Source organism: Erythrolamprus reginae, chromosome 2, assembly GCF_031021105.1.
Source record: "Erythrolamprus reginae isolate rEryReg1 chromosome 2, rEryReg1.hap1, whole genome shotgun sequence".
Lineage (NCBI taxonomy): Eukaryota > Metazoa > Chordata > Lepidosauria > Squamata > Dipsadidae > Erythrolamprus > Erythrolamprus reginae.
In genome coordinates, this window is record NC_091951.1 from 31,207,617 (window position 1) to 31,351,795 (window position 144,179).

A 144,179-nucleotide genomic window follows, 5' to 3' on the forward strand; every position below is an offset into this window, starting at 1 on the left:
CTATTCTATGCTATTCTATTCTACTCTATTCGGCTTTCCCTTTGATTTTGCTTGTCAGAAGATTCCAAAAGGTGATGATCAAGTGACCCTGGGATACTGCCACCTTCATAAAATACGAGTCAGCTGCCAAGCGGCTGAATTTTGATCAGTGACTAGGGGGATGCTGCAACGGTCACTAAATAAGTGAGCCGAGGACTGACTACTTGTACTCATTACTGTACAGTCTTCTTTTGCTGCCCTTAGGATCCGCACGCTTGAGTATCCCGGGTTCCCCAACCTTCATTCATCCATCCGCCCCAACAGCTGATTAGTCAGGTCTGCCCTTGCCAGTCTCCTGGCGTGGCCTCGGTCACATGACAGGAAGCGGAAAGCAAGGAAGAAGCCGCCTTTAAAACACAGGAAAGGAGAAGGAGAGAGTCTTCCCAGGTCTGTTTGAATTGGTGTGTGCGTTGGGATGCCTTAATCAGGGTTGGCGACCGCTTAAAAATGCTTCCTCCCCTCAAGTGCCTCCCAGCTTTTAAAAACTCACCTTTCTTCTTCCCGATAGGGAGTCCTTTACAGGGATGCCCTGATGCAGCTGGTGCGGGATGGGTGGAACTTAACCCATTTGTAAAAGTTTGTTTTCTCTCCAAAAGTGGTGGTAGTGGTGGGGTGTTGAAAAAGAGAGGAGGGGGGGAGCATACATTCGACCGGGGAAAAGAGAAAAAACGCCCGACGAGTGGTAAAACAAGTGGGGTGGGAGAAGAAACAGAAACATAGAAGATTGACAGCAGAAAAAAACATCATGATCCATCTAGCCTGCCCTTATACTATTTCCTGTGTTTTATCTTAGGATGGATATTTGTTTATCCCAGGCATGCTTAAATTCAGTTACTGTGGATTTACCAACCATGTCTGCTGGAAGTTTGTTCCAAGCATCTACTACTCTTTCAGTAAAATAATATTTTCTCACCTTGCTTTTGATCTTTCCCCCAACTAACTTCAGATTGTGTCCCCTTGTTCTTGTGTTCACTTTCCTATTAAAAACACTTCCCTCCTGAACCTTATTTAACCCTTTAACACATTTAAATGTTTTGATCATGTCCCCACTTTTCCTTCTGTCCTCTACACCAGCGTTTCCCAACCGGTGTGCCGCGGCACACCGGTGTGCCGCGAGACATGGCCAGGTGTGCCGCTAAGCTCCAGCTGGGCGGGGCGCTGCCGGTACTTCCGTCCTGGGGCTCCCGCTCGCAGCTGTCCCCCGCCTCCTGCTCGATGCCGCGGTTTTCGGCGCTCTCCTGCTGGGCGCCAAAGAAGGAAGGCAGGAAGGAGAGCTTTATTCTTCGCGCCTTTTCCCCGCCTTCCTTCTTTGGGACCCAGCAGGAGAGCGCCGAAAACCGCGGCATCGAGCAGGAGCCGGTTGACAGCTGCGAGCGGGAGCCCCAAGACGGAAGTACTGGCAGCGCCCCGCCCAGCTGGAGCTTCTCCTGTGTCGACGGCAAGTTTCCTTTGTGGCCCGGCGGGAGGGCACTGGCGATGGGAGCGGGGGGCGGGGGCGGCCGCAGTGGCCGCAGGCAGTCGTGGGGAGATGGCGGCGGCGAGAGGGAGCGCTCTCTCTCTCTCTCTCAGCTGACTGCAAGCGGGAGCCCTGACGGTGGCGGTTGGACGTGCTGCTAGACGTCGTACATGCTGGCGCTGCGGGCCTGGCATATACGGTGTCCAGCAGCACGTCCAGCTGCCGCCGTCAGGGCTCCCGCTTGCAGTCAGCTGAGAGAGAGAGAGAGAAAGAAAGAGAGACATATAAGAGAGGCAGAGAGAGAAAGAGAGACATAGCAAGAGAGGCAGAGAAAGAGACAGAGCAAGAAAGAGAGGCAGAGAAAGAGAGAGAGAGAAAGAGAGACATAGCAAGAGAGGCAGAGAGAGAGAGACAGAGCAAGAAAGAGAGGCAGAGAAAGAGAGACATAGCAAGAGAGGCAGAGAGAGAGAAAAAGAAAGAGAGACATAGCAAGAGAAAAAGAGAGACTTAGCAAGAGAGGCACAGAGAGAGAGAGAAAGAGAAAGAAAGAGAGACATAGCAAGAGAGACAGAGAGAGAGAAAGAGAGAAAGAGAAAGAAAGAGAGATAGCAAGAGAGGCAAAGAGAAAGAAAGAGACATATAGCAAGACAGTGAAAGAGAGAGAGAGAGCAAGAGAGAGAGAAAAGCAAGAAAGAGATAGCAAGAGAGACAGAGAGAGAGAGAGAGAGAGCAAAGGAGAGAGAAAGACATAGAGGAAGGGAAGGAGGGAGAGAGAAAGAGAGCAAAAAAGAGAGAAAGAAAGAAAGAGGGATGGAGAGAGAGAAAGAAGGGAAGGAAGGAAAAGAGAAAGAGGGAGAAATAGAGCGAAAGGGAGGAAGAGAGAGGGTTTTTTTGTCCAAACTTTTCTTTAGCCCTCCCCCCCCGCCCCGCCCCCCCCTTTCAGTGTTCCCCGGGATTTTGAAAATATGAATAATGTGCCGCGGCTCAAAAAAGGTTGGGAAACACTGCTCTACACTATACAGATTGAGTTCATTAAGTCCTGATAAGTTTTATGCTTAAGACCTTCCACCATTCTTGTAGCCCGTCTTTGGACCCGTTCAATTTTATCAATATTTTTTTGTAGGTGTGGTCTCCAGAACTGAATACAGTATTCCAAATGTCTCCCCAGCGCTCTATACAGCGGGATCACAATCTCCCTCTTCCTGCTTGTTAAATTCACTTTAAAAATGTTTCACTTAACAACAGAAGCATTGATCGTAAGTCAAAGTCTATCTGTAAACAGATAAATGTGGCTTAAGCCCAAAGAGTAGTTTACAAAAAGATTTGTATGCCGCCCCTCTCCGGAGACTCGGAGCGTCTTACAACAGCAAAACAATACAAATCCAATAGTTTAAAAAGACAATTTAAAAACCCTTAATATAAAAACAATCATACATCTCATACAAACCATACATAAAGCAGAGAGACCCCAGGGTAATCAATTTCCCCATTCCTGACGAAAGAGGTGGGTTTTAAGAGGTTTGCGAAAGGCAAGGAGGGTGGGGGCAGTCCTAATCTCCGGGGGGGAGTTGGTTCCAGAGGGTCGGGGCCTCATTCATTCATTCATTCATTCATTCATTCATTCGACTTCTATGCTGCCCAATCCTGAAGGACTTGGGCAGCACCACCTCCTCAGCAGAGGCCTCTACACTTTATTAATATTTATTATTATTATTATTATTATTATTATTATTATTATTATTATTATTAATAATAATTAGATTTGTATGCCGCCCCTCTCCGAAGACTCGGAGCGGCTCACAACAACAATATACAATCCAAATCCAAAACAAAACAATTAAAACCCTTGATATAAAAACAATCATACATCCCAAACAAACCATACATAAAACAGGACGGCCGAGGGGAATCAATTTCCCCATGCCTGGCGGCAGAGGTGGGTTTTTAGGAGTTTGTGAAAGGCAAGGAGGGTGGGGGCAGCCCTGATCTCTGGGGGGAGTTGATTCCAGAGGGAACAACCTTCTTAAAATCCAGCAATTTTCTCAACCGTGGCAATTTGAAGCTGTGTGGACTTCAACTCCCAGAATTCCCCAGGCCCATACAACCAACAGTTATAAGTGATCACTTATAACTCTTCCATATTTGAAAACCCATTTTAAAATTGGCATGGAGTGAGGGTTGAACTCTGTTGAATAGGGGTCTAAAAAGCCAGCAATTTTAGCCCAGGAGAATAGAAGTAGGCAGGGGAAAAAAATACTCAGCTGCTCAAATCATGGTACTATTTTCCCCAAAATTAATATATAAAAATGTTATTATTTTTATTCTTCTTTCATCCCCTGTGACAGGAGCAAATGGTTTTCTGGAGCTAATCACAAATGTTGGATTTGGCGTTGTTATGGAAGAAGATTCTGGCAGCATCATTGTTCTAGGTGAGGGCTCTTTCTTCTCATGATTTGTCAATCAACGCAGAGTGAATCGGGTTCTTCCCTGACTCCAGAAGGAATTGATTGGGAAATATTTCACAGATGTTTCTCCAGCAGTTGCCTGCAGGTATCTTGACACTTTAAAGAAAGAGATGGAGCAGCAGCGCAGAACCCATTACCAATGTGTTTGCTATCTGAGGAATGCCATTGCTTTAACAGATTAACAAGAGTTGGAAGGGACCTTGTAGGTCATCTAGTCCAGTGGTTCCCAATTTTTTTCAGTCCACAACCCCCTTGGTGCTACAAACTCATTCTCAATACCCCCTTACCCCATCACCGATAAATAGCATTGTTCGGAATAGTGGTTTGCCCGACCCACTAAGATAGATAGTAACAGTAAAATTCAAAACTGTAACAATTAATTGTACATTTATTCAAAATCCAATTTAAAAATCTTTTGTTAATTTCAACAAAATTGTTAAACATGATCCAGTGATACCAGGTTTTCAAAGTCTGGTATTCATTTATCAAGAACCTTAGTAACTACAAACTTAGTAAACTCAGTAAAACTACTTCATTGTTCACTAAATTCTTAATGTTATGGATGGGCTTGATGAAATGATGCTAGTTTCCCAAGTCTGTCTGTCTGTCTTTCTTTCTTTCTTTCTTTCTTTCTTTCTTTCTTTCTTTCTTTCTTTCTTTCTTTCTCTCTCTCTCTCTCTCTTTTTCTTCCTTCCTTCCTTCCTTCCTTCCTTTCTTCCTTTCCTTCCTTCCTTCCTTCCTCCCTCTCTATCTTGAAGGCAAACAGCCCTCCCCCAGTGGGTCGACCTCTAGGGAGGCACTGGATGCCATAATTGCCACATCAGAATGAAGCAACAGAGAGAAAGTTTTCTCGATGAGACGACCTCTGTTAAATCAAGATCGCTCCTTTTATTGTATTTCACTTTTCCTGACATGTGGTACAGAATAACCAATTTGCGAACGCCACATACATTAAGCCATCCCCCTACTACCATTCACTCATGCACCATATAAGGCTTCCCTTGTGGCTTCCCTATAGGTAATTAACGGAAGCTCCATTCTTTGCCTTTTCCTGGATTGTGTGCTTACTGGTGATTGAGAGTAAGGCATATATTTCCTTATATGGAAGTTAGCTATAGGTTTTCTTCATGTTGTATTTCCACATGGTCATGGATCCTGCAACTTGCTTATTCAGCCTGGATTTTGCTGCTTTTTATAGAGGAAGAATAAGGTTTTATTCAGCACCCAATTAGTCTAAAATATCACCCTCCAGCAATATTCCATCCCAAATTTCAGTGCCTATAAACCTATGATTACAACACTATCTTTTTCTTTCTTTCTCTCTCTTTCTCTCTCTCTCTCTCCCCCTCCCTCCCTTTCTTTCTTTCTTGGCACGCCCATCCGCTGGCCCTCCAGGTAGCACCACTTTCTCCCTGCCCCGCCAAGGCCCCCATCAGCCTGGAGGTGGGTGCACCTGAGGCTGGCAGAGCTCCATAGGTGCCCACCCCGACATTTCCTGGCCTGTGAAGTTCCCGGAGCTAAAGCCAGGAAGGCGAGAGGGGCAACGGCAGCAGCAACTGTGCTCCAGACTGGCAGGGGCACATCTCCTGTCATATGACATCCCAGAATACTATCTCTGGGCTGGCAGGGGCCTTGGCAGGGCAGGGAGAAAGGGACATTGTCTGGAGAGCCGGCGGATGGCCTTGCTGGGAGGTTTCCATGCCTCGCCCAAGAGGTAAGCCAAAGGCTGGCCAGGCCTATGCGCTCCTGCCTGTCCCTCACTTCATCTGTCTACTGGAAAGTTTGTGGGACGTGGCGAGATAGAGCCACCAGTGCAGCAATGCTCCACGAGGAAGGCTGGGCAGGGAGGTGCTGCCAATTGTCTTGTCCAACTCCCCCCGGAGATTAGAATTGCCCCCACCCTCCCTGTCTTTCGTAAACTACTCAAGACTCATTTATACCGCCAGGCATGGGGGAGTTGAGATAGCCTTTCCCCCTAGGCCATTACAAGTTATGCATGGTATGTTTGTGTGTATGTTTGGTTTTATAATAGGGGTTTTTAGTTGTTTTTTATTATTGGATTGTACATGTTGTGTTTATTGTTGTTGTTAGCCGCCCGAGTCTGCGGAGAGGGGCGGCATACAAATCCAATAAATTATTATTAATTATTAATTATTATTATTATTATTGTTCACGGTGCTGTGGAGCGGATGGGCTAGAAGAAGTGTGTTTGAGCTTGGCCGGGGCAGCACAGCCTATAATAATAATAATAATAATAATAATAATAATAATAATAATAATAATAATAATAATAATAATAATAATTTTATTGTCATTGTCAAAAACAACTAATTGTCATTGGCAACGAAAGTCGTGTGACACCCCGAGACCAGTCCCACCATACATAAAATCAGAATAGGTAAATTTAAAAATAAAATAAAAAATAGAATAAAATGTCCCACCCACTACAAATTCCCCACCCTGAACCACTCAACCATCTACATGACAAACCGAGTAATATTGTCCAACAGTTCACTGATGGTGACCCTTTAGTTCGTTGTTAAGTGCGAGTATAGCCCTGGGATAAAAACTATTCAGGAAACGTGTGGTCCGAGTTCTAGTTGTTCTGTATCTTCTGCCAGAAGGCAACAGTCTTCTGCCGTCTCTTGCCTCATTCTCCATTCCAGAGGGCCGCACATCCCCCCTGTCAATCCTCCATACAAACTACCTGCTCCATTTCTGCAAAGACAGAGTCCTGCAAGGTGATCTAAAAATGGGAGGGGGATGCTGTAGAAAAGGCCGCCTCCCACCCATGCCTCCCATAAAAAGATGGCGTTCACAGACCGGCATCGACCAACCTGGCTCTGTGATGTCACCAGTGGTTTGCTACCGGTTCATGTGAAACAGCCCAAACCGGGAGGAACCTACTTCTGGGGATACTGCAACAGGTGTAAACGTGAAAAATAGTCAACAAGTCACTTTTTAAAGTGCCGTTGAAACTTTGGGTGGTCACTAAAAGAATGGTTGTAAGTCGAGGCCTACCTGTATCAACCCCAGTCCTACATAAAGGGCACCAGAGGGCCAGACAAGGAACAATGGTTGGAAGCTGACCAAGGAGAGATTCAACCTAGAAGTAAGGAAGAACTTCCTGATGGTCAGAGCGATCAACCAGTGGAACAGCCTGCCAGCGGAGGTTGTGAACACCCCAACTTTGGACATTTTCAAGAGGAGATTGGACTGCCATTTGGCTGGGGTATTGTAGGATTTCCTGCTGAAGCAGCGGGTTGGACTTGATGACCTGCAAGGTCCCATTCAACATAAATAAATAAATAAATAAATAAATAAATAAATAAATAAATAAATAAATAAATAAATAAATAAATAAGTGCGTGCGTGCGTGCATACATACATACATACATACATACATACATTCGATTACTGCAACGCTCTCTACATGGGGCTACCTCTGAAAAGTGTTCGGAAACTTCAGATCGTGCAGAACGCAGCCGTGAGAGCCATCGTGGGGCTTCCAAGATTCGCCCACGTTTCTTCAACACTCCGTGGCTTGCATTGGCTGCCAATCAGTTTCCGGTCACAATTCAAAGTGTTGGTCATGACCTTTAAAGCCCTACATGGCAATGGACCAGATTACCTCCGGAACCGCCTGCTACCGCACGAATCCCAGCGCTCGATAAGGTCCCACAGAGTTGGCCTTCTCCGGGCCCCGTCGACTAAACAATGTCGTTTGGCGGGCCCCAGGGGAAGAGCCTTCTCTGTGGCGGCCCGGCCCCCTGGAACCAACTCCCCCCGGAGATTAGAACTGCCCCCACCCTCCCTGTCTTTCGTAAACTACTGAAGACACATTTATACCGCCAGGCATGGGGGAGTTGAGATAGCTCTTCCCCCTAGGCCATTGCAAGTTATGCATGGTATGTTTGTGTGTATGTTTGGTATTATAATAGGAGTTTTTAGTTGTTTTTTATTATGGGATTGTACATGTTGTGTTTATTATTGTTGTTAGCCGTCCCGAGTCTGCGGAGAGGGGCGGCATACAAATCCAATAAATTATTATTATTAATTAATTATTAATTACAGACTTAATGAACTCAATCTGTATAGTCTGGAGGACAGAAGGGAAAGGGGGGACATGATCAAAACATTTAAATATGTCAAAGGGTTAAATAAGGTTCAGGAGGGAAGTGTTTTTAATAGGAAGGTGAACACAAGAACAAGGGGGCACAATCTGAGGTCAGTTGGGGGAAAGATCAGAAGCAACATGAGAAAATATTATTTTACTGAAAGAGTAGTAGATGCTTGGAACAAGCTTCCAGCAGACGTGGTTGGTAAATCCACAGTCACTGAATTGAAACATGCCTGGGATAAACATATATCCATCCTAAGATAAAATACAGGAAATAGAATAAGGGCAGACTAGATGGACCATGAGGTCTTTTTCTGCCGTCAGTCTTCTATGTTTCTATGTTTCTATAAATAAATAAATAAATAAATAAATAAATACGTACATACATACATACATACATACATACTGATAACCCCAATTCTCTCTTCCAGAAGGTGACGAGGAGGAAAGAATCTACACGGGAGAGGATCCCCATTACTGTCCGATGTATGGCAAAGGTTTTGGTGACCCGTCGGGCCTAATGGATGACGAGAGACCCATGACAACTGAGAAGCGATACAACTGTGCTGACTGCGGGAAAGGCTTCAAGAAACGATCGGCCCTCCTCACCCACGACCGGACTCACACGGGAGAAAAGCCCTACAAATGCTCAGAATGTGGGAACAGCTTCAGTAACAAATCCAGCCTGACCAGGCACAAGAGGAAACACACCGGAGAGAAGCCGTTCGGTTGCTTCAACTGCGGGAAACGTTTTAGCCAGAGCTCGAGTTTGATCAGGCATATGAGGAACCACACCGGCCTGAGGCCTTACATATGCTCAGATTGCGGCAAAAGCTTTAAGCAGAGCTCCAGTCTTCTAGTCCATGGGAGAACTCACACGGGAGAGACCCCGTATGGTTGCTCCATCTGTGGGAAACGCTTTTCCCAGAGCTCAAATCTTGTGAAACACGAAAGGATCCACACTGGGGAAAAACCTTACCGGTGCTCAGACTGCGGAAACACCTTCAGTAACAAGTCCAGCCTTACTAGACATAAGAGAAATCACACAGGGCAGAAACCCTACAAATGTTCCCAGTGTGGGAAAAAATTCAAGCAAAGTTCGGGCCTCCTTAAGCACGAGAGAATCCATACACAGCCCAGCTTCTTGAATTATTCTCATTCTAGCTTGAATCCATATTCCAAACTGCCTATATGTGAGACAGATCGTGTTGGACAGACCATATAAATTGCTTGTGGTTTTATTTGGGTTTAGTAACAGAGAACGTGGATGAAACAGAATAGAGCTGTATTTGAATAGCAGCAAGAAAATATTGGTTGATAAACTCTGCAGAGTTTGTGACTATGGTCTCTTAACTATATGGCCAAACCCTCTTTTTTTGCGGCTTTGCAAACAGGATCGAAAGTGGAAGATGTTTGAGATACAGTGATACCTCGTCTTACAAACGCCTCATCATACAAGATTTCGAGATACAAACCCAGGATTTAAATTTTTTTTGCCTCTTCTTACAAACTATTTTCACCTTACAAACCCACCGCTGCTGGGATGCCCCACCTCCGGACTTCCATTGCCAGCGAAGCACCCGTTTTTGCGCTGCTGGGATTCCCCTGAGGCTCCCCTCCATGGGAAACCCCACCTCTGGACTTCCGTGTTTTTGTGATGATGGGTGCTTCGCTGGCAACGGAAGTTCGGAGGTGGGGTTTCCCAGTGAGGGGAGCCTCAATGAAATCGCAGCATCACAAAAACACAGAGGTCCGGAGGTGGGTTTCGAGCACTTTGGGGTTTTTGCGATGCTATGATTTCACTGATGCTCCCTTCGCTGGGAAACCCCACCTCCGGACTTCCGTTGTCAGCGAAGCACTCGTTTTTGTGATGCTGGGATTCCCCTGCTGGGATTCTCCTGCAGCATCGCAAAAACACAGACATCCAGAGGTGGGGCTTGTTATGGAGGGCAACCTCAGGGTAATCCCAGCAGCGCAAAAATTGGTGCTTCAGCTGGCAAAAAGGGGGAATTTTGGGCTTGCACGCATTAATCGCTTTTCCATTGATTCCTATGGGAAACATTGTTTTGTCTTACAAACTTTTCACCTTAAGAACCTCATCCCGGAACCAATTAAGTTTGTAAGATGAGGTATCACTGTATAGTGATGGAATTTTCAGAGTTCGACTGTTTTTATCCACGAAATAATTTCCAGGGGGAAAGAGACATCTGGAAGAGATGGCTTAGTTGATTATTAATCAAAATGCCACATTGTATAGGGAAGGAAAAGATTAAAGTATGTCTTGAAACCTGCTCTACCCTTAAGTGAAATGGCACACTCAGGTTGGTTGTTGTCAGCCTTACATGGTAGACAAATCCAAGAAACAGACACTGTAGCCCTAACACTACTTAGTAGTGTAATTGTAGCTGTAATAACATGTACTATGTTATGTATGAATGTACTTCCTCATCTCCTCTTTATCTTCTTGAGAATTTGTGGGAGTTGCCTGGCTTGAGATATTTTTGTAAACTACTCTTTGGGCTTAAGCCACGTTTATCTTATCACGTTTATTCAAAGTGTTGGTAATGACCTATAAAGCCCTACGTGGCATCAGACTAGAATATCTCCGGAACCGTCTTCTGCCGCACGAATCCCAGCGGCCGATAAGGTCCCACAGAGTTGGCCTTCGCCGGATCCTGTCGACTAAACAATGTTAACAATGTCGCCTGGCGGGCCCCAGGGGAAGAGCCTTCTTTGTGGCGGCCCCAGTCCTTTGGAATTAACTCCCCTCAGAGATCAGAACTGCCCCCACCCTCCATGCCTTTCGTAAATTGCATGGGGAATTGAGACATCTCCCCCAAGCTTATAGACTTTATGTATGGTATGCTTGTGTTTTATGTTTTTTAAATGACGTTTTTTTAAAAAATACTTTCTTTTAATATTAGATTTGTTACATTGTATATTGTTATTATTATTGTTGTGAGCCTCCCCGAGTCTGTGGAGTGGGGCGGCATACAAATCTAATTAATAATAATAATAATAATAATAATAATAATAATAATAATAATTGTTTACAGATAGACCTTGACTTACGATCAATGTTTCTGTTGTTAAGTGAGACATTTTTAAAGTGAATTTAACAAGCAGGAAGAGGAAGATTGTGATCCCACTGTACAAAGCGCTGGTGAGACCACATTTGGAATACTGTGTTCAGTTCTGGAGACCTCACCTACAAAAAGATATTGACAAAATTGAACGGGTCCAAAGACGGGCTACAAGAATGTTGGAAGGTCTTAAGCATAAAACGTATCAGGAAAGACTTAATGAACTCAATCTGTATAGTCTGGAGGACAGAAGGAAAAGGGGGGACATGATCGAAACATTTAAATATATTAAAGGGTTAAATAAGGTCCAGGAGGGAAGTGTTTTTAATAGGAAAGTGAACACAAGAACAAGGGCCGTTTTTTGCCCTCAGGGGCTTCAGGAAACTTCCCTGAACCCTCCGGAGTGCAAAAAAAATGCACAACGGACAAACCGGAAGTGCATATTCCAAACTTCTGGTTTGTCGTGGGGCATTTTTTTTTGCACTCCGGGGCTAGAAGGAAGCTTCCCTGAAACATGTGGCAGGCCAAACAGCCTTCCCCAAGGCTGGAAATCAGCTGGCTAGTGCACACATGTACGCTGGAGCTGACATAAGGCAACGTCTTGTGTGCCCTCCAATATGGCTCTGGGTGCTACCTGTGGCACGCATGCCCTAGGTTCGCCATCACGGCCCCATAACCAAAACTTTTAGTGATTTTTAAATTATTAGATTTGTTGTACATTGTTCTATTGTTGTGAGCTGCCCCGAGTCTGCAGAGAGGGGTGGCATGCAAATCTAATTAATAAGCAACAATCTAATTAAAAAGCAACATGAGAAAATATTACTTTACTGAAAGAGTAGTAGATCCTTGGAACAAACTTCCAGCAGACGTGGTAGATAAATCCACAGTAGCTGAATTTAAACATGCCTGGGATAAACATATATCCATCCTAAGATAAAATACAGAAAAAGTATAAGGGCAGACTAGATGGATCAGGAGGACTTTTTCTGCCGTCAGACTTCTATGTTTCTATGTTTCTATAATAATAACAGCAACAACAACATTTCAGACAAATGACTGTCCAGTCTCTTCTTAAAAACTTCCAGTGATAGAGCATTCACAACTTCTCAAGACAAGGCAAGGCATTCCATTGATTAATGGTTCTAACAGTCAGGAAATTCAGTGGCTTACTTAGTTCCTTAGTTATAGATTGGATCAATGTGATTAGGACAGATACTGAACCTGATAGAACTAGGATTCCCATTACAGCCACATAGAAGAGAAGCTTCTCCTTCAATCACGAGCTTAGAAATATCGGGATCTGATTTATTGCTCTAGCAAAGCAGCTGGGCCATCCTTATTCCTTAACTAGGTTTTGCTGCCTGTTGCATTTCCATGTTGATCACAGAGAATGCATTTCCTCTGTGGCTAGCATAAAAACTGACAAAGGGACGATGGGATGATCCATTTTTCCTTCAGCCATCCCACTTGCTTTCCTGGAAGGAACTCCTGATCCTTATTGGTGAGAAAGTTAATTTTTAAAGGAAAAGCTACAGCAGTGAGTTGATTATTTATTTATTTTATTTTATTTTTTATTTATTTTATTTTTTATTTTATTTTATTTTATTTTTTTATTTGTCAAACAAGTATAGTATTATAGTACATATTAACATGTACTATATCCACCCACTCAAAAAAATCCAAAAAAAATCCACCCCCCCAAAAAATCTAAAAGAATTCCACCCCCCAAAAAATCTAAAAAATTCCACCTCCCTCCAAAATCTAAAAACATTCCACCCCCCAAAAAAATCCCACTACCACCCCCAAAAAATCCAAAAAAATCCCCCCCCCAAATCTAAAAAAATATGGCGCTCATGGACCTGCACCGACCAAACCAGTTCTATGATGTCATTGTGATGTCACCAGCAGGTCTACCTGTCAGGCAGGGGTTGCCACTACCGCTGCTGCTGATGTGTTGCATGTGCAGCTTCAGGTCTCTAGTCTGTGCGTGCGTCCCAACAAAATTTTGTATCTGCCTGCACAGGAAGCCAAATCTCATGAGGGGACGTGTGTGCACATGAGAGATTTCATTGATTTTTTTTTACTTCTGTGCATGCGCGAAAGCAAAAAAAAATCACCAAAATCTCATACGCACATTCCCTCACACAAATTTATTTATTTATTTTATTTATTTTATTTATTTATTTTATTTATTTTATTTATTTTATTTATTTTATTTATTTTATTTATTTTATTTATTTTATTTATTTTATTTATTTTATTTATTTTATTTATTTTATTTATTTTATTTATTTTATTTATTTTATTTATTTTATTTATTTTATTTATTTTATTTATTTTATTTATTTTATTTATTTTATTTATTTTATTTATTTTATTTATTTTATTTATTTATTTTATTTATTTTATTTATTTTATTTATTTATTTATTTATTTATTTATTTATTTAATTTTATTTATTTTATTTATTTTATTTATTTTATTTATTTTATTTATTTTATTTATTTATTTTATTTATTTTATTTATTTTATTGATTGATTTGATTTGATTTGTATGCCGCCACTCTCCGCATGCACAGAAGCAACATTTCACTAGGACATGCATGCGCGCATGCCAAGAACCCGAAGCTGTGAGCGCAACTCCAGTTTTACTACTGGTACGGTGTCTTCATCCTTACTGGTAGGAACCCGCTACTGCTACCAGTTCAGCAGAACTGGGAGGAACCCACCTCTGATAGACACATTGATACATCTTGCTCCTGGATTAGCCCCCACCCTCCTTGCCTTTCGTAAGCTACTTATAACCCACCTCTGCCGCCAGGCATGGGGGAATTAAGATACTCTTTTCCCCTAGGCCTTTACAATTTATGCATGGTATGTCTGTATGTATGTTTGGTTTCTTTTATAATAATGGGTTTTTAACTGTTTTTAGTATTGGATTATTATTATATGTTGTTTTATTACTGTTGTTAGCTGCCCCGAGTCTGCGGAGAGGGGCGGCATACAAATCCAATAAATAAATAAATGAATGAATGAATGAACGAATGAACGAACGAACGAACAAACAAACAAACAAACAAACAAACCCACGCGGTGCCGAAAAGATTCACCAACACTGTTCTATGGGGTGCAAACCTTCCACTACAGCAGTTTTTTAAACTTGGCCACTTTAAGATGTGTGGATTTAATCTGGATTTCTGGGAGTTGAAGACCACACCTTTTTAAATTTTATTTATTTATTTTTATTCATTCAATTTTTATGCCGCCCTTCTCCTTAGACTCAGGGCGGCTGACAACATGTTAGCAATAGCTCTTTTTAACAGAGCCAGCATATTGCCCCCACAATCCAGGTCCTCATTTTACCCACCTCGGAAGGATGGAAGGCTGAGTCAACGTTGAGCCGGTGATTTGAACCGCTGACCTACAGATCTACAGTCAGTTTCAGTGGCCTGCAGTACAGCACTCTACCTGCTGCGCCAGCCCGGCTCAGGTGGCCAAGGTTGAGAAACATTGATAGATAACTACTGTGTTGAATTGTTCCAGTTCTTAGGAACTCCCCAGAAACCTAGAGAACCGTGATGATGAACCTATGGCACAGGTGGCATGTGGAGCCATATCTGAGGGCGGGGGAGGTGTTGCCCTATGTCAGCTCCAGCATGCGTGTGCTGGCTTTTGGCTTCTTGGAGGGTAGGGAAAAACCGTTTTCACCCTTCCTGGGCTTCACAAAAGCCTCTGAAGCCTATGCATGGCTAAAAATGGACCCAATGGCCTACTAGAAGTTTGGAAACGAACTTCCGGTAGGTCCAATGGGCTGGTTTTTGTCCTTCCCACATTTCAGGAAAGCCTCCAAAGCCTGGGGAGGGGAAAAAACAGCCCAACGGGCCTATTGGAGGTTTGGAGGCTTCAGTTAGGCCTCTGCGCATGTGTGGAAGGGGCAGCAGGGGTGCTATTCGCCATCACTGCTATAGTACAGGGTTTCCCAACCTTGGCAACTTGAAGATATTTGGACTTCAACTCCCAGAATTCCCCAGCCAGCATTTGCTGGCTGGGGAATTCTGGGAGTTGAAGTCCAAATATCTTCAAGTTGCCAAGGTTGGGAAACACTGCTATAGAACATTAGTGGAGCCTAGATACACAATTGTGTTGGAAAAGCAAGCTATAAGAATGTGGGTTTTTTTCTTTGTGTTGACTCTTGGCAACATTTTCCAAACTGGTTTGCTGTTATCTTCTTCCAAGACCTGAGAGAGGGACTGGCCCAAGATTATCCAGTTGGCTTCTCATCTAAGGCAGGTGTCCTGGTTACTTATGATATCCAGCCCTAAACTGATTTTCAAAATTTCTAATTAAATAAATCTAATTCAATCTGTTTTTGCCGGCATTGCAAAAAATCCAGAGATTAAAAAAAAGCCAAACATTAAAAAGGCAAGATTTTACTGTTTTATTTTCTTCTTGTCAAATACAGTATTTGTATTAAAAATCAATTTATTTGAAAAAGGAAGAGAAAAACAGACAATTATACCTTTTAACTACAAGCTCCTGAGTTAAAATTCCAATACTGGCGTCTAGTAATAAATAATAATTTTTAGCCGATTGCTTTCTGAGAAATGATCATGACTCTTCATTATTGATGATCATGACTCTTCATTATTTTTCCTAATTTATTCCATCATTACTTAGCTAGGTTAATTCTATTTCCAAACCCTAGCAACCCCAAGGCTTAAAATTTCATTGAGTATACTTTTTTTTACATAATCCCATTTTAAATTCAAGTCTAAGTTATCCAAACTCTTTAGGTTCTAAATCCTGAACTTTTTGCACTAACAGTGCAATTGTAAGAATTATGTCCCAAAGTTGTTTTAAAACTCAGTTTACATTTCATAATTCTTTTAATATATTTTTCTTCTTCTTGATCTACTTAAAATTGATGCACTGTGTACCAGTCACATAGTTTCAACTCATACATTTAGGTCTTGACTTACAACCATTCATTTAATGACCCTTTGAAGCTCGAATAGCAGTGAAAAATGTGACTTATAAACAGTCCTCACACTTTTAACTATCACAGTCAATCAAAAAAATTCGGGCATTTGGAAATCGGTATGTATTACAAAGTTTGCAATGGTCATTTGCGGAATGTAATAGGCATTTATTTATTTATTTATTTATTATTTAGATTTGTATGCCGCCCCTCTCCGAAGTTATCTGCCATACCCACAGAACGTGGCCATACACTTTCCCCACCAGCTGCCCTCATTCCAAATGCATCCTAGGACCTGCTCCCAGAAAGGCCACAGTTGGACCACAATTCCCAGAATTCTAAGGGCTGAATTCTGAGGCAACAGGTTGAGGAAAGCCACTTTAGATCAGTGTTTGCCAACCTTGGCAACTTGGAGGTATCTGGACTTCAACACCCAGAATTCCCCAACCAGCATTCGCTGGCTGGGGAATTCTGGGAGTTGAAGTCCAAATATCTTCAAGTTGCCAAGGTTGGGAAACACTGCTTTAGATACCAAATGGCACCAGATTACTTTCCCTGGAGGTGACAAGTTTGAAAGGAACTATCTGGGCAAGGAATCACTGTGACAACCGTGTGGTGAATCCATGACACTATTTGTGAAAATGCCAAGAACTAGTGGAAAGTGGCATGGGGGAACTGAGACACCTCCCCCAGGCTTTTATATTTTATGTTTGGTATGTGTGTGCTGCATGGTTTTAAATGATGGAGTCTTACATGTTTTTAATATTAGATTTGTTTCATTGTAATATTGTTTTATTATTGTTGTGAGTTGCCCCGAGTCTTCGGAGAGGGACGGGATACAAATCTAATAAATAATAATAATAATAATAATAATAATAATAATAATAATAATAATAATTAAAACCTATCAGCTATGCCCTTTTTTAAGGGTATACCCTTTGTATTATCCTTCCTACCCATCTTCCCAGTGCTTATTTATTTTATTTATTATTTATTTATTTATTGGATTTGTATGCCGCCCCTCTCCGTAGACTCGGAGACTCCGTAGACTCGGAGACTCCGTAGACTCGGAGACTCCGTAGACTCGGAGACTCCGTAGACTCGGAGACTCCGTAGACTCGGAGACTCCGTAGACTCGGAGACTCCGTAGACTCGGAGACTCCGTAGACTCGGAGACTCCGTAGACTCGGAGACTCCGTAGACTCGGAGACTCCGTAGACTCGGAGACTCCGTAGACTCGGAGACTCCGTAGACTCGGAGACTCCGTAGACTCGGAGACTCCGTAGACTCGGAGACTCCGTAGACCCTAGCCCTTATCGGTCTCTCTTTCGTGGGGGTGGATGGATAAGCTCCATATTTTAAATTTTTGTAAGTCTGCAAACCTCAGTGTTTCAGGCTTGCAAACAGGTGATGCCAAAAACCTGCAACAGTTAGACAACGGAAACAGAGATAACCTAAGGCCATGATGGTGAACCTATGGCATGCATGCCACAGGTGGCATGTGGAGTCATATCTGCCGGCACGTGAGCCATTGCATGTGCTTGACTACCAGTTGATGGGCCTGGAGGCTCTGGGAGGTTGATTTCGGCCTACCAGAAGGCCTCCGGGGTGGCCTTGGGGAGCATTTTCGCCCTGCCCAAGCTCCAAGAAAGCCTCTGGAGTCTGAAGAGGATAAAAATTGGGCATACCAGGCCCACTGGAAGTCGGGAAATGGGGGAGTAAGGGGGGGGTCACACATGCCTGCACAGGGGCATGGAGGGCTTTGAATTATGGGTGTGGGCACATGTGCGTGCATGCGACAGAGCGCAAACTTCGGCACCCGAGGGAAAATGGTTCGCCGTCACTGACCTAAGGGGAAGGTTGACCTGTATCAACATTGTTTTCCTCATTGCTTCAACTCTATGAACTGCTCCTATTTTATTTCAAGGCCGAAAAGATGATTAGCTTCAAAGGAAAACAATTCTTAACAAAAACCTGTGTCATTTCTATATGGAATTTTTGCTTGTTGACAACTCCTCGGGGGAATTTACCCCATTTTTATGTTATGTGGAATTTTGGTTCGGATGAAATTTATGAAAATGGTATGAATGATTTAATTAGCATACCTGACACTAAAGAGGTGAGGGGGGGGGAGCACTGATGTCTGGGGTGGCGGAGGGTCGGAATATTCCGGTCTTGCTGGGGAGAGGCAGATATGGCGGGGGCCACAGAACTAGCCGTTCCAGGGGAATGAGGGATTGCTGCTTAATAACGATCCCTTGTTCCGGCTCTGTGAACCCAATCCTGGGTACTGGTGATGAGTGTAATTCTGGCCCTGGGCTCAAGCTGCTGCTACTCAATGCCAGGTCGGTGGTAAATAAAGCTCTCCTCATCCGGGATTTAAAGCCCTTCATGGCATCGGACCAGGTTATCTCCGGGACCGCCTTCTGCCGCACGAATCCCAGCGACCAATTAGGTCCCACAGAGTTGGCCTTCTCCGGGTCCCGTCAACTAAACAATGTCATTTGGCGGGACCCAGGGGAAGAGCTTTCTCTGTGGCGGCCCCGGCCCTCTGGAACCAACTCCCCCCAGAGATTAGAATAGCTCCCACCCTTCTTGCCTTTCGCAAGCTTCTTAAAACCCACCTGTGTCGTCAGGCATGGGGGAATTAAAATATTCTTTCCCCCTCGGCTTCCACAATTTATGTATGGTACGTTTGTATGTATGATTGGTTTTTAAAATAAGGGTTTTTAGTTTTTTAGTATTGGATTGTCGCACGTTGTTTTTATTACTGTTGTTAGCCGCCCCGAGTCTACGGAGAGGGGCGGCATACAAATCCAATGAAATGAAATGAAATGAAATGAATGCCGCCTGGTTATGTTCCACCATAATTATTGCGTCAACTCTGGCTAAAACCCCTTTCGTACGGTTGGCCCGTGCGTGTGATTTCTCTCGTGCTTCAAGAGGGACGCTTTGTGACTGAACTTCTTCCCGCAGTCCAAACACCCAAAGGGCTTCTCTCCTGTGTGACTTCTCTGATGATTAATCAGGTTGGATCGTTGACTGAAGCTCTTCCCACATTCTGTGCATCCGTATGGTTTCTCCCCCGTGTGAGTTCTTTGGTGGCCGACCAGGAATTCTCTCCGGCTAAAGCTTTTCCCACACTCCAAACATACGTAGGGCTTTTCCCCTGTGTGGATCCTCTCGTGGATTCGGAGAACTGAGTTGCAACTGAAAAATTTCCCGCAGCTGGCACACTTATACGGTTTCTCCCCTTTGTGAGTTCTCTCATGGGATGTCAAGCTTGAACTGTTGCTGAAGGATTTCCCGCAGTCAGGGCAGCTGTAAGGTTTCTCCCCTGTGTGGATTCTTTGGTGGGTCAGAAGGTTTGAACTCTGGCTGAAACTCTTCCCGCAGTCTAAACATTTGTACGGTTTATCTCCAGTATGAAGCCTTTGATGGCGGACAAGACTTGACCTAACGCTGAAGTTTTTCCTACAATCTGTGCACGTGTACGGTTTCTCACCTGTCTGAAGGTCAGGTGGCTTTGGAGTCCTCTTTTTACATTCCGAATGTCTGGATGGATTCTTTTCGCCATATGCATTCTCTTGCTTTCCTGTGGCAGAACTGTAAAGAAAGCTTTTGCCGCAATTCAAACATGTACAAAGACTTCCTCCCCTCAGATCTAAGGTCTGACTGGAACCGTGTCCACATTCGGAACATCTGTACGGTTTCTCTCCAACAGGGATTCTCTGCAGATTACCATGAGGAACTTTTTGATGCAATCCATCCTGACCATTCATGGTTGATTCTATTCTCAGTTGTTTGTTCTGCTCCAAAATGGAGTCCCAGCTTTCACCACCCTCATTATGTTGGGAAGGCTGTTTTCCAGTTTCTATTTTCTGGTACGCGGAAAGATCACAAGCATCTTCTCTGGGTGTTCTTTTCCAGATGTTTCGACTGAAGATTTTGTCCTCCTCTTCCCCACAGCTATGTTTTTCTGCTCCTCCTTGTTCTAAGGGCTTCCCTTCATTCCTTTCTATCTCTCGATAATATTTTGTTATGCTTCCTGCAGGAGACAAGGAGAAAGATTCTGGTTTGGCTTTATTAAATGGAACCCCAGTAAGTGCCATCAGGTGGGAAATTTCTTTCATAAATATCTTCTTGTTGTTTTCAACCTTTTCTGTGAGAAATAACAGAGAGAAATGAGTCTGTGAAGAGGATGTTGACGTTTAATATCTCACTGCTTCTCCCTGGTAAAACAGAGAATAGCATAGATCAGTGATTTTCAACCTTTTTTGAGCCGCGGCACATTATATTACATTTACAAAATCCTGGGGCACACCACCCACCAAAATGACATTTTTTAAGAAGATGACCCTTCAGGAGGCCATATACAATATAGATAACATTGTGATGCATTGTATATTACCCTCTGCGGGGGCCTCTTATAAAAAGAAAAAGGTCAAATATCTATATACACCATCAGGATAGACATAACCGGCTGAGGCTTCATCTGGTGGTGGCAACATTTACCTCAAGTCCTGAGCAGGATTAGAAATCGGGACTAGGAGGAGGAGTAGCAGCTTCAACTACTCACCGCGGCCACACAATGGCAAGTGTGCAGCAGCCCGAGCGGGGACCTTCCTGGGTATGGACGAGAGGCAGCCTGCTATTGGTTCATCGCTAGTGGTCGGGATGAATCCTGGAAGGTGATTGGTCAGTGAGCGTTCCCTGTGCCTCCACTCTTCCTGTTGCTGATAGCTGGAGGGATTGTGAGGGGAATGTTCGGATGGAGGCGGCTGGTGGCGGGCCGTATAAATAGCCTCCATGGGCCATATCCGTCACGTGGTCCGTAGTTTGGGGAGCCATGTTTAATTTCCCCATGGCACACCTGACCATGTCTCATGGCACACTAGTGTGCCGCAGCACACTGGTTGAAAAACACTGGCATAGATAATATGATGGTTCTCTCCCCACAATACCCCGCCCTAATGTTAAGTTACAGTAGTAGCCCAGTATTGGGTTGCTACATGGATGGGGTAGGGGAAAACGACGTTCCAGTAGCTAAATTAGAGCTGCATGCACTGACCAGCGGGCACATGTGCACGCAATGGAGCAAGATTTGCTTCCTGCACATGTGCAGGAAGGCAAATCTCATGAGTGGGTGCATGGGCGCACGAGATTTCAGCGATTTTTGCTGATTGCATGCGTGGGAGCAAAAAAATCAGTGAAAATTGCTGAAATCTCGAGCTCACACACATCCTCACACAGGATTTGGCTTCCTGCACAAGTGCAGGAAGTAGATCTTGCTCTGACACACGTGGGCACACCAGGGTCACAGAGCTCTGCAGGAAGCGCAGTGATAGCAGTGGAAAGTAGAATCTGCCCCTGCAGTAGCCCCACCCTTACATACATACAAGTGTCGCCACTTTGGGTGAAAGTCCATAAGTCATAGGTTTAAGAAAACAACTCAGAAGTATATTAGAAATATTGCAAAATCCAAATTGATCAAAACAAATGGGTAGACGCTGAATACAGGGCGATCCAACCTGGAAAGTGTTGTGGTTGGCTCTGGCCCAGCTCCTGCCCCATGGAATGTGGAGGTGGATGTGGGGGAAACACCCACATGCCACAGGCCTGTTTTGCTCCCGATAGAATCTCCCAACGAAGTCTCCTCTGACGAAGGAAGCATGAGTGGCAGGGAAGAGGGGAGTTTGGCAGACAGCCCAGGAGGAGATCAATCATCCTTATCATCCCTGGATTCTGAACAAGAACTTATGATGGACCCATGCATGCGTAGAGTGATGCATAGGAGAGAACAACTGAAGGATTATTACAGGAGATAAATGAGGCCACCTATGGTTGGGTGGGGCTACTGTAATTAGTGCTACAGATAAAAAGAGCAGCGTGCTGGTTTAGCCTCAAGGAAGTTTATCTGATTCATAGTTTCGGCAAGATCGTGGTTTTGCTGTTTCCCTGTTCAATACTGTGTGTGTTCTGGACTTTGGAATTGGACTCAATTTCCCAGTTACTGGGTGAGAAATTGGATTGCATTTAACCTGTGCCTTGTGTGTACCAGAAAATCCCTTTGACATTTAAAAAGGGAGGTTTTTTTCTGTTTTTCTGTTGATAAAGACTTTTGGTTTTCCTTCTATCGTGTGGTGTGTGTCTTTTTGGACTAATTACCCTATAATTACGCCGGCAGAACAGAAAGGAGGAGGAATTTTCTAATAGAATGATAAATCAATGGAACAGCTTGCCTCCCAGAGGCATGGGTACTCCAATACTGGAGGCATCCAAGAAAATATTGAACTACTATTTATTTGAGATGCCTGCCTTGGGCAGGAAGTTGGAATAGAAGAACTACAAGGTCATTTCCATTGTAGTGTCCAATCAGCAGCCCATGCAGCTGGTAGCTGATTCTAAGAAAGAGGCTGATGTGGTGATGCGCCAGCGACCTATGCAGCTAGCACTGAGTTGGACATTGAGGAGGCTAGAGAGGACTTGGGACCAAAGGTGGAGAATCAGCTGGGGCCTTCAGAATCTCCAGAAGCTCCCATCAGTGACGAAGAGTCTACTCTCAATGCATGGGTATGCAGTCTACCAAAAGGCAGGAATGGTTCCTCAGGAGGAGGTCTCCCCCGGAGTAAGACTAATTGGCCACTCCCCTAGCCTATTTAAGGGATGACGATGAAGGAGCCAATTTGCAGGGAACAACTTCATTCATATTCCTTCGTGTCTTGACTCCAGAAACATCTGAACGGCTCTTGTTCTCTCTCATGGCATTTTTCCTGCAAATTGCTTCTGGGCATTTTGTCAACCGCCATAAGATTGCTGTTATCTACAAGACTGTTTATTCAGAATTGAGTTATTATTTCCTGGACTCGTGCTGGCTGTTACTGAAATTGAATTAACAGCCAGCACTCAGAAAAGACTGCTTTAAACTATATTTGTGTTTGACAACTACTAAAAAAAGCTCATTAATATTCCTTAATTAGCAAACTAAGGTTTACACAGACTTTGTGTGTGCTGCATTCTTTGTGGCGCATAGCTAGGGCAGAAATTCCTATGATTCTATGATCTGTGACTCAAATCTTACTAAACAAATGGATCTGATGATCTGATGATCTTTGCTCAGCTGCCTCCTTTCCTGTTTCCAACAGAGGATGCTTTATTGTGATGGAATTGGTCTGAAAAAAAGAAGACCAAAACAAGACTTGAAAATTTAAGGATATTTAATAGAAAACTTTCAGATTTAGCAATATGTTACAATATTATAGCCTGTATATGCGTACATACTACACAAATAGTAACAGCACTTAGACTTTTATAGCACTTTACAGCCCTCTCTGAGCGGTTCACACAGTCAGCATACAGTGGTACCTCATCTTACGAACGCCTTTTCTAACAAACTTTTCAAGATACGAACCCGGTGTTTAAGATATTTTTGCCTCTTCCGAACTATTTTCACCTTACGAACCCAAGCCGCTGCTGCTGGGATGAAGGAGTTTCTTTTTTTTCCTTTTTTGAAGAAAGAAAAGGGAGGGGCGGCTTGGAGGGGGAAAGACTTTGCATTTAAAAAAATAGGAGAACAGCGTGTTTGCAGGCACTGAAAGGGTGTCTTCTGAAGAAAGAAAAGGGAGGGGCGCCCCCCTTGCCTTTCTTCCTTCCCACTCACCCTTTAGCCTAGCCTTGCTTCTTCCACCCGCCCTCTTTAGCTGCTCCTCCCTGCCCTCTGTTCGCCTCCCTTCTAAAGTTTGGGATTTTCCTGAAGGATTTGCACGCATTATTTGCTTTTACATTGATTCCTATGGGAAACATTGTTTCGTCTTACGAACTTTTCACCTTGCGAACCTCCTCCTGGAACCAATTAAGTTCGTATCATGGTACCACTGTATTTCCCCCAACAATCTGCATCCTCATTTTACCAACCTCAGAAGGATGGAAGGCTGAGTCAATGTTGAGCCTGGTCAGATTTGAACTGCCAAATTGTAGTCAGTTGGCAGTCAGCAGAAGTAGCCTGCAATACTGCACTCTAAACACTGCACTACCAGGGTATATACATGGTATACACAACAATGTAAACTTGTGGAAGGATGACATCCTTTTGCCTTCTTTAATCTTCCATCAGTGGATTGTAGGGTTTTTTTTTAGCAGCCCTGAAATTAAGAGGGTTTTTTTTTCTACCAAAACCCCCCTACATCCTGTTTACTCCAGTAGCTCAGTGGTTAAAATGCAGTACTACAAGTTACTTCTGCTACCTTCCTGCAATTTGGCAGTTTGAATCTCACCAGACTCAAGGTTGACTCATCCTTCCATCCTTCCGGAATTGGCAAAATGAGGGCCTAGATTGTTGGGGGATATTATGTTGACTCTGTAAACCACTTGGAGAAGGCTGTGTAGCACTGTGAACAATATACAGACTGCGACCACTCTTATCAGCACTTGTAGCAATGCTGTTTTCTTCCTGCTAGCTCCTTAATTAGGCTGTTGTATAATATTTGTTTTCCCCCCCCTCAGATTGCTGATTTGATGTTAATAATGGTGTTAATCCCTGCTTTAACACTGGTGTTAATTCCTACTTATCTGAGGGTGAATTGTTGTTAAGGAGGCATTTTGGTCACTTAGTTTTTATTCCACCAATCGTGACAGGGCAAGTCATTGTACATAAACAGACAGCAAGCCCACTATCTTTTAGATCCAAATGAAACTACTCACCTGATCTTCTTCCATTTCGGATGCTTCTTTCCACAGCAAGAAATCTTCTGCTAGGGCCACTGCTTGGAGGGAGGTCTCTGGGTTGTCTTCCCTAACCCAGTTCTGCATCTTGGGCGGTAGAATTGCCAGGAACTGTTCCAGAATCACCAGCTCTACAATCCGCTCCTTTGTGTGACTCTCAGGCTTCATCCATTGATGGCCAAGATCTCGGAGGTGTCTGAATGCTTCTCGAGGCCCCGCAGCCTTCTCGTAGCGAAACTGCCTGAACCGCTGGCACAGCCTCTCCAAACTGACTTCCTCTCCAGCTTTCAGAGGACAATCCAAGCTTTGGAAGCTATGAGCTTTCCTACTAAAGTCTGTCAGCACTTCAGACGCAACAGTTCCTCTACACGCTGGGTTGGCATGAGAAATGGCTTCTAACAATGTGATAGAAGAATTATGGTCATTCCACTCTTTGGATCCAGGCAGCTGAGTCCGGCTTTCTTTGGAACGAGTTCCTTTCTGGATATTATGCCATGGAACCTCTGAATCCAACTCCTTGAATGACTCTTCTTTAATCTGCAGGGGATCCACATTGGATGACATTTTTCTAACACAGTCCTCATGGAGAACATTTCTTCCCCTGTCTGCCATTTTCTCTCCTGGAACTTGCTCAGAACTTGTGGATGCCTGCATTTTTATTCCTGGTGAGAGAATTGGTGCTGGAAATGGGATAATAGGAGTTAAGGGAGTCATTCTTTGTCAAGTGAACCAAGTGTCCCCACTCAACCACCTTCAATTTCAATGAAACTTTGCACATACAGTGGTACCTCGTGATACAAACCCCTCGCCATACGAAAAATCCAAGATACGAACCCGGGGTTCGGAAAATTTTTGCCTCTTCTTCCGAACTTTTTCCGTCTTACGAACCCACCGCCCGAATGCCGAACCCAGAAGTTCGGCAAAAGTTTGGGTTCAGGTGGCCACCGAGAAGCCCCGCCGCCCGCCTGTTGCCTTTTGAAACAGCCAGGGGGATTCTCGGCGTTCTCCCGAACACCGAACCCGGAAGTTCGGCAAAAGTTCGGGGTCGGCGTTTGGGTTCAGGAGGATGCTGAGAAGCCCCGCCGCCCGGCTGTCAGCTTTTCAAAAGAGCCGCGGAGCTGTCGGGCCGGTCGGGAGGCTCAAACGAAGGTGGGGAATCCCAATAGGGAATTCCATGGGCGGAGCTTTGACATCATGAAGACGTCCTTCCTGGTCGGCCGAAACATGGACTCCAGAAAGGACGTCTTTGTGACGTCAAAGCTCCGCCCATGGAATTTCCTATTGGGATTCCCCACCTCCGTTTGAGCCTTCCGACGGGCCCGACAGCTCTGCGGCTCTTTTGAAAAGCTGACAGTCAGGCGGCGGGGCTTCTCAGCGGCCTCCTGAACCTGAACGCCGACCCCGAACTTTTGCCGAACTTCCGGGTTCAGCGTTTGGGAGAACGCTGAGAAGCCCCCTGGCTGTTTCAAAAGGCGACAGCTGGGTGGCGGGGCTTCTCGGCGGCCACCTGAGCCCGAACTTTTGCCGAACTTCCGGGTTCGGCATTGGGAGAACGTGAGAAGCGCCCCACTGTTTCAAAAGGTGACAGCCAGGCGGCGGCATTTTTTTGCGTTTTTTTTTCTTGCACGCATTAATTCATTTTACATTGTTTCCTATGGGAAACAATGTTTCGTCTTACGAACTTTTCGCCTTACGAACCTCCTCCGGGAACCAATTAAGTTCGTAAGACGAGGTATTACTGTATATTCCTTATGGTATAAAACTGAGGTGTGCAAAATTTTAGACCTAGCAAAATTTTTTAAAAAATAGTAAAAAAGATGGCGGCGCCCATAGGACTGCAACTGGAGCGGTCACGCACAAATTGTGCAATCGAGCAGCCACAACCGGTGCGCAGTCCACTACCCACTACCGGCTATACCTTTGAGAAAAGAGGTACATTACACAACATATTCTCACAGCAACAAGAATAGTAATGGCATAACACTGGAAACAGAACGAAATACCAAGTGATAGGATTATTATTAAAAAAAATATTAGAGTGTGCGGAATTGGAGAAATTAACATATACATTGAATAACAAAGAAGATACAGAATCTTATGAAAGTTGGAATATGTTCTGTAGCTGGATAGAGGAAAGGAAGAAAATAAGGAGAGTAGAGGGAACAGGAGAAATATGTAGTGTGTAAAGTCATAGATAGAGATATAAAGAATAAATAATAATAATAAGTGTTTGTATTTCTATTATATTTTATATATAGTAGATATTGACATATTGATATTAATAAAGAAATAGATTGAAAGTTTAGAACTGTAAAAAGAATACAGTTTAACTGATTGGAATATAACAACAGTATAGTTTACCCTTAAAAAGAAAAGGTCTAGAAATTTGTTGTAATCATAGGTTTTTAGGCACTGAACATTGGAATGGAATATTGCTGAAGAGTGATGTTTTAGCCTAATGGGTGCTGTATAAACCTTATTCTTCCTCTACGGAAAGGCAGCAAAGTCCAGGCTGAGTAAGCAAGCTGCAGAATCCATGACCACGTGGAAAATAATTAACTTGATATACAGCATGAAGAAAACGTATAGCTAACTTCCATATAAGGAAATATATGCCTTACTCTCATTCCTTTGCTAATCACCAGTAAACACACAATCCAGGAAAAGGCAGTGAATGGAGCTTCCATTAATTATTTATGGGGAAGTCACGAGGAGGTTGCCTTATACAACACATGAGTGAATGGTAGTTGGGGGATGGCTTAATGTATGTGGCGTTTGTGAATTGGTTATTCTGTACCACATGTCAGGAAAAGTAAAATACAATAAAAGGAGAGATCTTGATTCAATCGAGGTTGTCTCATTGAGAAAACTTTCTCCCTTGCTTCATTTTGATGTGGCAATCATGGCATTCTGTGCCTCCCTAGAGGTCGATCCACTGGGGGAGGGCTGTTTGTCTTCAGAAATTGTTTTCTTATTTTTTGTTTTTGTTTTCTTTTTTTTCTTTTCCTTTTTTGCACATTTGTATGTATGTATTTGTGTTTTGTTATGTGCGTATAAGTCTGAATCAGTTTTCAATGTAATTTTAATACAGTGGTACCTCAAGATACGAACCTCTCGTCTTACGAACAACTCGTGATACGAACCCGGGGTTCAGCAAAATTTTGCCTCTTCTTACGAACTTTTTTCGAGTTACGAACCTGCGTTCGGAGACAGCTGGGAAGCCGCGCGGCTGTTTTAAAAGGTAACAGCCGGGCGGCGGGGCTTCCCAGAAGCCTCCCGAATGCCGGTTCATAACTCAAACAAAGTTCGTAAGAAGAGGCAAAATTTGGCTGAACCCCGGGTTCGGTTCGGGAGGTTCCTGGCAAGCCCCCCAAGCCGGCTGCGACCTTTTAAAACACCTGCGCCGCTTCGCAGCTGTCTCCTGAAGCCGAACGCGGAAGTTCGGCTTTGCTGTTCGACTTCAGGAGACAGCTGCAAAGCGGCGCGGCTCTTCTAAAAGGTCGCAGCCGGCCTGGGGGGCTTGCCAGCACCCCCCCGAACCTGGGTTTGGGGTTCGGGGGGGTGCTGGCAAGCCCCCCAGGCCGGCTGCGACCTTTTAAAACACCCGCGCCGCTTCGTAGCTGTCTCCCGAAGCCGAACGCGGAAGTTCGGCTTTAGCGTTCGGCTTCAGGAGACAGCTACGAAGTGGCACGGGTGTTTTAAAAGGTCGCAGCCACCTGGGGGGCTTGCCAGCACCCCCCGAACCCGGGTTTGGGGTTCGGGGGGGTGCTGGCAAGCCCCCCAGGCCGGCTGCGACCTTTTAAAACACCCACGCCGCTTCGTAGCTGTCTCCCGAAGCCGAACGCGGAAGTTCGGCTTTAGCGTTCGGCTTCAGGACACAGCTACGAAGCGGCGCGGGTGTTTTAAAAGATCGCAGCCGGCCTGGGGGGCCGCTTCCCATCTGTCTCCTGAAGCTGAACACGGAAGTTCAGCTTTGCCGTTCGGCTTCAGGAGACAGCTGCGAAGCGGCGCGGGTGTTTTAAAAGGTCGCAGCCGGCCTGGGGGGCTTGCCAGCACCCCCCGAACCCCGAACCCGGGTTCGGGGGGGTGCTGGGAAGCCCCCCAGGCCGGCTGTCACCTTTTAAAACAGCCGGAAAGCCATTTTTTTGCGGGGGGTTTTTTGGTTGCACGGATTAATTGGGAAACAATGTTTCGTCTTACGAACTTTTCGTCTTACGAACCTCCTCCTTGCACCAATTAAGTTCGTATCATGAGGCATTACTGTATTTATATTCAATAAAAATCTTTTTTAAAAAAGAGTGGTTTTTTATTGTATGTTATATATATATTTTTAATGAAGAAATTTAATAACAATTATTTAAAAATAAAAAAATAAAAAATTTGAATAGCTGGTTTTTTATTTCTAAAAGTCAACTTGCAGAGAAGGAAAACAAAACAAAGATAGGACAATTCCTCGACTTTTATCATGGGACAGCCTGAAAGCAACAGAACCAGCTTGGTCAGTTTTTCACAAGGTAAGACTAAGTAACTTGACCTTCCTGTCTCTGCTTGTTCCAAAGCTTTGACTTATATGTAGAAAAAGGTGCTAGTCCATCCTTCTGCGTTGCGGAACTGGATCTCTGAAGCAGAGGAAGAAAGAAGATTCTTTCCCTTGAATGTTAGCAAAAAAGGAAGAAGGGGAAAGGGCTACCCTGGTTTTCTTTTTCTTTTTTACCTTTGTCCTAAAACAAAACTGTCTGTCTGTTAAGCTGCAGAACAACAAGATTCTGCCCCCCGCCACATCTCCAAAGTATACTTACAGGTTTGCAACTCTGTAAAATCCCACCGTCTAAAATACTGCGCATACAAACTAAACAAATGAATTTTTTTGTAATTATTTTTTTTCCTATTGTCAATCCAAAGATTAACATCCGATCGGTTTCCGGTCACAATTCAAAGTGTTGGTAATGACCTTTAAAGCCCTACATGGCACTGGACCAGAATACATCCGGAACCGCCTTCTACCGCACAAATCCCAGCGGCCGGTAAGGTCCCCCAGAGTTAGATTAGATTTATTGGATTTATATGCCGCCCCTCTCCGCAGACTCGGGGCGGCTCACAACAATAATAAAAAACAGTACAGTACATAATAACAAATCCAATGCCCACCAATCTAATTACAATTTAAAATTAGTAATTTCATAAAAACAATCCCAGTATATATAAAAAACAGGCACACAATCAATCAACAAAACAACATGGGCAAAGGGGAGGTGTTTTAGTTCCCCCTTGCCTGACGGCAGAGGTGGGTCTTAAGGAGTTTACGAAAGGCAGGGAGGGTGGGGGCAATCCTAATCTCAGGGGGGAACTGGTTCCAGAGGGTCGGGGCCCCCATGGAGAAGGCTCTTCCCCTAGGTCCCGCCAGACGACATTGTTTAGTCCAGTGTTTCCCAACCTTGGCAACTTGAAGATATCTGGACTTCAACTCCCAGAACTCCCCAGCCAGCATTTGCTAGCTGGGGAATTCTGGGAGTTGAAGTCCAAATATCTTCAAGTTGCCAAGGTTGGGAAACACTGGTTTAGTCGACGGGACCCGGAGAAGGCCAGCTCTGTGGGACCTAACCGGTCGCTGGGATTCGTGCGGCAGGAGGCGGTCCTGAAGATATTCTGGTCCGGTGCCATGAAGGGCTTTATAGGTCATAACCAACACTTTGAATTGTGACCGGAAACTGATCGGCAACCAATGCAGACTGCGGAGTGTTGGAGTAATATGGGCATACTTAGAGAAGCCCATAATTGCTCTCGCAGCTGCATTCTCTGGGTCCAGTCGACCAAACAATGTCATTTGGCGGGCCCCAGGGGAAGAGCCTTCTCTGTGGCAGCCCCGGCCCTCTGGAATCAACTCCCCCCAGAAATTAGAACGGCCCCCACCCTCCTTGTCTTTAGCAAATTACTCAAGACCCACCTTTATCGCCAGGCATGGGGGAACTGAGACATCCTCACCCAGGCTTTTATATTTTATATTTGATATGTATGTGTTGTATGGTTTTAAATTGTTGGGGTTTTAGATATGTTTTATTTTAATATTAGATTTGTCTCACTGTTATATGGTTTTTGTATTACTGTTGTGAGCCGCCCCAAGTCTTCGGAGAGGGGCGGCATACAAATCTAATAAATAATAATAATAATAATAACAACAACAACAACAACAACAACAGCAACATGCATTTGCATGAAAACGTGATGGCATTACATAGATTATTATGTGGCAAATGCTGTTATATACTTACCTACTATAAGTATTACTTACTTACTATATACTTATATACTTTCTTACCATATACATAATAACAATATGTGGGTAGGAGATTTGATTGGTAATTGAATGGGAAAATGCTGCTGCTTTTTGTTCTTTCTGCACCAACTCAGGAAGCTCAAACTGCCCAAGGAGCTGCTGATATAGTTCTACAGAAGAATCACTGAGTCTGTCATCTGCATCTCTATAACTGTCTGGTTCTGCAACCCAATAAGACCGACACAGACTTCAGAGGATAATCAGAACTGCAGAACAAACAATTGCTGCCAACCTGCTTTCCATTGAGGGCCTGTATACTGCACGAGTAAAAAAAAGGGCTGTGAAAATTTTTATTTATTTATTTATTTATTTATTTTGTCCAATACACAATGAGGGTTTTAGTGGGTATATATCTATATACACATAGTAAAATACCGATGAAGGTTATAGAGGAGATACTCATAGTAAAATATATCTAAGAAATAATAGAAAAGAAGATATAGTAATAGAACATATCAATGAAAGAATAGAAGAAGAGATATAGGAATAGAAGAAAGGTATAGGAGATATAGGAGAGCAATAGGACCGGGGACGGAAGGCACTCTAGTGCACTTGTACTCGCCCCTTACTGACCTCTTAGGAATCTGGATAGGTCAACTGTAGATAATCTAAGGATAAAGTGTTGGGGGTTTGGGGATGACACTATGGAGTCCGGTAATGAGTTCCACGTTTCGACAACTCAGTTACTGAAGTCATATTTTTTACAGTCAAGTTATATTTACTGACCCCTCGCATCCTGGACACAAACTGTTTCAACTCCTACCCTCAAAACGTTGCTATACAGCACCGCACACCAAGACGATTAGACACAAGACCTGTTTTTCCCCAAATGCCATCACTCTGTAAAACAAATAATTTCCTCAATACTGTCAAACTATTTACTAAGTCTGCACTACTATTACTACTAGTTTTTTCTCATCATTCTGATCACCCATCTCCTTCCACTTACGACTGTATGATTGTAACTTGTTGCCTTAAGATTTCTATTAATATCGTTTCCTGATTGCTTATTTGACCCCTATGACAATCATTGATTCTGGACAAATGTATATATTCTTTTATGAACACTGAGAGTATGCACCAAAAACAAATTCCTTGTGTGTCCAATCACACTTGGCCATAAAGAATTCTGTTTTATTCTATTCTTTAATTGGACTGGATAATAAGGAGTGGGGGGGGGGGGGAGAGAAGGGGAGAGAGGTAATGTCAAACTGTTGTAAATTATTGCCAAGAAAACAACAGGGACGGTTCATTTGGTCACCTGCAGCTGAGTTGGACTGCTGAGGTGTTTTAACTGTTTATCTTCCTAAAGACCACCTCTTCCACCTTTTCTCCCCCTTCATATTCTTGTGTTCCTATTCTTAACAACCTTGCAAGATGGGTTAAGTTTAGAGATTGAAACGGCACAAAGTGATCCAGTGAGGTACAGGATCGATGGCAGGGAATCTGAATCCGCATTTCCCAAGGACTAAATCTCCCCCGACTCTAATTTATGCCACCTGCAGCCCACTACTTGATCGGCTAAAAAAAGAAGAAGAAAGAAAGCCCGTTGAGTTCCGCGAGGCTTACCAAGCAGGTAATCGGATCGCAGGTCTTAACCTAGAAATAAGTCCAAAAGAACTCAAGGCAGGAAGGCTGGCTGGCTTCTCAAGAGCCCAAAGGCCGGGCGATCCTGAGGAATTGCTTCGCCTGCGCAGGGCTGGCGTCCTTGCAGAGATGCGGGGGAGGGGGGCAGCGAGTTCGCGTCCAAAGAAAATAAACAGCCGTCTCACCTTCCCAACAAACCCCATATGTGGAAAGGGAGGGTGAGGAGGAGAGTCCTGCGTCCTGCGTTGCTCTTGGCGAATCTCTTGCGCTCTAGGCGCGCTGCTGGAAAGAGAGAGGTTGCCCGGAGACTTCGGGAGAGAGGCGCCTCTAGCCTTTTCGACTGGCTCGATCCCTGCCTTCCCGGAGCCTCTTCTTCCTTGCCCTCTTTCCGGGCCCGTCCCACATTCCCTTGCTCACCTTTGCGACGGCACAAAACCTTTCCCGCGGCGTTTTTGCACGGCCACGCCAATGTCTTTGCGCTTTTCACTAGCGCGCGTCTGCACGGGGAAGCCAATGCTCGCGTCTTGTGCTCTCCAACACAATAATAATAAAAGTTTCCTCAATAATAATAATTAGAACAACCTGGGTAACATTGGACCAATCCCTTTTGCTCAGCTCAGCTCACTGCACAGGGTTGTGGTGGTGGTGAAAATAGGCAGAAGAATTCTATGCGTTTGCTATTTGTAATTATATTTATTTTAAAAGGGAGGATAACGTTGAATAGAAGGCAAAGAATTGGAGAAGATCAGAAATTATCAATATCAAAGTTGAAAACTTTATTGCAGAAACTGGCTGCTGTGGTCACAGTGTCTATACCCAAAAAATCTTGGATAGCACTTACAAAATCTTGGACACTAAAAATTTTGGACAGTCACTAAATCTAAATCTAAATGCTATTACTATCAGTTACTGTTAAGTCCTCGACTTACAACCCCACCAGAAACGCAAAGTCCTCAACCTATGACCGGCCAGGAAGGCTGATGTTGAAGCCTTATTGTCTAAGCTGATGCTTCAGCTGATGCTGAAGCCTTATAGGCTAACGTATAAAGCATACATGGCTTAGTACCGGAGTACTTACAGGACCTTCTCCTGCCTCATGTATCCCAGCAGCCGGTCAGATCCCAAAGGGATGACCTTCCTCAGGTCCCATCAGCCAAACAATGTTGGGTGGGGGGGAGGTGAGGGGAAGGGTCTTCTCTGTGGTGGCTCCGGTCCTTTGGAATCAGCTCCCTCCAAATATTTGCATTGCCCCCACCCTCCTGGCCTTTCAAAAGGCTTTAAAAACATGCCTTTGCCGGCAGGTCTGGGACCATTGAGCGCTGACACTCTGCTCCAGCTGATAGTATGTTTGTGGTATGATTTTAGTTGACAGGTTTTTAATGTTAGGGGTTTTTAACTTTTGCATTATTTTTACCTTGCTCGCTTGTGATTTTAAATTTTTTTGGTATTTCTTATCTTTTATTTTGTACACCACCCTAAGTCCACTGGAGAAGGGCGGCCTCGATATGCAAATCAATAAAATCAATAAAAATAAATAAGCACAAGAGCCCTTTTGAGCAAGAAGTTAAAGCATTGGGATTGGTTGGCTGTCTTGACAACCACACTGTAAAAGGAGCTTTCCGAAGTCTGTTTGCTGTTCTATTTAAGCTGACCTGGAGTTCGGTGCTGAAAATGCCAGAATAGAAGTTCCCTGTTTAAAAAGTCAAGTCTCTGTTAAGTCCTGTCAGTGCAAAGACTCACCTATCTAACACTTACCATTTGCCAGTTGCAAACATCCACATTGCTTGCACATCTTACCTTGATATCCTAGATTTTGAGGGGAAAATACAATGTGTAGGAAAGCCAACACCAGCAGCATAAATAACTGGCAGCAAACAACTGTGTCTATAACAATAATAGACACCTCCATATGATACTGCTGCATCATAGCAGGTGCAGAGGACAGTCCCTAAATTTTAAGACACAAATTGGGATGTTGTTTCAGCGGCCAACAGATTTGGGAGCCCATCCGTCTCTGCTTATTACTTATTTTATTTATTTGTTTGTTTTGTCAAGTACATATTGGTGGTATGCAAAGATATAATAATATTCATATACATGATACTAGTAAAAAAGCATTGCGACAGGAGACGGAAGACACCTTCCTAACGGTGCTTTAAGAAAATTACTCTCTCTACCTCCAAGCTCTGTCTCAAGCTTTCCCATTTGCTTTCATCCTCAGCTCTGCAAAAATCAAAGCTCATTCCTGATTCCCCCTTACGCCCCCGTGGACGCTCTATCCTCTGCTTCCTCCCCATCTCTCTCTCTCTCCCCCTCTCCCTGGCTGAAATGGTTAAAGCAGTGGATCAGGCATTCCTAGAGAGGAGGGAACAGGAAATGCCGGCCAGGGCCCCCTTAGAAGGGGGGGGGGGGGCTCGGACTCTTCCTGTCCCGCCCCCTTTCCATTCTCCCAGCGGACTGCACAGCAAAGTCCGCGGGTGGCAGCGAATGCAGGTGGACCACTTCCCCCTTTGCTCCCCTCGCCCGCCCGGCAGCGTCGAGAGAAGGTCAGCGCTGGGAGAACCGAGAGAAAAACCCACCGGGCGGGTGGACGAGAGACCGAAGCCCGCGGCGGCAGCCGGGAAGGTCAGTGTCCCTGGGCCGGTTTTGCAAAGCGGAGAGGCGAGGCACGGCTATAGGGAAGTGGGAGGGGGACGGACGGACTCAGTGGACGCGCGTCCATGTTGTTTTCGGGATGTCTCTCCCCCGCCCCCCGCGATTCCCCTGGGGAGCTCCAGGTCTTGCTCTGGCTCTCGAGAAAAAAACGGGGTCCACCCGAAAAGGGGTGTTGCAGGAGAGGCGAGATCGGGCAGGCGAGAGTCAACCCTCCCCTCCTTCCCTGGGGAGGGGGCTTCAAGGAGCCGTCCTTGTTGTTTCTAAGTGCAGAGGTTTTCGACCGGCTTGGATTTACTGGTGGTCTCCCATCCAGGCCTGGAGTGATCGAGTTGGACTTGGCCGATCAGCTAGGATTGAAGAGGTCTTTGTTGCTCTCCGAGCTTGCTTGCTTTCTTGTTTCATGACCCAAACTAGGTAACATCACCAGTGCTAATAAGGAGTGCAGTTTGCTGTCAGTTTATATTCTAGTGACTTGTCATGTCGGTGTTGGGTAGAGGTTCTTTGGCTGTTTGGCACTCTGACAAATCAGCCATCAATAGACACAGCATCTATAGACTATGCAAAAAAGACTATCAACCAGCCCAAAAAGGAACAAAATGACCCTATCACCTCTCCACCAGCAAGCAGCACTCAGATCATCATAGAGTAACTCCAAGATTAACATCAGACCAACAATAAACAATACCCCAGAGCCAACAGGAAAGATCCCAACCAAAGAACCTCTAATACCATCTCTCACCAACACTGACAGGGTAAGACATGGGTCCAAAGACTGGCTTCAAAAAACTGTGGAAGGCCTTAAGCATAAAACTTATCAGGAAAGACTTAATGGACTCAATCTGTATAGTTTGGAGGACAGAAGGAAAAGTGGGGGGGACAAGATCGAAACATTTAAATATGTTAAAGGGTTAAATAAGGTTCAGGAGATAAGTCTTTTTAATAGGAAAGTGAACACAAGAACAAGGGGACACAATCTGAGGTTAGTTGGGGGAAAGATTAGAAGTAACTTGAGAAAATATCATTTTACTGAATCCACAGTAACTGAATTTAAACATGCCTGGGATAAACATACAGTATATCCATCCTAAGATAAAATACAGGAAATAGTATAAGGGCAGACTAGATGGACCATGAGGTATTTTTCTGCCATCAATCTTCTATGTTTCTAAGACACCAAACTTCATTCCTTACTAGCACTGATAATGTTACCTAGTTTGAGTCATGAAATGTCTGCCAGAAACCAAGTTCAGAGAGCAACAAAGACTCCCTCATGTCAATCCTGAGCTACAAATATTCCCCTTGATTGGCAGCTAGGATTGGCTCACCTTCACATCATGATGCCTGGCTTCCTGTTAAAATGATCCCAGAGGGGAGGGGGAAATGTCAATCAATAATGGGTGCATGTGAATCATAAATTGAGGACTGTGTCTTATTCAATCCTGTACTGGAGTGACATTCGGAACTTTGGCCTTGGGAAATGATTCCAGTGGGGAATGTATCAATTCAAACGCTTTATTGGATGCAAGCAGAGGATTTGCTTGGTCTGGATAATTGGAATTGCTGCTTTTGTCATAACACTATCAGGATAATAGAATAACAGTTTGAAAGGACCTTGGAGGTCTTCTAGTCCAACTAGAAGGTTTCTACCTTCTACTATTTCAGGCAAATGGTTGTCCAATCTTTTCTTTAAAATTTTTGGAACATGGAACATCTACAACTTCTGGAATCAAGTTGTTACACTATCAAAACATTTATACAGGTAGTCCCCGGGTTCCGTCGTCCCCGACGTACGACGTTTTGTCGTTCCGACGACTCGGGGACAGCTTCGAAGCCACTGCTGCCGCCACTGCCTCCGTTCGGGCAAAGTGATCTCCGCGGTGGGCGACGGCTTCGGAGACCCCCTCGCCCGAACGAAGGCGGCAATGGCTTCAAGGGATCAACAGCTGGTCCTTCTCGGTACTGCGTTGCTGCAGCCTCCGAGGCTGCTGCCGCCGCTGCCTTCATTTATATGAGGGGATCTCTGCGGTGGGCAGCCTCGGAGCCACTACTGCCACCCACCGCGGAAATCCCCTCGCCCAAACGGAGGCGGCAATGCAGCGCCGAGAAGGACCGGCTGTTGGTCCCTTGAAGCTGCCGCCACCTCCGTTCGGGCGAGGGGATCTCCGCGGTGGGCGGCCTTGGAGCCACCGCCACCACCTACCGCGGAAATCCCTTCCCCTGAACAGCAGCGGCAGCGGCAGCAGCTTCATGGGACCAACAGCCGGTCCTTCTCGGCGCTGCATTGCCGCCTCCGTTTGGACAAGGGGATCTCCGCGGTTGGCGGCCTCGGAGGCTGCAACAACGCAGTGCCGAGAGGGACTGGCTGTTGGTCCCTTGAAGACGCTGCCACCGTTGCCGCCTCCGTTCGTGTAAATCGGAATACAGTATTCCGACTTACACGGAAATTAGACTTACGACGCCCTGTAGGAACGGATTGACGTCGTAAGTCGGGGACTACCTGTACTTATTACTAGCTGGCTTCCGTGCTTGATTAGTTTCCATCCCATTGCTTCTTTTCCTGTGCTCAGGTGCTTTGAAGAATAGGTTGACCCCACTCTTATTCATGGCATCCCATTAGATATTGGAACACTGCTATCATGTCACACACACCCTGTCCTTCTTTTTAACTAGTGTCTAGGGCTTGTTTAAACTAGACTCATTGGCTAGTAACCCTGACATTTGCAAGCAACTTGCTACATCAGTTTCTGAAGAATACACAAATGAAAGTGGTGTTCTGCTTAGCCAATTCTCTTTGAAGCATATGGTTAGCCAACGGGAATGCTTGTCTGGATTGTCCTTTGAACTGTATTCTTGGACCTCCCCCACTTTGTCATTTGATGTTATGTTTAGAATAGAATAGAATTCTTTATTGGCCAAGTGTGATTGGATACACAAGGAATTTGTCTCTGGTGCATAAGCTCCATACAAGCAACAAGTGATAAATCATGATCACAAACTAATTTCATCAGAAATCATAAGATACAGCACTTTGATAATCATAGGATACTAAATAAGCAGTCAACAAAAATCATACTAAGTAAGTAAATTAAACAATACAAATCATAAGCTACAAGCAACGAAGTTATAGTCATGAAGATAAGGAAATCGTTAATAGGAAAGATGAGAAGTTTAATAGTACAGGTGCCAAAAATCAACCTGAAAGGCCAAGTAGTTTTGAAACTACAGCAGCCTGAAGATTGCTGTAAATTCATTTTTGAGGGTTGTTTTTTGTGTGTGCAAAGTTTGAGCCTGAATCATGTAAAAAGTAAGAGGACTAGGTTCATGGGGTTTTGCCAGTTTATAAAGCCTTACAAGGTGTGCAGGTTCTCCAAATATCTCCAACATACTACTGAAACTGCCGTGTTTACAGCTTCTGGAAGTTGGCCCAAAATGTCACTTTTGCTGACTCAGCATTTTGCAACCCTTTACTTGAGGCCTCCTAGAACTCCCAATTTTTAGTCTTTTGAATTAAAATTTTACACAGCATAGTTTTAGATCATAAAGAAACTAGGTGCCAAATGTCATCGAGATCTGAGATGGTAAGGTGGGGATGATCATTAACATTGGTCCACTTGATACGGAATGACCCTTCTTCATTTTCTTGTCTAGAACAATAATAAAGCAGTTTTTTTAAAAAAATAAGCCTAATAATTTGAACATTCTATAGACATTTATAGTTATTGACTTACCCCCTTGCAGTTTCAGCTGTCCAACATTGCCAGCAGTCCACCTCATAGCAATAGGACTCCTTGCAGCTAGTTTTGGGAGGCTGATACTCAATTGCTTATGCTATCCAGGCTCTGCACTATTTGCTGCAAGGAGGTAAATTGTTTGGAGGCAGAGACCAAAGGATGGGGGTGGCTGGATGGGGCTACATTTAGCGTATAAGATGCACCCAAATTTTCACCATTTTTGGAGGGTAAAAAGGTGTGTCTTATACTCTGAAAGATATGGTATATAAAAATAAATCTTTCTGTCTGTGTGCAGTATTGTATAAAGATACTAGCAGCAGCCTATTATGATAATGAATATGTGGTCTTTTCTACTTTAGAAATAGATGGTCCTATTTAAATGGAAATAACTCTATTTGATAGCTAGTAATTAATGGATAGCAAAACCCCAATTCATGGATTAATGGATAGCAACCATGTTACTAATCTAACAAATATACTAATTAATTTATTCAATGTGTCAAGAAAAGTCGTAAAATGGGACATTTGTACCCGGACTAGCATTAAGTGTTGTACCTTATGATTCTTGATGAACTTATCTTCTTTTATGTACATGGAGAGCATATGCACCAAGACAAATTCCTTGTGTGTCCAATCACACTTGGCCAATAAAATTCTGTTCTATTCTGTTCTAGTCTATTCTATTCAAAACTCATTTAACAAATTTCTCGCTTAGCAACATACTGTATTTTTCGGAGTATAAGGCAGTTTCCCCCCCCCAAAAGAGGCTGAAAATTTGGGTGGGTCTTATTTATTTATTGGATTTGTATGCCGCCCCTCTCCGAGGACTCCGGGCGGCTCACAACATAACAAACAATGTACAATGTACAAATCTAAAAATCCAATTAATTTCACTAGAAAAAAATGTTAAAACCCTACTAAAAAAATTTAAAATCATTCACTCTGAATGTAGCTTTTTTGAAGCTTTTTAAAATCCCTAACGAGGTGCTAACGATATTCTCAGCTTACAGTCTTTTTCATTGCTATTCCCTACGAATAATGTTTTTTCTAAATCTTTGCAGGCTTTTTTTCATTGCTACTCGCTCCAAATAAGGTTTTTAAAAGCCCTAACCAGGGGATAAAATAATATGCTGAAGATGACCAGACTAAGGATGCTAGTCAGAGGAATACCTGGTAGGCAGCGTCCCCACCACCCGTTTTCCTTCCCAAAAATTAAGGCGCGTCTTATGCTCCGAAAAATATGGTAACCTCTGGGCCCAGTTGTGGCCATAAGTCGAGCACTACCTCTGAAAGAAGAAATTGAAAGGAAAAAAAGATCTGCAAAATATTAAGGAGAGAAATTTGCTTTTGGTTCCTGCCATTTGATCATGGTGTAGTTAGAGTGCAGTGTTGCAAGGTACTTCTGCTGATCACCAACTACTGCCAGCTGTTTGGCAGATCGAATCTCAGTAGGCTCAAGGTTGACTCAGCCTTCCATCCTTCCAAAGTCGGTAAAATGAGGACCCAGATTGTTAGGGACAATATGCGTACTCTCTGTAAATCACTTAGAGAGTGCTGTAAAGCGCTGTGAAGCGGTATATAAGTCTAAATGCTATTGCTAAATGCTATTTTGTATTCCATCTAGTCAGACTGGGCAGAAATTGATACGCGTCTCTTCATTTTTCTTCTAGGCATTGGGCAGTGGAGAAAGAGAGAGCCGCTTTCTGCTAAGACGGACAAAATTCTTTCTCCAGGTCTGTGAAGATCTAGCTCCTCATGGAGGCCAGCCCAGAAGATGAAAATGGGAGCTTGATGGGTAAGAGAATTTGGGCAACTCGACCAAGACACGTCACTTCTTGAGACATAATCAGAGGGAATTTCTTGCTCATCCAGGCCGACTCTGGACTGGGAACTAGATCTTAGTTCAGTGCAACCAGTCCTTCACTTGCAACAGTTCATTTAGTGACTATTTGAAGTTACAACGGCACTGAAAAAAGTGATATACGATCCTTTATTCACACTTAACCACCATTTACAGCACTCCAGTGGTCACAAGATCAAGATTCAGACACTTAGCAGCTGGCTCATGTTTTGTTAAGATATTCTTGAACTGGGAGAGCCATGTTAGCAAGGTTTGCCAATGAATAGGCATAGCAACTAAGTCAGCCAATGAGAACTAACCACTTCTGAATCTGTGCAGAGAATCAAAATTGAAACTTAAGGCTGGGTATGGCTCCAGTCCCCTCTGTTCTCTGTACTAAAATGAAGCTAACTTCTTCTTGTGTTTACTTGAAGAATTAATCTACTAATGGTATTGTAAATTCATCTGTTATCATATTTATAAAGAAGTTTATGAATCCAGCTGAATCAGTCATCTGTGTGTACTTCTGGCTTTGATTTTTGCAACCCAACTTTAATATGTCTATGATGATTGGGGTATCCCAGGGTCATGTGATAACCTTTTGCAACCTTCTGACAAGCAATTCAATTCAATTTATTAGATTTGTATGCCGCCCCTCTCCGAAGACTCGGGGCGGCTCACAACAGTAATAAAACAATATTAGCGCGAAACAAATCTAATATTAAAAGAAGCATATAAAAAGCAAACAGCACATACATACCAAACATAAATATAAAAATATAAAAAGCCTGGGGGAAAAGGTGTCTCAACTCCCCGATGCCTGGCGGTATAGATGGGTCTTGAGTAATTTACGGAAGACAAGAAGGGTGGGGGCAGTTCTAATCTCCAGAGGGAGTTGATTCCAGAGGGCTGGGGCCGCCACAGAGAAGGCTCTTCCCCTGGGGCCCGCCAAACGATATTCTTTAGTCAACGGGACCCAGAGAAGGCCAACTCTGTGGAACCTTATCGGTCGCTGGGATTCGTGCAGTAGCAGGCGGTTCCGAAGGTACTCTGGTCCACTGCCATGTAGGGCTTTAAAGGTCATAACCAACACTTTGAATTGTGACCGGAAACTGATCGGCAGCCAAGCAATGTCAATGGGGGAAGCCCGATTCGCTTAACGACTATGTCACTAACTTAACACCTGCAGTGTTAACTTAACAACTGTGGCAAGAAAAGTTGTAGAATGCAGCAAATCTCACTTTAAACATGTCTCATTTAGCAACAGAAACTTTGGGCTCAATTATGGTTGTAAGTCGATGACTACCTGTACTGGTAATGGATAAGTACCCTCGGCTGCATTTCAAGAAAGCATGCTAATTCGGAGGCCAAGCAGGGTATCTGGTTTTGTCCCTTTAAAGAGCACTGTCAGAAAATGTCTGAAGATTCTTCTTCCTCTTGTGCCATATCAGTCATTGGACATTTGTCGATGATGTTGGCGATCCTATTTTTAATCAACAGGCGCATGAAAAAGTGCTGCTGAGTTTTGTGCAAGCCAGCCCCTTAGATTTTGAAGCCATGATGTTGTTCCTCTGCCTGGACTTTGTTTGCCTTCAATCTTTCCTTGGAGAATTAAGTGTATTTTTCTGGGTGTCCCATCACATGCCCAAAATATTCTTTCACTTTTTAATGGTTCTTTTGATTATTGGCTTCCAACAATAGCTGCTTTCCTTTGCCCAATGGCAGGGCTGATTCTGCAATTCAGAGACATTTTTTTGCCTTGATTCCTGGTGCAAGTTCAGGACAGAAACATAGAAACATAGAAGATTGAGGACAGAAAATGACCTCATGGTCCATCTAGTCTGCCCTTATACTATTTCCTATATTTTATCTTAGGATAGATCTATGAGCAAGACATGAAAAGAAATATTAGCAACAAGATGATTGAAGGTGTGTTTGTGTGCGTGGGTGTATTAAAAAAAAAAGTACACTAGTTGTGACTGCACAGCTGAAGCCCTATCCCTCTTCGTTATACACAGGTTTTTAAAAAAGGTAGACAGGACTATGATCATGGCTGACTATTTTATTTTTTAATTTCCCTATGCATGGTGATTAGGAAAATAAGTCCTATTTAAAAGCGATGCAGGTTGTGGGACGCTCCATTCATGCGACAAATATACAGTTAGCTCTCAATGTATGACCCCAAAATTTCTGTTGTTAAATAAGACAGTTGTTAAGTGAGTTTTGCCCCACTTTATGACTTTTTGCCACAGTTATATGAATCACTACAGTTGTTAAGTGAATCTGACTTCCCATTGACTTTGCTTATCAGAAGGTCACAAAAGATGATCGTGTGACTTCAGGACACTTCAACCGTCATTCAACTAACCACATTTGGAATACTATGTTCAGTTCTGGAGACCTCACCTAGAAAAAGATATTGACAAAATTGAACGGGTCCAAAGACGGGCTACAAGAATGGTGGAAGGTCTTAAGCATAAAATGTATCAGGAAAGACTTAATGAGCTCAATCTGTATAGTCTGGAGGACAGAAGGAAAAGGGGGGACATGATCGAAACATTTAAATATGTTAAAGGGTTAAATAAGGTCCAGGAGGGAAGTGTTTTTAATAGGAAAGTGAACACAAGAACAAGGGGACACCATTTGAAGTTAGTTGGGGAAAAGATAAAAAGCAACATGAGAAAATATTTCACTGAAAGAGTAGTAGGTATTTGGAACAAACCTCCAGCAGATGTTGTTGGTAAATCCACAGTAACTGAACTTAAACGTGCCTGGGATAAACATAGATCCATCCTAAGATGATGATGATGATGATGATGATTTATTAGATTTGTATGCCGCCCCCTCTCCGTAGAAAATAGTATAAGGGCAGACTAGATGGATCATGAGGTCTTTTTCTGCCGTCAACCTTCTATGTTTCTATGTCATAAATATGAGCCAGTTGCCAAGCATTTGAATTTTGATCCTCTGACCATGGGGAATGCTGCAACAATCATGGTCATAGGTCACTGTTTTCAGTTCCGTAACTTTGAATGGCCACTAAATGAATGGTTGCAAATCAAGGACTGCCTGCGCCCCACTGAGTCACCAACCCTTTCAAGAGTGTCATATGTTTGGATTGAGCATGCTGGCTTGGGAATTCAGGGAATTGAAGTCCTCCTGTCTAAATTGCTAAGATTGAGAATTGCTGCTCTAATGCTTGCTGGGCCAGCTGCTTCGTGTAACACCTTGGATCCTTCACAGACTCAGTGGGCAATAGCCACTGAATAGACAAACCTATTTGGACTGGGAGTCATTGCTCACAGTCACTCACGCCCTCATCACCTTGAGGCTCGACTACTGTAATGCTCTCTACATGGGGCTACCTTTGAAAAGTGTTCGGAAACTTCAGATCGTGCAGAATGCAGCTGCGAGAGCAATCATGGGCTTCCCAAGGTATGCCCATGTTACACCAACACTCCGCAGTCTGCATTGGTTACCGATCAGTTTCCAGTCACAATTCAAAGTGTTGGTTATGATCTATAAAGCCCTTCATGGCATTGGACCAGAATATCTCCGGGACCTCCTTCTGCTGCACGGATCCCACAGAGTTGGCCTTCTCCGGGTCCCGTCGACCAAACAATGTTGGTTGGCGGGACCCATGGGAAGAGCCTTCTCTGTGGCAGCCCCGACCGTCTGGAACCAGCTCCCCCCAGAGATTAGAATTGCCCACGCCCTCCTTGCCTTTCGTAAACTCCTTAAAACCCACCTTTGTCGTCAGGCATGGGGGAATTGAGATATTCCTTCCCCCCCTCAGGCCTATACAATTTATGCATGGTATGTTTGTATGTATGTTTGGTTTTAATAAGGGTTTTTAGTCATTTTTAATATTAGATTTGTTTTATGTTGTTTTATTATTGTTAGCCGGCCCGAGTCTATGGAGAGGGGCATACAAATGTAATAAATAAATAAATAAATAAATAAATAAATAAATAAATAAATAAATAAATAAATAAATAAATAAATAAATAAATAAATACCAATGGCATATGGCACCTTTCATAATGCTGTAATCCATTGGCTGCTTTTTGTTTTTTTTTTATTTCTGCAGGTAACGGGGAAGAGACAGAGCCTGACGTGGCAACCTGTTGGATGGTGAGGCCTGACTATATGGAATTCAACGGGGATTTACTGGAGGAAAACATGTATGAGTTTCCTGGGATATCTATAGTCGAAGAGGGAAACCCTTCAGAAGCTGCAGTAGAAGCAGCTTCCTTTTGTGGCAAAGGTCCAGGCTGTACCACCAGCACCATCCCAGATTCCTTTAACGACCAGAAATCCACGGTTAGAGAGAAACCCTACAAGTGCTCATTCTGTGGGGAAAGTTTCAAGCAGCGTTCCTACCTGGTCAAACACGAGAGGACCCACACAGGAGAAAAACCCTACAAATGCTCGGTGTGTGGGAAAAGCTTCAGCCAGAGTTCCCACATCATCACGCACGAGAGGACTCACACGGGAGAGAAACCCTACCAGTGCTCGGACTGCGGGAAGAGCTTCAACCGCAAAGCCAACCTCCTGGCGCACGAGAGGACCCACACGGGGGAGAAACCCTACGCCTGTTCGGATTGCGGCAAGTGCTTCAGCCAGAGCTCGTGGCTGATGGCTCATAAAATCATCCACACCGGGGAGAAACCGTTTAAGTGCTTGGTCTGTGGGAAGCGTTTCAATAACCGTTCGAGTCTCATTAAACACAAGAGGTCCCACTCAGAAGAGAAACCCTACATTTGCTCAGACTGTGGTAAGTCCTTCAAGGAGAGCTCTAAGCTTATTAAACACCAAAGGATTCACACGGGCGAGAAACCGTACCGGTGCCCATTGTGCGGCAAAGGTTTCTGCTTCAAGTCCAGCCTGAGCCAACACGAGCGAACGCACACAGGAGAGAAGCCCTATGCGTGCTGTGTTTGCGGGAAAACCTTCCGGCAGAAGTCGCATCTCATCAGGCACGAGAAGATGCACATGGGAGACAAATCTACCTCAGCCGAGACTACCGAAAAGCCATCGGCTGGGGCTCCAGGTAACACTGGATACGTGTTCTCCCTGCAGGGAGAGATACAGCTGAAGTTCTGTCAGCCGCTGTAGTCTCAGAAGAGAGGAGGAAATAAAAGCAAATGAGGAAGGACAGTGTTCCGGGACTTGAAACAAATTCATTTAACTTTGCTTTGTAATATTTTTTTCTTGGCAATTTCCCTTTTTCTAATAAAAGAAAAACAAAGTAGATCTCCCAACTTAGTCTGTCCATCATTGTTTCATGCTTCTCAATCTGCCCAGAGTTATGCTCTGAGGTAAGATGGCCGGCCTATAAATTATACAGTAATACCTCGTCTTACGAACCTAATTGGTTCCAGGGGGAGGTTCGTAAGATGAAAAGTTTGTAAGACGAAACATTGTTTCCCATAGGAAACAATGTAAAATCAATTAATCCGTGCAACGAAAAAAAAACAAACACAAAAAAACGCCGCCACCCGGCTGTCACCTTTTGAAACAGTCGGGGGGCTTCCCAGTGTCCTCCTGAACCTGAACGCCAAACCTGAACTTCTGGGTTCGGTGTTCAGGAGGCCGCCGAGAAGCCCCCCGGCTGTTTCAAAAGGTGACAGCCGTGCGGCGGGGCTTCTCGGCAGCCTCCCGAACGCCGAACCCGGAAGTTCGGGTTTGGCGTTCGGGTTCAGGATGACTCTGGGAAGCCCCCCGGCTGTTTTAAAAAGCGACAGCTGGGCGGCGGTGCTTCCCAGCGGCCTCCCGAACCCGAACTTTTGCCGAACTTCCGGGTTCGGCGTTCGGGAGGCCGCCGAGAAGCCCCGCCGCCCGGCTGTCACCTTTTAAAACAGCCGGGGGGCTTCTTGGCGGGCTCCCGAACGCCGAACCCAGAAGTTCGGGTTTGGCATTCGGGTTCAGGAGGACGCTGGGAAGCCCCCTGGCTGTTTCAAAAAGCGACAGCTGGGCGGCGAGGCTTCTCGGCAGCGGCGGGTTCGTAAGAAGGAAAAAGTTCGTAAGAAGAGGCAAAAAATTTCTGAACCCCGGGTTCGTATTGGGTTGTTCGTAAGATGAGGGGTTCGTATCATGAGGTACCACTGTATATATAAATAAATAAAATATAGAGTCTACCTCCTTAGCAGTTCTAATTAACTGGGGACTCCTTCCTCCTTCAAAGATGGGTCCATTGGAGAATTTGGGGTTGGGGGGGGAAGAGGCTGACCCAATAAAGGGAAAAAGAAAGGGGAACTGATGTCTTGGATAACAACCACACTGGTGTTATCTTTTGGAGCACTGGAGGCAGTTCTTATATCAACCCTTATCATATTGAAGGTGATTCACATTAGTCATTAAAAAAACAATAATTGTATTATAAAGCCTATACAGTAGTACCTCTAGATACGAGCTGCTCCACATGCGAGTATTCCAAGTTACGAGCCAAGATGCGAGCAAAATTTCTGCTCGACACCCGAGCTCAAATTCGGGATACGAGCCGAGCGTCCACTAGGTGGCGCAAGAATTCCATGTTTCCAGTTATCTCAGCACGAAAAGCAAAGTCTAAAGGCATTCGTTCGAGATGCGAATTGATCGACATACGAGCTCGGGTCTGGCACGAATTATACTCGTATATCGAGGTACCACTGTACTATAATTATAATATACTATAATATACCATGCTATAATTGTACTATAAAGGAAAGGATACAGTGGCTCAGGGGCTAAGACGCTGAGCTTGTTGATCAGAAATGTCGGCAGTTTGAATCCCTAGCGCTGTGTAATGGAATGAGCTCCTGTTACTTATCCCAGCTTCTGCCAACCTAGCAATTCAAAAGCATGTAAAAAATGCAAGTAAAAAATTAGGGACCACCTTTGGTGGGAAGGTAGCGGTGTTCTATGCACTTTTGGCGTTTAGTCATGCCGCCCCCATGACCATAGAGATGTTATTGGACAAAACTCTTTGGCTTTGAAAGGGAGATGAGCACTGCCCCCTAGAGTTGGGGATGACTAGCACACAATGCACCTGGGGAAAAGGAATCCTCAATCTGAGTATTTATTGGCAGTGCTGTGTTAGCAAAAACTTCAGAAGGATTTAGGGGTTGTGATTTCTGACAGTCTCAAAATGGGTGAACAGTGCGGTCAGCCGGTAGGGAAAGCAAGTAGAATGCTTGGCTGCGTAGCTAGAGGCATAACAAGCGGGAAGAGGGAGGTTGTGATCCCGCTGTATAGAGCGCTGGTGAGACCACATTTGGAATACTGTGTTTAGTTCTGGAGACCTCACCTACAAAAAGATATTGATAAAATTGAACAGGTCCAAAGACGGGCTGCAAAAATGGTGGAAGGTCTTAAGCATAAAGCTTATCAGGAAAGACTTAACTCAATCTGTATAGTCTGGAGGACAAAAGGGAAAGGGGGGACATGATAGAAACATATGTTAAAGGATTAAATGAAGTTCGGGAGGGAAGTGTTTTTAATAGGAAAGTGAACAGAAGAACAAGGGGGCACAATCTAAGGTTAGTTGGATCAGAAGCAATGTGAGAAAATATCATTTTACTGAAAGAGTAATAGATGCTTGGAACAAACTTCCAGCAGACGTGGTTGGTAAATCCACAGTAACTGAATTTAAACATGCCTGGGATAAATATATATCCATCCTAAGATAAAATACAGGAACTAGTATAAGGGCGGAATAGATGGACCATGAGGTCTTTTTCTGCCGTCAGTCTTCTATGTTTCTATGTATGCAAGTGGAGCCTTTACCTTTTACTATAGAGCCCTTGCTACAATTCAAGAAAGGCCACAGAGGGGATCAAAAATATTTTCCAATATAATCATATATAATTATTGCGCTATCAACATACACAATTTACACAGTTTAGTATATTAGTAAGAAAGAATAATTTTGGTTTTAATAAAAATATACCAGGGTGAAATGGAATTGAAACTTTCAATATTTCTTTAATGCCACGATAAATTATTTTCCTATTATTGTTTAGCTTTGCAACACATAATGAGGGAGTCAACTTATTTAATGCATTTGCAGCATTTTATAGAAAAAGAGATACCGGTACTTATCTTGGCAACCAAGAATGGAGTAAGATGCTAGTAATAACCAGTGGAATAGCTTGGCAGCGGAGGTTGTGAGAGCTCCAACACTTTCAATTTTCAAGGGGAGATTGGACTGCCATCTGTCTCAAATGGTATAGGAACCCCTGCTTGAATGGGGGGTTGGACTAGATGACCTGAAAGGGGCTTCCAACTCAAATAAATACACCAAATTACTCCAAGTAGATTTTTTAAGTTTGAAATACAGGTAGTCCTCAACTTACAACCACAAATTTCTTTTGCTAAGTGAAACATTTGTTAACGTTTCACTTTACAACTTGTTACAGTTAATAATAATAATAATAATAATAATAATAATAATAATTTATTAGATTTGTATGCCGCCCCTTTGTATGCTGCAGTTGGTAAATTGATAACACTAATTTAAGTGAAACTGGTTTCCACATTGACTGCTTGTCAGAAGGTTGCAAAAAGAGATCACATGACCCCTGGGTACTGGACCCGTGATAAGTGTGAGTCAGCTGCCAGGCATCTGAATTTTGACCGTGAGACTGGGTAACTGTGAAAAATGATCATACTGTAAGTCACTTGTTTCAGTGATGATGTAACTTTGAACGGCCGCTAAATAAACTTTTGTACTACTTGTGCATTCAAGTTTCCATTATCCATTGGAATTCCCACTGCTCCACCTCTATAACAATATTCAAATTCTGCATTTGTTTAATCATAGTTTTTTTTAACCACCCCAGAACTGTATTTCACTAATAAACTCAAATCGAGAAATGCTAAATTGTGAAAAAGGAAACATTGGAGGCATTAGTAGCCTTTCTCCAACAGATGATACTAGTTGTCTCTTAAAGGACCATTTAAAAGAGGTACAACTTCTTATAATTTGACAACCCAAGTGACCTTTCAAAGGTACAAAGGCACTGGAAAAGGTGATTTATGACCATTTTTCATAGGTGTGATGACATGATCAAAATGTCAGGTTTTTCCAGACAGGAAGGAAAATATGAAAGCTGCTAGTGCCATCAAAATACAATCTTTCAAACTTGACCGTTGCAATTTATCCATCAGGTTAAAGAATCTAGTTTAGGGGGGTTAAACTCAGTGCCTCCACCAGTGAAGCCCAGGTGGGCCACAGGTAGCTTCCCTGGGTTCCATTTTTGCTGGCAGAGGGCTGCGGGAGGCTATCATAAGTTCCATATAAGTTCCAATATGGGGAAAGTAACTTTGGACCTCCATCTTCCTCTGCTTCAGAGTAGCCCAGAGGCATCTGTGAGAAATGCTTGGGTGAAAGTGTTTAGTATGATCTGGGAGGGCTATTCTCAATGTTATTGCTAGACCTTAAAGCAGTGTTTCCCAACCTTGGCAACTTGAAGATGTCTGGACTTCAACTCCCAGAATTCCCCAGCCAGTGAATGCTGGTTGGGGAGTTCTGGGAATTGAAGTCCAAATATCTTCCAAGTTGCCAAGGTTGGGAAACACTGCCTTAAAAAAGCAGTTGCTGACATTCAATAAACTGAGGAAAAAATTTCTAGCAAATGCTGTGCTTATAAAAAAAAACCCCATGCGATTTAATCACAGAACTCTTTATTTTTCAAATAAAAGTAGTTCTCCACTTTTTATTAAATCCCCCCTCCACTTACTAATATTATTATGATTATCATTATTTGGTTGCTTTGCAGAGCTTCTACACTGCAAACAAATTCCTGAGGTGTTTAACCACACTTGGCCAAAATATTCAATCCAATTCTTGAAACAGGTAACATTTTAAGTTATTGCTGCCACCTAGTGACCAGGTATAGAATTACAGTGCTCCAATATCTCGGGTGTTGCCACAAAGAGAGTCAGGCTATTTTCCAAAGCACCTGAGGGCAGGACAAGAAGAAATGGATGGAAAATAATCAAGGAAAGAAGCAACCTAGAACTAAGGATAAAATACTTGACAGCGAGACCAATTAACCAGTGATATGGTTGCCTCCAGAAGTTGTGGGTGACCCATCACTGGAAATTCTTGAGAGATTGGATAACCATTTGTCTGAAATGGTATAGGACAGAGGTCTTCAAAACGGGCAACTTTAAAACTTGTGGACTTCAACTTGCAGAATTCCTGGAGAATTCTGCGAGTTGAAGTCCACAAGCCTTAAAGTTGCCAAGTTTGAAGACTCCTGATCAGGGGGTCAAACTAGAAGACCCCCAAGGTACTTTCCAATTCTGTTGTTGTTCCATATTGTCTGAATATCTGTAGCTCCATTTGGAGAAAAAGTGGAAATTTATCTTGATACAATTTAAGGAAAAGATGGGGTCAACTGAAATCTCGCCACACCCAATTTTCCCAGGTGTTGTGGATTGCCAAGCAGGGAAGCAGAAGGGGTTGGGGCTTATTTTAATATTGGGGTCTCTTTCTGCTTTCAAATGCATATATAAAGGTCTGTAGTCCAGTTTTTAGACAATACCAGTCTCTGATTGTGAGGACATCATGCCTTCTAAATTCAGTAATTAAAACAAAAAAGAGAGATGGCTTTGGAATCCAGTTGTTACAGGCAGCCTTCTCCATATGTTTCTAAGGGGTTTCTTATAGATAGTAAAACAGTTAATTAGAAGTCTTTCTTTCCTAATCAACAACAGCTGGGCCACTATCTTTTCCCACCAATAATAATAGTCTAGAAGCATTTCCCCCTTGCTCAGCTTTCTCCAATTCAGCAACTTTAAGATGTTGAACTTCAACTTCCAAAAACACACTGGCCAATGCTCCCTCTATTTTTCCCCCAGAGTGGGCGGAAAGGTATAGTGTCTGAGCGGCAGTCCCCTTGGGATTGGGTGGCATAGAAGTATAAACAAACAAACAAACAAACAAATAAGAAAAAAAATCCCTTTTTTATTAAAAGAAATTAATAATTAAAAGAACCCAAAATCCATTACTATTAAAACTAAAATCACCAGCAAAACCAAAAACATAACTATTAATAAAAACAGGTGAGGGGTGGGGTTTTTTTCTCTGTTATTATTTAAGTGTTTTTACCATATGCTTTAAATCAAATCACTTCTCTGTTTCTCTTTCCTGTCATTATCTGCCTCAATCATTTTCTCATCTTTTTTTCTCCCCTTTTTTCTATCATTTCTCTCTTCCTTCCACTCTTCTCTTTCTCTTGCTTTCTTTCTCTCTCACACTTTCTCTCTCGTTCTCTCTTGCTCTCTCTTTCTCTCCCCCCTCTCTCTTTCTTTCTATCTTGCTCTGTCTGCTGCTCTTACTCTCTCTCGTTCTCTCTCTTCCTTTCTTCTCTGCAGAGGCCGGCAAAGGTTTTTCTTATTTTGAATGTTCCGGGCTGGCTGGCAGGGGGATGGGGAGCGCGCGCGCCTGTGCGCCTGACATTGAAAATCACCGGCCTCCGCTGTGAGAGTGTCTGCCCCGCCTCTCCTGCAGCACCCTGACAGCCCGGGACAAAAGCGCTCTCGGCGAAGGGACTGCAAGAGGGGCGGGGCAGGCGCTCCCAAAGTGCTTGGAGCGGCTAGCGGCTGGATGAGAAGCCACTGCTTCAGGAGGAGCTGCACCCCAAGGCGTGAAGCAGAAGAGAAAAAGGGGTGGATTGGGTGGGTGGCAGTGGCGAGAAGCCAGGGGCGTGAGGGGGCCGGAGGCGCTGGGGGCGGCCGTGGCTCCTTGCGCGGCCTTGGGAAAGGGTGCATAGGGGGGGTTTGGGGCGCGCGGCCGTGCACCTTAGAGGATACATTGACACTGGCTGGGGAATTCTGGGAATTGAAGCCCATATAGCTGAAAATTGCCAAATTGAAAAACACTGGCTCAGAATATTGAGTGAACTAACCAAGTGTGGCTACATTGATATACAGGAAATCCTGAATATACAAGTTTGTTTTGTTTACAACAGCACTGAATAATGTGACTTATATTCATTTTTTCACACAACTGTTGCAGCATCACTAATCAAAATTAAGATGCTTAGCAACTGACTCATATTTATGATGGTTTGAATGTCCTGGGATTATATTTCCCAACTTCTAAACAAGCAAAGTTAATGGGGAAGCCAGATTCACTTAACCTTGTTACTAACTTAAGAATACAAAACTCACTTTAACAGCTGTCTTGTTTAGCAACAGAAATTTGGGGCTTAATTATGTTGAAGAACAATTACAGACTACCTGTACATTAAAAAAAAAACCCTGCAAAAAATTGTTGGTGACTAGATTATTTTAAGAATAGCCTAACTTTGCACATTGCTTTAACCCAGTCACTATAATTATTAGTGATTTTTTTTTAAAAAAAACCAAAGGTTAAGGGAGAAATCATAATTAAATGATGGTTTTAGAGTTTTTAAAACATCTGTGTCCAAGCTGCAGTTTCAAAGGGAGGCTATGTGGTACAGTTTGCAATTTTAAAAAGATACATTAAATTAAACTTCTAACTGTTCAAAAAGTCACTAAAGCTAAAAGAACGGAGGGTTTGATATTTGCAGGTTACTTTTCCCAAGTCTTTTACTTAGATGACAAGATAACAATTGGTTGAAGATACTATTTAATGAATCATGAGGAAAATATCCATACAAGACAGAAATGTTATACATGCTTAATTTGTGTTGTGTGTGAAATCTTTCAAAAATCACATCTCATTAAACATAAAACCAGCTATGCAGGTAGGAAATATACATTTTCATATACATATACATTTTCAACCTTTGAAAAATGTCCCAGTCAAAGATCCCATCTTATTAAATATGAAAGGAGTGGAAGGGGGGAGTCCATTTGCTTATTCAGTCTGTGTTTAAACATTTTTGTCGTAAAACACCCCCATCAGTCTCCAAAGAATACACACAGGAGAAAAACCATATCGATGCTCTGAGTGCTTTCCAGAGGGTGCTGGCCTTTACTTCACATGAAGATCCCTCATAGAGGAGTAAACCCATATTTGTGGTCCCTGTGCACATAAATGTTTTAGTAACAAGCGTGTATGCTTAGGCCCCAGCAAATTCATCTGGGAAAGGTACCTTTATCCCCCCTGTAGCAAGAGGTTTATCTTGTCCTCCGGTCTTCTCTAGCACAGAATTCACACAGTGGGAATGCACATAAGTAAATGCTTGATTTACAGAAAATGCTTCTGTGGTAAAAAAGTCTGTGACATGAGAGAAACCATACAGGAGGAAAACTATATCAATGGTCTGAGTGCTTTCCAGAGAGTGCTGGCCTTTAGTTTGCATGAAGATCCCTCATAGAGGAGTAAGCCCATATTTGTGGTCCCTATGCACAAAAATGCTTTAGTAACAAGCGTGTATGCGTAGGCACCAGCAAATTCATCTGGGAAAGGTACCTTTATCCCCCCTGTGGCAAGAGGTTTATCTTGTCCTCTGGTCTTCTCTAGCACAGAATTCACACAGTGGGAATGCCTATAAATAAATGCTTGATTTACAGAAAATGCTTCTGTGATAAAAACATCTGAGACATAAGAGAAACTATACAGGAGAAAAACCATATCAATGCTCTGAGTGCTTTCCACAGTGTGCTGGCCTTTACTTCACATGAAGATTCCTCACAGAGGGATCAGAAAATACAGAAAATGCTTCTGTCATAAAAACTTCTGAGACATAAGGGAAACCATACAGGAGAAAAACCATATACGTGCTCGGCCCATGGGAATGGTTTTAGCTGGGAAAATCACCTGGCTCTTCCACAGGAGAGGCCATTAAGGAAGAAAAATTACACACCACGTGTTGGAAATGCATAAACCAAAGATTCAATCTTCTTAGTCACAATCTCGTATCCAAGGGAAAACCTACAGGAGAGGCACTCTATAAATGTTCAGTGTGTAGAAAAGGGAGGAGAAAACTAACTTGATTTCACAGGAAAGCACTCATACACAAGAAAGATGTATTAACCGTGCATGTTCATTAGGAAACGCTTCAAGGAAGGGTTCAACTTCAGCAACCACGAAAGAGACCAGGCTTGAAAAACTCCGCATACGTGCTCAGTGAATGGAGAAGCTGCAGCGGGAAAGTCAACCGTTTCAGACATATGAGAAACCCACATGGGGGGAGATGTCATATTCGTGCTCCATCTGCAGGAAAACGTTCGGTAATGAATCCCATGAAAGAATTCATGCTGGAGAAAAACGCTACACCTGTTTCAGTCTCTAGGAAGAACTTCTAGCATAGAACAAATTACACTGAAAAACCCAAACCCAGGAAAAGCTGTAAATGTGCTCCATCTATGTAGGAAGTTCAGCTGTAAAGAACTTCTGGAAGAATCCACATAGGGGAGAAATCATATTCATACCGGAATTGCGGGAAAAGGTTCAATCAAAAATCGAGCCTTATATCACACGAAAAAAGCTGCATAGAAATCACATGATTATCTTCAATTGTATCACAGCAGCCAGTTGTTTTGCCAGACTTGGCATTAATTACCGTATTAGTCGAGCCCCACCCAGGGGCCTAGGACGACATAACGTATTTTCAAAGTATACAGTATATGCAGAACCGAGCAGCGTGACTTTCTGTATTTTACCGATGGTGATTTTAAACTGTTTTAAATGTAATTCCAATGCTTTTGGGACAGTACCCAATGTTTCAATCGCAACTGGAATTACCACTGCTGGTCTGTGCCATAATCGCTGAATTTCGTTTTTTAAGTCCTGGTATTTTGTGATTTTTTTCCCCCATGTTCCTTTTCATCGACTTTGCTATCCCGATATTGCGATGTCGATGATAGTCATCTTGTTTTTTTCAGCCAGTGCAATGTCTCGTGTGTCATGAGTTTGTATGCAAAAATCCCACAAGGTCTTGACCAACTTTGTATATACTTTTGTCTCGTCTCCTGGAACATCTGAAAGAGATAACACAAGGAGGCAAATGTCAAAAGCAGAATCAGGTTGCAAGTTCCACACTATTCCAATGTGCGTTGTGACTTGGTATGCCTTATAATAGCAGTTTTCAATTTTGACCGCTTTAAGATGTGCGGACTTCAACTGCCAGAATTCCCCAACTACTATGGGGAAAATATTTTTATTTTTCATCTTATCTGATATGACTTATTAGTACAGATAGTCCTCGACTTACAAACCACAATTGAGCCCCAAAATTCTGCTGCTAAGTGAGATATTTGTTAAGTGACTTTTGCCCCATTTTACAATCTTTCCTGCCACATCTGTTAAGATGCAATTATTATTAAGTGCAACTTAACTGCAATTAAGTTAGGAACACAGTTATTAAGTGAATCTGGATTTCCCATTAACTTTGGTTGTCAGAAGGTTGTTGAGACAGCAATATCTGCTTCTGTCTAGAAAAAAATATAACTCACTTGCTGATAAAAACCTTTCATGCTTCTGTAAGGACATGTCATTTGAATCTATGTCATACTTGGATTACAATTCTGATTAAATTCACACATATTGAACTTCAATAGACCAATTACCGTATTTTTTGGAGTATAAGATGTACCTTCCCCCCATAAAAGAGGATGAAAATTTGGGTGTGTCTTATACTCTAAATTTAGCTTTTTTGAAACTTTTTCCCCAGCCCTAACGAGATGCTAACAATCTTCCCAGCTTGCAGGGTTTTTTCATTGCTACTCCAAAGAATTTTTTTCCATCCCTAAGTCTTTGCAGGGTTGTTTTCATTGCTACTTCGAAGATTTCTTCCCCCAGCTCTAACCAGAGGATAAAATAATGTGCTGAAGCTGACCAGATAAGGACGCTAGCCAGATGAATACTTGGTAGGTAGATTTTTTCCTCTATTTTCCTCCCCGAAAACTAAGGTGAGTCTTATACTCCAAAAATACGGTAATAATTATAATAATAATAATAACAACAACAACAGTTGGAAGGGACCTTGAAGATCTTTTAATCCAACCCTCTGCTTGGGCAGGAGACGCTACACTACTTCAGACAAATGGTTATCCAACATCTTCGTTAAAACTTCCAGTGTTGGAGCATTCACAACTTCTGGAAGCAAGCTGTTCCACTGATTAATGTTTCTAATTGTCAGGAAATTTAACCTTAGTTCTAAGTTACTTATCTCCTTGTTTAGTTTCCATCCATCGCTTCTTGCCCTACCTTGGTGCTTTGAAGAATAGCCTGACTCCTTCTTCTTTGTGGCAACCCCTGAGATATTGGAATACTGCTATCATGTCTCCCCTAGTCCTTCTTTTCATTAAACTAGACATACCCAGTTCCTGCAACTGTTCTTCATATATTTTAACCTCCAGTGCTCTAATCATCTTTGTTGCTCTTCTCGGCACTCTTTTTAGAGTCCCAATATCCTTTTTACATCGTAGTAACTAAAACTGAATGCCGTATTCCAAGTGTGGTCTTACCAAAGCAATATAAAGTGGTATAAAGCAACATAAAGTGGTATTAACACTTGATCTTGATTCTATCCCTCTGTTAATGCAGCCTAGAACTCTGTTGGCTTTTTTGGCAGCTACTGTGCACTGCTGACTCATATTTAAATGGCTGTCCACTAGGACTCATAGATACCTCTCACAGTTACTACTGTTTAGCAACATACCACATATCCTGTATCTGTGCATTTTGTTTTTCTTGCCTAAATGTAGAACCTTATTTTTTTCACCACTGAATTTTATTTGTGAACTTGTGTGAACTATGCCCATCCAATTAGTTGAAGGTTCAATGCATCCTGTGAATGTAAGAAGAGTGAATTTAATAGCATTAGCATTTAAGACTTATATACTGCTTTCCAGCCCTCTCTAAAAGTATTAGTCAGCCTACTGCCTCCAACCACCTGGGTCCTCATTTCACCCACCACGGAAGGCTGGAAGGCTGAGTCAACCTTGAGCCTGATTAAATTTGAACTGCCAGATTGTAGGCAGCTGGCAATTTAATTTTCACTAAAAAGTCACTAAATAGTCACTAAACAAATTGTTGTAAGTCAAAGACCACCTGTATTCTGAAATTCTGCAAGCACAGCCAGCATTGGAAAATTTTAATAACTGCAGTCCTAATATATTAGGAAAAAATGTCAGATTGAAGCCACCTACCTTATCTAAAATGAAACCAAATTAAATGTATTGCATTTCCTGCTTTTGGAGGATTTTGTGGTGAGGGTTTTTTGGTTCATTTCCTGGTTTTAATTTCCTGGTGCTTCTGTAAAGGGATCTTGGGGTTTTGGTGGACAGCTCAATGAAGATGTCAACCCAGTGCGTAGCAGCAGTAAACAAAGCAAATTCCATGCTTGGCATGATTAGGAAGGGAATCGAAAATAAGTTGGTAAATGTTGCATTGCCTGTGTACAAATTGATGGTGAGACCACACTTGGAGTACCGTGTACAGTTCTGGTCACCACACATCAAGAAGGATATAATGGAACTGGAAAAGGTGCAAAAAAGGGCAACAAGAATGATCAAGGGAATGGAGCACCTCCCTTATGAAACCAGATTGCAACGTCTTGGTCTCTTTAGCCTTGAAAGATGGTGTTTAACGGGTGAGTTGATCAAAGTGTATAAAATCATGCATGGGATACAAAAAGTGGATAGAGAAAAATTCTTTTCTCTATCACACAATAACTAGGACGAGGGGGCACTCCCTAAAGCTCATAGGTAAGAAAGTGAGGACAAATCAAGGGAAATATTTCTTCACCCCGAGGGTTGTTGGTTTATGGAATTCACTTCCAGAGCAGGTCGTGACAGCTGTCAGCCTTGATAGCTTCAAGGTAGGATTAAACAGATTCATGGATGCCAAGTGTATCGGTGGTTATTGAAACGGATGTCCATGTGCCGCCTCTATGTTGGTTGAGGCAGGCAGGATTCCCTTGAGTACCATTTGTTGGGGGTCAAGGGAAAGGGAGGGTTTCGCCTTCTCTTTCTGCTCAAGATCCCCAAGGACAATTGGTAGGCCAATGTGTGCCACAGAATGCTGGACTCAATGGGCTTTGGCCAACTACTGAAGTTGGCAGATGATACAATAGTGATTGGTCTCATTCAAGACAACATGAAACCGCATACAGACAGGAGGTTGAACATCTAGCCTCGTGGTGCGACTGGAATAATCTGTAACTGAATACACTCAAAATTGTAGAAATCATGGTAGACTTTAGGAGAAACCCTCCAATCCTACCACCTGAAAATACAATTTCAACAAGAGTGATCAATGCATGGAATGCACTATGTTACTCTGTGGTTTCTTCCCCAAACCCCCAAAACTTTAACCTTATACTGTCTACAGTCGACCTCACCCCATTCTTAAGAGGCTTGTAAAGAGCATACATAAGCGCACCATCGTGCCTATCATCCCTGTCCTACTGTCTAAATTTACCTATACCTACTTGCTTTTGTTTATGTTTATACCATACCTGTTATATTGTACACATTTTGACAAATAAATAAAATAAATAAACAAGACAGATGCAGACTTCAGAAGATAATCAGAACTGCAGAAAAAAACAATTACTGCCAATCTGCCTTCGATTGAGGGCCTGTATACTGTACAAGTCAAAAAGAGGGCTGTGAAAATATATATTAACCCCTTGCATCCTGGACATAAATTGTTTCAACTCCTAACCTCAACACCATGCTGTAGAGCACTGCACACTAAGACTAGACACAAGAACAGTTTTTTCCTGAACGACATCTCTGCCAAATAAATAACTCCCCCTGTCAAGACTATTCACTAAGGCTGCATTACTATTACTACTACTACTATTACTCTTCTCATTGTTCCTATCTCCCATCTCCTATTTATGACTGTATGACTATAACTTGTTACTTGTATCCTTATATTTATATTGTTTCTTGACAAATGTATATTTTCTTTTATGTACACCAAGAGCATATGCACCAAAGACAAATTCATTGTTTGTCCAATCACACTTGGCCAATAAAGAATTCTACTATATTCATATTTGTAGCTCGGGGCTTAGTGCTCTCTAGAGTTTGCTTGTTTTTCATGGAGACGTTTTGTGACCCTAAAATAGGTTAACAGTAGTCCTACTATCTTCCACCACAATTATTAACATTAATATTATCTAGTTTGGGTCATGAAATGTCTGCAAAAAAAGCAAATGCAGAGAGCACTAAGGACCCCTGTATTTCCTATTCCTCTTTTATTACGCCCTAACCTGCCTGGAGTTGCTTTCAATGGAGGCGATGATTGGAAATTTAACAAATAACCAAAACAGCACTAACAATAGTACTTGCATACCACTTCACGGTACTTTATAGCCCCCTCTAAGAGGTTTATAAAGTCAGCATACCGCCCCCAACAATCTGGGTCCTCATTTTACACACCTTGAAAGGTTGGGAGGCTTTCTTGTTTATAAAAATGGCTACTTTATATTGCCATGGAAAAGGAAAACAGTCGAGAGCTTTGATGTTAATGCTCCACATTCCACTGCAACAGAGGGAGTTAGCCGCCCTGAATTTTCGGAGAGGGGCGGCATATAAATCCAATAAAACTTGAAACTTGAGTCCAAAGTCCAATTACTTTTTCTCCTTTTTTCTCCCTTCCTTCCTCCTCCCCACTTCGTCCTACTACTACCAATTGTATATTTTATTCTATAATGTAATACAACGGTTAAAAAAAAGGCTCGCAGTCAACGTCAACTGGTGAGTCAACGTCGAACTGGTGAAGCTCGGAAAAACAAATAGATTTCCTATACTGAGTAAAGCAAGGAGTGGCCATGACCTCGAAGCTTTCATTTCCCTTTCTCTTTCTAAATAAACTGCGCAACGAACCTACTTTGTTGGTCCCGGGTTGTGGTTTTACAAGCGGACTTTCCCGAAGGAGCGGACGGAGAGAAAGTTTTAAAACTTTCAAGCCGAGGGGAGACGGTCATGGCGGCGGCGGCGGCCGACAATCCCCTGCAGGATCTCTCTGAGGAAGTCACTTGCTCCATCTGCCTGGAGTGTTTCAAGGACCCGGTGACCATAACCACATGCGGCCACAATTTCTGCCGCACCTGCCTGAGCCGCTGCTGCCAAGGACCCGAGAAAAGCGGCGTCCCTTGTCCCCAGTGCAGAAAGACCTTCCACCACGGACAAAACATCATTCCCAACCGACCGCTGGCCAACGTGGTGGAGATCGTGGAGAAGTTCCGACGGGCGGAAAAAACCCCGGACAAAGCCAGCTTGTGTGAAAAGTACCACCGAGACGTGCAGGAATCTTACCAGCACCAAACCTTCATCCACTGTGACATCTGCGGCATCACCAAGGCGCACGACGGCAACCATGGGAGCCCATCCGTGCAGAAAGACGACGGGGCAAATCAGGTGAATAATAAAAATCTTACTCGGTTTGGATCCGGTTGCTCCCCCCCCCCCTTTTCCAAAACTCGGATCCGCGCAATCCCGAGTTTGCAAACTTGCCTCTCGGAATGATGGGGGGTCTTCAATACGCATGCTCACTAAAACAACGCTGAGCAGTCAAGTTGCCAATTATTGATCCCGAAGCCGGTTGGTTGCAGTTTGCTTGTTGGCCGGCAAGGCTTTTAAAAGGCGATTTGTCGGTGATTTATTTTCCAGCTTTTCTTTTATTTTCTTTTTTTAAAAATCGCAATTAGGAGGTGGTTAGAGCAGTGTTTCCCAACCTTAGCAACTTGAAGATATTTGGACTTCAACTCCCAGAATTCCCCAGCCAGCATTCGCTGGCTGGGGAATTCTGGGAGTTGAAGTCCAAATATCTTCAAGTTGCCAAGATTGGGAAACACTGGGTTAGAGGGTGCTTTAGGACTGCGGGGCAGAATTGCTATACCTAAAGAAAAAAAAGGGTTGCAAATTGCAATCATTGGCATCTTAATTTGCGGCACCAACTGACAACTATTGGGCTAAAAAGCCCCCTGTGACCTTCGCTATTCAGGGCGGCTATTTCCCCTATTTACCTTGCAACCGCAACAACATCTATCTATCCACTCTCCCGATTCCTAAGAGGTCAGTATAAGGCGTGCATAAGTGCACTAGAGTTCCTTAATATTTCTCTCTTACTAGTATCATGTATATAAATATTATATCTTTGTATACCACCAATACGTACTTGACAAAACAAACAAATAAAATATGCGTGCAAACGAATTTTCTTGGAGAAAATACTCATCAACCTTGGTGCTTTCCAAAGAGGGAAAGGCACTGCTGGGAAATAGATGAGAAATGACCAAGTTTATTAAAAGCACTATTTCCTTCACCTCCCCCAGAACGTGGAGAGAGAAGGCGACTTTTTTAAATAGGCATAACAGTATAAAGATCAAAGAAGCAGATTTGAATAAGGAAATGGAAGTTTTTCTTGCAACACATTTAAAACAGAGCAGGGTTGATCACTGAATACTCATTTTATGGTTTTAAAAGACAAGGTGGCTGCACCAAAGCAAAAAAAAAAAGGATTTAAACCTATAGTTCTGTTTTTATTTTATTTGTTTATTTGTTTGTGCAATTTATATGCCACCCAACTCCAGTTTGACTCTGGGCGTCTTACAAAAAAACGGTAATTAAAAAACGGTATAAAAATTTAGATTTCAATAATAGTAAAAAAAAAAAAGTGCATTAACAACCCTTAACACCATACATACTTGCATTCATTCCTGAAAGTTTTATATCACTTGTGATGCTGCTTAATTTTCCTGTAAGCCTGATCTAAGGAATCTTGCCATCTTACAAAGCACTATTTGGATTCATATCAGCTGAATGGAGGGGGAAATGAAATGGATCTCCTATATCAAGATAATTGGTAGTTAAAAAAGAGGATTTAGAGGTTGGAATTCTTAAAATACAATGTGTGCTGCTAACTTGACTGAGCCCAAAAGATGGGAGCTCAACAGTAAAGGTAGTTTCTTTTTAAAATATACAGTAATTTTGATCATCTGGCAGAAAGGTTTTAAAAAACAAATACTGGTAATCCAAATATTGAAAAAAAGAGTTAAGAAAAGTAACAAGCAGATGTATAAAGAAATGGCTTCTGGTTTTTACCACAGTTTTAAGTACAGCACTGTACTTTTATATTTTACCTCCTATTTCTCAAGTTACATGTAATTTCCTTTCTAATAAATCAATCCAATAAATCACACCAATAACCTGACTTCCAAAGATAAATTAAATGTTGATTGTCATTTTCTACCTAGGAATACATTGATTGTTATATGGATATGCTGAATGAAGGAAAACAACATATTTTGGCACACCAGTCAAATAGAGAGAAGAAAAGCAAGGATTTGCTGGTAAAAAATACAATTAAAGTCACATTGTTATTAGAAATAATGATTGATAAATATTTATTATTATTATGTCAGTACAACACAGCAAACGAGATCACTATGCTGGATTTCGTATTTCATCACCAGTCGGGCGCTTCCCATTATTATTATTATTATTATTATTATTATTATTATTATTATTATTATTTTATTAGGGTTTGTGTCAGATTTTGCTTCTGCGCAAGCACAGGAAGCAAAAAGGAAAAAAAAGATGGTGCTGCCCGACCGCCTGTCACTGGAGCAGTCACATGCAAATTGCGCAATCTGGTGGCCGCTATCAGAATGGAGTTGCCTACACCACTGCTTATATGCACCAAGACAAATTCCTTGTAGGTCCAATCGCACTTGGCCAATAAAAAAATTATATTCTATACCATTAAACACTGAGCCATTTAAAAAGAAAACACTGGGAGCCCTAAAACCTGGGTGGGCGTGGCCAACTCAATGTCACTCCCACCCAGTCACATGACACTCCCCCAGCCATGCCTACCCTGGTTTTGTGGCTCCAGATGTTTTCTGTGGGAAATGGGGCTCACTCCCTTCTTCCCTCTTTCTCTTGTTTTTCTCTTTTTCTTCTCCCTCTCCCTCGTTCACTCCCATTTTTCTTTCTTTCTCTTCATTTCTCTTCATTTTCCTGTGTCATTCTCTCTCTCCAGCTCTGATTTCGTTGACCCTCTCCTCCTCTCTCCCCTTTCTCTCTCTCTCATTTGTTTCTCTTTTTCCTCTATTTTTCTCCCTCTATCATTTTCTCACTGCTTTCTTTTTTTTCTCCCCTTTTCTCTCATCTCTCTCCCCCACCCCCATCCAAAAACAGACAAAGGTTGGGGTTTCCTTTTTGCTGATGTTCTTTGGGTGCTTTTTACCATATGATTTAAATCAAGAGTCATTTCAGATTCCGAGATAAATGAATCTCTTTGGTCTCCCGGCTGTGGCTGCCCGATGGCTAGCTTGCCCCATCCCTCACCTTCCCAGTCTCTCCTTGTGTGGCCTGAGAATGTAAGGGCAATGGCGGGGATGAAGAAGCTCCATATTCCAGAGCGGAAGGGAAGTACTCCTGTACTTGCCTCTCATCTCGTGAGCACTTCTTCCGGGGCTTCTTGGAGCTGCACGTACCTCAATCATTCGAGGAGACACATCACATGATCTCTGACTCGAGACATTGGCCCAACCCTGCTGCAACTAATTCTCTGCATTGTTATGTATTGTAATAATAGGTTCTTAGGCACTGAACGCTGGGATAAGACATTACCGGAGAGTGGTGTTTTAGCCTAATGGGTGCTGTATAAAACCTTATTCCTCCTCTATAGAAAGGGAGCAAATCCAGGCTGAATGGCAAAGTGCAAAATCCATGACCACATAGAAAATAATTAACTTGATATACAGCATGAAGATAACGTAGAGTTAACTTACTACAGGGGTCTTCAAACTTGACAACTTTAAGACTTGGGGACTTCAACTCCCAGAATTCTCCAGCCAGCAGAACAGTAGGGAGAATTATGGGAGTTGAAGTCCACAAGTCTTAAAGTTGCCAAGTTTGAAGACCTCTGACTTACTATATAAGGAAACATATGTCTTATTCTCCTTCCTCTGCCAATCACCAGTAAATACACAATCCAGGAAAAGGCAATGAATGGAGCTTCCGTGTAATCATCTAAAGGGAAGTCACGAGGAGGTTGCCTTATACAGTGAGTGACTGAATGGTAGTTGGGGGATGGCTTAATGTATGTGGCGTTCGCGGATTGGTTATTTTGTACCACATGTCATGAAAAGTAAAATACAATAATGTTGTATCCTGAAATGGCTACCTTGTAACTCTGTAAATAGTTTGTTCCTCTTTCAGCGCTGTCTGAGCCCAAGCAGGAAGTCGCTCCTGATTGGCTCAGACGCGGCCGGCTCTGGCTTTGGCGGGAACCGCAAATATATAAAAGGAGCGGTTTCTCCAGCCAGAGTCAGTCGGTACTCGCTGAATTGTCACTTTACCTTGCTGAGCTGTCACTTGTTCTCTGAGCTGAATAAAAGTACCGATTGCTCAAAACCCTGTCTCTGGGTCTACTTCACTGGCGACGAACGGATGGAAGAAACTTCGCGTGCAACATGGACAAAATCCAGATCGGCCAGGCTCCGGAACTCTTCGATCCCGAGAAATCGACATGGGACGAGTACATGGCCACCTTCGAGATCTTCCTCGAGGCGGCGGGAATGCAGGACGCCGAAGCCGATCGCAGACGGGCTATTTTCCTTAACTACTGCGGCGCAGAAATCCGCAGACTAGCCCAAACTCTCACCGAACCAGAACAAGCAAGAGCCACAGCGTGGGACGTCCTACAACAAAAACTGGCGAGCCATTTCAAGCCGACCAAACCAGCCATGGTTTTTCGGCATCAATTCCACATGATGGTTCAGAGGGAAACCGAGTCGATCAGCCAGTTTACAACGCGGCTGCGAACGGTACTTGCTCAATGCAAGTTTAAAGACCCGGAAGCTCGCCTCACCGACGCCCTGGTTTTCGGCATGAAAAGCAACACGGTGAGAAATAAACTCCTCATCGAAGAAGAGCCGACTCTACAAACCGTAATTAAACTGGCGCAAACCGCAGAAGCAGCCGACGCAGCGGCGAGAGAATTGAAAGAGCACGGAAGGCGAGAACTCATTGCAAAAATCGACTCCGCGTCTCCCAGCGCCGTGGAAACAGACAACAGCCAACAAATTCCCAGCGGAGACAACTGCCTCCTGGTGCAAGACCAGCCGAGACACCTGAGAGCTACTCACCCAGCCCCCTGCGCGGGCTGCCGGGGAAATCACCAGCGCCATCGATGCCCCTTCCGAGACGCTACATGCCGCCGTTGCAACCGGAGAGGCCACATCGCCATCGCATGCAGAGCAACAGCGCCAGAGGAAACATTTGCCACACCGCAATACCAGCGACCTCAAAACCAGACCCCCCAAGCGCGAGAAAGGAGACCATTCCGCAACGCGGGTCAAAGGAACTACTCAACCGCTAACCGCGACTACTATAGAGGTAACTCTCAATTTTCCGTGAATAACACGGCAACCAAAAAAGGGGCTAAAATTGTTATATCACTGTTACTCAATAACCAACCTTGCTCAATGGAGCTGGATACGGGCTCTAGATATACCATCATGCCCTGGGAAAAATTTAAACTGTATATGCCTAATGTATCTAAGGCTGACCTAAATCAAACCTCTTTGGTGATTAGAGACTTTCAGGGGGGAGTAATCTCGGTCTTGGGAACAGCAAACGTACCTATCGCATTCAAGAATGTTAAATGTACCCTTCCCATGCTTATTGTAACAGGGGCCAAGCACTCTCTTCTGGGTTTAGCATGGATGGAACCACTGGGGATCGAGATTTCGGGTGTGTGTAATGTAAACTGTTATGATATGCCTAACTTTGTGAAAGAGTTCCCTGAAGTGTTCAGCCCCACACTGGGATTGTATAAGGGGCCCCCTATATCTTTCTCTATTGACCCCAAGGTCCCACCGATCAGACTAAAACCTCGCAGGGTCCCCCTGCCGCTCCTCCCCAAACTAGACATACAGCTGGACAAACTCATTAGCCAAGGTATTTTGGTCCCTGTGGAGCAGGGGCCATGGGAAACTCCCATAGTTACCCCTCTGAAGCCAGATTGGCTCTTTAAGAGTTTGCGCTGATTACAAATCGACCCTAAACAAGGCACTCCAACACCACCCCTACCCCATCCCGGTTGTGCAACAACTGCTACACTCCCTGGGGGAGGGGAAAAGGTTCGCAAAGATCGACCTGGCGCAGGCTTACCAGCAACTTCCGGTCGATGAACAAACAGCAAACGCTCAAACAATTGTAACGCACAGGGGGGCTTTCAAATGCACGAGGTTACAGTTTGGGGTAAGCATAGCCCCAGGAATATTCCAGAGCATTATGGAACGCCTATTGTCAGGGGTAAATGGGGCCATTCCATACTTTGATGACATCTTAATTGCAGGGGAAAACCAGGAACAAGTAAACAAAAGAATAAGGGAAGTACTTAAGAGGTTACAGGACAAAGGTTTAAGAATCAAGCCTGATAAATGTGTTTGGGGAACCAACAGTATAGAATTCCTAGGATATAAAATAGATAAGGAAGGTATCCACCCCACAACAGAGAAGCTGAGAGCAATTAGAGAAGCCCCAGAGCCACGAGATAAGAATGAGTTGCAGGCATTTTTGGGCCTCCTTAATTTTTATTCCGTTTTTTTAAAGCAGAAGGCAACAGTAGCAGAGCCTCTCCATCGTTTACTCCAGAAGGAAGCCCGCTGGACATGGGGGAAAACTGAACGTGAAGCTTTTTCTCAAATAAAAAATTTATTAACTTCTAAAAGTGTAGTAGTCCAATATAGTGCTTCACTACCCATTAGGCTCACGTGCGACGCCTCGCCGTACGGCATAGGAGGAGTCCTAGCTCACGTTCTACCTAATAAGACAGAGGCCCCAATAGCATTTTTTTCAAGAACCATGACCAGCACAGAAAGGAATTATAGCCAGTTAGACAAGGAGGCTCTAGCATTAGTGGCAGGGGTAAAGAAGTTTCACAATTACATTTTTGGAAGAAGCTTTGAGCTAGTCACTGACCACAAACCCCTACTAGGCCTGCTAGCCCCCAACAAGCCCACTCCGCCTTTTATGTCTCCAAGACTAATCAGATGGGCTCTTTTCCTCTCAGGGTATCAGTATGAGCTCACCCACAAGGGGGGGAAGGAAATCAATCATGCAGACGGTCTCAGCAGATGCCCCATAACAGACTTAGTGGAAGACCCTGCTCCTTCCACAGATGTGTTAATGATAGAACTCGAGGAAAACCCACTAACCACAGCAAAAGAGGTAGCTGCACACACGCAGCAAGATCAAATCCTTAAACAAGTGGTGAACTGTGTTCTAAAGGGATGGCAAAATGATGTTGTGAAACCTGAATTGTGTGATTTTAAAAACAAAAGACTTGAGTTATCGTATGTAAAAGGTTGTTTTCTGTGGGGGGATAGAGTGATCATCCCCAAAAGCCTAAGGGGAAAGGTACTCAAAATGTTACATGTGGGTCATCCTGGGATTGTCAGGATGAAGAGCCTGGCAAGGGGGCATTTATGGTGGCCAGGGCTGGATGCTGATATTGAAAGTTGGGTTTCAAAGTGTGATCCGTGCCAAGAGTCACGGCCCAGTCCCCCCAAAACAACTCCGGCTGAGTGGGAACAGCCTGCTGGTCCTTGGTCTAGAATCCACATTGATTTTGCTGGCCCAGTGGGGTCTCAGTATTTTTTAATAGTGGTTGATGCCTTCTCCAAATGGTTGGAAATAATAGCAATGAACAACATAACCACAAGTGCCACTATCAAAGTATTGAGCAGACTGTTTGCATCCCATGGTTGCCCAGATCTCTTAGTGTCTGACAATGGGCCACAGCTAACAGCCAGGCAATTCGAATTGTTCCTAGATGGCCTAGGGGTCAGGCATGCCCTCATCTCGCCTTATTCGCCCTGGGCTAACGGATTGGCAGAACGTTACGTACGGGTGGCAAAGGAGGCATTGCACAGGTCAGGCCCTGGGGATGTGCAACAGAACTTGGACCAATTCTTACTCACCCAACACATTACCCCTAACTCGCACACACATGTAAGCCCTGCAGAGTTATTGATGGGAAGGAAGTTGAGGTCACCACTAGACAGGTTAAACCCAAGGTTCTGTGTTAATAATAACCAAATGTGTACAAAACCTGAAAGAGAAATGTATTTGGGACAAAATGTATATGTAAAAAGTTTTGACGGAAATGTAAACTGGATGAAGGGAATTATTGTTAAGCAAAATGCACCTAAGACCTATGTTGTTAAACTAGAGGATGGTCGTTTGTGGAAACGACACATAGACCACATTCGGAAGCGAACAGAAAATCAATTGCCACAAACCGCTGACATGGACTCTCCCCCTTCAACAGACTTTAGTACATTGCCCGAAATAAGAGACACGCAAAGAGACTTATCGGGCCAGGGGGAACCATCCAGCGACGCCGAACCATCCTCGTCCTCCGAAGCCTTCGTGGGGCCCGCCAGGCCAAGTCCGCCACACCGGGAGAACAGCGGCGAGCCATCCTCCACAGTCAGTGGCGAAGGAGCAATTGAACTGCGCAGGTCAGCGCGAGCTCCTCAGAGGCCCCACCGATTGGACGACTTTGTCACATGGCTTTCTTGATGGATGTGTCCAACTATGAGGGGAGGGGTGTTGTATCCTGAAATGGCTACCTTGTAACTCTGTAAATAGTTTGTTCCTCTTTCAGCGCTGTCTGAGCCCAAGCAGGAAGTCGCTCCTGATTGGCTCAGACGCGGCCGGCTCTGGCTTTGGCGGGAACCGCAAATATATAAAAGGAGCGGTTTCTCCAGCCAGAGTCAGTCGGTACTCGCTGAATTGTCACTTTACCTTGCTGAGCTGTCACTTGTTCTCTGAGCTGAATAAAAGTACCGATTGCTCAAAACCCTGTCTCTGGGTCTACTTCAAATAAAAGGAGCGATCTCGATTCAATCGTGGTCGTCTCACTGAGAAAACCTTCTCCGTTGCTTCCTTTTGATGTGGCAATTATGGCATCCTGTGCCTCCCTCGAGGTCGACCCACTGGTGAAGGGCTGTTTCCCCTCAGTTATGGGCTCCAGGAGGGGACACCGTCTCCCCCATTGTAAAGCGTGCTAAATTTAGGTGTGCTAAATTTAAATCTGCTGTGCAAAGTGTGAGAGCAGTGAGCAGGCCATGGAGGCATGGGAGCACCTGCAAGATGAGAGGCAAGTATAGTGGCGCTTCCCTCCCACTCTGGAATATGGAGCAAGTCTCCATCCCCACCATCGCCCTTACCTTCTCAATCACGCTATAATATTAATTCATAATTCACTATCCTGGGTCTAGAAAGCTTACAACTACGACGCCTTAAACATGATCTAAGTATTGCCCACAAGATCATATGCTGCAACATCCTGCCTGTCAATGACTACTTCAGCTTCAACCACAACAACACAAGAATACACAACAGATACAAGCTTAATATTAATTGCTCCAAATTGGACTGTAAAAAATACAACTTTGGTAATCGAGTTGTTGAAGCATGGAACTCATTACCGGACTCCATAGTATCTTCCCCTAACCCACAACATTTTACCTTCAGACTATCCAGAGTTGACCTCTCCAGATTCCTAAGAGGCCAGTAAGGGGCGTGAGTAAGTGCACTAGCGTGCCTCCCGTCCCTTGTCCCATGGTCTCTCCTATATCTCATATATCGTATCTACTATTCTTCTATTCTATTCTTATACTATCATAATATCCTTCTGTTCTCTAATTGATATATTCTATTCCTAAATTTTCACTTCTATTCTCTAATATATTTTACTCGAGTATAACCTCTATAACCTTAATTGTGTATTATTGTGCATTGGACAAAATAAATAAAGAAATAAAATAAAATAAATAATTCAATTAATTCATAATTGAAAGGGAAAAGAGTTAAAATCACAAGTGATTTATTGCTTTTACTATCTCTGAATGCCCAATTTTAGCTCTATCCAGTAGGCCTTTTTTGGTCTATTTATCTGTTATCTGTTTATCTATTTCTGCAGAGACAAATAAAAGTGGAGCGAGAAAAGGCGACATCTCTGTTCAAAGATCTCCACCACTTCCTGGAAGAACAGGAAAAACAATTCCTGGCCCAGATGGTAGAAGTAGAGGAAGAGATTACTAGAAAAAGAGATTCCTTCATGGCTTTCTTTTCCCAGGAACTGTCACTCTATGAAAGGATCATCCAGAAGATAAAAAATTCTCAGCAGCCCAACAATGAGCTCCTTATGGTAGGAACAGAATTCTTTGGTATATTTCCTTGTTGCCATTTCAAGTAAAGGTTTATTTATTTATTGGATTTGTATCCCGCCCCTCTCTGGGGACTTAGGGTGGCTCACAACATATCAAAACAATATACAATATATACAGGGGTGGGCTACTGCCTGGACGGAGGAGAAGGGAACGCAGTGGGGTAGTAAAAATGGAGTTCCACCCCAAAGTACCCAATTTGCACTGGAAGATGAAAGAAAATGCAGGGCGGTCCTGCATAAGCGATGCCCACAGCGTGGTAGTAAAAAGTTTGGTAGCCCTTCACTGAATATACATATCTAAAAAAATCCAATTAATATAGCTAAAAAACTTTTAAAACTCTAATAACATTTAAAATCATTCATTCCCATTCACACAGCAAGACATACTACACTTGTCGGCCAGGGGGCTAGGGTCTAATGGTCCCAAGCCTGGTGGCACAGATAGGTCTTTAAACTTTTACGGAAGGTGAGGTGGGTGGGGGCAGTGCGAATCTCTGGGGGGAGTTGATTCCAAAGGGCCAGGGCCCCCGCAGAGAAGGCTCTTCCCCTAGGTCCTGCCAAATGACATTGTCTAGTTGACGGGACCTGGAGAAGGTCGACTCTGTGGGACCTAACACATCGCTGGGACTCATGCAGCAGAAGGCAGTCCCGAAGGTAGCCTGGTCCAATGCCATTTAGGGCTTTATAGGTCATAACCAACACTTTGAATTGTGTCCGGAAACCAATCCACGGCCAATGCAGTTCGCGGTTTAAGTAATAAGGTTACTTTCCTTCTACCTTGCTGTGCAGGTAGTCCTTGACATATGGCTGTAATGGAGCCTGCCCATTATGTTCATAAGTCGTAACTGTTGTAAAATAAACTGAACCTCAGTTTATGACCTTTTTTCTGGTGGTTATTTAGCAAATCACTATGGTTGTTAAATAAATCCACATTGTGAGTTGGATCAATGGTTTGCTATAGTCTTGGTTTTGCCAACATCTGAAAGTTAAATATCTATTTTGGCAAATCCATAGTACAGGTAATCCTCAACTTACGATGGCAATTAAGCACAAAATTGATGTTGCTAAGTGAGACATTTGTTAAGTGAGCTTTGCCCCATTTTATGACCTTTCTGGCCGCAGTTGTTAAGTGAATCATTGCAGTTGTTAAATTAGTAACATGGTTGTTAAGTGAATCTGGTTTCCCCATAGACTTTGTTTATCAGAAGGTTGCAAAAGGAGATCACATGACCTTGGGACACAGCAAAGGTCATAAGTATGAACCAGTTGCCCATCATCTAAATTTTGATCATGTGATCAGGATTCTACAAAGGTTGTAAGTGTGAAAAGTGATCATATGTCATTTTTTCAATGCCGTTGTAACTTTGAATGGTCACTAAATGAACTGTTTTAAGTCTAGGATTACCTGTAAAAGGTCCATCAATGGCTCTCTTTGCAGTCAGGTGACTGACTTGATAACATTGTCATGTTATCAAGTCAGTCACCTGACTGCAAAGAGGGCTCAATCATCAGAACTTCAAATCCAGATCATGTCCTTTTTCAGGTCCGTTGTAACTGAACGGTGTTAAGTAACTGGTCCTAAGTTGAGTACTACCCTATATATCGAATTGTAGCCTTAACAACGTTACATGAATATTTTTAATGGGAAAGGGAATAATTTGCATGTGTAGCAATAGGACTTAGAGTTAGTTTATACTTAGATTTAGAAAAAGCCAACTATGATTTTATAGCTATCGACCTCTCATCTCTTGATTGCCGCATTCTGTTCACTGGTTGTAATACTACTGAAGGCCATTATAACACCTTTTTACTTGAAATCAAAAAGTCATTAAACTATATGTACCATTAGTAACCCCCAAAACCAGAGAAAACAAATTACTCATAACAATAAGAAAGCCCCAATAAAGAAAAATCTTTTTGGTGAAAAAACAAAACTGACTACATAGCTAGCTTTAAAAGCTGCTATAAATCCTTATGCTGCGAGATAAAGGTAGAATGCACCAATTACCACTGCAAACAAGAGGAAAACCTATTATGCACGAATTCTACCTGCACCTTCTATAATTTTGTAAACACCAAACTTAAAAACTCGAGAACTATCCCACCCCTACAAGGGCTTAATGGGAAAGACTGTACTGATGAAGCTGTTAAGGCCAACCTCTTCAATGCATTCTTTAGTTCAGTCTTTGTAAACAGCTATGGCAAATACAAGCTGGCCGGATATGACCTTGTACATGACCCTTACTCTCTCAAGGAGTACTCATTTCAATCGATCTAAGCACCAGTTTATTCTAACAGCATTGCTAAAAAGGCATTAAGAGCTGTTAACCTAATGTTGTGAAGCTTCTTCTCCAGTAATATTGCACTGCAAACTAGGGCATTGCTAAACCAATTCTTGAATACAGCTCATCTGCCTGGAATTCGCACTGTATATTGGACATTAATACAATTGAACAAGTCCAGAGGTATATAAAATAAATAAAATTTAAAAAAATCATCAAGGTGATTTTGATGATTGCATTATATCCTTTGCTGGCTAGATGCCCCTCTAAATTTCATGATTGAATAAATGTGGTTGGCTCTGGCCCAGCTCCTGCCCCAGGGAATGGGGAGATGGATGCAGGGGAAAATTCAACATGTCACAGGCCTGTGTTATTGCCGACAGAATCAGTTCAAAGTTTAGTTTCCTCGGGCGAAGAATAAGGTGGGAGTGACTCAGCAGAGGAGGGCTTGGCACACAGCCCAGGCAGTCAATCTCCCTTATCTTCTTTTGATTCAGATGATGACATTTTGGGCCCATGCAAGCGCAGAATTATGCGTAGAAGAGACCAAGTAAGAACATATTACAGGAAATAAGGGAGGCCACCTGTGTTTGGGTGGGGCTCCAGTAATTAGGGCTGCTGCTATAAATAGCAGCATGTGGGTTTGGCCGTTGTGGAAGAATATCTGATCTGAGTTTGTCAGGAATCTTGTGTTGCTGGACTTTGTTGCTTTTTCATGCCTTTGAAACCAAAGCAGAGCAACCTTTGTGTGTGTCTCACTTTGTTGGAAGAAGAAGGGGTGTGAAGTTTCTCCACAGCTGCTAGCTAATTACTAAATGACTGCTTAAGGGAAATTGTACAGACTACCCAGTTGTTTTGGGAAGAGTGCTCTTTGTAATACAAAAAGAGTGCTTTTTTTATTTTGAATTTTGTGATAAAGAACATTGTTTTGAATTTTCAAACGTGTGTGTGTCCGAAATTTGTACCCTTGAATTTTCGGAAGGCTCCTATCAGAGAGCCCGGCAGAACAAATAAATAAGCAAATCAATGAATTGAATGAAGAGTTAACTTGCCACAAAATTCAGCACCAGCAAAAAGTATGGTAGAATTCTTTCCATTCCTACTAATGGCATCACTGTTTTTCTTTCATTTCTCCCTCCAGGAAATTCTAAACAGCTTGCAGAGGTTAGTGGATCCTATCTTTCCAATCCCCATTTATTATTTTTCATTATTTCATTATTTTATTTCATTATTTTTATTTATTTTATTATTACAGAAAATCTTTGACTTACAACTTCAATTGAGCCCCAAATTTCAGTTGTTAAGTGAGACATTTCTTAAGTGAATTTTGCACCATATTACGACCTTTCTGGCCATAGATATTAAGTGAATCACTGAAATTGTTAAGTTAGTAACCTGGTAGCTAAGTAAATCTGTTTTCCCCATTAAATTTGCTTATGAGAAGGTAGCAAAATTGGATCACCTGATACTGACATACTGCAACCGTCATAAATATGAATGAGTTGCAGTCTGACTTTTGATCATATAGCCTTGGGAAAAACGCACACTTCTGTTGCGATGCGAACCGGTAGGTAAGGTAAGTGGAGCCCATCCCTGATGTATATGTGTCTTAGGATAATGTTGCAGGATCCACTCTGGGTCAGTCACGGCAGCCAAAGTTTTAGCCTTCCAAGCTTTTGGACTCATGCTAGAAATCATACTCTCTCACCAGAATGTGTACAAGGTGGTGTAGTGGTTAGAATGCAATACTGTAACTACTTAATATAATAATGCACATGCAAAAAAACAATAATATGTGAGCACACCATAGATACAAACTCGATTGCAGGAAATACGACTTCAGCAACAGAGTGGTCAATGCCTCGAATGCACTATCTGACTCTGTGGTTTCATCTCCAAACCCACATAACTTTAACCTTAGATTGTCTACTGTGGACCTCACTCCATTCCTAAAAGGTCTGTAAGGGGTATGCATAAGTGCACTAGCGTGTTTACCATCCCTGTCCTACTGTCCCCATTTATTTGTACCCATTTACGTTTATATTTATACCTATTATCTTGTATGTTTCAGTAACTAAGTAACTAAATATTTTAGTTAGTTAGTTAATATTTCTCCTGGCTGACTCTGTAAATCGCTTTGAGAGGGCTGTAAAGCATTGTGAAGCTGTATATAAGTCTAAATGCTGTAGAGATAGAGGCCATATGAAGATTGTATGCAGCAAACTGTCTTCCTCTAATGGGCCTCTCATGCCTACATGATCTCACCCAGTTCACATAGCCAGAATTATTTACGACATTATCCCTGGCTGATAAGTGATCTCATCTAGGTAGAATCAACAGGATGTTCTTAAGGATTTGCAGGGAGAAATCACCAATAAAAATGCTGTTACTTTCTTCTAACTTTTGCTGCTTGGAAAACTATATAAAAAGCAATAAACACTGTAAAGGTAGTCAGACATCTTAGCATCCTACAGTGCCTTGTCTCTAACTCCATCAAAATGCTTTTGCTATGTGTAGAGAGAAATTCCCTGAGGATGAGCTCCAGCATGAATCCAAAGTTATGCACCCGTCATCTGGAGAAAAAAAGTGGTTGAGATGTTATTACACTCTACATTGCAATCAGTAACCATTAGTAGGGCATCATAGGGAAGAAGTTCTGTTGATGAACTTAATTCGTTCTGTGACCAGGTTCTTAAGTAGAAAAGTTTGTAAGAAGAAGCAATTTTTCCCATAGGAATCAGTATAAAAGTAAATAATGCATGCAATTGGGGAAACCACAGGGAGGGTGGAGGCACTGTTTCCTCCCAGGAGATTCCTAGAGAGGCCCCACAGAGACTTCCCCCCATCTTTCCCGGCCCTGTTTCCTCCCAGGAGATTCCTAGAGAGGCCCCACTGAGGCTTCTTCCTGCCTTTTTCAGTTACAGTTTTGGAGGCTTGGGTTTGTAAGTGGAAAATGGTTCTTGAGAAGAGGCAAAAAAATCTGGAACACCCAGTTCTTATCTAGAAAATTTCGTAAGTAGAGGCATCCATGGGAATCAATATAAAAGCAAATAATGCGTGCGATTGGGGAATTGGTTCTTAGGTAGAGGTACTACTGTACCAGTGGTGCCTTAAGAATCTGTTGTTTCTTTCCAACTGATGCAAGGGAATTTTTGATTGGGCGGACCAAAGACTAACATCATTTCATTTCTCTAGTGAAGAAGAGATTACGAACTGTCCGTCTTTCCAACCTGCCCTAAAGTGGAGAATTGGGGACCTCTGTGATATCAATCACATCCTGGAAAGAATCTCAAAACAGTATAAAGGTAATACATGAAGATTTCATGCTAACTCCGACAACCTGGGTGTCAAACTCACTGCATCATGTTGCTGTCGCGTGATATTTCATGACATGTTCCACATTCATGGGGTTATGGTGGGCATGGCCTGTGCATGAGGCAGCCTGCCCATGGGCTGCCAATTTGACACCCCTGTCCTACAATCTCCCAGTTAATGGCAAGATTTTAGTTGGGGGCAGCAGTGAATTTGCTAAGGAATTCTGAGAGTTCAAGTCAATTTAAAAATTTGGTCTGCTTATACATGGCTGAACATTACCAAGACTATGAAAAACTGATTTCAGCATTAGCAAACCCAACTGCATGATAAGATACACACAAATAAATATCTGTAAAATTAACTGAGGAGTGTGCTTCATGTCATTGTAAGATCCATGCTGTGCATGATAGAGCTATTCTTACTTCTTTTCCTGTTGTCTTTTCAGATACTTGGCTATCTGGTCTTCATCTGCAGAAAGGTAACCCTGGGGGAGGAGAAATGTTGAAAGCAAAGTGGGCTGATTTTCTCTTGGCAAGATCATTTAGTAATAAAAATGGAGACCTAGACTCTTTTTGGAGCATCCATAAAGAGGGCTTTTGTTTGTTACTAGCAGTTAGAATTCATATAGTTAAGCCCCTAATCATTTAAGATAACTCTCTGAACTTCCCTAAGATTAAGGAAGGAAGTGCTATGGAATTTTTTTTCTTCCCCTCCCACATTCTACTAAACAAATAATTCCCTCAACACTGTCAGGCTTGCTACTAAATCTGCACTTCTATTCTACTAGTTTTTCTCATCATTCCTTTCACCCATTTCCTCCCATGTTGACTGTATGACTGTAACTTGTTGCTTATATCCTAAGATTTTTATTAATATTGCTTCTTCATTGCTTATTTGACCCCTATGACAATCATTAAGTGTTGTACCACATGATTCTTGACAAATGTTGTTGAGTATGTATGACTCAGTGTAAATAGTTGAATTTTGTTAGACGCCTCTGATTGGCTAAGATGCTGACAGTTGGGTTTCGGCGGGAAGCCTAAAAGTATAAAAGGAGCATCTGGTGCTGTGTAAGCCAGACGCGTTCCTTGCTGAAGTCACTTTGCGAATAAGAGCTAAATAAAGGAACCGTTTAAACACAAGCTGCCTCAGACTTTTCAAATGTATATTTTATTTTATGTACGCTGAGAGCATATGCACCAAGACAAATTCCTTGTGTGTCCAATCACACTTGGCCAATAAAAATTCTATTCTATTCTATTCTATTTATCTTGATTTATAAATGAATGTATATTTAATTATATATAAATTTATTTTTATATATAACATACATGACATTTTTCCTATCACTATGTATCAAGATAAATTTTATATATAGATTTCCTATTTATATAATATAAAATGGTCATAAAATTGTACCTAGTTACATTGTGAATAAACTTAGGACCTCAATGACTTACAAAAGAAATCCTATTGAAGTCATAAATTGAGGACTTCCTGGCATACAATCTGGATTGCTTGAGTTGAGTAGTGCTATCAATGCTCTAAGTAAATAAATGTAAAGGAAAAGTCTAATGTCAACGCTCCAAATAACATCCGAGAAGAAGGCCAAGGTTTGGACTTCTTCCAAGTTCCAATTTATTGACAGAACCATATTGGTTATGAACTGTAGTCATCTCGATACTAACTTTTCCTACAGTTCTTCACCCAGGGTAAGGTTCATCCCTCGTCCCCACACCCACAAGTTCATCACATGGACCATTCCAGTTGTCTCAACGTCCACGATCCTCCTCTGTACTTTTGGCTGGTGCTGAAAAAAAGATGAACTTGAATCCCTAGAAAGAATTTGTTGTGGCTAGTATCTTTTCCTTTCATGTAGCCATCTCTCACCGATTTCCACAGCACTTTTCTACTTGTGGCAGGCCACAGTCTCTAACTCAAAATGATGGCTTTGGCCTGACATCTGGATTAAGGAGAGTCCTTGTTCAAGAAATCCCCTTTAACTGAGGGAGAATTTGATTCACGTGGTTTTGTTTTTAGGGTTGGGTATTTCTATTCCAGATTAAAGCTACTTTACTGTATAGGATGTTAAATACACGATGGATAATTACTAAGGAAATTGCAGTATTAGTTAAAAGCAATGCGATGGGAGAATTTAGAGAAATAAAACAAGCAGCAATAGAAAGCACTCAGGCGGTCTTGGGTTGGAAGGATGTGACAAAATGGACAATGCAAAATTGCTACTGGTAAATGGTGGGTCATATTCAATTTGAGATTATGAATAAAAGAATGAATTTGGTTAATGAAACTGATTTGCGACAACTGATGGGACGATGGGACAATGTAAGACGATATATGGCGAGTAGAATCCAAGCTATAAGGAATAAATAGCAATCACTTTATAATATATAACTAGGCATTTTGCTCTTGAGTTAAAATGGTATATACAAGAAATACCCCCAATCTGGTGGTGGGGATGAATGTTTCTCTGGTGGTGGGCGCTACTCACAGAGCACCTGTTTTATGTTGTGTGTGTATTCATATTTTTAAAAAAATCTATTAAAAAATTAATATATATATATATACATATATAAAGCTACTTTGCTTTCCTTTACTGATCTTCTTCCTCTCTCCATGAATAGCAAACGTAACCTTGGATCCAAACACAGCTCATCCCCAACTCAACCTTTTCCTGGATGGTAAGACAGCAGAACTAGACGAATTTGATCAAGAATTGCCCAACAATCCTGAAAGATTTGACTCCCTGGCTGTGGTGTTGGGATGTGAAGAATTCAAGGAAGGCCGGCATTTCTGGGAAGTCAACGTAAAGAGTCAGAAAGAATGGGCAGTGGGAATCTCTCGGAAGAGTATGAAAAGGAAAGATTTGTTCTCCTTCAATACAGAAGAAGGGGTCAGTGTGCTGGGAAGATGGGGAGGTAATTATAAGTTCTCCCTCTCACCTAATCCTCTTCCTCACATCCCAGACAAGAAATTAAAAATAATCCGGGTGTGTCTAAACTGTGCTGCAGGGAAGGTTTCATTTTTTGATGCTGACACCGGGACTCTGCTCTATTCAACAACTTCGTTTCCAGGAGAGATCGTTCTTCCCTTCTTTTGGCTGGGATCATATGCCCAACTCAGCATTTGCCAATGAGACCTTTCAGTGGGGCCCCTGTAAGAATTCCAGATGTTGGTCCCAACCAGGGGTGGGCAGTAGGCAGGATGGGGTGGAACACATTTCACCAGTGGAAATTTATTTATTTATTGGATTTGTATGCCGCCTCTCACCGACGACTTGGGGTGGCTCACAGCGTAAATGAAGCTATGTGCCCAGCTCCAGCTGACCATCCCACCCTCCCATCCTCCTCCTTGGAAAGCGGCAGGAAGACCAGCATCGACAGGAGTTGCAGGGAGCCCATTTCCTCCCCATCTTTTCTCAACAGTTGATTGGCACCCATTTGTCTAGCTACTCAGCCTGAGGCAGGGGGGTGACCCAGGAAGGAGACCGCGGGAAACGCGAAGCAAATTGTCACCCCAGAGAGGTTGTAAGTTGAGGACTTAACAGTTCACTTGAACGATGATGATCATTCAAGCCACTCCCACCTGGTCACATGACCGGCAAGACACTCCTACCCAGTCATATGACCATCAAGCCACACCCACAAAATAAGCCACACCTACAGTGTGCCAATAAAAAATTTGGCTGCCCATTACTGGCCCCAACCCTTGGCTCCCTTTTTTGCAGTTGGGTTTCCTCAATGTTCAGGAAGAAAGCATCACATACATACACACAATAAAGCAATATAAAGCAGAGCTGTGGTTCGAGTGCAGTACTGTAGGCCACTTCTGCTGACTGCCAGCTGCTTGCAATTTGGCACTTCGAATCTCACCGGGCCTGCAGTACAGCACTCTACCTGCTGCGCCACCCCGGCTCTTTATTGAAATTTGAACTTTACAAACGCTATATTTGATATTGGACCTTTCATTTTTGGACATTGATATTAAAATATAATTATTCTTTTTTATTATTAAGCAATTTTTCCCCTCTTATTTAATTAATAAAGAAAAAGGGGGAAAGTAAGGAATTTTGGTATTTTGACAATTTTTTATCCTCTGTACTTTTTCTCTAGTAATATTGGTTAAATATATTTTTATTTTTCTTATTCCTTTTAAATTTTTACATACATATTTTTGAGATTAAATAACTTCATAGATTTTTTTTCATTATTTTTGAAATTTTTCCTTGCTTTCCCCCTTTTTCTTTATTAATTAAATTAGAAATACAATATGTGCTAGAAATACTATTTCTTCCCTTTTTTTACCTGGTCCCCCTCTATAATTTTAGGACTTAATATTTAAGAGATTGATCGTTATATATCCCTTTTTTCTTTTTGTTGCAGCATCAGTAAAATTTTACTATTGCTAACCTTCTTTCTTCCTTTAATAATAATAATAATAATAATAATAATAATAATAATAGTAATAATAATTCTGTTTTTTTCTTTCTGCTTTTTGCCTTTTTCTTTCTCTCCTTCCACTCCCATATTTTTAATAAAGTTAAATTGACATTCTTTATATTTCCTTTTTTTCAATTCTATATATTTTGGGGTTGGCAGTATAATTGTAAATTTATTTACTAACAATAAGTGATTGTTTTAAGAAATTGTATAACAAGGTTTAAATCTTTAGAGATATGAAAGGTTCATACAGGGCACAAAGTGTGACTTCGGTGACAACAACAACAACTCGAAAACAAACAGCCACTCTAACTCCAACCCCTACACCCAAAGTTTCTCCAACATCATCTCCATTACAACAAAGGACAATAACTACAATGTTGGCTAAGGAGAAAGAAAAAGAGAAAGAAAAGTTACCTGCAGAGCTAAATCTTCAGTCTATTCAAGATACATTAGCAGGTATCCAAGATTTTATGCAGAAGACACAAACTCAGACAAAAACTCAACTTGAAACTAACAAAGAAGAAGTGAAAATGTACTTGGAAGAAATGAAGCCAGAGATGAAAGAGATGAAAAACGAGATGGGTACATTGAAAATTGAGATAAAAAAAGAAATCGGCGAACTCAAAACTGAAATAGCAGAAGTAAAAGGGAGCATGACTGAAATGGATGGGAACATGAAAGTTATACAACAAAATCTACAAGAGAGTGGAAAAAGAATAAAAGTAACAGAAAAAAATTCAAGTTATGGGACAAAAGGTAGAAGAATATGAAGATCACAATTACGAAGCCTGCAGAGGCTTCGACACAGCAATAACCAACCTTGAACTCCAATCCGCATCACATGGCCTGAGATTTCAAAATATTGAAGAAGAAAGAGATGAAGATTTATTGGCAAAAATGGCGGAAGTAATATGAGAAATTTTACAAGCAAATCCAGCAGAACTGATAAGAGAAATAGACGAAGTTTACAGAGTCCAAACTGGATATGTAAGATGCCACAATTTACCAAGAGAAGTACACATTAAGTTTGCAAGAAGAATAATCAAAGATGATATACTGAGACAGACAAGAAATCAGATTTTTCAACGTAATGGAAAATTTTATAAGCTAGATATAGAAATACTTTTTTCGAACATTTTGGAGATATATAACCAAATAATGGCAGAAGGTAAATTACCTATAACATGGTCAGAAACTTTAACAACTTCAATACATAAAGCGGGCATGGAAAAAGAAAAAATTGAGAATTACAGACCAATTTCATTGTTAAATGTAGATTATAAAATTTTTATATCAATTTTTGCTAATAGGTTCAAAAGTATTATAAATGATATGACACATAGTGATCAAAATGGATTTTTACCAGGAAGACAAATTAAAAATAATTTAAGAACAATAGTAAATACATTAGAATATTATGAACAGCATCCAGAAAAACAAATGTCACTTATATTTCTAGATGCGGAAAAAGCATTCAATAATGTAGATTGGAATTTTATGAAAACACAACTAAATAAGGTTGGAACAATTTTTTTTAACACAATAGATGCCATATATTCTGAACAATCAGCTAGAATTATAATAAATAGTGAGCAGACAGAAAAAGTAGCAATACAACGAGGAGTACGACAAGGTACGCCCAATATTGCCATTATTATTTATTTTAACATTAGAAGCATTGTTGATAAAAATAAGAGCTGATAGGGAAATAAAAGGATTGAAGATTAAAAAAGAGACCTACAAAGTACAAGCGTTTGCCGATTATGTGGTCTTTATTTTAGAAGACCCTATTAGCATCAATTTCAAGGTTAATAGACTTAATTGAAGAATATGGGAACGTCACAGTTTGAAAATAAATAAAGAAAAGACACAGATACTAACAAAAAATATGACAGACACAGAGAAAACATTTAGAAGATTTATCAAATATGAAAATTACAAAAAAGGTGAAATACTTAGGTGTACGGGTGATTTCTAAAGCCATATCCTTAAAAAATGATAACTATTTAAAATTATTAGGCCAGATCAAAAAAGATTTGGAAGTGTGGAGTAATTTACAATTATCACTAGTGGGAAGAATTTCTACAATTAAAATGAATATTCTCCCTAACATTTTATTTCTTTTTCAAGTTATCCCAATTAATCCTGGACCGAATTTTTTTGTAGAATTAAATAGGATAACAAAAAAATTTATATGGCAAGGTAAGAAACCAAGAATAAAACAAAATTCACTAGAAGATCGCAAAGAAAGAGGAGGCCTTGGCCTCCGAATTTGGAAATTATATTACCAAGCCACCGCCCTAACATGGATAAAAGAGTGGTTGACTTTAGAAAATCAAAGGTTGCTTAACTTAGAAGGTCATGATTTAATATTGGGCTGGCATGCTTTTATATGGTATGAAAAGTTAAAAACACTCATATTTTAAAAATAATATTATTAGGAAAGCATTGATTGATGTATGGAATGAAATAAAGAAAAATCATTTTTTAGTAATGCCAGAATGGATTTCACCTATCGAAGCCATTTCCCACCCGAATTTCATAAAAGAAGGAAAGATTTGGAAATACAGGGACTTATTGGACAATCAACTAAAACTAAGAACAAAATAAGAATTACAAGAATTAGGTATTGATTTGGATTGGTGGCAATATATACAGATTAGCTCCAGATATCAAATGGATATTAAAATCTATATTTTTAGAAAAGAAAATAATGTAGTAAGTAAATTATTACTTCAAAATCAAGTGAAATTAATTGGAAATGTATATAAATATTTAATAAATCATAGAATCATAGGTTGGATACTGAAAGACAATATGATCAGCTGGTGCAAAAATTTTGGCAAAGAGATAAATTTAGAAACATGGGAAAAGATATGGGTGTATAATTGGAAAATAACAAAATCAATTTCTTTCAAAGAAAATCAAATCAAGATGTTTTATAGATGGCACCTTCCACCATATAGGATTTCCAAAATGTTTCTTACTGCTTCATCCGTCTGTTGGAAATGTAAAAAAGATACCGGCACATATTTCCACACAAGGTGGACATGCTCTGAAGCCAAGAAATATCGGAATAAAGTAGAGAAATGGATAAATGAAATAACAAAGGAGAAGATTAAAAAATCTCCCAAATTTTTCCTACTGGGTATTTCAAGTACGAAGTATAAAAAAGAAATTTATTATTTAATAATACAAATATTAGTTGCGGCAAGAATTACATTTGCACAGAAATGGAAAGAAAAGGAAATACCAAAAGATGCAGAATTATTTAAACAAAATATGGAATGTGCAGAACTAGATATGATGACAAAACATTTGAATAATCAAGTTGAAACAGAATTTTATAAAATATGGGACAAAGTATATGGTGGAATTTTAAAAATAGTGGTAAAATTATATAAGTAAGAATTTATAATTATTTGAATTTATTAATTAGAAGGTTAATTGTATGTATAGATGGAAGAATATTTAGAAATTAATATGATAATGTGTTTTTTTTCTCTTCTTTTTAGTTATATTAAATAAGTGAATATTAATTAATTAATTAAATAAATAAATAACATGATAGTAATAGACAGAACCTAATAGTTTAAAAATAATATAAACGCAGAGTATTTTTGCAATGTTATTAATACTAAAGTATTATCTTTTTATATAGTATTATTAGTTTAAGTATTTATATTTTATAGATAAGAAAATTAATTACAGTTATAGAAACTATAAACAATAGAGTTAAATTTAATAAGAATATAGAGTGTGAGTGTTATATTTCTGAATCGATCTGATCATAGTTAGACCTTTTTTGTATTAGACTCCTTGAATGTTGAATGTTGTCTGTCTTTGTATGTCTAATGAAAAATAATAAAAAATATTAAAATAAATAAATAATAAAAATGACAATTTGTTTAACAACAAATTAAAATTGTGACAGTGCTGCAAAAATGATTTATTAATTAAAAAGTTATTTATTATTAAAAACAGAAGAAGGGGTCAGTGTGCTGGGAAGATGGGGAGGTAATTATAGTTCTACAATTAGTTATTTAGTTATTGAGAGTGAGAAAAGTGATTTAAAGGGCCAGACTATCTTTGTGACTGCCTCCTACCAATTACCTCCCAGTGACTGATAAGGGTCAATCTTCTTCAGGTCCCTTCAGCTAAACAGTGTTGGCTGGCGGGTCCACGGGGAAGGGCCTTCTCTATTTCTGCTCCAGCTCTTTGCAACCAGCTATCTCCTGAGATCTGGACTGCCCCCACTCTACTGACCTTCTGAAAAGCCTTAAAGACCTTCCAAAAAGCCTTAAAGATCTGGCTTTTCAAGCAGGCCTGGGGTTATTGATCAGATGGCACCACCACAAGAGCCATGCATGGTTTATCTTAATTGTTTTAATTGCTTGATTGTTGATTTTAGATGAAAAGAAGGGTTAGGGATGACACGATAGCACTTGTTCCAATATCTCAGGAGTTGCCACAAAAAAGAGGTGGATCAACCTATTCTCCAAAGCACCTGAGGCAATGAATGGAATGAATCTAGGAAACTAATCAAGGAAAGAAGCAACTTAGAACTAAGGAGAAATTTCCTGACAGAACAATTAATCAGTGGAACAAGTTGCCTTCAGCTGTTGTGAATGCTTCAAATGCTGGAAGTTTTTAAGAAGATATTGGATAACCATTTTCTGAAATGATATAGGACAGTGATGGCGAATCTTAGATTAGATTAGATTTATTGGATTTATATGCCGCCCCTATCCGCAAACTCGAGGCGGCTCACAACAATAATAAAAAACAGTACATAATAACAAATCCAATGCCCACCAATCTAATTACAATTTAAAATTAATAAATTCATAAAACAGTCCCAATATATATAAAAAACAGGCACACAGTCAATCAAATGGCAAAATAACATGGGCAAGGGGGAGATGTTTTAGTTCCCCCATGCCTGACGGCAGAGGTGGGTCTTAAGGAGTTTACGAAAGGCAGGGAGGGTGGGGGCAATCCTAATCTCAGGGGGGAGCTGGTTCCAGAGGGTCGGGGCCCCCACAGAGAAGGCTCTTCCCCTGGGTCCCGCCAGATGGCATTGTTTAATCGACGGGACCCGAAGAAGGCCGACTCTGTGGGACCTAACCGGTCGCTGGGATTCGTGCGGCAGGAGGTGGTCCCGAAGATATTCTGGTCCGGTGCCATGAAGGGCTTTATAGGTCATAACCAACACTTTGAATTGTGACCTGAAACTGATCGGCAACCAATGCAGACTGCAGAGTGTTGGAGTAATATGGGCATACTTAGAGAAGCCCATAATTGCTCTCACAACTGCATTCTGCACGATCTGAAGTTTCTGAACACTTTTCAAAGGTAGCCCCATGTAGAGAGCGTTACAGTAGTCGAGCCTTGAGGTGATGAGGGCATGAGTGACTGTGAGCAATGACTCCCGGTCCAAATAGGCCCGCAACTGGCGCACCAGGCGAACCTGGGCAAAAGCCCCCCCTCGCCACAGCTGAAAGGTGTTTCTCTAATGTGAGCTGTGGATCGAGGAGGACGCCCAGGTTGCGGACCCTCTCTGAGGGGGTCAATAATTCCCCCCCCAGGGTAATGGACGGACAGATAGAATTGTCCTTGGGAGGCAAAACCCACAGCCACTCCGTCTTGTCTGGGTTGAGTTTGAGTTTGTTGACACCCATCCAGGCCCCAACAGCCTCCAGGCACCAGCACATCACTTCCACTGCTTCGTTGACTGTTCCTCGGGTGTCGAAAAAGTGTGGGTGTACACTATTGGCTGTGGGTCCTGCCTCCCAGGGACAATTCCATCTGTCCATCCATAATCTTGGGGGGAGGAATTATTGACCCCCTCAGAGAGGGTCCGCAACTTGGGCATCCTCCTCGATCCACAGCTCACATTAGAGAAACACCTTTCAGCTGTGACGAGGGGGGCGTTTGCCAAGGTTCGCCTGGTGCACCAGTTGCGGCCCTTTCTGGACCGGGACTCACTGCTCACAGTCACTCATGCCCTCATCACCTCGAGGCTCGACTACTGTAACGCTTTCTACATGGGGCTACCTTTGAAAAGTGTTCGGAAACTTCAGATCGTGCAGAATGCAGCTGCGAGAGCAATCATGGGCTTCCCAAGGTATGCCCATGTTACACCAACTCTCCGCAGTCTGCATTGGTTGCCGATCAATTTCCGGTCACAATTCAAAGTGTTAGTTATGACCTATAAAGCCCTTCATGGCATTGGACCAGAATACCTCCGAGACCGCCTTCTGCCGCACGAATCCCAGCGACCGGTAGGTCCCACAGAGTCGGCCTTCTCCGGGTCCCGTCGACTAAACAATGTCATTTGGCGGGACCCAGGAGAAGAGCCTTCTCTGTGGCGGCCCCGACCCTCTGGAACCAGCTCCCCCCAGATATTAGAACTGCCCCCACCCTCCTTGCCTTTCATAAAGTTCTTAAGATCCATCTCTGCCGTCAGGCATGGGGGAACTGATACACCTCCCCCGGACCTATACAGTTTATACATGGTATGTTTGTGTGTATCTTTGCTTTTAATAATGGGGTTTTTATCATTTTTTAAATTATTAGATTTGTTCTTACATTGTTATTGTTATTATTGTTGTGAGCCGCCCCGAGTCTACGGAGAGGGGCGGCATACAAATCTAATAAATAAATGAATGAATGAATAAATAAATAAAATAAAAATATTGCACATGCATGAGTGCCAAACCCATAATTCAATTCCTGGAGAGAGTGAAAACAGACTCCCCTACCACCCCGGAGCCTGTTTCCCAACTTCTGATGGGTCCAGTAGGCTCATGTTTCACCCACTCAGGTTCCAATGTCTTCCCTAGAACTGGGGGAGGATAAAAACACCCCCCCATCCCCCCAGTGGCTCTCTGAAAGCCAGAAATGCTCTCCCAGAGCCTCTGTATCAGCCAAATATCAGGTGGCTGGCACACACATGCACATTGGAGCTGAACTAGGGCAACGGCTCGCATGCCAGCAGATATGGCTCTGTGTGCCACTTGTGACACCAGTGACATAGGTTCGCCATCACTGATACAGGGTTTCTGGCCTGAGCAGGCAGTTGGATTAGAAGACCTCCAACATGTATTCAATTCAATTCAATGCTATTCTATTCCATTCCATTTCACCCCTACTCCTCCACCCCTAGTCTTTCCTATTCCTTTTCCTATTCCTATTATGATATGATGTCTGAAACACAATATATACTGTTCAAAAAATAAAGGGAACATTTAAACAACACAATATAACTCCAAGTAAACCAAACTTTTGCGAAATCAAACTGTCCACTTAGGAAGCAACACTGGTTGAAAATCAATTTCACATGTCAGCACATTTAACTTTGTACAGAACAAAGTATTCAATGAGAATATTTCAGTCATTCAGATTTAGGATGTGTTCTTGGAGTGTTCCCTCTATTTTTTTGAGCAGTGTATTTTGTATTCAGTGAAACCTTTGACACTGCACCACGAGCATCAAACTCAGTGTTTTCAGCAATTTTCACTGACTGTGGAATACTGGGAGCTGAAATCCACATGTATGAAAGTTGCCAAAGTTGAGGAACATTGATCTACCCACTAGCGAATAGACACTCACATCTGTGAGAACTGCAAGAGGAACAAAGATGGCAAAGGCACTCCTGTACTTGCACAGGGCAGCCAAAGAGTAGAAGCAAGAGAAATATTTATTTATTTATTATTTGGATTTGTATGCCGCCCCTCTCCGAAAACTCGGGGCGGCTCACAACAAGTGAAAAAACAATCCAATACATTAATCCAATTAATTAAAATATTATAAATTTAAGAAAAACCCTTATACTAACATACACGCACACAAGCATACCATATATAAATTCAATGTGCCCAGGGGAAGATGTTTAGTTTCCCCATGCCTGACGGCAAAGGTGGGTTTTGAGGAGTTTACGGAAGGCAGGAAGAGTAGGGGCAGTTCTGATCTCCGGGGGGAGTTGGTTCCAGAGAGTCGGTGCCGCCACAGAGAAGGCTCTCCCCCTGGGGCCCGCCAACCGGCATTGTTTAGTTGACGGGACCCGGAGGAGGCCCACTCTGTGGGACCTAATCGGTCGCTGGGATTCGTGCGTAAACTTCATTTACGTCATTGGTTAAAAAACAATGAGGAAATTTCAGTCTCTGCTTATGTCACTAGTGATGTCATCTGAGCTATATTTTGAGACTACAGTCTGTCCTGTCCAAGTACAGTGGTACCTCAAGATACGAACCCCTCGTCTTACGAACAACCGGAGATACGAACCCGGGGTTCAGAACATTTTTGCCTCTTCTTACGAACTTTTTTCATCTTACGAACGCCAAACCTGAACTTCCAGGTTCGGCGTTCGGGAGGCTGCTGGGAAGCCCTGCAGCCTGGCTGTCACTTTTTAAAACAGCCGGGGGGGGGGGGGGGGCTTCCCAACAGCCTCCCGAAGCCGAACCCAGATGTTCGGGTTTGGCGTTTGGCTTCGGGAGGCTGCTGGGAAGCCCCCCAGCTGTTTTAAAAGGTGACAGCCGGGTGGCGGGGCTTCTCGGCGGCGGCGGCAGGTTCGTAAGACAGAAAACGTTCGGGTTCGAGAGGCCGCTTTGGGTTTTTGTCTGGGAGGGAGGGCAGGAGGTCCGGCGCTGGGGGAGGGAGTCAGGAAGGTCCTCCTGCTCCCCCCCAGCGAAAAACACAAAGACAGTTTGCCGCTGCATGACAGGCAGGGCGGAGCAGCCTGGAGCAAAGGGAGTCTGAAACCGCCGGTGGCTTAAGCTTCCCATTGCTCCGCGGGCGGCGGTAGACCGCCTTTGTATTTTTGGCTGGGGGGGGGGGAAGCAGGAGGCGCAGGATCGGGCCTGGCTCAGGTTCTGGCTAGACCTCCAGCGAGGATGGGGCGGGCAGCGGCTGGGCGCGGCGGCGAGGGTGCGTCCGACTCGGGGCTGGTGGCGCTCGACACAGCGGGGAACATCGGCGCAGGAGGCAGGAGAGGACCGGGCGAAGTGAAGATCACGGCGCGCGTTGCCTGCGGCGGCCAGGGAAGCAAAGCCGGGCGTGGCGGCGACAGCGGCGGTTCTGCTCACTTCGCCCGGTCCTCTCCTGCCTCCCGCGCTGATGTTCCCCGACGCCAGCCCCGAGTCGGACGCACTATCGCCGCCACACCCCGCCGCTGCCCGCCTCGTCCTCGCTGGAGGTCTAGCCGGAACCTGAGCCAGGCCCGCTCAGCCGAGCCTCCTTGCCCGCCGCCTGCCCGCCCAGGATGCAGACCTGTTGCCTCGCCCTGCGCCTGCCGCCGGCCCGATCCTGCGCTTCCTGCTTCTGGGCTGGCAACGTCTCCGGCTGCTTAGCTTCTCCTGTCCAGCCCGAAGCTGAAAGAAAAACGTGGAGGCTGGTGAACAAAGGGCAGAACTTTTGGCTTCTGGATGGATGGGAGGAGCTAAGCGGCCGGAGGAATCAATGTAAAAAGCCGCTGGGCTGGCAACATCTCCGGCTGCTTAGCCCCTCCTGTTGAGCCTGAAGCCGAAAGAAAAACGTGGAGGCTGGTGAACAAAGGGCAGAACATTCGGCTTCTGGATGGATGGGAGGAGCTAAGCACCTGTCAGAGAGCTTCCTGGGCATGAAAGCTCGCGAATGCAACAAGAACGAAAGCCAGGAAGCTCTCCGAACTCGGAAAGGAGCCCATGGTCAGTCGGCTGTGGGCGGGAAGAATGCGAATGCCTTTCTTTGTTGCGCTGCCGCCAGCATGGCCTGGCTGGCAGCGGAAGATGTAACGGAGCCCATGGGGCCGGGCTCCATGGCGGAGACCGCCAGCCCGAACAGAGGCAGGGAACAGAGCGGAGCCCACATGGCTGTGCTCCATGGCGGCTGCCTGCTGGGCTGGTAAGAGGGGGAACGGAGCCCAGCCCCGTGGGCTCCGTTACATCTTCCACTGCCAGCCAGGCCATGCTGGCGGCAGCGCAACAAAGAGGGGCATTCGCCTTCCTCCCGCCCACAGCCGACTGACCGTGGGCTCCTTCCCGAGCTTGGAGAGCTTCCTTGGCATGAAAGCTCACGAATGCAACAAGAACGAAAGCCAGGAAGCTCTCCAAGCTCGGCAGTGGAAGATGTAACGGAGCCCACGGGGCTGGGCTCCGTGGTGGAGACCGCCGGCCTGAACAGAGGCCGGGAACAGAGCGGAGCCCACATGGCTGTGCTCCGTGACGGGTACCACCGGCCAGCCTGCTGGGCCGGTGGGGGATGGAACGGAGCCCACGTGGCTGGGCTCCGCAACGGGAGACCCGGCGGGGAGGAGAGCAGAGCCCACATGGCTGGGCTCCATGACAGAGGATTGCCGGCCAGCTGATTGGGCTGGTGAGGAGAGGGGCGGAGCCCACATGGCCGGGCTCCACGGCCGCTGCCTGCTGGGCTGGTAAGAGGGGGAACAGAGCCCACATGGCTGGGCTCCGCAACGGAGACCGCCGGCCTGCCTAGCGGGCTGGGAGGGAGGCGGAATACAGGAGGAGGAGGAGGAGGAGGAGGGAGGAAGGAGAGAGAGAGAGAGGTTTCTGCTTGAAGTTGAGGGTGGCGGTGCAGCGCGAATCCGGCAAGGGCTTCCCTCCCTTCCCTTCGACTCATTGCAGCCGGACAGTAACTGTCTACCCAATCCACCCACGAGGCTCCCTCCGGGCAGCCTGCACTGTCTCTCTCCCCCCCGTCTCCCCCCCCTCTACCCACCCCTGAACGATCTGAATGCCGGCAGTGATGAGGCAAAAGGGGTGAGTTTTCCGCTTGCACGCATTATTGGCTTTTCCATTGATTCCTATGGGAAACATTGTTTCATCTTACGAACTTTTTACATTACGAACCTCGTCCCAGAACCAATTAAGTTCGTAAGATGAGGTATCACTGTATAACGAATGAGGGCCACTAAGTGAATGGCTGATTTAGTGCATTTTGAAGTATAAAGGGCATAAAGTCTTTATGTCCAGTGTAAAATCTGCCCAATAAAGACACCAGTAGGCCAGGGAATTCTCGAAAGGTTTATTGTAAGAAGTTAAAGATAACGTGCAACTGGAACTGCTAACAATAACAACAAGATGACCGCCCCTGGCAACTATTTATACCTCCTGCTGCCAGGCTGATCCGGGCAATCCAGGCTCTGTATTTTCCCACACAAGGGTAAGGGGCAGACCATATTTTTCAACTGTCCTCTGGACACAACATCTAGGATTTAACATGATCAAACTTTAGCATAGTACTTAAAACTTAATTTTGCTTATTTGACCCCTATGACAATCACTAAGTGTTGTTCCTCATGATTCTTGATAAATGTATCTTTTCTTTTATGTACACTGAGAGCACATGCACCAAAGACAAATTCCTTGTATGTCCAATCACACTTGGCAAATAAAGAATTCTCTTCTGTTCTGTTCTATTAAGCCGAAGTCTCAGCAAGCCAGGAGTTAATTATGTTTGTTGTCTCTTCCACCTCAGTGAGGGAAATTCACCTCATATCACCCTTGCATCAGCTGTCTACGCAGTTCTCAATGATGATCTTTGGGGAAATCCCTGAAGATTCGGCAGGCAGAGAGATGAAGCATTCTCAGTGGTTTTCATAATTGTAGGTGAGAAACATGGAGTGGACTGCAGCTGTGTTGAAGTGGGCCATCAGGATTAAAAGTGTAAACAAAACTTAGTGAAGCAGCTGGAGAATTTAATCACCTAGAAATAGTCAATGGGGGAGCTATTTGGCACTGGCTAATGGAAAAATACCAGAAAGATAGTGAATTAAACCCCAGAAGGCATAATGGATAAACATCAAACTGCATTGCTAAGCGATGCCTACACATTGTACAGATCTGAATATTCTCAGTTGAGTCAGCCTGATGCAAGCCTAGCCATACAAGCAGTGTCAGCCTAAAGTCCTAAATCATTCCCCTTTCCCCAAAGTCCTTTTTAGTTCCATGGGCACACCTGAAATCCTGAGAGTATTGCATGCACCAACCACAAAATATTCTCAAATTCTCTAATGGCACAACTATCAGATCTATTTAATTTTTTAAAAAAGTTTGTTCTAATTCAAGAAACTATGATCCCCTTCATTGTCTCAGATTTAGAATAGAATAGAATATAATTTTATTGGCCAAGTGTGATTGGACACACAAGGAATTTGTCTTGGTGCATATGCTCTCAATGTACATAAAAGAAAAAGATACATTTGTCAAGAAACATGTGGTATAACACTTAATGATTGTTATAGGGGTCAAATAAGCAATGAAGAAACAATATTAATAAAAATCTTAGGATACAAGCATCAAGTTACAGTCATACAGTCCTAAATGTCCGGTTCCTGTGGACAACAGGAAGGAGGGAGGAGACTGCTGCTCCACTAGATTACGGGACTAACATCTTGTATAGAAGTTATTTTTGAGATGTCTGCCTGTTTGCTATGAGAATCATCTTCCTTAATCCCACAAGAGTCATCTTCCACGAGAGTCATCTTCCTTAATACCTACTATCTACCATCTGCATAAGAAATGTGAGAAATGTGAGTTGTGCCGCAGGAGAAGTGATGGAGACGTTGAGGCACTGAGGGCTGATGGGCTGATCACCTGGGATTCGGGAATGGTGGCTGTAAGAAAAACAACTGAGCTGCCGATTGCCTTCCGCCTCTTACACTTACCTGAGAGTGAGACTGAGATTGAAAAAGATTGTATGGACCTAAGACGCTGGGACGCCTAAGGTGGGGGCGCTGGCTGTTGGAAGGAGGTCATTTCGCTATTGCAAAAAAGAGGAAACGGAGTGCCATCGAGATCGTGTCGTGTGGAGGTTACTAAGAAGCGATTTGTGGTTGTGTAGGCTAGATGGAGCTATGAAGGGGCAATGGAGATAGAGATGTTATATAGTGAGACTAAGGACTACTGGAGATCGACCAGGGCATCTGATGAAAATTGGAGCCCCCATAGAGAAAGAACTTGGGACATTTACAATCGAGGTAAAGAGACAGAATTTTTACAGTACTGGTCACCGATCTTGACCAACACTAGAAAGACCAAACTGTATTTATACTCTGAGATTCAGATACTGATATTCGACGTTTCTAGAACTTTTGCGACTTTGAGAACTAACCAGCCTAACCAACTTGGAGTTTGGCGCCCTCTTGCTGCTGCTTTTTGCTTTTTGCTTCTGCTTTTTCCCCTTTTAATGAACTATTAGCAAATTAATGACTTCTATGCTATTTTTGTCCATGTCTTATATGTTTTATGTTTACTGTCTTTTAATTAATTTTAGGGGTTAAATTATTGGTGCTATGAGTGAATGGGACTATATTATTAGTGTTTTTAATTAATCTATTTTTAAATTAATTATTAGGGTTTTTAGCAATGGATTTCTATAATTGCGGAAATGAAATGAATGGGGGTGGATGGGAGGGGGATGGTGAATGGAATGGGGTGGGTGGGTGGGATCATAGTATGTATGAAATGAATGGATACGATTTAAATGAAATTCTTGGCACACCTGACGCTGGAGAGGCAGGAGAGGAGGTGGCACCTATCTCTGGGGTGGCAGAGGGTCAAAATATTCCGGTCTTGCTGGGGAGAGGCAGATATGGTGGGGGCAATGGAGCTAGCCATTCCAGGGGAAGGAGGGATCGCTGCTTAATAGCGATTCCTTCTTCCAGCTCCATGAGCTCAACCCAAGGTACTGGTGATGAGTGTAATTCTAGTCCTGCTGCTCAATGCCAGGTCGGTGGTAAATAAAGCTCTCCTCATCCGGGATTTGATCCTGGATGAGGAGGCCGACCTGGCTTGTGCGACCGAAACCTGGCTGGGCCCAGAGGGAGGAGTTCCTCTCTCTGAAATTTGCCCAGCCAGGTTTCGGGTATGGCATCAGACCCCAGGGAAGGGGGCGGGAGGAGTGGCTATTATAGCCAGGGAGAGCCTTTGCCTGCATAGACTCGTTGCTCCTGAGATTGCGGATTGCGAGTCCCTCCTGGTGAAGTTGGACTTAGGGGTTCAGGTGGGCTTGTTACTCACGTACCTGCCTCCCAGCTGCGTGTCAATAGCCCTGCCTGTGCTGCTCGAGGAGGTAGCCGGGTGGGCAGTGGGGTTCCCCAGACTTATTGTCTTCGGGGACTTTAACCTACCGTCGCTCAGTGGAACCTCTGGACTGGCACAGGAATTCATGGCCACCATGACAGCCATGGACCTGACTCAAGTAGTACAGGGTCCAACTCATGAGGGGGGGCACGCACCCAACATGATATTTCTCTTTGGGCAACTGAGTAATGGTCTGAGAGTAAGGGGCTTAGAACCATTGCCTTTGTCATGGTCAGATCATTTTCTACTGTGGCTTAACTTCCTGGCTCCAATCCTTCCTCGCAGGGAGGCGGAACCGATTAGGAGGTTCTGCCCCAGATGCCTGATGGATCCAGAGGGTTTTCAGAGGGCGCCTGGGGTTATTCCAGATACACTTGTCCACAGTTTGACAGAGTCTCTTGCTGAGGCCTGGAACAAGGCTACAGCGGAGGTTCTTGACCGGATTCCACCGTTGCAACCTCTCCGCGGCACTAGACCCCATAGAGCTCCATGGTTCAATGGGGAGCTCTGGGAGTTGGAACGCCAGAAGAGACGTCTGGAGAAGCGATGGAGGAAGAGTAAGTCTGAATCCGAGCACTTGTAAGAGCTTTTCTTAAGACTTACAAAGTGGCACTCAAGGTGGCAAGATTGCATCAGCGGAATCTTGCCTGGCTATTGTGTTTAGGGTGACCTGCTCTCTTCTTAATCAGGGGGGAGTTGGGGAGCCCTTGCAGAGTAGCACCGAGGACTTTAATACATTTTTCACTGATAAAGTCGCTCAGATCCGGGCGGACCTCGACTCCGATTGGATAGTAGAGTCGACTGACAATGGGTCAGTCGAGGTGACCGGGGCCCGTACTTGTCCACCTGTCTGGGAAGGGTTTGATCTGGTGACACCTGATGAAGTGGACAAGGCCATTGGAGCTGTGAGTTCCGCTACCTGCTTACTGGATCTGTTTTCCTCCTGGCTGGTCTTGGCCAGCAGGGAGGTGACGCGGATCTGGGTCCAGGAGATTATCAACGCTTCTTTGGGGGGGTCTTTTTGGCTCTGTACAAGGAGGCACTTGTGCGTCCCCTCCTCAAGAAGCCTTCCCTGGACCCAGCCTTACTTAATAACTATCGTCCAGTCACCAACCTTCCCTTTATGGGGAAGATAGTTGAGAAGGTGGTGGCGCTCCAGCTCCAGCGGTCCTTGGAAGAAGCCGATTATCTAGGTCCTCAGCAGTTGGGATTCAGGCCCGGTTACAGCACGGAAACTGCTTTGGTCGCATTGATGGATGATCTCTGGCGGGCCCAGGACAGGGGTTTATCCTCTGTCCTGGTGCTTCTTGACCTCTCAGTGGCTTTCAATACCATCGACCATGGTATCCTTCTGCGCCGTCTGGAGGGATTGGGAGGGGTTGGGAGTGGGAGGCACTGTTTATTTATTTATAATTTATTTATTTATTATTTAGATTTGTATGCCGCCCCTCTCTGCAGACTTGGGGTGGCTCACAGCAAAATAAAACAATTTATGACAAATCTAAATTATAATTTAAAATATTTAAAAAAACCCATTTACTAAACAAACATACATACAAACATACCATGCATAAATTGTATATGCCCGGGGGAGATGTCTCAGTTCCCCCATGCCTGACGACAAAGGTGGGTTTTAAGGAGCTTACGAAAGGCAAGGAGAGTAGGGGCAGTTCTAATCTCTAGGGGGAGCTGGTTCCAGAGAGTCGAAACCAGCCAGGAGGGACACGGATCGAGTAAACAGGTGACAGAACTCACAGCTCCAATGGCCTTGTCCACTTCATCAGGTGTCACCAGATCAAACTCTTCCTAGACAGGTGGACAAGTATGGGCCCCAGTCACCTCGACTGACTCATTGTCAGTTGACTCTGTTTTCCAGTTGGAGTCAAGGTCGGCCCGGATCCGAGCGATTTTATCAGCGAAAAACGTGTTAAAATCCTCGGCACTGCTCTGTAAGGGCTCCCCAACTCCCCCCTGGTTAAGAAGGGAGCGGGTCACCCTAAACAGAGCGGCCAGGCGGGATTCCCCTGATGCAATCAAGGAGGCATGATACGTGCATCTTGCCGCCTTGAGCGCCACTTTGTAAGTCTTAATAAAAGCTCTTACAAGTGTTCGATCGGATTCAGACTTACTCTTCCTCCATCGCTTCTCTAGACGTCTCTTCTGGCGTTTCAACTCCTGGAGCTCCTCGTTGAACCATGGAGCTCTACGGGGTCTGGCACCACGGAGAGGTCGCAAAGGCGCAATCCGGTCAAGAGCCTCCGCTGCAGCCTTGTTCCAGGCCTCCGCAAGAGACTCCACCGAACTGTGGACGAGTGCATCTGGAATAACCCCAAGAGCCATCTGAAAGCCCTCTGGGTTCATTAGGCGTTTGGGGCGGAACATCTTAATTGGTTCCGCCTCCCTGCGGGGAAGGACTGGAGCCAGGAAGTCAAGCCGTAGTAGAAAATGGTCTGACCATGACAAAGGCAATGCTCCTAAGTCCCTTAGTCTCAGACCATTACTCAGTTGCCCAGAGAGAAATATCATGTCGGGTGCGTGTCCTCCCTCGTGAGTTGGACCTTGTACTACTTGAGTCAGGTCCATGGCTGTCATGGTGGCCATGAACTCCTGTGCCAGTCCAGAGGCTTCGCCGAGTGATGGCAGGTTGAAGTCCCCCAAGACAATAAGTCCGGGGAACTCCACCACCCGGCTACCTCCTCGAGTAGCACAGGCAGGGCTTTTGACATGCAGCTGGGAGGCAGGTACGTGAGAAACAAGCCCACCTGAACCCCTAAGTCCAACTTCATCAAGAGAGACTCGCAACCCGCAATCTCTGGAGCAATGAGTCCACGTAGGCAAAGGCTCTCCCTGGCTATAATAGCCACTCCTCCCCCGCTTCCCTGGGGTTGAGGTTGATGCCATATCTGAAACCCAGCTGGGCAAATTTCAGAGAGAGGAACTCCTCCCTCTGGGCCCAGCCAGGTTTCAGTAATACATGCCAGGTCGGCCTCCTCACCCAGGATTAAATCCCGGATGAGGAGAGCTTTATTTACCACTGACCTGGCATTGAGCAGCAGCAACCTGAGCCCAGGGCCAGAATTACACTCATCACCAGTGCCCAAGATCGAGCTCATGGAGCCAGAACAAGGGATTGTTATTAAGCAACGATCCCAAGTTTCCCTGGAATGGCTAACTCCATGGCCCCCACCATATCTGCCTCTCCCCAGCAACACCGGACTATTCCGACCCTCTGTCACCCCAGAGATTGGTGCCCCCTCCCCTCCTGCCTCTCCGGCATCAGGTGGGCTAAATCTATCATTCAGACTATTTCCATTTATCTCATCCATACCATAACCCCATCCACTCCAACCATCACACTCATACCAATCATTCATCCCATGCACAATATTACATCCATACCAGTCATCCATTAATTAAGAGACCCCCCAATAATATTAAAATGGATTAAATTAGTAATAATTAAAAACACTAATAAAATATATCACAATATACAAATATAAATAGAGAGTAGAAAAAATTCATAAGTTAATAATTGAGTAGAAAAAATTCATAAGTTAATAATTGATAATATAAAATCAGATCTTAGTTATTAATTAATCATCAGTCAATCAATCAATCCAGGTGTGATGTCCTCTATAGGTCTTCTAAGGTCTTAAGGTCTTAAAATCTGCTGTCTTCTACAATCAGTCCACTAGGGGCACAGTTCTTCTATAATAGTGCATAGCAATCAGGAGGATGGAGGGGGGGGGGAGGAGACAACAAATGATGATAAACATTTGCAAAGTTAACATTGGTAATGTCCCCAGTCCAAATGGTCATAATGTTCCCGAGCAGCCAATTCCATCATTCTCACCCCCTCTAATCATTTTTGTCATTGTTGTTCCGATATCCACCAACTCCATCTGTCTCCTCACTCTTTCAATCCCACTTTAACCTCCCCTTAGCACCAGCAACTCTCACCCACTGGTGCCATGCGGGGGGGGGCAGGGGGGTTGTTGCCCCTGGATGTTCCCCGCTTGCAGCTATCCTCTGCCACTGGCAACAGGCCGCTCCCATCTCGGTGTTGGTCTCCACTCCTCTCTGTCGCCTCCGTTACCCCCTGGCCTCCACTGTCTCGGCACCGGTCACTCTCACTCACCGGGGCCGGGCCGGGAGGCTCAGTTCAACAATGGATCCACGCTTTCTCGTCTCCTTTCCTCCCTCTGGTGTTTATATTTTTCACCAGGCACCACCGCCATCTTCCGTGGCTCAGCTGATTGCCTCTCCACGTCGTGATCTTTCTCGGTGCTTTTACAGCAGGGCGGAAGTATTATATTTCCAGCCCTCAAGCCCTCAAGATAGGGGGGCACAGCAGCAGCAGCAGCAGATAGACTTCGGGCCATTTTCAACCTGGATTAATACATTTTCTGATGATTTTTCGCCGTCGTTTCAGAGGAGTGGCAGAACCACCATCTCCTCACCGCTCGAACCGGAACCTGTTCTTCAGTGGTTCTCCTCCTACCTCTCCGGTCGGTCGCAGTCGATATTAGTGGGGGGTCAGAGGTCGACCGCGAGGTCTCTCCCTTGTGGGGTGCCTCAGGGATCGGTCCCCTGCCCCTGCTATTTAATATCTACATGAAACCACTGGGGGAGATCATCCAAAGGCATGGGGTGAGGTATCATCAGTAGCAATGGTCTAAAATATTATTGCCTCTGGTGGGACATTTTACATGTTGAAAGTATTTTGGTAGCTCATCTCTTAAGTTTGCCTTGTTTAAATCTCCTAAATCTCCTAAAATAATGGCCAGTGAAACGGGGTATTTGGCTTCAGCCTCCGTAATCTATTCAGCTAGGGTTTTTAGTGCCTTTTTAACAGATGCTTGCAGAGGGATGTAAACTGCAGATATTAAGAAAGAATGAATCTCACAAGGAGAATAAAAGGATTTGCAATTAATAATTTATCATTGATTCCCAAACATTTGTTATATGAGAATAATTTAATAAATACTATCCTAATAGTACTATGAATAATAGATGATCTCTGGTGATGGATTATCTCTGGTGGGCCCGGGACAGCAGTTTATCCTCTGTCCTGGTGCTTCTTGACCTCAGCAGCTTTTGATACCATTGACCATGGTATCCTTTTGCGCCGGCTGGAGGGGTTGGGAGTAGGAGGCACTGTCCTTCAGTGGTTCTTCTCCTACCTCTCCGGTCGGTCGCAGTTGGTGTTAGTGGGGGGTCAGAGGTTGACCTCTAGGCTTCTCCCTTGTGGGGTGCTGCAGGGGTTGGTCCTCTCTCCCTGTTATTTATTTTTGATTTGATTTGATTTGCATGCCGTCCCTCTCCGTAGACTCAGAGTGGCTAACAACAATAATAAAACAGCGTATGACAATTCTAATATTTAAAATAGCTAAAACCCCTTATTAAAAGCCAAGCATACACACAAACATATCTCAATTCCCCCATGCCTGATGACAGAGGTGGGTTTTAAGGAGCTTACGAAAGGCGAGGAGGGTGGGGGCAATTCTGATCTCTGGTGGGAGTTGGTCCCAGAGGGTCGGGATCGCCACAGAGAAGGCTCTTCCCCTGGGTCCCATCAGACGACATTGTTTAGTCGATGGGACCCGGAGAAGGCCAACTCTGTGGGACCTAACTGGTCGCTGGGATTCGTGTGGCAGAAGGCGGTCCTGGAGATATTCTGGTCCGATGCCATGAAGGGCTTTCTTATGTCATAACCAACACTTTGAATTGTGACCGGAAACTGATCAGCAACCAATGCAGACTGCGGAGTGTTGGTGTAACATGGGTATACTTAGAGCAGCCCATGATTGCTCTCGCAGCTGCATTCTGCACAATCTGAAGTTTCCGAACACTTTTCTTTTTTTTTTTCTTTTTTTTTTCAATTTTTTTAATTATTTTTTTCATAAAAACAAACAAATACATACAAACAATAAACATAAAGTGGGGGTATATTTCCCCCGCTTCTTTTGAAAGTATACATTCAAATATAGAAAAAGAATACATAGTTAAATATATGTTAACTATTATAGTAAAAAAAAGTTAATAAATTTGAGTTAAAGTTTTACAAATCTTGATGTGAGTATTAAGTAGGGTTAGTATAACATAATTACCAAAAAATACCTTTAATATAATCTTAATTACTATAGTAAAATAGTGTCAAACCTTCAATTCAAACAATAAAGCTAAATTCAACTATTATGCATCTTAGTATATTGCTTATACTTATACATACATACACTACTATATCATAATCGTCAAAAAGTCCTTTTAAACTAATATTAGTATTATTATCACCTAGGTAAAAACTAATACAAAAAAAAAACAACTAAAGATATATCTTATTTTTTCTTATCTATCCATTTATAGACATTGTTCCATGTTTCATAAAATTTAGTATCCTCTTGATCGTTTAATCTTCTTGTCATCATATCCATTTCAGCGCAATCTAATATTTTACCTATAACCTCTTCTTCCTTGGGGATTTCCTCCCCTTTCCAATTTTGCGCATATATTATTCTAGCCGCAGTTAATATGTGTATAATTAAATAAAAGATTTCTTTCTTATAGGTCTGATTTGTAACACCTAGTAGATAAAATTCCGGGGTATTATCTATATCTTGCTTTGTTATTTCTTTTAATATTTTTTCAATCATTTTCCAATATATTTTTGCTTTACCACATGTCCACCATTGATGATAGTAGGTTCCTATATCCTTCTTACATTTCCAGCATATTGGGGATGTTTTAGGAAACATTTTTGCTATCCTATTTGGTGGAAGGTGCCATCTATAAAACATTTTGATTTGATTTTCTTTTAGGGAAACTGATTTAGTCATTTTCCAATTATTAATCCATACTTTCTCCCATGTGTCTATATCTATTTCCTTGCCAATATTTCTACACCATCTTATCATAGTATCTTTTAAAGTCAACTCTATATTTTTATGAGCAATAAGTAGTTTATATATTTTCCCTATCATTTTTGTTGAATTAATGGTGATTAAAGTAGTTAAAGGATTTTTACTTTTATTAAAAATGTAAAGAGTTTTATCCTTCTGATATCTAGATCGGATCTGGGCGTAGTGCCACCAATCTATTATTATCAATCTTTATTATAAAGAACTATTAAATGATCAGATGAAGCTTAAATCTAGAATTGAATTACAAGAAGAAGGGATAATAATAGTTTCCGAACACTTTTCAAAGGTAGCCCCATGTAGAGAGCGTTACAGTAGTCGAGTCTCGAGGTGATGAGGGCATGAGTGACTGTGAGCAGTGAGTCCCGGTCCAGAAAGGGCCGCAACTGGTGTACCAGGTGAACCTGGGCAAATGCCCCCCTCGCCACAGCTGAAAGATGTTTCTCTGCAGATTCGGGGTGGCTCACAGCAATAATAAAAAACACAACATACAATGGCAAATCTAATAATTAAATTATCTAAAACCCCTTATTTAAAACAATACATCCGTACAAACATACCATATATAGGCCAGAGGAGATGACTCATATCCCCCATGCGTGATGGCAGAGGTGGGTTTTAAGAAGTTTTCAAAAGGCAAGGAGGGTGGGGGCAATCCCCCCTCACCACAGCTGAAAGATGTTTCTCTAATGTGAGCTGTGGATCGAGGAGGACGCCCAGGTTGCGGACCCTCTCTGAGGGGGTCAATGATTCCCCCCCAGGGTGATGGACGGACAGATGGAATTGTCCTTGGGAGGCAAAACCCACAGCCACTCCGTCTTATCAGGGTTGAGTTTGAGTCTGTTGACACCCATCCAGGCCCCAACAGCCTCTAGGCTCCGACACATCACTTCCACTACTTTGTTGACTGGACATGGGGTGGAGATGCACAGCTGGGTATCATCAGCATACTGATGATACCTTACCCCATGCCTCTGGATGATCTCACCCAGCGGTTTCATGTAGATATTGAATAGCAGAGGCTAATATTTTCCGATTCCAAAATAAGCTTAAATGATCTCAGATCTCTGTTTGGCCACTTTACTCACCAGCACATCATTAAGTTCCCCCTTCACCTCTCCAGCACAGTTTTTAAGGTTCTCTTCCCAGGTGTTCCCTCACTGTTTCAATCCTTGCCTTGCGGTGTCGGTGCCATGGCTTGGGTCGGCTCAGGCATGGCAGCCTGGCTGATTTTCCACCGCTGCTGGTGGTTGTCAAGCCGGTTCATCTGGGGGTGGGGTATGCCAATCCCAAACCAGACTCCCGGCAGTGACCTCATCTTCACCTCCCCTCCAGGGAGGATCTGGCCTGGTTCTATATGAACCAGGACCCCCTGGCGGCGGGGATTCAGAGATGCAGTGGCTATTAGCCCAACCCCTCTTCCTGATCACTGAAAAACTTGATGGTTGTAAGAATTGCATCACCCACTTTTCCAACTACTTTTTTAGCCCATGAGATACCCAGAGTTTTGGATGTTGCAGAGGGAATGGCTCCTGTTACAATTAGTCACATTTTGATTGTCTTGCTGATTCTCCAGCGATTTCGACAATGATTGCCTTCAGGGTAAACAACAGACTTATGAACAAAAGGGTTTGATAACTTGTTCCAGACAGCCTAGGGTGAAATGAAGGGAGACCAGACAAGTACTCGGTAGACGGTTCCTTTTATTAGCTCTTTTTGAAAGTGACCTTCAGCATGGAACTCGTCTGAGCTGTCAGTGGAAAATACAGCTCTATTTATACTGTTTGTGGCTCGCGCCAAAAGGAACTGTCATGCGTCTGATCCAATCAGACGCGACCTTGTATTATTTACATTTTCTGCCCGGAGACAGCTTTTCTCCTCAGTTAACTTATTTACATAGACTCAACACCCCTCCCTCCTTAATTTGTAGCAATGTCAATCAGTGAGCCATGTGATGTAATCCTCCAATCTGCTTGGTCTGCGCGAGGCTCGCTCTGACCTGCGCAGATCATTCGAGTCCGGAATTTCAACGGTGGAGGTCGGTTCACTGTTAGCTCCTGAGTGCGGCTGGGTCCGAGTTGGGGCTCTGGCCTGCTGAGTCGAGTATGCAGGCACCGTACCGACCTCTGAAGATGAAGATGGCTCGGTGTCACCGGAGGACCTTTCCTGTCTTGGTGAGTCCATTTGTAAATCCAACAAATCGGGCTGTGTACAAAAGTCTGCTTGGGGGGAAGAGTTTACGTTAGCGGTTTGCTCATGGTTTGATTCAATGCGCCCTCGCAAATGATCAATGTGCCGTTTCCATATTCGGCCATCCTCAAGTTGTACAAAATACGTTTTTGGAGCGGTTTGTTGTATTATTTTTTCCTTGATCCAATTCAACCCCCCATCAAAATTTTTAGCAAATACATTTTGACCAAGGTACAAATTCCTTTCTGGTGGTACAGATATAAAATCATAACAATTAGTAGTACAATACCGAGGGTGCAACCTGTCCAGGGGGGACCTTAGTTTCCTACCCATTAAAATTTCTGCAGGACTCCTATGTGTAATGGAATTGGGTGTAATGTGTTGCATTAACAAAAATTGGTCTAAATTTTGCTGTATTTCTCCTGGGCCTGCCCTGCGCAATGCTTCCTTTGCTACCCGAACATATCGTTCTGCCAGACCATTAGCCCATGGTGAGTAAGGGGATATGAGTGCGTGTCTGACCCCCAAATTGCTCAGAAACATTTCAAATTGTCTGGCTGTTAATTGTGGCCCATTATCAGAGACCAGTATATCCGGACATCCATGAGTTGCAAACAAATGGTACAAGGCTTTTATAGTGGCACATGTGGTTATATTATGCATGGCTATTATTTCAACCCATCTAGAGAAAGCGTCTACTACAATTAGGAAGTACTGAGACCCCATTGGGCCTGCGAAGTCGATGTGTATCCTTGACCATGGCCCAGTGGGTTTCTCCCATTCTACTGGAGTAGTTTTAGGGGGATTAGGTCGTGACTCCTGGCATGGGTCACATTTGGCTACCCACTGTTCAATGTCGGTATCCAGGCCTGGCCACCACAAATGTCCCCTGGCCAAACCTTTCATCCTGACAATACCAGGATGGACCACATGCAACATAATGAGCACTTTTTGTTTTAGACTATCAGGGATGACCACTCTATCACCCCATAATACACAACCCTTCATGTATGACAATTCTAACCTCTTGGTCTTAAAATCTGTTAACCTTGCTTCCTCAGGGTCTCCATGCCATCCCTTCTGTATACAATTGATGACCCTTTGCAGAATTGGGTCTTTTTTGGTGTGCTCAGCCACCTCTTTGGCTGTAGTCAGAGGGTTTTCTTCAAAATCTAAAAGCAAAACATCTTCTGATGGGGCTGGGTCTTCAACTAATTCTGCCATGGGGCACCTACTTAGGCCGTCTGCATGATTTATTGACTTCCCCCCTTTGTGGATTAGTTCATATTGGTAACCCGAGAGGAACAATGCCCACCTAATTAGTCTGGGGGACATGAAAGGAGGTGTTGGCTTGTTAGAAGCCAGAAGACCTAATAGAGGCTTGTGATCAGTGATTAATTCAAACCTCCTCCCAAAAAGATAGTTATGGAATTTTTTTACACTAGCTACTAAGGCTAAAGCCTCTTTGTCCAGTTGGCTATAGTTCCTTTCAGAAGAGGTCATTGTCCTAGAGAAAAAGGCGATTGGGGCTTCTGTATTGTTAGGCATTACATGAGCCAATACCCCACCCACCCCATAAGCTGAAGCGTCGCACGTAAGCCTTATGGGCAATACTGAACTATATTGAACCACCACGCTTTTGGAGGTCAACAATTGTTTAATTTGACAAAAGGCTTCGCGTTCAGGTATGCCCCAGGTCCAGGGAATTCCCTTCTGAAGCAGCCGGTGTAGGGGTTCTGCTGCCGTTGCCTTCTGTTTCAAAAAGATAGAGTAAAAATTAAGAAGGCCTAAAAATGCTTGTACAGTGGAACCCCGACATAAGAGCTGCTCTACTTAAGAGCAACTCGAGATAAGAGCTGGGAGGGGAGAGATATTTTTGTTCTACTTACAAGCCCAAATTCGAGATACAAGCGCCAAGGAGCCGTCTCCTGAAGCCAAACGCTAACTTCCGCGTTCGGCTTCAGGAGACAGCTGCGAAGCGGCGCGCGTGTTTTAAAAGGTTGCAGCCGGCCTGGGGGGCTCGGGGGGTGCTTGCAGCTTTCTTTCTTGCTCTTTTTCTTTCTCTCTTTTACCTTCCCTTCCTCTATTTCTTCTTTTCTTTCTCCTTCCCACCTTCTTCCCTCCCTCCCTCCCTTCACTCATTCCTCTCTTACTCTCCCCTTTCATAAGTTTCCTTCCTTCCTTCCTCTGTTCCTGTCCCTTCCCCCTTTCTTTCTTTCTTTCTTTCTTTCTTTCTTGCTCTTTTTCTTTCTCTCTTTTACCTTCCCTTCCTCTATTTCTTCTTTTCTTTCTCCTTCCCACCTTCTTCCCTCCCTCCCTCCCTTCACTCATTCCTCTCTTACTCTCCCCTTTCATAAGTTTCCTTGCTTCCTTCCTCTGTTCCTGTCCCTTCCCTCTTTCCTTCCTTCCTTCCCACCCTCCGTCCATTCATTCACCCATTCCTCTCTTGATCGCTTAAAGCCGGTCCCTGGTGCAAAAAGGGTTGGGGACCTCTGTCCTACAGGATTGGGTGGCAGAGAAGTTGAACATATGTAAATTTAAAAGTTTAAGAAAGTTTACAAGTTAAGTGAAAGAAACTTCATTATTCATTTATATGTACATGTACATTTCTTCATTAAAAACATGTCTTTCTGCATAATTTAGACTAACTTTGTGAGTTTTTTGAGGGCTGGAACCAATTAAAATTATTTACATTAATTCCTATGGGGAAAAGTCGTTCGAGATAAGAGCTGCTCGACTTAAGAGCCCAGGTCCGGAACGAATTAAACTCGTATCACGAGGTACCACTGTAATTCCGTCTTATTGCTTGGTTCGGGTGCTTCTGTTATAGCTTTTAATTTTTCTGTAGTGGGGTGGATGCCGTTACCATCTATCCTATATCCTAGGAATTCCACACTTTTAGTCCCCCATACGCATTTATCTGATTTGACCCTTAATCCCTTAGATTGTAGCCTCTGCAATACTTCCTGGATTCTTTGATTTAGTTGTGACTGGGTTTGTCCTGAAATAAGTATATCATCAAAGTAGGGGATAGTTCCCTCAATACCTGCCAATAAACGCTCCATTAAGCTTTGAAATATGCCGGGGGCTATGCTTACTCCAAATTGTAATCTGGTGCATTTAAAGGCACCCCTGTGGGTCACAATGGTTTGCGCCAGAGATGTAGGCTCATCGACCGGGAGTTGTTGGTATGCCTGTGCGAGGTCGATTTTTGCAAAACCCCTCCCCTCCCCTAGGGAATGAAGGAGTTGCTGGACCACCGGAATTGGATATGGGTGATGTTGGAGGGCTTTGTTTAGCGTTGATTTATAGTCCGCACAGACCCTTAAGGAGCCATCCAGTTTTAGTGGCGTGACTATGGGCGTTTCCCATGGCCCTTGCTCAACAGGGACTAGTATGCCTTGAGCTATGAGCTTATCTAGTTGCTGGTCTAGTTTGGGTAGAAGCGGTAAAGGTACCCTTCGAGGTTTGAGTCTGACCGGGGGAACCTTAGGGTCTATAGAAAAAGAGATAGGGGTCCCTTTATAAGTACCCAATGTGGGGCTAAATACCTCTGGAAATTCTTGTACAAAGTTTGGAATATCATTGTCAGAGTTAACCGTACAAATTCCTGAAATTTCAATGCCCAAAGGGCACATCCAAGTTAAACCAAGGAGAGAGTGTTTAGCCCCCGCAACCACAACTATTGGAAGTGAACATTTAACATTTTTAAATTGTACAGGTACATTCACTTCTCCTAAAACAGGTACGATGTTACCCTGAAAATCTCTAATTACCAATGCAGTTTGCGTTAAGTCAGATTTAAGAAGATTAGGCATGTACATTTTAAACTTTTCCCAAGGCATAATAGAATATTTTGACCCTGTGTCCAGTTCCAGATTGCATGGTTTGCCATTGAGGAGCAGCGAGATTACAATTTTGCTCCCATGCTTTGTATTTGCGCAATTAACGTAAAGTTGTGCGTTATCTCTTGAGTAGTCGCGGTTAGCGGTTGAGTAGTTTCTACGGTTGGAGCCTCTGGGAAATCTGTTGTCCCGCGGTTGCTGTGCCTGGTTGGTGTATCTCTGTGGCCGAGGAGTGGAGAAGGACTCCTCAGGTAGGGGGGCTCTGCAAGCCTCGGCGATGTGGCCGCGCCGGTTGCAGCGGCGGCAGATGGCGTCCCGGAAAGGGCAGCGTTGTCGTGGGTGGTTCCCTCGGCAGCCGGAGCAGGGGGTGGAGGGGCGAGGGTATCTGGGTTGTCTGGATGGGTCAGTCGGCAGCAGGAGACAGTTGTTGTCGGCGCTGGCTGGTGGGCTGAGGTTGTCTGAAGGCTCAGCTTGGAAATCAGAAGAGGCGATTTTGGAGACGGTTTCTTTCTTCTCGTGCTCTTTTAGCTCTTTGGCGGCAGCGTCGGCGCCCTCGGCGGTTTGAGCCAACTTAATCACAGCTTGGAGTGTAGGCTCGTCCTCGGTGAGGAGCTTATTACGGACTGTGGCGTTTTTCATCCTGAAAATAAGAGCGTCGGTGAGGCGAGCTTCCGGGCTGTCAAACTTGCACTTTGACAGCACCGTTCGAAGTCGCGTAGCGAATTGATTGATCGACTCGGAGTCCCGTTGTGCCATTCTAGAAAATTGGTATCTGAACACCACGGCTGGCTTCGTGGGCTTGAAGTGATTTGCGAGTCTTGCTTGTAGGTCGTCCCATGGAACGGATTTCGCCGGGACCGGGTCGGTTAGAGTTTGAACGAGGTCGAAGATTTCTGGACCGCAATAGTTGAGGAAAATAGCCCGCTTCCTGTCGGCTTCGGCGTCTCCCATTCCAGCCGCTTCGAGGAAAATCTCGAATTTTGCCATGTAGGCGTCCCACGATGACTTTTCGGGATCGAAATAGTCAGGAGCCCGGTCGATCTGAAGATTGCTCATTCTGCACGCGTGGTTTCTTCGGTTCTTGTCGCCAGTGAAATGAAGGGAGACCAGACAAGTACTCGGTAGACGGTTCCCTTTATTAGCTCTTTTGAAAGTGACCTTCAGCATGGAACTCGTCTGAGCTGTCAGTGGAAAATACAGCTCTATTTATACTGTTTGTGGCTCGCGCCAAAAGGAACTGTCATGCGTCTGATCCAATCAGACGCGACCTTGTATTATTTACATTTTCTGCCCGGAGACAGCTTTTCTCCTCAGTTAACTTATTTACGTAGACTCAACATAGGGGTTTCTATGCCTTTTTCCCCTCTTGCTGCTCAGAATGAGGCCTCCGGTGAGAATTTGTTTTCATTTCCTTCAGATATAAAATGTTAGGTGAGCTCTTGAATAAGACAAATCAGAAAATTTAGTCCTTGGTTTTTCTTAGACATGTTTGATGAGAACAAATGACTCTATGGAAGATGCCAACAATGCTGATTATTCTTCTACTTTTGCCCTATATAATTACTGGAGTGCTAAGGTTGAAATGTCCCTTGAATTTGAAACTGGACGAAGTAATGCTAATGAATTACTACAGACCAGGAGAACACGTCATCAGTGGTATCACCAATTTCAAAGTCACATATGACGTTTTTATGTTTTTGTTTCACAAAGCTCCCATTATTGATTGGCTTTTGTAAGTCTCTATGCCTGAAAGAGGTACAGCCTCTTTATTTCTTGTGTATGGGAGATTGTGCAGTGTGATTTTATAGAAGGAAGATAAGATGGGTACAAGTACAACCAAGGTATATGAGGAGAATTCATTCGTAGCTCATATTATAAATGGAAACGTAATGTCAAGGAATGTGGAAAAGTTATTTAAACTGTTCATGTGGCTCTGCTTTAATTAATCATTGTTAAAAGAAGGTTGGAAATGCCTTTTATACTTCCAAGATTCAATATTTACCCTTCATACAAGGATTAAAAAGTTCTTACTGAATATTTTCTCCATTGCTTCCTTGATGTTGGGGAAGAATATCATATTCGTAAGCTTAAAATGCTACATCCATCCATTAACTAAGCAGTCTGTCCCTTATGAGGCTACCTTTCCTTGTCTCTCCAGATTTCCACATTAGAAAAATGGATTTCAGCCAAATGAAGGAATTTAATTCCTCCCAGCCAGAAGAGCCTTAGCTTGAGTGCCATCTGCAGGTTTATCATGTTGCATGTAGATTCTGCACTGTAGAACTTCAATAAATGAAGGATTTATTCTTGTTGTGCCTAAATTTACTATTCTAGCCAAGGTTTTGTGAGTTTCAGTGCCTGCGAAATGAATTATAACCAACTCTTCTGTAAAGTTAAACATGGACTGAAATGCTCCTCAGTCTGGATAGGAAAAAAAAATGAGGCCAGGGGATTGAAGGGAGTGAGGTGGATGCCAGAGTCTGGGCAAAGAGGTGGGTGAGTGGAGAATGATCCTGAGGTTATTTGTTTTGGGCTTGTTAGTTCCCAGGCTCTAATACTGACTGCTCCAATGTAGATCTATCTGGCTTTTCCTCCTCAGAGAAGGTGTCCAGCTACAGGTAAAGTCTTGGAAACTATTGAATAGATTTTCAGGGAGACAAATTGACGTTTTGGTGAATGTAAATCATCTCATTTAGGTTTTAAACCAGCCAAAAATACCTCAGAAATTAGACCCAGAGGTTTTTTTTTGATAAGTATGTTACTATTGCAATCAAAAGAGAATCTTTTAAATATTCTAGAGGTATAACTAGAGGTATAACAAGCAGGAAGAAGGAGATTCTGATCCCGCTATAAAGAGCACTGATGAGACCACATTTGGAATACTGTGTTCAGTTCTGGAGACCTCACCTACAAAAAGATATTGATAAAATTGAACGGGTCCAAAGACGGGCTACAAGAATGGTGGAAGGTCTTAAGCATAAAATGTATCAGGAAAGACTTAATGAACTCAATCTGTATAGTCTGGAGGACAGAAGGAAAAGGGGGGACATGATCGAAACATTTAAATATGTTAAAGGGTTAAATAAGGTCCAGGAGGGAAGTGTTTTTAACAGGAAAGTGAACTCAAGAACAAGGGGACACAATCTGAAGTTAGTTGGGGGAAAGATCAAAAGCAACATGAGAAAATATTATTTTACTGAAAGAGTAGTAGATCCTTAGAACAAACTTCCAGCAGACGTGCTTGATAAATCCACAGTAACTGAATTTAAACATGCCTGGGATAAATATACTGTATATCCATCCTAAGATAAAATACAGAAAATAGTATAAGAGCAGACTAGATGGACCATGAGGTCTTTTTCTGCCGTCAGTCTTCTATGTTTCTATGTTGTTCTGACGGAATGTAAGGTGAAAATGTAATGTATTGATATTTCCAGAAGAGGTGCAGAGTTCTGGAAAACCTTGTCCTTCCATTTTGCCTTTGAGGAAATTAACCAAAATCTCGATATCTTACCCAATGTCACCTTGGGCTACAATATTTATGATAACGGTGTCACCACAAGACGAACCTCCGAAGCTTTGCTGGATTTGTTATCCAAGGGAGAGGCAGATGTTCCAAATTATCACTGTGGAAAGAGGAGAAACACTCTGGTGGTGCTTGAAGGCGACAATGCAGACCTGTCCATCCATATCTCAAGTTTGCTAAATCTCTACAAGATCCTTCAGGTAGATCACAGGTGTGATTGTTTGGCCATTTGAAAGGGGATAGGTTCCCCATGATATGCTACAAAAGTTGGGGAAGAAGATTCAAGAATCTGAATAAGATGTAAATTGCATGAGATACTTGTACCAGGGTTCTTGTTCAGATTGGATGATCCCATGAGCTATTTGGGGAAGAAAAATGGTTGGAGTTATGGTGGTGAAGGTTGTGGTGGGAAAACTGTAGTGTCTGTGCAGGGAGCTCTATTCTGCCTGCCTTCATTGGGACCTCCATATGCAGCAGTAGGAATAAATTCTGCTGAACCCTGGGGATAAAAATTCAATTCTGATTGTACCGTGTTTGGGAACTCAGTCTTGCAGAACAGGCAGCAATTCAAAAACATATATACACGCCAAGTTAAACTATTTTATTTATTTTTAGGGTTATATATTTTTTATTTTTTTCTCCAACTTAAAAACATACATTCATAGCAACACATATACCATCACTACTTAACAATATTATCAACAGTTATAGAATCCCTTATATACAAAATTCATAAAGCAACCTAAATTATCCTTAGTTCATCAATAATTATCTAAAAAAGAAAACAATAAAAATTTTATGTATAAAAGCTATATATAACTTTGACAGCTACTTTTAGTCTAAAAAACAACAGACTACACGTTTTTTTCAAATTCTATCAATCCTATTCTATCAGCATGTATGCTCTTGGATTCTATTTTCTTCTGTATATGCAAAGCCACTCCTCTTTTACTTTGATCTATTAATGTCAGAAAAAGTTTTCCCAGATGTTTATTATCTAAAGATTTATTATGTTTTTTTATATGTACTTCCTGTAGGCAAATTATATCCATGTATAATAATAATAATAATAATAATAATAATAATAATAATAATAATAATAATTTATTAGATTTGTATGCCGCCCCTCTCCGAAGACTTAATTTTTTGAGTTTATTAAATATTCTATTTCTCTTCATTAACATTTATCGAAATCAATTTAATTTCTTCGTTCATGTTTTCTTTATTTTCCCCTATTTTAATTTTTTGCCTATCTTTTGCCAATCTTGTCATGCTCATTTCTCTTTACCTTCTATCATTACTTTTTCCAATTTATCCCATTCTTGTATGGTTAGTTGGGGTTCTTGTCTTCCTGCTGCCTTACCTAATAACCTATCCTCTCTTCTCAGTTCTAACTCTCATATTCCTTCTTCTGTCAGCAAAAGCTCCCCTTCTTTTCTTTTCAATTCTAGTTCTCTTAGTCTTTCTGTCTGTATAAAATTTGGTCTATAGAATATTTCTGCCTTATTCACTGTATCCAATCTCAGTCTTTTCCCTTGCCAAACTAACAAAATGCCTTTTGGAACTAACCGTTGAAAGTTCAGTCCTCTTTTAATTAACTTCCTATTCAGGAAGTGATATTCTCTTCTTAGGTCTCTTATTCTTCTTGGTACTTGCTTTAAGACAGTACTCTTCTTCCCTTTATATTTAAAGGTAGTATTTCTCATTTTTTTTTATTTTTAGAGTTGGAAAAGACCTTATAGGTCATCTAGTCCAGGCTCCCGCTTAGGCAGGACCCCCACACTATTTCAGATACAGTGTTCCCTCGATTTCCGTGGGGGATGCGTTCTGAGACCGCCTGCGAAAGTCAAATTTCCACGAAGTAGAGATGTGGAAGTAAATACACCATTTTTGGCTATGGACAGTATCACAAGCCATCCCTTAACACTTTAAACCACTAAATTACCATTTCCCATTCCCTTAACAACCATTTACTCACCATTATTACTGGTACTCACCATTGAATAAGACACTTTTAGTGATCCTGATATTTATAAACATAATTATTTATTAACAATAATTATTTTTTTTTGTTATTTATTTGCAAAAATTATTAGTTTGGCAATGACGTATGATGTCATCGGGCGGGAAAAACCGTGGTATAGGAAAAAAACCACAAAGTATTTTTTTAATTAATATTTTTTGAAAAACCGTGGTATAGGCTATTCGCGAAGTTCAAACCCGCGAAAATCAAGGGAACACTGTATATGTCCATCCAATCTCCTCTTCAAAGTCTCAAGTGTTGGACTAGATGACCTACAGTGTCAATCTGCACAGGCAAGCTGTTCCTCTAGTTGATCACTCTTACTGTCAGGAATTTCCAGATTGAATCTCTCCTTGGTCCATGCCCAGTGGTGCAGAATTTTTGGCAAAAAGTGCAAGAGGATATTAATAGGATATTAAATATAAGATGGACGATTGCTAAGGAAATGGCAGTATTAGTAAAAAAGTAGTGAGATGGGAGAATACAGAGAAATAAAACAAGCAGCGATAGAAAGCGCTCAGGCAGTAATGGTCTTGGGGTGGAAAGACGCGACAAAATGGACAATGCAAAATTGGTATAGGTATATGGTGGACCACATTCAATTCGAGATTATGGATAAAAGGATGAATTTGATTAATGAAACTGATTTGCAACAGCTGATGGGGCAATGGGACAAGGTAAGACGATATATGGCGAGTAGGATCCGAAACCAAGCTATAAGAAACAAGTTGGAACCACTCTATAATATGTAAAGAAATATTTCACTCTTGGGTTTAAATGATTTATACAAGAAATACCCCCAACTGGTGGTGGGGTATGATCGATTGTCTGGTGGTGGGATCACTGAGCACATGCTATATGTTATATGTTGTGTGTGTGTTTTATATGATAAAAACCAATAAAATATTAATTTAAAAAAACTCTCCTTGGTCAGTTTCCATCCATTATTCCTTGTCTGGCCTCCTGATGCTTTGGAAAACAGTCTGATCCCCTCCTCTCTATGGTAGCCGCTCAAGTATTGGAACAGTGCTATCATGTCATGCCTGACCCTTCTGTTTGCCAGACAGTCTATGTTCAGTTCCTGCAACCACTCTTGTTTTAGTTTCCAGTCCCCTTATCATCTTCGTTGCTCTCTTCTGCGCTTTATCTAGAGCAGTATTTCCCAACCTTGGCATCTTGACGATGTTTGGACTTCAACTCCCATGCTGGCTGGGGAATTCTGGGAGTTGAAGTCCAGATATCTTCAAGGTGCCAAGGTTGGGAAACACTGATCTAGAGTTTCAATGTCTTTTTGTAGTGTGGCGACCAAAACTGAATGCAGTACTCTAGATGTGGTCTAACTAGGGCTTTATAGAGTGGTATTACTTTTTGCTCCATTCTAAATTTAATCATTTCCTATTTTGCTTTGTTTTTTATTTAGCAGCTACAAAAAAAATCCATATTCTTTTTTTATATTCATATCAGTGTATAAACACATGAAGAAATACACAGATAAAGAAATGATGGGGGAAAAATGATGGAAATTACAGTAGCAAATAATTTATCATAAGTCCAAAACAATTATTATAACATAAATACTGTTTCTTTAAGTATTTAGTTTATGCAATTGATTTAATTCTTTAATTTAATTTAACTATTTAAATATAAGTAAAAAGTTGACCTAGTGCAACATTTAGTTCCAAAGAATGTCACTCATTTAATCTTCTTTTCAGGTCCGTTCCTCTTTTCCTCCCCTGGTTTTGAGGGACAGAAAACAATTCCCATTTTTTTACTCCACTTTTCCCATAGAAAGAATTCCGTATCAAGGAATCGTCAAAATCTTGCAGTATTTCAAATGAACATTGACCGCACTGCTTGCTGTAAAAAGTGAAAATGGAGAGAAATTTCTGAGATTCTTCACACATATACTTGACCAGAATGGAATTTGTGTTGTTTTTACAGTGACCATTTCAGAATATGGGTGTGATTATAAGGAGAAGGATGCTGGTCTTTTATATAGAAAAGCTAACATCTTTATTTACCATGCTGAGAATCAAACCCTCATATATGGATTTTCAGGTACACAGCATTTACTGATGAGCGAGAAGGGATACGTTGTGGGGAAAGTTTGGATCATAACATCTATTTGGGACCTCACTTTCCAGTTATCCCGCACTGAAAAATTCAATGAAAAAAGCTACCTTACTTTTTCTTTTCTTAGTCGCACAAATACAAAAATAAACGTTGATGAACAACTTGAGCCTTTTACTGAGAGAATGGTGGATGAAATCTATTCCTGTTCCTATTCAAAGCATGCCCCATCCCTGAAAGGCTGGACAAGGTGCAGAGAGAAAGAAAAATGGGAACGTCTGTCTCAAGAGTTGAAGGAAAGGATTCTGTCCATGGACGGCTATCACATTTACCACACAGTCTGGACAGTTGCACATGCTTTACATGCAGCTTATGCTCTCCAGTGCCAACGAAGGGCCACAAAGAATGCAAACAGATCAGAAGTTCAACAACTGCAGCCTTGGCAGGTACAATTTTAAGCCTTTTTATGGAGATTTGACATAAAACAATTATTACATTTAATTTGATTTTTATCTGATTTTATGAAGATGGAGAAATATATAGTGTCCAGATTAATTTTCAACTGTCAGACTTTCTTCATCTTGCCATTAAATTAATACAAGCACTTATTTATTATCTGACTGTTTCTTTTAATTTTCCTTTTTTGCTACCTTGAATTATAATAATGTTTCTCCACATAACATTAAAACTACATCATTTTAGGGCAATGCTTCTCAATTATTTTCTGTTATTATTATTATTAATAATAATTAATTAATTAAATTTGTATGCCACCCCTCTCCATAGACTGCTCCCTCCTAGAAAGAAATAAACACTTTGCGCCCCCCCCAACTGTCAAATCTGGGTCCCAATGGAATTTTAGTGTTAATATTTATTATTTATAAGCTGCAAACAACTATTGGCTGGGGAAGGCTGCATTACCCACTTACCTGGGAGTAGGTCCCACAATCTTTCCCAGGCTGTATAGAAATCCGACTCATCTTTGTCATTAAGTTCCATAGTCAATTTTGTCATTTCTGTACATTCCAAAATTTTAACTGTAAAATTTAAACTTGTAGGAATTGTTTCTTTCTTCCACATTTGGGCATATATCATTCTTGCTGCCATTATTAAGTGAAGAATTAAGTACAGTATTTATCTTCTTTTAAAAGATGTTGTCTGTTAATACCAAGTAAAAATAATTCTGGTTTAGATGGATTGTTTTAGAGATTATTTGTTCTATGTATTTTCTAATTATTTGCCAATATTTTTTTTGCATATACAGTAATACCTCATCTTACGAACATAATTGGTGCCGGGAGGAGGTTCGTAAGGTGAAAAGTCCGTAAGATGAAACATTGTTTCCCATAGGAATCAATGGAAAAGCGATTAATGCGTGCAAGCCCCAAACTCAGAAACCCGGAAGCCGGCCGCCACCACCGAAGGAGGCTTGAGCCTCCCGATCCTCCCCGCCCCTTTGCCATGCATGTCATCCTGGGTGAAGTGCTGGGGGGAGGGAGTTAGGAAGGTCCTCCTGCTCCACCCCCCCAGCTGAAAACACAACGGAGGTCTGCGGCTGCCAGTGGCTTGAGCCTCCCTTTCCTCTATGTCGCTTCGCTCTGCCTGTCATCCTGGCTCAAGCGGGTGGCGGCAGACCGTCTTTGTGTTTTTGGCTGGGGGAGGGGAGCAGAAAGACCTTCCTAACTCTCTCCCACCAGCACTTTGCCCAGGACAACAGGCAGGGCGAAGCAGTGTGGGGCAAAGGGAGGCTGAAACCGCGGCGGCTTCAGGTTCCCATTGCTCCGTGGGTGGCGGAAGACCGTCTTTGTGTTTTTGGCTGGGGGGGAGCAGGAAGACCTTCCTAACTCTCTCCCCCCAGCACTTCGCCCAGGACAACAGGCAGGGCGAAGCAGCGTGGGGCAAAACCACCCGCGGAGCAATGGGAAGCTGAAGCCGCTGGAGGTTTCAGCCTCCCTTTGCCCCATGCTGCTTCGCCCTGCCTGTTGTCCTGGGCGAAGTGCTGGGGGGAGAGAGTTAGGAAGGTCTTCCTGCTCCCCCACGCCAAAATTACAAAGGCGGTTTGTATCCCTTTGCCCCACGCTGCTTCGCCCTGCCTGTCATCCTGGCTCAAGCGGGCGGTGACAAACCACCTTTGTGTTTTTGGCTGGGGGAGGGGAGCAGGAGGACCTTCCTAACTCCCTCCCCCCAGCACTTCACCCAGGACAACAGGCAGGGCGAAGCAGCGTGGGGCAAAACCGCCTGCGGAGCAATGGGAAGCTGAAGCCACTGGCGGTTTCAGCCTCCCAATGCCCCACGCTGCTTCGCCCTGCCTGTTGTCCTGGGCAAAGTGTTGGGGGGAGGGAGTTAGGAAGGTTTTCCTGCTCCCCCCAGCCAAAAATACAAAGGCGGTCTGCCGCCGCCCGCGGAGCAATGGGAAGCTGAAGCCGGCGGCGGTTTGAGCCTCCCTTTGCCCCATGCTGCTTCGCCCTGCCTGTCATCCTGGCTCAAGCGGGCGGCGGCAAACTGCCTTTGTGTTTTTGGCTGGGGGGGAGCAGGAGGACCTTCCTAACTCCCTCCCCCCACACTTCGCCCAGGACAACAGGCAGGATGAAGCAGCATGGGGCAAAACCGCCCGTGGAGCAATGGGAAGCTGAAGCCGCCGGCAGTTTGAGCCTCCATTTGCCCCACGCTGCTTCGCCCTGCTTGTTGTTCTTGGTGAAGTGCTGGGGGGGAGATGACAGCCGGGCAGCGGGGCTTCTCAGCGGCCTCCCGAACCCGAACTTTTGCCGAACTTCCGGGTTCACCGTTCGGGAGGCTGCCAAGAAGCCCCGCTGCCCGGCCGTCACCTTTTAAAACAGCTGGGAGGCTTCTCAGCGTCCTCCTGAATCCGAACGCCAAACCCGAACTTCCGGGTTCAGCATTTGAGAGGCCGCCGAGAAGCCCCCCGGCTGTTTTAAAAGGTGACAGCTGGCCGGCGGGGCTTCTCGGCGGCCTCTTGAACGCCGAACCCAGAAGTTTGGGTTTGGCGTTCGGGTTCAGGAGGACGCTGAGAAGCCCCCCAGCTGTTTTAAAAGGTGACAGCCAGGCAGTGGGGCTTCTTAGCAGCCTCCTGAACCTGAACTTTTGCTGAACTTCCCGGTTCGGTGTTCGGGAGGCCGCTGAGAAGCCCCGCCACCTGGTTGTCCCCTTTTAAAACAGCCGGGGGGGCCCCTTCTTGGCGGCCTCCTGAACACCAAACCCAGAAGTTGGGGTTTGGCGTTCGGGTTCAGGAGGACGCTGAGAAGCCCCCTGGCTGTTTCAAAAAGCAACAGCCGGGCGGTGGGGCTTCTCGGCGGTGGCGGCAGGGGGTTCGTAAGACGGAAAACGTTCGTAAGAAGAGGCAAAAAATTTCTGAGCCCTGGGTTCGTATCTCCGGTTGTTTGTATGGCGGGGCGTTCGTATCATGAGGTACCACTGTATACAAGTCCACCACATATGATAGTACATTCCTGAGTTTTTGTTTTTGTTTGCATTTCCAACATATATGTGACCTACTAGGAAACATTTTGGAAAGTCACGCTGGTGGCAAATGGAAATGATAAAACATTTTGTACTTGTTTTCTTTGTAAGAGGTTGCTAATATTAATTTAAATATATTGATTATCCAAAATTTTGGGCCCAAGCTATCATTGTTTCCTTCACTTCCTCCTCTAATGCGTCATAGTCTAAGAAAAAGTTATATATCTTAGAAATCATTTTTGTTTCTGGGCCTAGACTTATTATGTCTAGATTATTATTTTTTTTGAAAGCCAAATTTATTTTTATCTTCTTTAAATTTTTACTTGATCTGTAAATACTGAAGCCAATCCAGATTTAATCCTTTTTATATTAGACATTGTTTGGATAGTAACTCATTGTACCTTCAGGAGGGAATGGAGATTTAACAGTAACCTTCCTCTGCCATCCCCACCAAGCCATGCCTCACCACGCAACGCCCATCAAGCTATGCCCCAAGAAACAGTGGTAAAACATTTGAATCCCTCCACTGTGCTGCATTGGTGCTAAATTTAGCCTTGCATTCTTTATTCTGAAAACATCTGATGGCAGTTTCCAGGTGTCTCAAACATATTTGGCTGGGTCAACCATGACCTGGAAGGAAAATCAAGCCACTGGGAAATGACTAAGAGAAAAGAGAAATACCTTACAAGCATTGGTTGACTCCAGATCCAGGATGGGTGAGAAGCTCTTCAGATTATTTCTGGGGAATTGTTCTTAGCCTCTCAATCATTCCTTGATTTATAGGAAGGACAGCTATGGAATCGGGAGAGTTTAGAACTTAATCCCACTTTCCTATTTTCTTCCAATGATTCCTTTCTCTTTGCTATTTTAGCTTCACCCGTTCCTGCACATCGCTCAATATTATAATAATTCCATAGAGGGAATCTATTTGGATGGAATCTATTTGGAGGGAATCTATTTGGATGGAAAAGGGGATCTGGCTGCTGACTTTGACATCATGTACTGGGTGCGGTTTCCCAATTGGTCTCTTTACAAAATGAATGTTGGGAGCATGGAAAGAAGGGGATGTTCAGAAAACAAATTCAAGTTCAGAATGGATCAGGATGCAATCAGAAGGGCCATACAGGTCGATGAGGTAGGGAACACAATTTATTTTATTTCCACATATTGAATATCTTGTTTAAAATCTGTTCCTTTTTCCTAACCTCTCAACAGTGTTTCAAAAGAACTCCTTCAGCCATACAATTCAGGGCTCCTTTTATAGCGTATTTATTAAAGCAATGGCCAAACCAGAGATATTCTTCATGGCCAGTGATGGTATTCAAATAATTCAACTACCGGTTCTCTGCACTAATGACCAGCTGGATGGGAGTGACTGGGTAGCCATGGCCAGGTGAGTGACAGCACTCAGCCTCCTGCAGGACTCAGCCAGCCAAAACTCAGGGACTAATCACAAAATGTGTGCTTTGCTTTGTGACATCCAGATCCCGGGAGAAAGGGGTGTGAAGTGCACAGAAAATACACTTTTGTTTGGTTATGAAGAAATATCCCCAAAGTTAGATGTGCACTAAATGTAGACCGACTTTAGTTACATACCTCCTCAGCAAATAGCAAATTTTGAAGCTCCAGGTAAAGATGATTCATTTTAGCATGAATAGACACAGATTGCGTGTTGAAGGCTCCTAAAGGAATGCTGGGAAACTCTGCATTTTAAAGAACATTTGAGGGAGGGGTGCAGAATAGCCCTTCTCTTCTTGAGACTGGGTCTGGAAGGTCTCCAGCAGCAACCTGTAAACCAAAATGGGGTACGTGAACATGCTTACAACCTTCTTTTACCTTTAATGGAATATCACCTAGGATTGAACTACTGTAATCCTTGACAGCAACATTTTATGAAACCGTAGTAAGAACGCGCCTGGAATACAGCATGGAGTTTTGGTCACCACACTACAAAAAAAGATGTTGAGACTAGTGGTGACATGATAGCAGTATTCTAGTATTTGGAGCTGCCATAAAGGAGAAGGGGGCTCAACTTTTTTTCCCTAAAGCACCAGAAGACAGGATGGATGGAAGCCAATCAAGGAGAGAAGCAACCCGAGAAATTTCCTGTCAGTGAGAACAATGAACCAGTGGAACAACTTGCTTTCAGAAATTGAGACCACTGTTGTCCTTATCTTTGTTTGTTTTCCTGATATTACTTTTTCACTTTTGTCCCCGATTTTCCAAATTATTTTCTCCAGGTTTCCTTATTTTCAACCATCAGTACTTTATCACGTCCATGTTTCAATTCTGCAAACCAAAATTTGGGGCCACAGTATGCTTCAGTCCTTCTATTTTACCTCATATTTCCTAGGAATATCAACTCCAACTTTTTCATTAAATGTTCTTTTTCTTTATTTTCAGCCCCTGCCGAGTTCTCGGTGTGTGGATAGCTGCCTACCTGGGTTTGTCAGGCTGCTGGACCCCATGAAGCCAGTTTGTTGTTACAGTTGTGTTCCTTGTGCAGAAGGGACCATTTCCACTCAGGAAGGTGGGTGGCTCCAAAGCAAAAAGTTGTTTTTAGTATTCACTATGATTTCTACCAATTTCATTGTTCTTAGCTTATCTCACTTTTTTCCACACTTCCAAACAAGGATATACATTTTTCCCAAAGAAAAGGAATTGGCAAAGGGTTGAAGAACTGTTTTATTATATTTTTAAATCTTGAGACAAAGTTATCCGAAGGACTGTCTCGTTCTTCACATTCACCCGATCTGCCAAATTGGGCAGGCAGGGAATGTTGTTGGTCCCCATTCCTAAGGTGGTACATTTGGTGGGATCTGGTGGGATCCAGAAGAAGGACCTTCTCTGTGGTGGCTCACTGACTTCTCCCTGGCCTGCAAAGGCCCCTATCACCCTGGATATCACACTCCAGGATGGCACATGACAGGGGATGTGCCACTGCGGGCCAGAGTGTGGATGTCACAGTTGCCACCCCTTTCACCTTCCCTGTTTCAGCTCCCGGACCCATAGTTCCCTCTAAGCTGCGCTGTGCGCTATATCGCAGAGGTTTTTACCTCTCAGCCCAGGGAATTTCAAATTTAGCGCGGAGGAATGACCTCCGCGCTGAAATTTGAAATGAGAACTGCTGCTGCTCTACAACATAGGGCAGCAACAGTTCCTTAAGGAAAGGCGGGAAAGAAAGGGGCCGGCCAATTGCAGGCCCGCTTTCTTCCCGCCCCTTAAACTCTGGATTTTCCCCTCTCCGGCCACGCCCACTGGCAGAAAAACGGTTGTTTAGCTGCCGGCCGGGTAAGGTAAGCCTCCCTGGGTGGGGTGGGGGACTGCCGACAAAGAGGGCTGGTGGCCATCCTGCCGCTAGGCCTCTAAGCCTCCATGGGGGGGGGGGTGTGCAGAAGAAAAGGGCTGGTGGCACGGGTGGGGTGCGACGAGCGGGCCTCTTACTTCTCTGCGGGGGCTCTCGTGTGAGGTGTACCGCGAACCAGGCTCGGCAGTGACAGCAGCCATCCACCCCCTCGCCCTCCCAGGCATCCACGGCGCCCGGCCGACTTTTACCTGCTGCCGAATAGCCACACAGTGCCGGACTCCCAAATCACTCTCTTCTCCGGTCAGCAAAGCCATCTGCCCAGGAAAGCGCCACGTGTTGAAAAAGCGCGATGCTTTCCTGGGCAGCCGGCTTGCTGGCTGGAGAAGCGAGAGATCCGGGATCCGGGACTGTGTGGCTTTCCGCCATGAAGACAAAACGGCTCTGGCAGCAGGTAAAAGTCAGCCGGGCTGGCGGAGGCGGAGGCGGCGCGTGGCCGGGCGCCGGGGATGTATGGCTGCTTCTTCTTTGCTGCAGAGCCACACGGAGGCGAAGACACGGCACCCGGCCACGCTCCGCCTCCCGGTAGCCCGGCCGACTTTTGGAGCCGTTTTGTTTTCATGGTGCAAAGCCACATAGTCCCGGACTCCCAAATCGCTCTCTTCTCCAGTCAGCAAAGCCATCGGCCCAGGAAAGCGCCACGCGTTGAAAAAGCACGATGCTTTCCTGGGCAGCTGGCTTGCTGCCGGAGAAGCGAGCGATCTGGGATCCGGGACTGTGTGGCTTTGCGCCATGAAGACAAATGGCTCCGGAGCAGGTAAAAGTTGGCCGGGCAGTGGCGGTGCGTGGCTACTTCCTCTTCGCTGCAGAGCCGCGCGGAGGCGAAGACACGGCGCCCGGACACGCTCCGCCTCCCAAGAGCACGGCCGACCTTGGGAGCCGTTTTGTTTTCGGCCGGGCAGAGGCGGCACGCGGAGGCGAAGACAAGGCGCCCGGCCACGCTCCGCCTCCCGGGAGCCTGGCCGAAAACAACGGCTCCAAAAGTCGGCCGGGATACCGGGAGGCGGAGCGTGACCGGGCGCCGTGTCTTCACCTCCGCGTGCCGCCTCCGCCCAGCCGAAAACAAAACGGCTACAAAAGTCGGCTGGGCTCCTGGGAGGCGGAGCATGTCCGGGCGCTGTGTCTTCGCCTTGGCGTGCCGCCTCCGCCCGGCCGAAAACAACGGCTCCAAAAGTTGGCCGAGAGAGAAAGAGCAAAAAAGAGAGGAAGGAAGGAAGGAAGAGAGAAAGGAAGAGGGATGGAGAGAGAGAGGGAAAGAAAGATGAAGGAAGGGAGAGAGAGAGAAAGGGGGAGGGAGAGATAGAAAGGAGGGAGAGGGAGGTAGTTAGATAGGGAGAGGGAAAAGGAAGGGCTTGGAGAAAGGCAGGGGGAGAGAAAGATAGAAAGGAAAGAGGGAGGGAGAGATAGAAAGAAAAGTGGGAGGGAGGAAAGAAGGAGGGAGAGATAGAAAGGAAAGAGGGAGAGGGGGGTAGTAGGAGAGAGAGAGGGAAAAGGAAGGACTTGGAGAAAGGCAGGGGGAGAAAGATAGAAAGGAAAGAGGGAGGAAGAGATAGAAAGGAAAGAGGAGGGGAGAGATAGAAAGGAAAGAAGGAGGGAGAGATAGAAAGGAAAGAGGGAGGAAGACATAGAAAGGATAGAATTATGGATGCAAGAACTTGCTCATGTGTGATAGCGTACGCCCAGACTTACTTTATTTATTTATTTATTTATACTTATATGCTGCCCAGTGCCAAAGGGACTGCAGCTCAGACACTATACTTTTCCGCTCACCCCGAAAAAAAATTAGAGGGAACACTGGTTGTGGGATTTAAAACCCCACGTCTGGCTCGGGAGGGAGCAGCTCATTGTGTGAAGGGAAAAGGAGAAAGCGAAAGGGAGAGGGCATGGTGAGAATATAGTCACCCGGGTGATTGGCTTTGCATTGCAGAGCTTCGGGTGGAGAAAGAGGGGGGAGGCAGAAACACACAGCCACTTTGTCAGTTGCAAAGACTGATTTGATGTCCTTGATTGTCAGTCGAGGGAACTCCCTTCCCAGACCGCCCTCCCCCTCTTCCCGGAACAGTCTGGAGTGGCAGTGAAGGGTTTAGATGGGTAGGTAAATAAGTGAGTGGGAGGCACTGTCCTTCAGTGGTTCTCTTCCTACCTCTCTGGTCGGTCGCAGTCGGTGTTAGTGGGGGGTCAGAGGTCGACCTCTAGGTTACTCCCTTGCGGGGTGCCTCAGGGGTCGGTCCTCTCCCCCCTACTATTTAATATCTACATGAAACCGCTGGGTGAGATCATCCAAGGGCATGGGCTGAGGTATCATCAGTATGCAGATGATACCCAGCTTTACATCTCCACCCCTTGTCCAGTCGGCGAAGCAGTGGAAGTGATGTGCCGGTGCCTGGAGGCTGTTGGGGTCTGGATGGGTGTCAACAGACTCAAGCTCAACCCGGATAAGATGGAGTGGCTGTGGGTTTTGCCTCCCAAGGACAATTCCATCTGTCCATCCATCACCCTGGGGGGGGAGTCACTAACCCCCTCAGAGAGGGTTCGCAACTTGGGCGTCCTCCTCGATCCACAGCTCACATTAGAGAAACATCTTTCAGCTGTGGCGAGGGGGGCGTTTGCCCAGGTTTGCCTGGTGCACCAGTTGCGGCCCTATTTGGACCGGGAGTCACTGCTCACAGTCACTCATGCCCTCATCACCTCGAGGCTCGACTACTGTAATGCTCTCTACATGGGGCTACCTTTGAAAAGTGTTCGGAAACTTCAGATCGTGCAGAATGCAGCTGCGACAGCTATCATGGGCTTTCCTAAATTTGCCCATGTCACACCAACACTCCGCAGTCTGCATTGGTTGCCGATCAGTTTCCGGTCACAATTCAAAGTGTTGGTTATGACCTATAAAGCCCTTCATGGCACTGGACCAGAATATCTCCGGGACCGCCTTCTGCCGCACAAATCCCAGCGACCAGTTAGGTCCCACAGAGTTGGCCTTCTCCGGGTCCCGTCAACTAAACAATGTCGTTTGGTGGGACCCAGGGGAAGAGCCTTCTCTGTGGCGGCCCCGACCCTTTGGAACCAACTCCCCCCAGATATCAGAGTTGCCCCCACCCTCCTAGCCTTTCGTAAGCTCCTTAAAACCCACCTCTGTCGTCAGGCATGGGGGAATTGACATGTTCCTTCCCCCTAGGCTTATAAAATTTATGCATGGTACGCTAGTGTGTATGATTGGTTTTAATTTGTGCTGTTTTTTAAAGTAATTTAAATATTGGATTTGTCTTACATTGTATTGCTATTGCTGTGAGCCGCCCCGAGTCTGCGGAGAGGGGCGGCATACAAATCTGATTAAACTTGAAACTTGAAACTTGAAGTGGATGGTTGATCGAAGTGAGAAAATAAGCCTGTCACCCGAAGCTGCCTTTCCATGGCAGGAGCAGCGGTGGTGGCGGCGCTCAGGAGACTGAATGAGCCCGCCCTCCAGGGCTTGTCAGACTTCCTCTTCAGCTGCCTTTTCATGGCGGGAGTGGGAGGACCTGGGATAGGGGCTCATTCAGTCTCCCAAGCACCGCCACCAGGGCCACCATCAGGAATTTTGGGGCCCCATACAGCCTAAGTGTCTGGGCGCCCCCGCCATTTGTCAGACAGGTATGGGATAGTAGTAGTTTGCAAAAACATAAGTAAAAAGAAACGATAAAAGAGGACAATAGGGATGGTAGGCACAGTGGTGTGCTTACATACTCTTCTTAAAAATGTGGTCGACTGTAGACAATCTATGGTTAAAATTTTGGGGGTTTGGGCAAGAAACCACTAGCAAAATAATTTTCAAATCCAACCCAGGGTAGCCAAATAGGGAAAAGCTGGGAATTTAAGAGAAACCTGTGTTCTCCACCTTTGCCCTAGTAAATCCACTGCCTTTCCCTCATTGCTACAGCTCATACCTCGCTGATATAATTCTTTATCGGCCAAATGTGATTGGATACACAAGGAATTTGCCTTTGGTGCATATGCTCTCAGTGCACATAAAAGAAAATATACAAGATGAAGTGGGAAAGACTCCAGAATTTTTTGTACTAGGTATACGCTCTCAAAAATTTAAAAAATTTAAAAAAGAAACTAAATATCTATTAATACATATCTTAGCAGCCAGGCTAGCTACGCACAAAGATGGAAGGATGTTGAAATTCCAAAAGAAGAAGAAATAATCAATAGGATTACTGATTGCGCTGAAATGGATATGATGACAAGGTGGTTAAAAGGACAAGAAGAATCGGAATATAATAAAATTTGGTATAAGTTTTATGATTGGTTATATAAAAGAATACTTATGTAATAGTATATTTCTATATCAGATGGTATAAAATCATGTAATTTCTGTAATTAGTAGTTTAGTGTTATATATAGCTGACATTTTCTCTTTATTTACCTTTTTCTCTCTCTTAATATGACTTGTAAGAATCCTGGAGACTTCTGAGAAGAATGAAGCGGTTTTGGCTCCTTTTTAATGTTCTGTGTTTTGTCTGTGTTTTTGTTTTGTCTCGAAATTAAAAATCAATAAAATATTTTTTTAAAAAAGAAAGAAATATATATATTTGTCAAGAATCATGAGGTACAACACTTAATGATTGTCATAGGGGTCAAATAAGCAATGAGGAAACTTGGTTTGATTATCCTTTTTATGTTTTGTATATTTGTAAATAATTTTTTAAAAAAAATCTAATTAAAAAAAAAGGAAACAATCAATGTTAATAAAAATCTTAAGGATACAAGCAGCAAGTTATAGCCATACAGTCATAAGTGAGAGGAGATGGATGATAGGAATGATGAGAAAAAACTAGTGGCAATTGTAGTAAATATACTGCTCAAAACTATAAAGGGAACACGCAAATAACACATGCTAGATCTGAATGAATGAAATATTCTCAATAAATACTTTCTTCTGTACAAAATTGAATGTGCACAACATCATGTGAAATTGATTGTCAATCAGTGTTGCTTCCTAAGTGGAAAGTTTGATGTCACAGAAGTTTGATTTCCTTGGAGTTACAATGTGTTGTTTGAGTGTTCCCTTTTATTATTATTTTTTGAGCAGTGTAGTTTGACATGTTCGATCTGTGCTGTATTAAAAGAAGCCGTCTGAAACCGAGCTTCCCACGCTGCAACTGAACCCGAGTCTACTAAAGTTTTGCCGCCCCCTTGGACAGCTAGCCACCCAGTGTCCCTAGGGCAGTGTTTTCCAACCTTGGCAACTTGAAGATATCTGGACTTCAACTCCCAGAATTCCCCAGCCAGCATTCGCTGGCTGGGGAATTCTGGGAATTGAAGTCTAAATATCTTCAAGTTGTCAAGGTTGGGAAACACTGCCCTAGGGGAATTGGGAAAATATACAAACAAGCAACAACAAATAAATAGCTCTAAATATTTTAGAATCCAAAGATAGGAGAAGGCTGTATTCTCCTCGGAGAGCGTAAGCTTTACGGGCTAATCTCCCAAATACGTCGTGGGAGGGGGAAGAGGAGGCATAATATTCCCGACGTGGCAAGCAGGTCGCACCGCCGCCCGTCCGACGCACCTAATCTTAAAAGGGGAGGCAGGCAGTTGCATCCACTCTGTTCCCCCCCTCGGCGCATGCGCGGCATTCGGAGTCGCCTCCCGTTTTGTTCGAAGAGCGAAGCGGCTGCGCTGTGTATCCCTATTGGTTTCCTGTAGAACGGTAGGTGGGGGGCTGGGCTGCTGGTGACCGAAGCCGGGGCGGTGGGGGGAGGGAGGGAGGGGGAGAGATACTCTCTCGTTCAGGCTCTGCTTGGCTGCGGTGGCCAAGCTTGGGAAGCGGGAAAGCCAAGAGCACCCAGCCATGAGGAGTGCGGGAAGGGGAAGTTAATAAGGTTACCCAAAACAACTGAAGTGAGAACGGCAGCAGCTGTTGTTGCTTCCCCTTGGCTGCCGCATCTCTCCGCCGACCGGCTGCGAGCGACTGGCTGGGTTTTGGGTCTTCGAGACCTCCCCGCCTCCTGAAGCGATTCCCGTAGCCTTCCCAACCTGCCAACCTGTTGCCGTTATTTTTATTCCACTGTATAATTTCACTTAGCTTTGCCCACCTGACTGTCATCTCACCCTGGTCTAAAGGAATAAAAAAAAAGAGCTCTATAATTGATAGAGTCTATAATTGATAGACTGATCGGGGCTGCAAAATCCGGATGATCGTTTTAAATAGCGATGGGGAGCTTGGCTTCCCGAGGGCCGAGCTCCTTCCGCGGCTGCCATTGGGGCTCCCTGCCTATCTGCCGGCCTCCCTGCCTTCTTTCCTCGTGGGGGTGGGAAGAAGGTGGGGGCCGTGGTCGGAGAAGCTCTGCAGAGGCAGAGTTCGTTGCAATCGGGGTTGGAGAGTTTTTGGCGGGTGCCGGGCCCCCCCATTATTCAATTTTGCAGGGCCCGTGACACCACTCCCTGTAGTACCGGTCTATCGGCGGCCCTGACTGCCACTATCACTGCTGCCATGGAAAGGCAGCTTCGGGGGAGAGGCTTATTTTCTTCTTTGGTGCCTTTCCATGGTAGGAGCAGCAGTGCCGCCATGGAAAGGTAGCTGTGTGGGACAGGCTTATTTTCCACTTTCCCTGGGGGATGAGCGGGACCCTTTTCTTTTATGGCAGCAGCGACAGCGGCGATCGGGAGACTGAATAAGCCCGTATTCCAGGTCCTGCCACTCACACCATGGAAAGGCAGCCAAAGGGGAGTCTGGCAAGTCCTGGAGGGCAGACTCGTTTAGTCTCCCGAGCGCCGCCTCTGCTGCTGCAGCCATGGAAAGACAGCTTCAGTGGACAGGCTTATTTTCCCCTTTGCTGCCTTTCTATGGCAGGAGTGGTGGCAGTTCTTGGGAGCCTCAACGAGCCCGCTCTCCAGGACCTGCCAGACTCCCCTTTGGCTGCATTTCCATGGCAGGAGGGGCAGGTCCTGGGGGACGGGATCATTCAGGCTCCACATTGCTGCTGCCACCGCCGCCCCCAGATTATTATTTTTTTCCCTCTGCCACTGTTGCCATAAAGCGCTTTGTAGTGTTTGACATGATTACTTTGCTCCTGGTGCGGGATGGAGCTTCGGGGATGGGCGTGGTGCCAGGCGTTGGATGAGGAGCTATTCGTTTCTGAGCAGAGCGGAGACAGAGTTGGAAGGGTTACTGGTGGCTCCAGCTAAGGATCGCCCTCTTGCCTTTCCCTCCTCTCTCCCCGGCCCTAAGGGGGCTTCGTGGAAGAGGCCAGCTGCACCTTGTCACCTGCCTATCATGCTTGGGTGGGCTCAGAAAAGCCCTCTCCCCTCCCTCTCATGCCCGCCTCCCAGCTGGGTCTTTAGTTTGCAGCAGGCAGCATGTTTTGCTGATCCATCCACTGCTACAGCGGCCAACGCCAAGACTGCCCACCTGCCCAGAAACACTCCCCTCTCAGCCAAGCAGTCCTGGCATTGGTTGAAAAGCTCCTTGGACAATGTCCGTCACCCTGCCCATTCCCGCGGCTCCACCCTGCACTAGCAGCAAAGTAATCATGTCAAATGCTACAAAATGCTTTATGGCAGCAGCGGCGGAGGAAAAAAAAAATAATCTGGGGGCTGAGATAGGAGACAAAGGAGGGCTTGGTCATCTTAGCTCCTGCGCCCACCCGAGCGCCCAGCATGGCTTGCTCCCATGAAGTCCCTCCAGGGGCCCTGCTGCTGCTCCAGCGGCCCTGCTTCTTTGATGGGCGGGGAGGGGGCGCCCAGCCTTTTGTGACAAAGGAGCCTGCTAGGACTGCTTGGCTGAGAGGGGGGTGTTTCTGGGCAGGCGGGCAATCCTGATGTTGGCCGCCGCAGTGGCGGATGGATCAGTGAAATGTGCTGCCTGCTGCAATCTGGAGACCCAGCCAGGTGGCAGGCTTGCGAGGGAGGGGAGAGGGCTTCTCTCAGCCCATCCAAGCTTGATAGGCAGAGGAGAAGGTGCAGCTGGCCGCTTCCATGAAGACTGACCCAGATTGTGGTGGTGGGCTAGGAGCCCGTCCATCATTTGACAGGCACGTATCACACATGACATGCTCAATTATAGATAGCTCTCCCTTTTTTCCTGTTTCCTCCCTCACTCAGAATGAACGGAGTTTCGCGGGTACCTTTTTATAACACTTCATCCAGATTTCTGGTGGGGTTTTTTTTTGGGGGGGGGGTGGCAGAGTCAAACCAGAGATGATAAAAGTAAGAGACCACACTGGAGCCGAGATGAGCCCCAATTCACTCCAGATTGACCACGGCTTTGCCTTTCGGGCAACTGCCTCCCCCTCGCTCAGATGCCTGGCAATCAGAATTGCGGCTAAGGACAGAGAACAGGGGGCACCCTTGCCAGCTCCCAAGAGCTCCACCCCTTATACCTGAGAAGGGAGCCCGGTCAGGGATGCATGGGGGGGGGGGGTACACTTGAGACCGTTGGTGCTGCAAGATTGAAGGCTGTTTTCATTGTGAGAGGACGGTCCTGTGGAAGGGTCGCTGTTTCTTTCCTGCCAGCGCTTGGATCAACTGGTGCAGACATAAACAGCGACCCTTCCACGGGACTGTCCTCTCACAATGAAAACAGCCTTCAGCCTTGCAGCACTGACAGCCGGGATTCCCCGGGACTGCCAGTGCAAGCAAAAGGAGGTGGGGAATCCTGCCGGGGGTGGCAAGCAAATGGGAAATCCCGGTAGTGGCAGTCACTGCTGCAGGGGAATCCCTGCAGCAGTAAAGGAGCACACACGCAGTAAGAGAACGCATGCACCTGAGCTCAGGTTCATAAGGTGAAAATAGTTCTTAAGATGAGACAAACAAATCTTAAACTCCGGGTTCATATCACGAAAAGTTCGTATGAAGAGGTGTTTGTAAGACGAGGTATCACTGTATTAGTGATAGGAAGAAGAAAAACTGCAGCATCACATAGCTTAGTACTGAGGATAATACATACATTGATGGGAATAAGGAGGTCGCTAACCATTTGAATAGCTACTTCTGTTCAGTTTTCTCAGAAGACAGCTTACAGGATAATACTATGTATGGATATAGCATTGCTTCCAGCTGTAGGGATTCAGCTTCAGTGATCTCAGAGGCTGATGTCTTAGAAAAACTTGAACAATTAAAGATAAATAAGGCAATGGGTCCAGATGGCACCTACCCCAGAGTTCTTAAAGAACTCAGATCTGTGATTGCTACCCCCCTGACTGATTTGTTTAGCCAATCCCTTTCAACAGGAGAGGTTCCTGATGATTGGAGAATGGCCAATGTTGTGCCTATTCACAAGAAGGGTAGTAGAGAAGAAGCTGGTAACTACAGGCCAGTTAGCTTGACATCAGTTATATTTAAAATGATGGAGACTCTACTCAAAAAGAGGATAAATCAGCACCTAAAAATCAATAACTTATTGGACCCAAACTAGCATGGCTTTAACTGAGGGAAAATCATGCCAGCCTAATCTCACTGATTTCTTTGACTATGTCACAAAGGTGTAACAGTAACAGAATTTAAACATGCCTGTGATAAACATGGCCGGCAGAAGAGGGGCGGGGAAGCCGGCGGCTGTAGCAGCTGCTGCAAGAGGCCGAGCCTCCCCCACCAGGCGACCGCCTTCCGCCACTGAGCCTCGCCGGCCCGGAAGATCGCGGCACACGGTGCCTGCGGCGGCCAGGGAAGCCGAGATGGGCGCTGCTGCTCCAGTCGCCCAGTCCTCTCCTGCCTCCAGTGCTGGAGCCACTAAGATGTTCCTCGCTGCGTCGGGCGCCGCCAGCCTCGAGTCGGATGTGCCCTCGCCGCCGCCGTGCCCAGCTGCTGCCTGCCCTGTCCTCGCCGGAGGTCTAGCTGGAGCCTGAGCCGGGCCCGCTCGGCTGCGCCTCCTCGTCCGCCGCCCGCCCAGGATGCTGACCTGCTGCCTCGCCCCGCGCCCGCCGCCGGCCCAATCCTGCGCCTCCTGCTTCCCCCCCCAGCCAAAAATACAAAGGTGGTCTGCTGCCACCTGTGGAGCAATGGGAAGCTGAAGCCGCCGGCGGTTTCAGCCTCTCTTTGCTCCACACTGCTCCGCCCTGGCTCAAGTGGGCGGCGGCAGACTGTCTTTGTGTTTTTGGCTGGGGGGGGGAGCAGGAGGACCTTCCTGACTCCCTCCCCCCAGCACTTTGCCCAGGACAACAGGCAGGGTGAAGCAGCGTGGGGCAAAGGGAGGCTCAAACCGCAGGCAGCTTCAGCTTCCCATTGCTCCATGCCGCTTCCCCTGCCTGTCATCCTGACTCAAGTGGGCGGCGGCAGACCGCCTTTGTGTTTTTGGCTGGGGGGGAGCAGGAGGACCTTCCTGACTCCCTCTCCCCAGCGCTTCACCCAGAATGACATGCATGGCAAAGGGGCAGGGAGGATCGGGAGGCTCAAGCAGTGTTCCCTCTAATTTTTTTGGGGGGTGGGCGGAAAAGTATAGTGTCTGGGCGGCACAGAAATAATAAATAAATGAATGAATGAATGAATGAATAAATAAACAAACAAACAAACAAACAAAGAAACAAAGAAACAAACAAACAAACAAACAAACAAACAAATAAATAAAAAACCCACCCTGTTTTGCCTCAGAGAATTTCAAAATAAAATAATGTACTGTGTGTCTATAACAGTGAGCTCATAATAGGGCAACTCTATCAATATCAAAATGCCACTTAAATAGTTGAGCCAGTTTCAAACTAGATTTTGATTTTCTTTCTCTCTTCCTTACTCCTATTCTTTTTCTTTCTCTTTTCCTTCCTCTCTTTTTTCTATCTGTTTCTCCCTCTTCCTCTCTCTCTCCTTCCCTCTCACTCTTTCCCTCTCGGCTTCTGGGCAGGTTTGGAAAACTCTGAGTTGATGATGATTTTTAAGTGAGCGATTGCTCACTGCTCAGCTTAGAGGGAACTATGGGCTCAAGCCTCCTTCGGTGGTGGCGGCTGGCTTCCGGGTTTCTGAGTTTTGGGCTTGCACACATTAATCGCTTTTCCATTGATTCCTATGGGAAACAATGTTTCGTCTTACGAACTTTTCATCTTACGAACCTCCTCCCGGCACCAATTAAGTTCGTAAGACGAGGTATTACTGTTCAGGAAATAAGGGAGGAATCTCTCATCTCTTTGAAAAGGCAAAGGCAATGTAATAGCCATTTGTGTTCACAGGGAAGTCTCTGATTGACGAATGGAGGATGAAATCCACCATCTTTTAGTTCTTGCTTTGGGATCTCAGTTAGTCCTCCTGCAACCCATTAGTGAAGGAAAGTTTTATTGTTGAATAGCTTAGATAATTCTGTGGATTCTGATTTTTATTAAAATGGATCACTGAAAAACGTGATGGTTGTAAGTATTACACCACCCACTTTTCCAGCTACCTTTTAGCCCATGAGATACCCAGAGTTTTGGATGTTGCAGAGGGAATGGCTCCTGTTACAATTAGTCACATTTTGATTGTCTTCTTGCTGATTCTCCAGTGATTGCCACAATGATTGCCTTCAAGGTAAACAACAGACTTATGAAATAAAATGCTTTGATAACTTGTTCCAGACAGCCTGGGGGTTTCTATGCCTCTTGCTGCTCAAAATGAGGCATCCGGTGAGAATTTGTTTTCATCTCCTTCAGATATAAAATGTTAGGTGAGGTCTTGAATAAGGCAAATCAGAAAATTTAGTCCTTGGTTAATCTTAGACATGTTTGATGAGAACAAGTGACTCTAACAAAGATGCCAACTATGTTGATTATTCTTCTGCTTTTGCCCTATGTAATTACTGGGGTGCTAAGATTGAAATGTCCCTTGAATTTGAAACCGGACAAAATAATGCTACTGAATTATTACAGACCAGGAGATCATGTCATCAGTGGGATCACTAATTTCAAAGTTACATATGACATGTCAGACAGTTCGTTTCGTGAAGCTCCAGTTGATGATTGGCCTTTGTAAGTCTCTGAAACAAGTACAGCTTCTCCATTTCATGTGTATAGGAGATTACGCTCTTCACATGTCTCTGCCTCAATTAATCATTGTTAAAGCAAAGTTAGAAATTCCTTCTGTACTTTCCAAGATTCTGTATTTACCCTTCATGCAAGTATTTAAAAGTTCTTACTGAATATTTTTGCAACGCATTTTCTCTGTTACTCCCTTGACCTTGGGGAAGAATATCATATTCCTATGCTTAAAATGCTACAGACATTCCTTAACTAAGCAGTCTGTCCCTTATGAGACTCCCTTTCTTTGTCTCTCCAGATTTCCAGACTAGAAAAATAAATTTCAGCCAAATGATTGAATTTATTTCCTCCCATTCAGAAGAGCCTTAGCCTGAGTGCCATCTGCAGGTTTATCATGTTACATGTATTCTGCATTGTTGAACTTCAATAAATGAAGGATTTATTCTTGTGCCGAAATCTACTATTCTAGCCAAGGTTTTGTGAGTTGCAGTGCCTGTGAAATGAATGATAACCAAGTCTTCTGTAAAGTTAAACAGTGATTTAAATGCTCTATCTGGATAGGGAAAAAATTGTGAAGAGAGTGGGGAGGATGTAAGAGTTTGAACAAGGAGGTGTGTGGGTGGAGAATGATCCTGAGATTCCTGAGAATGATCCTGAGATTACTTGTTTTGGGTGTAATACTGACTGCTCCAATGTAGCTCCAATGTACCTCTATCCAGCTGGAGTTAAAGGCTTGGAAACTATTGAGTATATTTGCAGGAAGACAAATTGACATTTTGGTGACTGTAAATCATTTCATTTGGGTTTGAAATCAGCCAAAACAACATATCAGAAATGAGACCCAGATGTTTTTTGATAAGTATTTGTTACTAATAAAATCAAAAGAGAATCTTTTAAATATGTTGTTTTGATGGAATGTTGGGTGAAAATGTAATGTATTTATATTTCCAGAAGAGAAGTCACAGAGTTCTGGAAAGCCATGTCCTTCCATTTTTCCTTTGAGGAGATTAACCAAAATCCTGAAATCTTACACAATGTCACCTTGGGTTACAATATTTATGATAATGGTCTTACCACAAGACGAACCTCTGAGGCTTTGGTGGATCTGCTATCAAAGGGAGAGGCAGATGTTCCAAATTATCGCTGTGGAAAGAGGAGAAACACTCTAGCGGTGCTTGAAGGACTCGATGCAGACATGTCCATCCATATCTCAAGTTTGTTGAATCTCTACAAGATCCCTCAGGTAGAACATAGGCCATTTGAAAGGGATAGGTTCTCCATGATGTGCACCAAAATTTGGGGAAGAAGGTTCATGAATTTGAATTAGATGTAAATTGCAGGTGATTCTTTTACCAGGACTCTTGTTCAGATTGGAAGATCCCATGAGTTAACGGGCAGCAATTCAACAATATATATGTACATGTCGAGTTAAATTAAATTTAAGCAAGAATATTTCCCATTTGTACATAATGTCACCTAGCAGGGCATTTATAATAATTTACAGATTGGTTTAAGTTTGGAGGTGGGGTGGAGGGCTAAAAGTTTATAAATATTGCAAATTTCCAGATAAATAAAAGGAAAGTATTTAGATATCCCACAGATTTTTATTGTTGCCTATTTTTAAATTTATTTTTGCTCCATTTTAAATTTAATCATCTCCTATTTTGTTTTTTTTATTTAGCAGGTACAAAACATCCATATTGTTTTTCATATTTATTTTACAATTGTTTCAAGGTTATATCTGTGTATGTACACATGAAGATGTGCATAGATAAAGAAATGTCTATTTATTATGAAAAAAAACATGATGGAAATTAAGATAAATGATTAAAACCCAAACAATTGTAAAATAAATACTGTTTATTTAATTTTTTAATTTAAATAGTTGATTTAATTCTTTAATTTAATTTAACTATTTAAATATAAGTTAAAAGTTGACCAAGTGTAACATTTAGTTCTTTTAAATGTCACTCATTTAATCTTCTTTTCAGGTCCGTTCCGCTTTTCCTCCCCTGGTTTTGAGGGACAGAAAACAATTCCCATTTTTTTACTCCACTTTTCCCACAGAAACAAATCCGTATCTAGGAATCCTCAAAATCCTCCAGTATTTCAAGTGGACATTGACTGCACTACTTGCTGCAAAAACTGAAAATGGGGAGAAATTTATGAGATTACTCACACGTATACTTGACCAGAATGGCATTTGCGTTGTTTTTACAGTGACCATTTCAGAATATCAGTATGATTATAAGGAGAAGGATGCTGATCTTTTATATAGAAAAACTAACATCTTTATTTACCATGCTGAGGTTCAAACCTTTAGGTTTGGATTTTCAACTACACTTTATTTTTTGATCCGTGAGAAGGGATATGTTGTGGGGAAAGTTTGGATCATGACATCTATTTGGGACCTCAGTTTTCGGATGTCAATCACTCCAAAGTTCAGAAACAAAAGCTACCGTATCTTTTCTTTTCTTAGTCGCACAAATAAAAAAATAAATGTTGACGAACAACTTGAGTCTTTTACTGAGAAAATGGTGGATAGAATCTATTCCTGTTCCTATTCAAAGCATGCCCCATCCGTGAAAGGCTGGACAAGGTGCAGAGAAAAAGAAAAATGGGAACGTCTGTCTCAAGAGTTGAAAGAAAGGATTCTGTCCCTGGACGGCTATCACATTTACCACACAGTCTGGACAGTTGTGCATGCTTTACATGCAGCTTATGCTGTCCAGTCCCAGAGAAGGGTGACAAACAGAGTTCAACAATTGCAATCTTGGCAGGTACAATTTTACAATGGAGAATTAAAGTAATCAATTATTACATTTAATTTAATTTTTATCTGATTTTATGAAGATGGGGAAATATATAGTTTCCAGATTCATCTTCAACTGGCAGAGCTTCTGAAGCTTACAAATAAGTCAATATAAGCACTTATGTCAGCATTCCAAATAGCATAGAAAACTAAATCAGAATCCAAGACATGTCCTCAAAGTTCTGATTTATTAACAGAGCCATGCTAGAATGTTTGGGAGAAACATGAATCTGAAGTCCCACGTGTTTCTCCACACAGTTTAAAGTTCATTCCCTTGTTCCATAACCCACAAGTTCATCACATCACCAATCTAGTTCTGCTAATGTGTTCAATCCTCCCATCAACTTCCGGGCAAGTGCTGAATAAAGGATGGCCTTGAGTATCTAGAAGGAATTGGTTATGCACCTTCATGCTACCGCCATGCCCAAATTTCTACACTACTAATACATTCTACATTCTAATATGTGGCAGGCCAAAGTCTCCAACTCAACCGAAAGCTTTGGTCTGAAAAAAGTGGGTCATGTAAGAAAGCAAACAAAAACAATGCAGAGGGTTAATCAGCATTCTTAATCAGCCCTTCGCCCAGGGTCACCCTTTGGCTTCTCTGGGTATCTTTGGTGGAATTGTTTGATTAGTCTATCAGCTTTTACATTCCAACATTTGACCCAAGTGGCTTCAGATAAAGGGTACACTTTCCAATATAGTACATATTGTAGTTGACTCCTAAACACACTGGAGTCTCCCCCTGTATTACTACTGAGGTGGTGGTGGTGGTTGGGTTTACAGGCTTATATTAGATGCAATCACTGGTTTTAATAGGCTGCAATGGAATACTGGATGGATTTCCCCCAATATTATTGGCAGTGCAAGTTGCACAGTGACTGGGTTTATAATTTTTAGTATTGGGAATGGAGCCAAGAATTTTGGCTGTGACTTTTTGCTGGGCATTCTCAATTGGATGTATTTAGCAGACAAGGAAACCTTATATCCCACTTGGAAAAGGGGCTGGAGCTATCGTTGCTTGTCTGCTTGCTTCTTATAAGCTTCTGCTACTTCAGTTAGTATTTTGTAACTCTGGCCCTGGGCTCAGGTTGCTGCTGCTTAATGCCAGGTCGGTGGTAAATAAAGCTCTCCTCATCCGGGATTTGATCCTGGATGAGGAGGCCAACCTGGCATGTATTACTGAAACCTGGCTGGGCCCAGAGGGAGGTGTTCTTCTCTCTGAAATTTGCCCAGCCAGGTTTCAGATATGGCATCAACCTCGACCCCAGGGAAGGGGGGGAGGAGTGGCTATTATAGCCAGGGAGAGCCTTTGCCTGCGTAGACTCATTGCTCCGGAAATTGCGGGTTGCGAGTCTCTCTTGATGAAGTTGGACTTAGGGGTTCAGGTGGGCTTATTTCTCACGTACCTGCCTCCCAGCTGCGTGTCAAAAGCCCTGCCTGTGCTACTCGAGGAGGTAGCCGGGTTGGCGGTGGAGTTCCCCGGACTCATTGTCCTGGGGGACTTCAACCTGCCGTCACTCGGCGAAACCTCTGGGTTGGCACAGGAGTTCATGGCCACCATGACAGCCATGGACCTGACTCAAGTAGTACAGGGTCCAACTCACGAGGGAGGGCACGCACCTGACATGTTATTCCTTTCCAAGCAACTGAGTAATGGTCTGAGACTAAGGGGCTTAGAAGCATTGCCTTTGTCATGGTCAGACCATTTTCTACTACGGCTTGACTTCCTGGCTCCAATCCTTCCCCGCAGGGAGGCGGAACCAATGAAGATGTTCCACCCCAGACGCCTGATGGACCCAGAGGGCTTTCAGATGGCGCTTGGGGTTATTCCAGAGGCACTCGTCCACAGTTCGGCGGAGTCTCTTGCGGAGGCCTGGAACAGGGCTGCGGCGGAGGCTCTTGACCGGATTGCGCCTTTGCGACCTCTCCGTGGCGTTAGACCCCGTAGAGCCCCATGGTTCAACGAGGAGCTCCGGGAGTTGAAACGCCAAAAGAGACGTCTAGAGAAGCGATGGAGGAAGAGTAGGTCTGAATCTGATCGAACACTTGTAAGAGGTTTTATTAAGACTTACAAAGTGGCGCTCAAGGCGGCAAGATACACGTACCATGCCGCCTTGATTGCATCAGCGGAATCCCGCCCGGCCACTCTGTTTAGGGTGACCCGCTCCCTTCTTAACCAGGGGGGAGTTGGGGAGCCCTTGCAGAGTAGTGCCGAGAATTTTAACACGTTTTTCGCTGATAAAGTCGCTCAGATCCAGGCCGACCTCGACTCCAATTGTACAACAGAGTCGACTGACAACGAGTCAGTCGAGGTGACTGGGGCACGTACTTGTCCACCTGTCTTAGAAGAGTTTGATCTGGTGACACCTGATGAAGTGGACAAGGCCATTGGAGCTGTGAGTTCCGCCACCTGTTTACTGGATCCGTGTCCCTCCTGGTTGGTTTCGGCCAGCAGGGAGGTGACACGGAGCTGGGCCCAGGAGATTACCAACGCTTCCTTGGGGAGGGGAGTTTTCCCAACACTCTATAAAGAAGCGCTTGTGCGCCCCCTCCTCAAGAAGCCCTCCCTGGACCCAGCCGTACTTAATAACTATCGTCCAGTCTCCAACCTTCCCTTTATGGGGAAGGTTGTCGAGAAGGTGGTGGCACTCCAGCTCCAGCGGTCCTTGGAAGAAGCCGATTATCTAGGTCCCCGGCAGTCGGGTTTCAGGCCCGGTTACAGCACGGAAACCACTTTGGTCGCGTTGATGCATGATCTCTGGCGGGCCCAGGACAGGGGTTTATCCTCTGTCCTGGTGCTCCTTGACCTCTCAGCGGCTTTCGATACCATCGACCATGGTATCCTTCTGCACCGGCTGGAGGGGTTGGGGGTGGGAGGCCCTGTTCTCCAGTGGTTCTCCTCCTACCTCTCTGGCCGGTCACAGTTGGTGTTAGTGGGGGGTCAGAGGTCAGCTCCTAGGTCTCTCCCTTGTGGGTTGCCTCAGGGGTCGGTCCTCTCCCCCCTGCTATTTAACATTTACATGAAACCGCTGGGTGAGATCATCCAAGGACATGGGGTGAGGTATCATCAATATGCCGATGATACCCAGCTTTACATCTCCACCCCATGCCCAGTCAACGAAGCGGTGGAAGTGATGTGCCGGTGCCTGGAGGCTGTTGGGGCCTGGATGGGTGCTAACAGACTCAAACTCAACCCAGATAAGACGGAGTGGCTGTGGGTTTTGCCTCCCAAGGACAATTCCATCTGTCCGTCCATTACCCTGGGGGGGGAATCATTGACCCCCTCAGAGAGGGTCCGCAACTTGGGCATCCTCCTCGATCCACAGCTCACATTAGAAAAACATCTCTCAGCTGTGGCGAGGGGGGCGTTTGCCCAGGTTCGCCTGGTGCACCAGTTGCGGCCCTATCTGGACCGGGACTCATTGCTCACAGTCACTCATGCCCTCATCACCTCGAGGTTCGACTACTGTAATGCTCTCTATATGGGGCTACCTTTGAAAAGTGTTCGGAAACTTCAGATCGTGCAGAATGCAGCTGCAAGAGCAGTCATGGGCTTACCTAGGTATGCCCATGTTTCACCATCACTCCGCAGTCTGCATTGGCTGCCGATCAGTTTCCGGTCACAATTCAAAGTGTTGGTTATGACCTTTAAAGCCCTTCATGGCATTGGACCAGAATATCTCCGAGACCGCCTCCTGTTGCATGAATCCCAGCGACCGATTAGGTCCCACAGAGTGGGCCTTCTCAGGGTCCCGTCAACTAAACAATGTCAGTTGGCGGGCCCCAGGGGAAGAGCCTTCTCTGTGGCGGCACCGGCCCTCTGGAACCAACTCCCCCCGGAGATTAGAACTGCCCCTACTCTTCCTGCCTTCCGTAAACTCCTTAAAACCCACCTTTGCTGTCAGGCATGGGGGAACTGAAACATCTCCCCCTGGGCATGTCTAATTTATACATGGTATGCTTGTGTGTGTGTCTGTTAGTATATGGGGTTTTAAATTTTCAAATATTTTATATTAGTCGGATTATTTATGATTTGTTTCACTTGTTGTGAGCCGCCCCGAGTCTTCGGAGAGGGGCGTCATACAAATCCAAATAATAAATAAATCAATAAATAAATTCTCCCATCCTTTCCTCAGTGTCTCCATCCACTCAGCTAGGGACATTGACATAGGAGCTTCTGTAAGTAATTCTGGCATAGAAAAAAAATTCTTGTCCGCTTGTGATTTGGAAGGGAATTAGTCCGTGCTACTGTGTATCGCATTGCTACTTCTGCAAAAGGGAGCAGCTCTGCCCAATTGTCTTGTTGATAATCTACATACAATGGATATATTGTTCCACCAATACATTGCAGTCACACGTTCTGTTGCACTATTTGTGCTTGGATGAAAAGCCAAGCTGAATTCCTGTGTGGATAGGAACATAGGAATTCTCTCCAGAACATAGCAGTGAATTGCACCCCTCAATTGGAGATTATCCTTTTTGGGACTCCATGTAAGTGGTAAATATGTCTGAGGAACAAATTTGCTAGGTGTCTGACTGATGGTAATCCAGGCAGGCAATGAAGTGAACTTGCTTGTAGAATAAATTGATGACAGTCCAGATAACGGTATTACCCTTGCTGTCCGAGAGTTCAGCTATGAAGTCCATCGCTATTTCTTCCCAGGCTTTGCTAGAACCTTCTCTTTGGCTGTCATATTGCAGTTTCTTGGATAAAGCATCAGCCAGGAGGTTTTTGCCATCTGGGATTTGCTTCAGTTCAAACTTGAAGTGTCTAAAGTATGTCAAGCCGAAACAATATTCTAGGTAATATTCCATGTAAGATAAAAGAAGGTTGTGAATATGTAAAACACTGATAAGGCTGAGTCACAATGACTCAGGCTGCAACCTGATTGGACCAGAACATTATAGGAATGAAAGCACCTTTGCATTGGGTATGGTTTTGTTGGGTTTGTTAGATAGTTGGTATAGTATAACATGCTATATACATGTATAACAAACCCTACTTACAAGTAGATGGCTCATCTCTTGTCTGTTGGTGTGAGTTTCTTCAAAACATACACACATAGCAGGAGTTGGGCTTTTCCATTGTCTTGCAGCAACACCACTGCCACCACCATGTCATCGGCATCTGACTGGATCATGAACTGGTGCTCTGGGTCTGGGTGCGGCAGGATGTTTTCCTTGGCAAACAATCACTTGAGCCTTTCAAATGCATTTTGGCACTCCATAGTCCTCCCAAATGGCTGGTTGGGCTTTGACCTGGTAGGAGATGGGCCAATTTTAAGCAGTTCTGTGAGCAGCAGCACTACCTCAGCGAAGGCTGGGATGAACTGCTTATAGAAGTTAGCGAACCCTAAAAAGCTTTTACAGTTGCTTATGTGTGCACGGAGATTGCCAGTCAAGTAATGCTTTCACTTTCCCTGGCTCCATCTCTCTCCCTTCCTTTGAAAGGTGATATCCTAAGTAGTCTAATGAGGTTTTGTGTAATTCATACTTGGAGAGCTTGGCCTAAAGCTTGGCTGCTAGCAGTTTTTTCAACACTTGCCGCACTAATTTTATGTGCTTTTCCAACAGTTCACTGTAGATGAGAATATTATCGAAATAAATGAGCACCCACTTGTAGAGATGGGGTGGAGCACTTCATTGATGTATTGCATGAAAACTGTGGCCCCCCTTGCAGTCAAAAGGACACGACTCTAAATGGGAAGCTGCCCAGGGGGCAGTTAAAGTGGCTTTCCACTGATTTTCCCCTCCCTGATACTTATGTGATAGTAAGATTCTCTCAAATCCAGTTTGGTGAATATCTTGCCCTTAGACAGGTGATTCAATAAGTCCTTCCTTGGGGAGGGAGTAAGTGTTTTGCATGCACACACAGTTAATTACACAGAGGTCAACACATAATCTGACACCCCCATCTTCTCTTTGAAGAGTATGGGGGCAGTGACCCTTGATATTGCAGGTTGAATTCTCTAAATTGGCATCTATGTATCTTTTCAATTCCCCCAGTTCCTTTTGGATCATGGAGTACATTTTGGGTTTTGGGAGAGTTGCCCCAGGTTTTCACAGTCCATTGACTGGTGAAGGGGGAGTTCGTTACAATCCTCCTCACTAAAATCCCCCTCCAGGTCTAGGTATTCAGGTGGCACTCTTTAGGAGCCTGGGGGTGTGGTCTCCATTGCTGGGGCTGCAAGCTGGGGATGGCTGCATCTTGGAGGGTTATTTCCCTTTGGTGGTTTTCTGGTAGGGGAATTGGAGCGACATGCAGGGTTAGTTTCCGGTTCATCACATGGCCAATCTGTTTCTGCCAACATGTCCAATCCTCGCATCTGGGTAGGCACTGAACAAAGGATGACCTTGAGTATCTAGAAGGAATTTGTTATGGCTACTACTCTATACTCTCAAGCAACCGACCCTCCCACAATCCAACAGTGCTAATTCATTCTACTTCCTAATATGGGGCAGGCCAAAGTCTCCAACTCAACCAATAGCTTTGGCCTGACAACTTATTTATTATCTGAAATTATTGAAAGCAATAATTTCCTTTAAGAATCCCCAACCTGCCTAGTTACTTTAGGGTAAGAAGGTGGGACCTGTTAAGTCAACAAGGAAGCTTCAATGGCTGAGGGGTGAACAAGTAGCTGCCTTTCTCATCTCCTGGACCTTCATTTTCTCTAATAGTTCTTATTTTGCAACTAAGCAATAAGAGGAATATGCCCTTTCCCCCCCTAAAATGCTTCTTTCTGCC

General features: G+C 43.9%; 3 protein-coding genes and 1 long non-coding RNA gene across 4 annotated transcripts; 2 read left to right on the forward strand and 2 right to left on the reverse strand.

Moving 5' to 3' along the window:
• The first annotated feature begins 375 nt into the window (after window positions 1-375).
• On the forward strand, window positions 376-46,270 carry LOC139163154 (zinc finger protein 135-like). The gene is made up of 4 exons (XM_070744126.1): window positions 376-426; window positions 3,841-3,924; window positions 8,512-9,214; window positions 45,338-46,270. The coding sequence occupies exons 2-4, from the start codon at window positions 3,891-3,893 to the stop codon at window positions 46,125-46,127; spliced, it is 1,527 nt and encodes a 508-aa protein (XP_070600227.1). The 5' UTR covers window positions 376-426; window positions 3,841-3,890; the 3' UTR covers window positions 46,128-46,270.
• Window positions 17,256-33,220, reverse strand: LOC139163101 (zinc finger and SCAN domain-containing protein 30-like). The gene is made up of 4 exons (XM_070744047.1): window positions 33,201-33,220; window positions 24,842-25,542; window positions 23,223-23,313; window positions 17,256-20,303 (listed from the first exon to the last, which is right to left on the reverse strand). Exons 2-4 carry the CDS (start codon window positions 25,514-25,516, stop codon window positions 19,030-19,032), a joined length of 2,040 nt encoding a protein of 679 aa, XP_070600148.1. The 5' UTR covers window positions 25,517-25,542; window positions 33,201-33,220; the 3' UTR covers window positions 17,256-19,029.
• A 7,326-nt stretch (window positions 46,271-53,596) lies between the features above and the next one.
• On the reverse strand, window positions 53,597-61,402 carry LOC139163162 (uncharacterized). The gene is made up of 2 exons (XR_011558434.1): window positions 60,781-61,402; window positions 53,597-55,913 (listed from the first exon to the last, which is right to left on the reverse strand). It is a non-coding gene; the product is annotated as an uncharacterized lncRNA (long non-coding RNA).
• Window positions 58,842-80,807, forward strand: LOC139163117 (E3 ubiquitin-protein ligase TRIM7-like). The gene is made up of 7 exons (XM_070744078.1): window positions 58,842-61,310; window positions 63,149-63,244; window positions 70,900-71,127; window positions 74,572-74,594; window positions 76,626-76,735; window positions 77,191-77,223; window positions 79,388-80,807. The coding sequence occupies exons 1-7, from the start codon at window positions 60,876-60,878 to the stop codon at window positions 79,897-79,899; spliced, it is 1,437 nt and encodes a 478-aa protein (XP_070600179.1). The 5' UTR covers window positions 58,842-60,875; the 3' UTR covers window positions 79,900-80,807.
• Window positions 80,808-144,179: the final 63,372 nt, after the last annotated feature.

Coding starts and splice junctions, on each gene's coding strand:
- LOC139163154 (XM_070744126.1), top strand. CDS start 3,891: ATGGAAGAAGATTCTGGCAGCATCATTGTTCTAG. Junction 3,925..8,511: donor TGGCAGCATCATTGTTCTAG/GTGAGGGCTCTT, acceptor TCTCTCTTCCAG/AAGGTGACGAGGAGGAAAGA. Junction 9,215..45,337: donor CACGAGAGAATCCATACACA/GCCCAGCTTCTT, acceptor ATCCACGGTTAG/AGAGAAACCCTACAAGTGCT.
- LOC139163117 (XM_070744078.1), top strand. CDS start 60,876: ATGGCGGCGGCGGCGGCCGACAATCCCCTGCAGGATCTCTCTGAGGAA. Junction 63,245..70,899: donor AGAAAAGCAAGGATTTGCTG/GTAAAAAATACA, acceptor CTATTTCTGCAG/AGACAAATAAAAGTGGAGCG. Junction 71,128..74,571: donor CCAACAATGAGCTCCTTATG/GTAGGAACAGAA, acceptor TTCTCCCTCCAG/GAAATTCTAAACAGCTTGCA.
- LOC139163101 (XM_070744047.1), bottom strand. CDS start 25,516: ATGCAGGCATCCACAAGTTCTGAGCAAGTTCCAGGAGAGAAAATGGCA. Junction 23,314..24,841: donor CCGAAATGGAAGAAGATCAG/GTGAGTAGTTTC, acceptor TCTTTTTTTCAG/ACCAATTCCATCACAATAAA. Junction 20,304..23,222: donor TCATCAGATCCATTTGTTTA/GTAAGATTTGAG, acceptor TATTTCTCACAG/AAAAGGTTGAAAACAACAAG.